General features: G+C 42.1%; 6 protein-coding genes across 8 annotated transcripts; 4 read left to right on the forward strand and 2 right to left on the reverse strand.

The window, feature by feature from the left end:
* Window positions 1-37,423: 37,423 nt before the first annotated feature.
* On the forward strand, window positions 37,424-38,731 carry kcnj12a (potassium inwardly rectifying channel subfamily J member 12a). Its single transcript, XM_071525244.1, has one exon. The coding sequence runs from the start codon at window positions 37,427-37,429 to the stop codon at window positions 38,729-38,731; it is 1,305 nt and encodes a 434-aa protein (XP_071381345.1). The 5' UTR covers window positions 37,424-37,426.
* An 11,601-nt stretch (window positions 38,732-50,332) lies between these two features.
* med24 (mediator complex subunit 24) lies at window positions 50,333-64,812 on the forward strand. Of its 2 annotated transcripts, none has more exons than XM_071525257.1 (26): window positions 50,333-50,405; window positions 50,700-50,830; window positions 50,938-51,020; window positions 51,126-51,164; window positions 51,260-51,333; window positions 51,922-52,145; window positions 52,777-52,888; window positions 53,039-53,189; window positions 53,699-53,812; window positions 54,787-54,840; window positions 55,015-55,097; window positions 55,408-55,494; window positions 56,011-56,122; window positions 56,459-56,601; window positions 57,085-57,122; window positions 57,237-57,319; window positions 57,643-57,821; window positions 57,974-58,073; window positions 58,550-58,725; window positions 59,206-59,470; window positions 60,624-60,805; window positions 60,913-61,006; window positions 61,288-61,387; window positions 62,322-62,402; window positions 63,250-63,398; window positions 64,441-64,812. In XM_071525257.1, the coding sequence occupies exons 2-26, from the start codon at window positions 50,701-50,703 to the stop codon at window positions 64,555-64,557; spliced, it is 2,970 nt and encodes a 989-aa protein (XP_071381358.1). In that variant the 5' UTR covers window positions 50,333-50,405; window position 50,700; the 3' UTR covers window positions 64,558-64,812. The 2 variants fall into 2 exon arrangements, with proteins under 2 accessions (XP_071381358.1, XP_071381357.1); XM_071525256.1 differs by having other exon boundaries at window positions 56,023-56,122.
* Window positions 64,813-65,497: 685 nt separating this feature from the next.
* csf3a (colony stimulating factor 3 (granulocyte) a) lies at window positions 65,498-68,253 on the reverse strand. The gene is made up of 5 exons (XM_071525266.1): window positions 68,217-68,253; window positions 67,425-67,609; window positions 66,690-66,797; window positions 66,439-66,579; window positions 65,498-66,302 (listed from the first exon to the last, which is right to left on the reverse strand). Exons 2-5 carry the CDS (start codon window positions 67,587-67,589, stop codon window positions 66,120-66,122), a joined length of 597 nt encoding a protein of 198 aa, XP_071381367.1. The 5' UTR covers window positions 67,590-67,609; window positions 68,217-68,253; the 3' UTR covers window positions 65,498-66,119.
* An 8,039-nt stretch (window positions 68,254-76,292) lies between these two features.
* On the reverse strand, window positions 76,293-88,298 carry lrrc3ca (leucine rich repeat containing 3Ca). 2 transcript variants are annotated; one of them, XM_071525263.1, is made up of 2 exons: window positions 88,236-88,298; window positions 76,293-77,707 (listed from the first exon to the last, which is right to left on the reverse strand). In XM_071525263.1, the coding sequence occupies exon 2, from the start codon at window positions 77,622-77,624 to the stop codon at window positions 76,830-76,832; it is 795 nt and encodes a 264-aa protein (XP_071381364.1). In that variant the 5' UTR covers window positions 77,625-77,707; window positions 88,236-88,298; the 3' UTR covers window positions 76,293-76,829. The 2 variants fall into 2 exon arrangements, with proteins under 2 accessions (XP_071381364.1, XP_071381363.1); XM_071525262.1 differs by lacking the exon at window positions 88,236-88,298 and adding an exon at window positions 81,492-81,933.
* A 1,329-nt stretch (window positions 88,299-89,627) lies between these two features.
* top2a (DNA topoisomerase II alpha) lies at window positions 89,628-106,072 on the forward strand. The gene is made up of 35 exons (XM_071525246.1): window positions 89,628-89,766; window positions 90,354-90,500; window positions 90,747-90,837; window positions 90,962-91,025; window positions 91,170-91,315; window positions 91,501-91,598; window positions 91,693-91,905; window positions 92,618-92,791; window positions 93,142-93,243; window positions 93,412-93,549; window positions 93,650-93,788; window positions 93,897-94,054; window positions 94,487-94,612; window positions 94,858-94,968; window positions 95,541-95,646; window positions 95,789-95,898; window positions 96,245-96,337; window positions 96,446-96,560; window positions 96,684-96,805; window positions 97,168-97,316; window positions 98,176-98,407; window positions 98,521-98,655; window positions 99,001-99,201; window positions 99,404-99,599; window positions 99,897-99,988; window positions 100,098-100,241; window positions 100,482-100,565; window positions 101,040-101,249; window positions 101,659-101,779; window positions 102,257-102,415; window positions 103,104-103,284; window positions 103,444-103,496; window positions 103,599-103,718; window positions 104,809-105,047; window positions 105,645-106,072. Exons 1-35 carry the CDS (start codon window positions 89,743-89,745, stop codon window positions 105,792-105,794), a joined length of 4,743 nt encoding a protein of 1,580 aa, XP_071381347.1. The 5' UTR covers window positions 89,628-89,742; the 3' UTR covers window positions 105,795-106,072.
* A 959-nt stretch (window positions 106,073-107,031) lies between these two features.
* Window positions 107,032-112,262, forward strand: LOC139648971 (gap junction delta-3 protein-like). Its single transcript, XM_071525247.1, has 3 exons — window positions 107,032-107,234; window positions 108,349-108,506; window positions 108,788-112,262. Exon 3 carries the CDS (start codon window positions 109,030-109,032, stop codon window positions 109,897-109,899), a length of 870 nt encoding a protein of 289 aa, XP_071381348.1. The 5' UTR covers window positions 107,032-107,234; window positions 108,349-108,506; window positions 108,788-109,029; the 3' UTR covers window positions 109,900-112,262.
* The last annotated feature ends 12,727 nt before the right edge of the window (window positions 112,263-124,989 follow it).

Below are 124,989 nucleotides of genomic sequence, written 5' to 3' on the forward strand. Positions count from 1 at the left end.
CTTCCTGAACATATGATTCCACATAAGTTGTTATCACCTGTTGAAGTGAAAGAGATGAGTTACTGTCTCAGGGAAAAGTTCACAGACTCCTTATTCCTCCTTAACCATGTTCACAGAAAGACAGGTAACCTACATTATCCATCATCTCATAATCATAATCATAGGTGCAGATCCCAATCAAGAATATAAGAAAAAATCTCTCTGTGTTGGGCTTCTCTTGCATTTTTGAAGATTATAATTATATATAGAGAGAGAGAATGATCACTGTTGTGCTGTTATTTCTGCGCAGTCAATCACTGTTCAGGAAATTGCAAACTTATGTGCCTTTTTGAAGTGACTTCAGAATCAGATAACTTTTGGATATGTGTGTGTGGCTATTGAGAATTACAGATTGTCTCTCCCTAAGCCTAAGATGTATCCATTCAGCCCTGTGCTGTGCATTATATATTTACTTTAAGTCTCATTCTGGCATTTTGTTTTTAAATTTGCAGGTGTTTTCAGTCATCTCAGATGGACATTTAAAGAATTACAGCCCTCTTTGTTCATTAAAATGATAAAATGTTTTTTTTTTCTACGTGTAAAAAAAATCCTATACCCATTGAAATTAATAAAACTGTACAGATACAACAATCAGCGTGTTACAAAATAACAGTTAGATGATGGAAAATCTGATCTGATATGATATTTCCTTTTTCTCCCTCAATGACACATCCTTGAGACATCCTGTGATGAGTAGCTTCCTGACATCTTTTTTTCTCTGACATAAAGTAATCAAAATATCCCAGAATTTCTCCACAGATATGATGCCAGTGTGATGAAAGAGAGCAACTCATTTGGTGGGTTACCTTCAGTTTCGTTTGGAAATCACATCACTGCTGGGAAAGCGGCTTATTTCCCATAATCTTAAATCTTGATTCGGGGGAACTATAAACAAGGGGGGGTGTCAGTGATTCATGTTCATTCATTCAGTCTGATTCATGTTAAAATTTTGGGAGAAGTGCGCTGATGCCATGTTTGCAAATACAGAAGTACTTACTGCTCAAAGACATTGCCGTTCCCTCCTGCTCTAAATAGATATTGCTTGTTATTTTAGCTTAAAACATTTCAAGGCAACTGAGTAACTTTGCTGCGTAGGCGGGAAAAAAAGAAAAATGACATTCATTATTTTCATTTACAAGAGTAAGTTGAACATAATAGTACATAATATGTTCTTATATTTCTTCCTTTTCACTAAGATCAGTAAGATGAAACAGGAAAGGAGCACCAGTAACCATATTTTTTTAATGCAGCCAGGTAACTTGAATTAAAGTGCCTTATTTTTTGTGCAGTGGCCTATTCCAATAATGTGGTACATTTCAGTGGGTTGGCTGCAGCCCAAATGTACTTGGAAAGCCCTTTGTAAGCGTTGTAGTCTATAGGGACAACAGTACACTTCATGTACACTTCATGTTCTGCTCCACTTTTCAGCGGCACCTCCTGCGCAAAAACATCTGTGTAACTGAGGGGAAATTCAGTGATATGCGGATCAGCAAACATGACTTTTGATCGTCTTGGTGGCTCAGTTCAGCTTTCTTCTCCGCTGATGTATCTCTGAGTGTTACAAATGGCACATCAGCACTTGTACTATAGACTTCATTAGGTGAGAATATCATTTGAACTTCATAATATAGTCTGAATCACGGTGGCAAGCACAGCCTCTTCTTTTCTTGGTAGATGTTGAGGTTTTTCTGCATGTGTCCCTATAACCTGGACCCACACATTTACACCCAAAATGAAGAAATCAAAGCCAAGGAAAGTGCACAAGGTTCACTGAACACAAAACACACACACACTCACAAACAATTTGACATGGAGCAAAGAAAAAATGTGTATATGTTATAGCGTTAGAGTGATATCCTTCCAGTAGCCGTCCACAGTCAGCAGCTTGTCCACCCACTGCCGGGGATAAAGAGAGAAAGAGTGAGTATAAGAAGGAATGAAGAGTAAAATATTGACCAAGAATGTTTTTTTGAAGAGGAGAAGAAAGAAAGGGGACATCAAGGCTGTTTCTTCAAGCCAGACTGACAACTCAGTTCGATATCCCTATAGAATTCATGTTCATTGATTTATATAACGAGGGCTTTTTCCTGCCTCTCTAGTGCACATTTTGTCCTCTGGCGTGACTGTGGTTGGCAAGGGAATACTACAGAACAATGGCATCTAAGCAGGGGGCAGATTTGTAAACACGAAATCAAGGAATAATGGCCAATTTCTGCGGAATAAGACCCATATTTCAGTCATGCAGTCAAAGAGCTCAAAGGGCTGCAGCAGAAGCTTACAGGCTGCACACAGAGAAAACAGGCTGCAGAGGAATCCTCAAGTGAGATAGTCAGTAAACTGATCTCCTGAATGGCAGCGTGACAAGAGTCTGACAAGTGGACAAAGTGGAAACCTGAGCCTGCCACTACAGCATCAGGATTAACTAACTAGACTGTCTACACAAACCAGTCTGAAGATAGACTATCATGACGTGACAGCTGGGGTTTCTGTCTGGTTGACAGAGAAGCAGTGTTAAGCTGAGCAGTGGCAGGACTAGTGGTTGATTCACACTATGACCGAGAGTGGATATTGTCAAAAGTTTAGAAATGCAGCCACCAGGGGCACAATTTTGACTTTCCTTCCCTATAAGTGCAGAATTCAAAATAATCTCCAAAATTCAGTTTTAAAGATAAAATTCTGATAATTGTCATTGTCATTTTTTTTTTTACTAAGATTGAATGCTCCATAATATAGATGCTTTATTTTCCATTGAAGATAATTGCATGAGGGCAGCATTCATAATACCGTCAAAAATTAATTGAGTTGAAATTCTGAAATTGGGCATATTTTATCTACAAAGACTGAAACATTTGGTAATTAATTCTCATGGATATTCTACATTTATTAAGCGACTTACAGTGCCTATGTTGGAATTCACAGTGAGACATTTTCTTGCACTGTGGGCTCCGTTTTTGAGAACTTAAAACTCCCTGTGGATTGTTTATTGGTGAGGATCTGGAGATGCTGTATAGCAAGTCTGGTGTAATTTCTGCTGTGCCACCAGGACAGTTGGTTCCACACTGTAGTGGGTGTTGCTCGGTATGTGACTGGATCTGTGTGCATGTATGCAAGTTCTGTGCATTTTCATGCATGGGAAGGCTGTTTTGGTAAGAAGAAGAAGAAGAAGAAGAAGAAGAAGAAGACATAAAATACAAGAGTGAATGGCAGCAGAGCTGGCTGCCCCTAAGTATATGTTGCAAACTCATCGTTTGTGTTGTTGGCTGCTATAAGACATAACATCTCTACATCTAAGAATAAGTAAGTACATTTTAAAGTGAAGTCAGGTTTGTTTGTATACCCCTTAATCACAGGTACAGTGTCAAAGGGCTTCACAACACCCACACAAATGAAACAACACCCCAATGTCAACAAGGAAAAAAACCCACAAAAACCTCATGAGGAAGAAAAACAAATGGAAGAAACCTTGTGAAGGGCCTGACAGAGAGGAATCCCCCTAGCAGGACGGTCAGGTGTGCAACTGGTGCCAAGAGCAGGCAAACAAAGATTAAATGTTGCTAACAAAATGTTGAATACAAACTGTATACTTATAACCACCAGGGGTCACAACATACTAAGAGCTGAAGCCTTGCAGTTCAGCGAGCTCACTGTTCTGAAGAGGAAACATGCCCAGACTTCACCAGTGTGAATAATCGTGGACTTGCACTGGCCTCTCCTGTGCATTTGCAGATACTTGTGGTGAAATCTCTCAGATTACAGTCGACTTCAGCTTCAAGTCTGTCATGATACAAGTGGCTTACGAACAAACGGGACCAGGGCCTGCACTGCCTTTCAGTATTTCAGACACACTCTCGCAGAACAGTTTGTCGAATATATAATGTGCAAAGGATGCTCAAAGATTAACTGTGAGGGTGACGCCACTTGATCAGGGGTAAAATCAATCAGCCAATCAATCTTAAATGCCTGCTGCTTTTAAGACAAAACAGGACAAGAACTGCAACTGTTACCAAAAGACATCAAACCTTTTTCATTACTGGCTCCATAGGCTTTTCTGCAGCCGACAGTGATCTGTCTGGTTGCCTGTCGATTGGCTATTTATGACTATTTCCTACTTAAATAGTTGTCTGATATACAGTATACACACTCAGTTAAAGAGTTGGAGTTGTTGCTGCTTAATTTACTCCACTATACCTGTGCTCTCTTTCTTTCTCTCTCTGTCTCTTGAGACTTCATTACCTCGATGATAAATGACTGTCGTCACTGTAATTGACCACTGATGGGAAAGCACAGCAGCAGACTCGGAGCGTACTTTCTTTTAGCATTAATGTTGAACAGTGACTCACTTTATGGTAATTTTTTTCAGAGTCACACTTAAGGGCCCGATATTCATTTTAGCATGCCAGTTATCTCTGTATATGAGTCAGGACATATTTCTGAACAGATTTCTGTACATATGTCACTCCTCTGTAAATCTGATAGTGTGAACAGGTAACGATGCACACTTGAACGACGCTCGCTGAATTTGTAAATTTGTGAACTGCGAACATGATGGTACATTTGATTCTAATATGTATGAGAGGGTATATCTTCCTCTACAAACATAAACTTTTCTGGTCCTTACATCATTTCTGGGTAATGAAGTCCTCAAACTTTCAAAAATCCAAACATTTATCTCCTGTTGCCACTTGGTGGCTGGTACAGCTTTAAATTTATGATAAATACGACTGGTAGACAACATCCAGGATTCTTAGAGCTTGTAAAAACATTTAGACCAAACTGAGAAGACATGATAGGAATCAAGCATTCATTTGGGCAAGATCCCCTCTAAGGCCATTTCATCTTTCCCATCGGCTGGGGCAGGAGGGCAGGACACATACACATACAGGACACATTCAAATACTAATCCCAAATCTAATTTACATTTCATATAAACTTTTGAAAGTGTGACACTGTTGGAAAGAAAAGTCCTTAGGCAGGGAGTTCTCCATGCCCTATATACACTATATTTAATCCTCAGTATTTGTTGTATTCTTATCTATATCTTATTCCTTACTGCTGCAATGACCCAATTTCCCCACGGGGATCATTAAAGCTACATCTTATCTTATGTAGGCATACAGTTTGTTACAGGTAGGAACTATTGTTTCCTCTCGAGGGGATCCTCTCTCTATTCTCAAAACAGCAAGTCATTTAAATCAATCCATGAACACAAATCCTGACAAAGAATCGCAAATTGCTACTTTAAAATTAGTTTAAAATTCATGTTTAACGATCACCTCCTTGCATTTATACCTTTATCATTAATTTTGAGAATAAACTCCTTTTTTTCTGGTGGAGCTACCCTTCTGTTTATAAGATTAATTGCTTTCAAGCAATTACCTACAGAGAGATTGATACCGTATTTTTCTCTCTCAAAATTATTGCCAGTATGTAATAGGTAAACAGGAGCTTTAAGTATTGTTTTGAGGTTTTGATGTTTGGGAATTCAGATGGAATCAGAATATTACAAAACGTTCACTTTCTATGCACTTACTTCTATTAAATCTATTCTCAATTTGGGCTTTATTGTTTTAAAATTGCCTCTGGTTTCACAGCCCATTACACCACAGTTTAATGGTCACATCAGGCCTGAATTTCTGCGTAGTTAAGTTTCTGTTCAAGAGTGTGACTGTCACAAGCTGCCACAAGTTGTGCGGCTTTGGATAAATAGAATAACTGGCAATTTGATGATTTCATCGTCTGTAAATAAGCTCTTTTTACATGTACAACGGGGATTTTCAAAATAAAAGCCTCATAGCAGGCGTGTGACCCATTTTTGTTGGGATGTCACACACTAAAAACTGGATCATGGAAAAAATGGTTCTTTTTAAAGGTTGTCTGGTGTAAATATAGATATTTAGACATTCACCTGAGAGCAGTGTCATTATGGAAATGATAAATAAGCTGTGGCACAAGAAGAATACAACAGCTCCAGAAAGAGAAGGAGAGCGATCCATCATGCACCCCCTTTAAGCCCTTCACTCTGTGTGCATTATTTAGGGGATTTCAGAGAAACCCTGGGGGAAATATGGGGCAAGAAAAAGGGGAACCAGGAAAAAGGAACAGGAGAGGGTAAAGAATAATGCAGGAGTGAGACATCTAACGTTGTATTTAAGGAGGCACGATAAGGTAATTAGATGCTTGTAAATAGGGGAATCCATCTCCTCGTCTTACCTGGTCAACTTGCCTTAATGCTTTGACGCAGATCACGTTATCGGCTGTCCTGACAACACTTGAACCGTCATTAAATAAATATCACAGTGGCTTGTTTTCCCTTTACAATGCAGTCAAAACACACGATAAGGCAAATGTTAGTTCAACTATAACTGGCTGGCATCTGTAATAATGAATGAATAGAAACAGAATCTACAGTTGGTTTGAGAATGGCTGCTTTGGTAAAAAAAAATCATTTAAAAAGCTTTCATACATATGTAATGACCTATAAACATTGAATACATTAATTTAAGCCACAGCCACAGTTGCTGCCATACTGCAATTGTGGCCTTTTGTGTTTTTTTTATGATAATAGAAGTATTGCAGCCATTTGCACATTTAATTTAAAAGTTGTTAGTTTTTGATTAGATTGGAGCTCCAGTGGTTCAATAATGACTAATCCACCTCATCAAATTAATATTAATATGTGAGGTAATCAGGCATTTTCTGCTGCCTCCAAGATGAATACAATTCAATGGGCTTCTCAGGATTTTCCTGATTGAATTTGTTTTTTTACTCTGGTGTTATGTGGAAAGCATAGTCACTAATGGACGACAAAACACGGAGTCTCTGTGGGAGCAACATAACCCAAAACTCTACTAATACTTACTACCATGACTAATCATGTTCAGTGGGTGGATATGGGTTACAAGGGGATTGCAAAGCAGGGAGCACACAGTGATGTTCTCCTTGTAATTACAAATTCACTGTCATTTAAAAATGTAAGTCAGCAGCACAGAGGAAACCCTCACCTAAAATGCACCATCTCTATCTTATATTGCATGGTGCAGTACGGTGTTTTTAGGCTAATGAACTGCCTTAAAGTCTTGTCTTAAATACTAGCCATAGCTGGTAAAATATCCAACCCTGGTCCATTATAGATGCATTAAAATACATGAATCAACAGCTGAGTCTTAATAGAGCATCTCAAAATGATAAGTCAAGTTTCAGGATCTGCGTAGGTTGTAGCTAGAGAAATCTTGGAAGAAAGCAGAATAATTCAAAATAGTTCTTACAGCTCATCCTGTGGTCATTTCTTCAAAGGAGACAGTATTTTCAAAGGGGCAATGAAATAGTTAATGAATGAGAAATGACAAATAAAACAGCAAAATATATCGGAGAATGACTTGATCTGCATCTTTTTAAAGTGTTCTGTTTGGAGTGACACAACAGCAAATTAGAAACAAAAAAAAGCTTGAGCTGTTCTTTCATGACTAAGCGTTTAATTGCCCTTTCTTGTTGCAGCAGACAGTTGTCTCATCTCCAGCTCTCTTACTCACTCCCATCCCACTCTCTCTTGTTCTCTCTCTCTCTCGTTTTGTTTGGGCTATACGTTTCACATTGTCTTAGCTTACAGAGCAGATTGGTATGGGAGTAGTATGGCAAGTATCAATTGAATGCCTTTAATATGGACAGCGCAGAGAAGTGTATTAACTGATGCATGCTTGGTTAAGCTCTATCCACTGGGGCGTTGCGCTAAAAGTGTGTAAATGTATGCAAGAGGTCAAGGTGGGGTCAGGGGCAATGGGGTGACAGTTAGGTTAGGATGGCCAAGACACATCACCAAAGACATCAACCTTATTCTACATCTGTAAAGTAAATATACTGTATTGATCTTCATGCCTAGACACTTTTTGTACATATGTATGGCCTTCTATAGACACATTTTTCACATTGTGTATATTTGCTGTGAATTCACGTGTTTCTCCTCATATTTCCATATACTTCCCACTGTTATACATTGCATATATTTTTATGTTTCCCACCTGTTTCCTACTGCAAAGAGTTCATATTTTAGAGTATATTATATTCTGCATTCATTCTTTTCTCAGTAAATTTGCACATTTGTGCATAAATTTGGTTGTTTTGCATACCCTAGTAATGCTTTAATTCATACTTTTCCCCATGCTCTTCATTCATACATTCTGCATAACATGTTCTAGTGTTGAAATTGCCATTTGCTATATTTGTGGATGTTCGATTTTTATTTTAGTTCCTTGCTGTGTCCTATTACCTTTTGCTTCTGTAACATTCCAGTTTCCCTATGGGGATCCTTAATGTCCTGTCCTGTCCTGTCCCGTCTCATAGTGTCCCATCCTGTTTTGTCTTGTCTTGTCTTGTCCTGTCCTGTCCTGTCCTGTCCTGTCCTGTCCTGTCCTGTCCTGTCTTGTCTTGTCTTGTCTTGTCCTGCCTTGTCTTGTCTTGTCTTGTCTTGTCTTGTCCTGTCTTGTCTTGTCTTGTCTTGTCTTGTCTTGTCTTGTCCTGTCCTGTCCTGTCCTGTCCTGTCTTGCCTTGCCTTGTCCTGTCTTGCCCTGCCCTGCCCTGCCCCGTCTTGTCTTGTCTTGTCTTGTCTTGTTCTGTCTTGTCCAGACAACATGACCCTGACCTCAACTACGTCTGACATCACAATATAACAATGAACCACAAAATAGACAGTGGCATTGTTCCCTGCCCTTACATGCTGTGGTTCTCCAGTCCTGTCCTGTCCTGTCCTGTCCTGTCCTGTCCTGTCCATACAACATGGTCCAGACCTCAACCTGACATAGCAACATAACACAAACCATAAAATAAACAGTGGCATTGCTCATTACTTCTCACTGAATGTCACACTTCCATGTTCTGGGTTCTTACCATTTCTTTTTTACAGTCACCTTGCATAATGTATACAGTATAGGTAGCTTGCCTTATTTCTCATTTGGGTTGTACTTTTATACAAATCTGCTATGACTGAGAGTTGATACCGTATACATTAAGGGTCATTGGTTGTTGAGGGTCATTCTTGTGGCCAAGGCTTCAATATAGAAAGTACCTGAGAATGCTCTATATTATGGTTGATATTATTTTCCCACCAGAGTCATGTGGCCACAAACGTGAGCCAGCGCTCTGCAGAAGTGTTTAACAATGACTGGTTGTGTTGAGGTCCAACTCCTGGGCTGGGTCACAGGGTGACTGTTCCTGGGTAACTCGAAGAAGCCATCAAATATTTAGCTGGCCTCCTTTTCATGATCATGGTATGTAAACAAACATATTATCCGTGTGATTGACACACGATCTATTGGCCTGGCACGACAGTGAAAGCTTAGACAGCCCTTTAGAGTAAAAGGAAAAGAGGGTCACCGAGGAGGATTAATTAATTTCCAAAAGATTTGATCAGACCACTGGGTGTATCTTAAAGGTAGACTTCTGCAAGCGCAGACTTTGAAGTGCACTTTTTGGTTTCTGTAAAGTAAGCAAACTGTTATCTAAATATATATATGCATATGCAACAAAAGATAAATGAGAATGTGAAAGAAAAATCAGTTTCAGTACTGCACCTTGTGTTTCGCTTGTTGCTACTGTTGTTTTTAGGGCACCCCATCTGCTGAAAAATGTACCCTCATTTAGCATTTCCTGGTCCATTACTTAGTTCCTCCTCCCTCATTCCTGCTACTTTCTACATTGTAAAGCACTTCATGCAGGAGAGATGCATTTGCACCAAGACACACTTCCAGGCTAAACCAAATTAACGTGAAACAAACACAATAATTGTCTCTTAATTGTGGTAGATACATGAAGGTGGATGGAAAACTCATTAAAGGGGGCAGATGAATAATGGAGGAGGGCATGCTGGTGTTGTGCTAGCTTGGTTTACATCTTCGCTGGACGGGACGCTGTTTTGGCTCCTGGGGGCGGGGGGCAGGCGGCCAGTGGGGGCGGCCAGAGACAAAGCGAGGCAGCGGGAGGAGGAGACTGGCGGGGCAGAGGGCCAGCGTGTCTCAGCACTGCCCAAGTGAAAGTGAGGAGAGGGCTTCATTGAAAGGCCCGGCCAGCGCCAGCCTCATCAGGCAAAAATGGAAAAAAGCTTGGCCAGCCAGACAGCAAGCTGCAGGGATGCAAGGAAACCGTGACCGCTGGCAGCCATGACAGGAAACACAACCTTCCTCTTTGTAGCTGGAGGAGAAAAAAAAACACTGTGGCTGGGGATTGCTTAATGCCATGTGATAGGCTGATTACGCATGCTTCACTGTGGAACTGACAGACTTCCGCTCATTTTTTGTGTTTTTGGCATACACACATTGATTGGTTAAAATTATATGTGGTATTCACTTGTGGTAACTGGTAAACATTTGTTTGCAGCAATTTTTGATGAGTGATCATGTAATTCTTACAAGGCTCAGGAGGACCAAATGTGTTTGATAACTTCAGGCAGAGCATATGCAATTATCTACTTCAAAAAACAGTGGGGAAAGGGCTTCCAAAAATGGCCCAGAATGAACAAAATAAAGAGATAGGAATCATCATCATCTAATCATCATCTAAGGTGCTTCCAGTCTCTTTGTTTGAGCGTATACAGTCGAATGAACCACTGACTACGTACAATGCAGTGTGGTGAAAGTGACAAATGAATCAGACTGGTTGTAGGTGGCAGTAGGTGCCGGGTTTCAGGTTGACCAGTGTCACATAGTCGGAGTAGTAACCAGAGCCGGAGTCTCCCTCTGAGAATAAACACACACGCTCCTTCAGGCTCGGCCTGATCCGTCCAGCTTCCAGAACAGAGAAGGAAAAGAGCAAGACTCACACACACACAAATATGAATACAGTTACAAAGACTCTTACACAATCAGACATGAACACACACACACGCTCATGCATGCATTCACACACAATGATAATGCGGGCCACGTGCAGCGTTATGGTTCCTCCTAACCAGTGATGCTCCCCCCACCAAAGTGTCAGGGAGCTTCTGGAAGTGAAAATTAATAATCACAGGTTTCAAATTGTGATCTTCTGCAAGTCCTTTACATATGCCTTGTTACGAGAGGCGTAGCGATGATGTGAACATCTAATTTTAGCGTGTATCTGCACAGCTGTTGGTAAATCATATGTCACATTATCACTTGCGCACAGATTAGAATCTAAGTAAGGAATTCATGGGCTTGGGGTGGATGTCACATACTAATCAATGATCAAGCCACAAACTCATCTAAGGTGAAGGAGAGAGAAGCATAGAAATATGATATTTCACAATATAAAACCAGGATCCTTAAACAGTATTCATTATCTCACCAATAATATTTTCAACAGGATCCAAGTGTGGAGGAAGAATGTGATATTCATTAGTCATTCTCTCCAACAGACACTCACTCACTTCGATTGCACACTCACTGGTCAGCTGCTAATCTGTCAGCTTAATCGTTTTTGGAGTTGCATACACAAAAGCTTTCCATTCTGATGTTGCTCTATTTCTATGTCTATTTATAAAGGAATTGATAAACATGTGCTAAAGAGGCCAGCAGTGAGTCTCACTTGAGCTTCTTTACCTGCAATCCATTTAAAACAGTCAGATGGGGGGTGGAGGGTACAAACGGAGAGATGAGGTTTATGCAGGGTTTAGGTCGGTGCAGAGCCAGCGCTGGTGCAGCAGGTAACCTGGTCAGTTCACTCAATGCACTCAGAGTGGCAGATGAGTCATTTTGAGTGTGATTACACACTCCTGTGAGAGCAGACAAAGAGAGCGTGGTTGAGAAAACACTCAGCATGAGTAGGAAGACTAACAATTCACAGCTCGGAATTTGAATCAGAATCAGAATCATTTGCATTTGAAGTTAAATAATTGTACAGGAATTTGTCCCGACAGCGTAGAGCCATATTGTCAAGTTATCATGCGTCCACACTGCGAGCGACTTGGTTGATGGATGGATGGTTGATTCTGATCGTGCGCAGTGCGACAGGCTCTGATTGCATCTATGTAATGGTCTGTAGTTATTTTTGAACGGTCAAATCATGTATTTTTTGCTGTTACCTACTGGTACACCATGAACTGAGCACCAAAAATATGCTGTTTTCTATAGATTTGAACTAAAGTAAAGGGATTTTGATATAAAATAGGAGAAAGTAATTTTTGCATTCATTGTTACGTATAGGTGTACGACATGATATGGAGAATTAGCTAACAAGGTGAAAAAAATAATTTTTCACTTCATTGTGACTTTGAAGGACTGGTAATATCTCTCAGAGGAAAGTTTTTGAAATAGCTGTTTGCCTGAGTGTGCAGGGTCAGTGGTAATCCTCCTGTCGCTTCGCATCATTCCTCAGATTGCCTCTTAGCTGCTCTAAAATCAAAGTAAGACATGCCCTCTTGAAGGTCACCACTCTTATACAATGGTGACACACTGTTGTAACAAATAAAGAATGCAAATGTTCAATAAATCTTTTGTTTTTAATCAATGATAATTAAAGTAGTGATGCATGAGATTTGTGGGCGTATTTTTATGTTGTTGACATCTGACTGTGATCTATTTTTCCTTAGATTTTCTGTTGATAGTTTGAGTTTCTGTAGGTGGCGCTCTTTTCTTAGTCTGTTCAGCCATGGTACCCATCACTGCTCATGCTAACTAACCAGTTCTTCTTCTATTTATTCCAAACAAACCGCTGTTGCTGCTGCTGGAAACATAAAATGCATGACTTCTTGACTTCTTCTTCTTTTCCCTGGAAAGACCTACCAGACGCCGGGTGTTTAAAACAGCAAATGTAAAAGCTTTCATGAACTGGATATAGGTTGAGTCACTATTGTGTTATATACATCAGCAATAGAGGGTTGCAAAACAGGCATTTATTTATATGAATATGTCACGGAATATCACTTTAAATACAATAATTGAGTGTTATTCTTCCAGTACTGGAATGAGTGGTGTGTTGTTTTTTTTTGTCAACACATTAATATTTAAATGAACTGTTTTGCAGACACAGGTGTGCATTTACCAGGTACTGCTCAAACATGACTCAGCCAATCTGAACTGAGGATCAGAACTATTTGTTTCATAAAGTCTATTTTCATGTGCAATCTAAAGCTGACGAAGAATATTAAATGTACAGTATGTGGCCACTTGCCAGAACTTAAAACTATCGTTTATATGGCCACGCAATTACAGCCAGTCTCCACAGGTCACAGGGACACCATGCTGACCTAGATTCTAAAAATATCAATGGCTGTGTTTAATTAGTGAGGTAACGAGATTACATAGCTTGATTGGAGAGAAATGGACATGAGCTGGCGCAGAGGACTAATCCTGCTCTGTAGCTGCACACAGCATAACAGAGTTTCATACAGCATCAATTCTAAATTCTCTAAGGTATGATAGTAACTCTGAACTGTAACTAATTCCTAAAATTGAGAAAAGTCATTGGGTGTATGAAGATAACCAGAGAAACAACACAGGGCCATAGCAACTGTAGCAATCATACTGCAAACCTAGCAAAGTGTTTACAGAACTTTGGGTGAAACTGAAATGCAGTGTCATAACTGGAATACACAACAAAATCATTAGTGTCAAAGCTACAGTGTTGCAGTATGCATCTTGACGAGCTGTCTGCCTTGAAACAGCGTCTATCTTGAGGCTGAGGTAGCCAGCATCCACAGGCCAGCCAACACAGGTACTGAAGAAGCAGACAGCGAACATAGGCAATCTGCAATGTAAAAAAAAAAAAAAGCAAGGATGTTTTTGAAACAGCCTTGTTTGCTTTGCTGTTCTTTTGTTTCTCACTGCTTTCCATCATTGTTGTTGTTGATATGACTTCCCATACAACACTCACCCTCAGTAAATGTATATACCCCAAAATGTCATGAAAATGATTGAAAAGCCAGTTTCAGTGGGGATTTAGGCATGAACACACAGGGTCATAGACAGACACCGGCTGAAAAGGTATATCCTATCTATTAATTGTCATTTTATTGTGAAAAATCTGCATGTTGAGGCTTTAACTCAACTCTGAGAGTGTAAAAATCAACACTATGCCAGTGTTAATGTAAGTCCACACACCCATCAGAGTTCATTTAACACTCACAGCCTCAGAGCCATATCAGCTCTGTGAGTGGACAAACAACTCTCCAGTCACTTGTCAACTCAACTGTCACTGACAACACCGGAAAATTCGCTGTGCGCAGTGCCTTTTTTCTCATGATGTCTATATAAAGATTTTGCAAATGAATGTCATGCATGGAGCAAGACACTCGTGGTCGCTCATGTAGGACTCAATTTAGGAAATTCTCAACCAATTATCAAATCTAATTTCTTCAGACATATTAGAGGTTTGAATTCTTCCTTTCCTGCTGCCTATAATTATAACACACGAGTCAGAACTGTTGAGGTTAAAATGGGGGATAGTAGTGATTCAGAGGCTAAGGGCGACCCTCTGTATAGTTTGATAGCGGTTGACCTGGTTTTGATTCAGCGCCAGGCCGGCTGGAGAAGAAGGGACTCCACATTGACCCTGAGAAAAACAAAATATTGAAAGTCCTGTTGTACTTTGGGACTCTCACTTCTCGGACAGCGCAGCAGTTACTTTGCTGGACAGCCGCACGCTCAGAAGCGCTGAGGTCTATAAAAGCACAGAGCACTTTATCATTCCTCAGGGAAAATGCGAGAACAAATACAAAGTGACACCCCATGTTGGATAAAAAAAAAAAAAAAAAGAAACTGGGAAGAAACAACGTCTGTCTGACACAGTAAAGTGAAACGGTCGATCGGCCAACAGACGCACAGCTTGGTGATAGTTGATTGCTGCTAAACGAATCAAAAAGCTCCTCAAAGACCTCAGATCTCAGCAAAGAGACAGCTGACTGTGCCGTTCAACCCATTTTCCAGTTTTCAGTTTCTAGAATTAGGACATTGGCTAACAAGCTGAGAAGCAGGTAAATTAAACATAACAAGAGGACTTCTTTCTCCAAATCTAATTCATTCAATTCAACTCGACTGCAGGAAACTCCCAAGTAATGTAGGCAATTTGCTCTGCATATTAAAAATTATATATGGATTATAATGTATAGAACACAGGGCTGTGAGCAACCTGCATGGTATAGTGGGATATTACAAATGTGCAAATACAGTACAAATCTGCTCCACTTTCTGTCAAATCTGCTCCACTTCCCAGATCAATCTACACATGAACAGGTTACATCACTTTGTTGCCTGCTGACAGCGAAGAGCACAAACCTCTGTTTTGGGCATCGACAAACCTTTTGCACTGAACAGATGTAAAGACCACAAAGTCTGGATAATTATGCATTCTCTTAAAGGTTGCGAGGTGAAAAAGTGAGAAAAAAGTGAGACATGTGCGGCGTCTTATTAGAGTCCTCAACTCCCGGAGGACAACCTGTTCTCCGGCGTAGCCAAAGGTACCGGCGTTGAAGTCGTAATTGCTCTCGCCAGACTGCTGGTGTTCACATTGTGTGTGTGATTAGAGCCGAGGTCCCACTCCTACAGATCATCTTAACACAGCTCCAATTACACAGGAGCTGATTAGATGTTCCCTGGAGAGAAGACCGGGGAGAACACAGGAGACCCAGACGGCAGGAGATAAATGAACCGCAAAAAAAGTTGTGACTCAGATTATTATGAGAGCGAATGGCAGGTCTTTTTTTGAATCCGTCTCAGAGAGATATGGGTGCTTGCCAGAACGCCTCCTGTTTGGATACAGTAAATATAGATAATCAACGTTATCACACTGTGATGGAGCAGCATTAGAAATCCTCTCAGAAATATTTGATGGAAAAATCCACCCTACAACAGTTTGACACTGTTAAAAATAGCTATGGGGGTGTTCCTTGCATTTCTGGGTCCATTTTGTTGTTTGGTGGTGTATTTTTATATTCTTATTCCAGTGGATAACTGGCCAAATGAAGACAATGTGACGTCATGTTTCATAGCAGGAACTTTTCCTGTGATCTAAAACATCAACGGTGTCAGTGCCTCAGAATCAAAGAGCGAGGGCTTCTTTCTAGAGCCGCCATTTTCCACTAATATGCAACAGTCATACAGGGAGAAATCCATTGTAGAAGAGGAAGAGAGACCAATTTCTCCACCAACAGTAACCTCTATAGACCAGAATGCAATGCAGCTACAAGACAGGTTGCATTTCTTGCTATCACTCTCTCCACCTCCATGTATAACCCACAGCTGAATGCAACAAGTTCGCCCCCGTTCTCTGGGGGTTCGTCGAAAGGCATTCTGGGAAATGTAGGAAATCCCCAACTGAAGCAGAAGTAAACCAGGCAGGTTGAGGGAAAGTGGGTTCACCCCAAAAAAAAAGTAAATTACAGCACTTCATCACAAAAGAACTCATCATCACAGATATATAACAGGGTGGATTTTTCCTTTCTGGCTGATCATATGACGTCTCACCTGCCGAACTCGACTGTCTCAGAATTCCAGTTTCACACTCATGCTAATATAAAATGACTGTCAATAACATGTGAATGGCGACTCTGGAGGCGTCCAGTGGAGAGAGCAGTCCAGGGTGACTGCTGGTAAAAGGTCACATGTCCTGGGAGTGTCAGTGCGATGCTGGTGTCCTGCCTCGGAGACTCACTGTAACAGCAGCTCAGCGCGGCCGGTGCAGCCGCGGACACTAAGCCGGCCTGACAGCACCATACACTGTCGACTCGCCCTCGCCCTCCTCTTACCTCAATTATTCTCAAAAAACTGCCCTGTCTTGTTTGGGATTTGGTGGAAAAACTTGTCTCTTTGGCTCAGCTGGGTTTTGAGTGAAGCGATGGATGTAAGGAGTCAGTCTTGTTTAAAGGCAGTTTTTCGGAGTTTAGGCTGATTTCTTCTTCACTTTGGTCTCTTTATGTTCGGTTTTGCTTGTGGCGGTTGGAGAGAGTTTGTATTTGAATTCGATGAATATCAAAACAAGCTGGGGCAAAATGGAAGTGAGCAATTGTGGGTCCAGGTTTTTTTTTTTTTTTCATTTCTCAGCCACACTGCGAAATGACTCAAAAACATTAAAAAAACACAAAAAACACACAAAAAATGAAACAAAATAAACTTAACTTGACTTGTCCTATTTATGTCAATTCAACAAACAACTATAAGAGTTAAGGATGGAGAAATGGAATGACCTGATCTGATTGCAATAGGAGTTTCCTCGAAATTGTTTAGACTATTTTAACTCCTTTGTGAAGCTCCTTCCTGTATTGATCAGTACAGTACAATTGTATCATGAGATTAGAAGGGGGGACAGCTGTGACATTGTTTTGTATTGATTCATTGATTGATTAATGGTTTGGATTTTGGTATGTTTCCTCTCCAAATCCCTCAGCGAACAGAATAAATCAATTGATACTCAGTTTTTGCTGCTCTTTAACTCAAGCCTCAAAATAATTGAGTGCTTTAGCCTAAAGGTACAATTTAGACTATTCCCGAATGGTTACAACATTGCAGTAATCACCTCTTGAAGATGAGGTTTCTCCCTAAAAATACTTGGGTCAATATTTTATTACTCTAAATTATTATTCCAACGCTTCCAGCATTCAGGCTCTCGCCGCAGCCACAGGTCTTGTGCCCGGCCGGCCCGTACAGAAACCCTCCCGTGGGTCTTCATGGGGGTGCAGATGGAGAGGAGATGGCTCCTGTGAAACACAATCAGGAGGATAGAGTGGTGGTGGTGGTGGTGGGGGGGGGGTGACATAAAGCTGACAGAGTGGCGTAGGTGATGACGCTGGGGACCCGGGTGCCACCGTGGGTGCTTCATGCCACCTCACCCTCATCCTCACCGGCCAATTATGGTAATTAGAGGATCATTTCCAGTCGCTGAGAGATTAAAAGCTCAATTTCCTGACTGCTAAGATCCATTTGGACGTTCACTATTGCGCTTGCTGGACATGTTTCAGTATCAACATTACAGTGAAATTGTTATGAAATGAGATAATTTGTAAAAGGAATGAGAATCGCAAAACACTCATACATGCAATTTTCTATTATATTACAACGCGATTTGAATGCGTGGTTCTCTGGTGAACATCTTTAAGTGGAAATCTGTGAGATCACCTGTCAATCAAACAGTGTGTCCAATACTGAGACGTCGTTTTCCTTTCCCTTTTCCTTTCTATTTTCTGTGAATGAAGTTTGAGTTTCCTATTCTCTTTGTCTGTTCAGCCATGCTGGCTATCGCTGCTCATGCTAACTACCCAGTTCTTCTTCTGTTTATTCTAAACAAACGGCTGATGCTGCTGCCAGAAATGTAAAACATATCACTTCCTGCATGCCAGAGGATTTTTCCCAGGAAAAAATGTAGCAAGTGTAAAATCTTTAATGAACTGGGTATAGGTTGAATCATTGTTGTGTTATATCAATTGGCGATAGAGAATAGCAAAACGGAAATGTATTAATGTGAAAATGTCACGGATTATACTTTAAGGTTTGATCCTTTTCATGCAACCAAGTCTACTCCTTTACTACGTAACTTGTGTAAACAGTTAGAAATCCGCTCTGTGTCCCAAAATGAGACACGCTTCATGTCATGCATTAATGGCCAGGGCGTGGAGGTTACTGTACAGTGCTATTGGCACAGCCACTTGAGCGCTTGTGTGTGCCGAATGAGCCAAAAATAAAATAAGTCCTCCAAAATGAGAGCATGAAGCATCACCACTTGGGATTTTCCTGTCCTCTACTGTTATTGCCTTGTGGAGCTCTGATGCAACAAAATGAATAATCCTGCAGCACTTCTGCCATGTTCAGAGTGTGCTGGAGCTTAGTTAGCACTTAGTTAGCTTAGTCCAACTTCATAGTAACACAATAACTGCCAAAGAGACTGAAGGATTCAAACACTAAAACAGAGAGATACATTCATTTGTAGGTGGGAGGCTCAATGCAGAGAGTTACAGTAAAAGTGTAGGTCTGGAGAACAAAAAATTTGCTGCATCAGTTCTTTAGAAAATAACCTGCAGTAAGAAATATGTTAGTTCAGATAGACCTAGAGTCGTTTTCAAATGCACTTTTGGTAACTCATTGACAATTTTCTGTCTAATAATTCTGCTGAAATTCGGGGTTTGGGAGCTTCTAACAAACAAACATGAGATTGAACTTCGGCAATGGTTTAACAGTAATGATCAGATGGCAGTGGCCACTGGGAGAAATACATGCAGAAATACAATGTTATGTTGTACGACTTTCTCCATAAAATACGGACCCCATAAATGCTATGAGGGAGAGTTGCATCAAAAACTCACAACAAAATATGAAAAAGGGATGAACTAAAATATGTCAAACAACAGAGTAATCTAACAGTCCCACAGTAGCTGGAAAAGGCAAGGAGACAAAAAATACACACTTTTTTTTTTTAACAGTTTTTTTTTTTTTTTTTTACAGTGAATAGTGATTTTTTTGTCTCCCAAAGAGAGAATACATACTGCATTGTAGTAACTATAAAGAAATACAAGGAACCTATCTTCTTAAATTCATAATAATATGTCGTAATTTTGAACCCAAATGCAACCCCACACACACACACACACACACACACACACACACTCACACACACACATACACACCCACACCATACGAACATATCAAACTTGCTCACTTAATCACTCATTCTGATGCATAATATTACTCCAGCCTGTAAAAATTATACTCCACATCCCCGTTAAGAGGACCCTCTCTGAGAATAACATCAATTTGTTTCGTAGGCAATACTATGGAGTTTAGGAGGGGTCAGGTGGTGTGACAGGTGAGACAAAACCTCGGAGGGCGATCTCTTTCCCTCGTCTTATTGACGGCTCCATTGTGGGGCCGATAAGAGCCTCTCCCCATCAGTGTAATAGAGAACGCTGGTGGCTGTCAGTTTGCACCTCTTCTTTCACGGCGCTGCGGTGTCTGAACCCGATGGTGACATGAGGACTCAGTCAGGACGCTCACTCCTGTAATGAGAGCGGCCCACCCCAGTGTCTCCTGAGCTGGATAATGTTAAGGGTGCACAGCTTTAGGCTTTAATGCCAGAGGATTAGATGCACTAGAGCTAAATGTTATATAAGTTCGGGTCCTCTGTTTCTGAATGCTTCGGTAAAAAAAATGCAGCCATCTTCCACTGAGAATGACTACAGATACGAATATGAATATTAATTAAGGTCCAGTTTACATGCAGCTGTTATTTTAACAAATTTGATTTTTTTCAGGAGAATGTAACTTACTTTAGGACATTTATTTGGTGAAAGAGAAATTGTCTTGGAGAAGGTTTCTTATTTCAAGACTTTCTTCATTGTTTTATGATAAACATTATGAAGTCATATTGGCATGTATCAAGTGAAATTTAATGAAACCAGCAAGATTATCTGCCAGTGAAGTGAGATAATTTGTCTAAAAAATATCATGAAATAAGCTTGATAGGTCTGGAAACAAGTTAAAATCACTTGATAACTTGTCAGTTTTTACAGTGTAGTACGATCAGAGACAGCATATCATCAAGGTGCTTGTTTACAGGCTTTGTTTTTTACTAATCCCTCCAAGAAGTGATGTCACCAGTGTCAGGTGTACCAACCGAAGTCAACAAGACAGAATTTCAGGGGTTTCCAAGGTATTTCCCCACCATGAGGCTGCAAAACCCTGAATCCAAGACATGAAAGAAGAATATGCATTTTAACAAAACCCAAGAACAGCAAAAGGGAAATAATTGGTGACGGCGTTGTAAACACTTGATCAGCATAAGCCCAGGAACAAGATACTATAATTAGAGAGTATTGTTCTGAGGTTCACTTGCTTTCCTCTAAAACAGTACTAATTAGAAGAGGATTGGCAGAGAGAACACACTCCTTCAAGATGATTGCTTGATGAAAATCCACTTTCTTTTTCTCCTGGCGAGTTCACATCCTCTCTTCCAACGCTATGTGATTCCCGTAAATCAAACAAGGCCTCACTTTTAATAATTTCACACAGCATCAGTCTATTTCTCACTTCTCAGCCACACGCCCACAGCCAGAGCCGTTTAGAGGAGGAGTGCAACTCAAAAAAGCTTAATCTCACAGAGGGGGAGTGAATCCCAGCGGGGTACCTTGGGTCGCTGACACCCGAATGTAGGTTATATCACTGTGTTGATCCAAAATGCATCCACACACACACACACACACACACACTGCGCTAGTAGCAACTCACTGCAAACAAATTCACAAAAAAAAACTTCTGGTGAACTTCGCCCATGTAAACAGTAGCAGTCCAAAAAAAAAAATTGCTGAGCATCCTCCCCTTCCCCAGCCATCTCTTTAAATCCGGCCTCTCTCTGGGGAACAATGGGGGAAATGTTTGGGCTTTGGAGCCGGTGAGCGGGGCCATTGAGCGCCTTGCTGCGGGATCGGATGCAGTGAATTAGTGTAAAGCCTCGGGAGAGAATAGGGCTGACGCAACGGCGCAGCTATGGCCCCTGCTATCAGCTCCTGCCACGCAACACTGGGCCCAACCTGGAAAACTCTGAACAACTGAGACTGCCGTGCCCAACGCTGAGGGTATATTTATTTATAGACACACAGATATGGCCGTGTATGAGAAGGTTGCATTGCACAGGAAGTGTAAGTGATGTGAAAGTCAATCTAGATATAGAAATGAAGAAATGTGATGCAGTGGAAAAGTTTTGCAAAGGCTTGGTCGATGGATAATCAGGCACGCTGCCCGCTTGATCTCCAATAGTTTGTCTAAACATTGAAGTTTATATAAAAGCTACATCCCCCCAAAGAAAAAAGGGGTCACTCTTGGTCCTTGGTCCTCTTTCTCTCTAGCTGTCATGTGTAGGGGAAAGCTTGTTAGCCCAGTCTTATGAATGGCCCCTCTTAGCTTTCTCCAAAAAGGCCCCAAGCTAAAGGGGCAAGTGGCAGCGCACCATATGCCTGCACAAATCCACCATATGCCCCACTGGTTAATTCATTTTTCCGAGGCCACGGGCCTATTTTTCAACATCTCAACATACCAGTGATACCATAACAACATTTTACACTGAACTTTTACTCAACCCTTTACACCGTATGGTATATAAATCACGTGTTGGCATCTGTGACTTAATTAATCCAAAAAGCCTGTCTTCATTTACATGTATAAATCCCCTGTTCCTGTCCCCCATGCCTACTCTAGTGACATTACAGATGAGTGTGTGTACGTGTGATGGAGTGAGCGCCGCTGAGTGTGTGACAGGGAGAGAGAGCATGCAGAGAGAGTAAAAATATGTCTTTATGAGTGTGTATGTCGGAGAGAAAGAGAGAGAGAGAGAGAGAGAGAGAGAGAGAGAGAGAGAGAGAGAGAGAGAGAATAAGACATGCTACGAAATAATGGGGTCTCTGTGATGCCACTGTGAAAAAGGGTCAGATGCTGGTAAATTTAGGGTAAAATTAGGGCTTCACTGGGCTAGGCTGTGTGGAATCGACAGATGGAGGATAGGTTCCCAGAGAGCCAGACCTGCTACAAATAGCTCTGTGCACGCACACACACACACACACACACACACACACACACACATACACACATGCTAACATGAAATAAGCATAGGTACAGACAAGTTCTAACGCAGATGTACACACTCCCACAAGCACAAACACGCACAGCAAATGTGAATATCTGGAATATTCTACACCAATGTTTTGAGACAACACAGGATAATTGACCCGTGGATTCCACACTGGACAGTAACCCACACACACATACACACAGTGAGAGTTCATTTCCTAAGCTTCGCGTACATCTGATCCTAACGTCATCTCCTCATCAAGGAAGCTATAATAGGTGGGGAGACGTGATCTGATTCCTGGCCTGGTTTCGTCTGGTTTTGCATGACTTCCTGAGCCTGGTGCTGCGACCGGCCCCCTTCATGGGACTAGCGCTGAGGGCTCCACAGGAGCTGTCCAATCACATCGCAGTTGAGCCATCAAGGTTAGAGGAAGAGAGAGAGAGAAACGAGGAACACACAGCTCTGACGAAGTCACGACGTGCCTGCTGACTCCTCTGGTCTCCCTGCCCTCGTTCTGCCATTTAAAGTGGGCTGATTTGCCAGAAATGCACTGGATTTTATAACTTTGAAGAATATGAACCAGTTCCGTCAGGACTGTGTGTCCAGTTCGTATGTGTATTTGCCCATTTTCTTTGTTCCAAAGATGGAGGCATCTTTATTCAGAATGATAACGCCCTCTCTTAGTCTTTTACTGGACGAGTGACAAGCACTCATCCATACGTGGTGGTGGAAAACAGGTGGCTGCGCCTGGGAAAAGAAATGAGCATTTTTTTTTTTTTGCTGTAGAACACCAGCTCTAAAAATACCAGCTAGAGAAATAGAGAGGGAGTCAGAAAGCGCCTGAAGGGATAATCAGTTCAGCAGAGAGGTTTAATTTGTGTCATGAGTGACAACATCTGTTGTAATGACCAAGCCAAGACACCCAGTCACAGAGGGGACATGAGGAGCAGCCGAGACGTCAGGTGAGCGGCCGCCTCTCCGGCCAAACATCGCCTCACTTAGCGGGAACACTGGAGCGGCTCACTGTGACCGATGATTAGATGAAACCAATGGACCTAATTTGCCCTATAGACATGCAGTATATAATTGGTTAAATCTAAGAGTTCCTAAATGGTTAGGGTGCTTCATTTACATGCGGCATACTGGAAATGGCATGATGAGGAAAAATGATTGTAGTACTTACTGCAGTACTTTTTTATAATACTTACAATAATGAAGGGATGATTTCAGAGCTCACAACTATGAGTCACGTTTGTTCACACTACACCTATTATTTATAAGTCTTCTTAACTCATCAGCCAAGGACTATCTACTAACAAAAGTTGTATTACAAATGGTAAACCACTGATGAGCACTGTTTTTTCCACAAATGTGCAAAGAATCACAGACTGTGCTCTTGATTTTTGATGGAGCTTCATGAAACAAGCTTTGTTACAAGTCTTGATAATTCACAGATTTATGACTGATTCACTTACTGTACTTCTTCTAATCACTGATGTGGGAGAATGGAGGCCAGAGCATTCGATCAGCAGTGAGTGGGTCCCTCCTTAGGTCAGGGTGAACGGGTGAGGGGTGAGGTGGGGGTGGGTGGGGGTGGGGCGGCTGTGAGGACACAAGATCCTAGGCCGATTAATTTTCTCACCCCCAGGGCCTCGGCGGACAGGCAGACAGGAGCTTTTCTCAGAGTGCTGTCAGTGCGGGGACACGGTGAACCGGTGACACACAACTGTCACCCCCAGCACCGCGCCGCACAGCCCATTAGGTAATGAAACGCAAAGCAAGGCTGAGGCATAATGTTCAGGCAGAGGGTATATATCTCTTTAACAATATGACAAAACAATGTTTTAAAAAGCAATAGCCAGAGTTAGACTCAATGTTTATTTAAAAAGCTGCTGGGTTGTGTTGAGTGGCAACTTAAAGCAATAATTACACTTCGTTTTAACATGGGGGTTATGCGGCTATTAACCGCCATGAAAACCAGAATACAAACTAATCACCAAATTATGTTCTAAAACGTTGGACCAGCAGAAAATCACAAATTGAAAATCACAGCAGTGGGATCTGTTGTTGAATCTGTTCACAAACTCTTTAAATGTCAGTTTTCAGGCTATTTTTGTGGCTTCATTCAAATGAATGGGAAGTAAAAATCCGAACACAACAAACACGTTCACATCCGATCTTGGTGATATGTTTATATTCTGTGTTTTTTTTTTGGAGTGGAGAATTACATTTTTCAGTTCTTTTTGGATGCAAAATGTACTTTGCAGGAGTGTGAGAGTGTGAGAGTGTGAGAGTGTGTAACGGGGCTCAGGGTGGCGTCACACACACCGGCGTGTCACTCACCACCACAGCGCCGCGTGCCTGGCATCGCTGGAGCGCGAAAGCTCAGATTCATCCTGTTTAATAGAGTGTAGCCAGCCTGCCACTGAAAACTTCATTGATCCAAGCGCAATCCACCAGTTAACCACTCAGCTACTGTATAATGAGGCTTAAATAGCTTGCATAACTGTGGCTGACAATAGGTTGCATTTCTGCCTCACCGAACAATACATTATCACAATCCACATCCCAACGCTTGTCCGGAACTCACCGACGCACGGGGGATATTATTAAGAGAGTGCTGGAAACTTTCTCGCATGGCAGTTTCCTCACAATGATTGGCTCTTCCTTTCACTTCATTGCTCAAGCATTCAGACACGATATAGATACATGCTGACAACCAGTGACAACATTATGAAACACGGGTCATGTAAACAAGGACTGAAGTCAGGATACCTGGACCACTAAAGAGCCATAGACTGCTCTGGTACTAAGTGAATGAGTTTGGACCAGGTAAACCATATTGATGACTGTGAGAATCAATATTTCTGGGGGCGTTCTGGTGGTTCAAGTCCGGCCCGGGACCTTTGTCGCATGTCATCCCTCCCTCTCTCTCCCACTCTTTCCTGTCTCTCTCTACTTTGAACTATGTAATAAAGATGAAAAACAAAAAAAGAATCAATATTTCTGGTCATTATTCCCTTGATGTGATTTCCAATGTTGTGTTTTTTCTGTGCAAATGAACTAATGCATCAATACAACTGATTCATACCCCAGAGATCTATTGATTTGTTTGTTTTTTTAATACAGAAAAAAATCCATCATTATTGGTCATTGAGACACAGGTTTGATCCTGTCCAAAGCTCTAGATGCACACATTGCTACAACCTAATGTGGGACCAAAACGAGTGCATATAATGTTGGATATCCTTGATGACACCTCAGGTTACTTTAGTGTGACAGCATGACATTCAAAAACACATAGAGTTGATTCAACATAGTGTGCGGCTGTAGCACAGAGCCTTTTTCTGTTGAATACGTGAGAAGACTGGAGGACTCTTGCCAATAATCGTCTCTGTGGCTGTGTAAACATGAATCTCTTCATTCACTAATTAACTCTAATACCTACAGTACTTATTCTAACTATATTATCATCAAAACACCAAGCCAAACACCCACATCAACATCTATCAACAGTCCAGCGTACGCACAAAAAGTAAAAACAGTTGGATTTTACGGCTGCCGTGTCTAATAAAAATAGCATATATCAGTATTTATTTGAATTGATGAAGCAAGCTAATATCTCCCTTACTTAATTCAGAGTTGAGAGGAGGATTCATTACGTAAGAGTACATTGTGAATCCTTAATGCACGTGTCAGCTAAGAGCGACGCTGTTCGGGCGAGTTAGAAAGGCCATCAGATCAAACCTTCATCATTGTCCGTTTCCTCCGGAGTGAGGCGGAGGGGGAGAGAGCGATGGCGGGTGCAGTTGTAGCAGTCATTATGTAAAGGCATTAACGCTCTCTGTCCTCGCATGCAATCACGGCTAATTTGACTGTGATACAGTTGTACAGTAGGTGTAGTGGGACATCCTACCATGGTGTTATAATTAATGGAGAATACCAGTGTTGTCTAGAGTTATCGCCCATTTACTACTGGCTACAACTAGTTTACATGTCATCCAGTCATTTTGCAATGTGTATCATATCTAATTAGATTGTTTTAACATTTACTTGTTTTTTGTTGTTGTTTTGTTGTTGTTGTAACTGTTAAACAGTGGAACTTCATATTTACTGTGATGCATGATCTAGTTTGGGCAATTTTTAAGCTTGTGGAAGTTGCTTTTCATACTGTGCAAAACCCAATGGCAGCAAATGGCTTCCTCTGAAGGCAGAAAACGAGGAAGGAAGAAGGAAGAAAACGAGCCCTGATATCAATTAATCAATCAATCAATCAATCAAAAATGTATTTATTTACAACTGAATGCAATTCAAAGTGCTTTCCAGTGCAGTAGATAAGACAAAGAGTGGACAGGTTACAGCAATAGAGACCAATTTCCAACCCTATCTCCAGCTATACTGTGTGCAGGAATAACGTAAAGGAGAGGGGCAATGATTGGCACAAACTTAAAAAACACCAGTATTATCCTTTAACCCACACCCCCTACACCTCAACACACACACACACACACACACATACACACACACACCACCCAGCTGAGCCCCAGGTACAGAAAGGCCTGTTAACAACTACTCCAGCCAGTTTAAGCACTTTACATCACATTCCTAATCCCCGCTGAGAAGAATTGAAGTTGCTTAATGAAATGAACAGGAACGGCTCCCAAGCCTGAAATAGCCGCATCAGACAGGAGGCTCAGAGAATAATGTAATTGGGGTGCTTAGTGACAGGCTGGGCAGGGAGGGAGGGGGAAAGTTCAGCACTCTCCGGGGCTTCCGCACAATAGAGAGACGCATCTGTGTGGGAAGAAATGATCTGTTCTTTTACCTCGCCGCTCTTCGCTGTGCGCCGTGCCGGGTGAGATGAAAGGTAAAGGGGGCAGAGGAGGGTTCAACGATGCAGAGAGAGAAGAGAAAGAAAGAAAGTAAGAAAGAAAGAAAGAAAGAAAGTAAGAAAGAAAGAAAGAAAGTCAGGGATCAGCGGTTTTGAAGTGTCTAAAGGACAGTGGGACAGTCCTTTATGAATTACTTCAATATGAATTACTTTAACTCTTTTCTATAAACTGTGATGAAGGAGTGTCACAGAAAGTAGGAGTTTGGAACATTGTTTGAAGCCACTTCCAGTCCATTAGGCTAATCTACAGGGACACTTCATAGGATTTGTCTAGTCTACACTGTCAGTCTATTTTGTCTATGTATCTTGTCAATGGGGTCAGTCTGTAAAGCCAAGACAGTCTATGAATTTAGACTAAAGGCCAGAGTCTAAAGAGTCTAAGACTAAACCCTCCATGCAGAATAAACAAATCTCTACCTAAATAAAGAGAAAATACACACGTGCCTTCTTCTAAAAAGTAGGATCTAAAAATGGGTTACCATCCTTCGCAACATAACACACAACAAATATAAACATAACAAATTAAATACAAATTATCTCCTTTGGCACTTTGCACTGGATAAACAACACTGGTCCTTATTCTCCTTATTCAACCTGACAGAGCTGCCAATCCCGGCGCAAACATTTTGCATAAGTATATATTTCACTTTGGGTGTCAAAGCCCTTTAGATGGGATTTCTTGATTATGATGGAGTGAGATTGAGCTGTCAGCAACAATAAGTCAACAGAGCTCCTGTGCGGTGTCAGGCAGATTGCTGCCTTTGGCGAGCTCGTCATCGGGAGAGATGAAATGCCATAATCACTATCACCAGTAACATCGTCAAAAGTTTATTCATAGGAGCCCTGTGATTAATGCAAATTACACTTCACTGCATAAAACTGGCAGGAGTGGAGCTGCCTTGCTGTTTCCACCTCTCCTTTTCCTTCACTTTCTCTCATTCAGTCACTGTTTTTTTACCTGAGCGCTTCACTTCTCCCTTCCATTTTCACGTCCCCTAAATTTGTTTTCCTGATTTTGATTTCAATAGAATAATGTCCTTAATTTTTATACTTTTTAATAGTAATTCCTCATACTAATTCCTCCCAGGCACAACAGTCACAATACTGGGCTGAGTGGAGGCTTTCCACTTCCCTGATTTTAGTATTTTTTTCATGAGAGGAGACAATCAGCACCAAGTCTAGGTGTTGACTGGAGTTAGTGTGAAACAGCCTGTAAAAAAGGATGGATTATTGAAAATGCAATAATTTAAGATTTAACCACTCAAACAAGATACACTATTGACAAAGTCGACATTAAACATCTTTGATCATATATAAATAGAGGGGAATTTGAATTCCTGTAATAAAGCCTCTTTAACTGCTTACAATTTCCATTTTTCATCTCCCCAATACTCTCTCTCTCTCTGTCTCTTATGAGTCATGTTTACAATGGTCTCAGTATAGACAAGGCCTGTTGATGACCAACAGCCCTCTCTCTCTCTCTCTCTCTCCCTCGTTTCTGATCATTCTTATCGGCCAGAAAACGGCGAGGTTGCTTCGTACCTGTAGCCATGGGAGCGGTACTGAATCCCACTTAGCCCTCTCCCAGGGAGGCGAAGCCTTCTCATTTAGACGCAGACATGCAAAGGATATGTGAGCTGCCACCTGTGATTATGGTGCAGTTAGATAACAAGGTTTACAGTCTGGATGTGTGAACCTTGTGATCTACTGTTCTAAAGGCTCGCGGCGCCGCGGCATCGAAGCATGACATTATGCAGGAACTGATACCGTACCTGTTGCCGACACAGACCGAGAGGCACTTTACAAGGATGCTGCGTGCTCCATTAGTTGACATCCTCGGCCAAACACAATAGCCCGGTGATGATCACACACAGGCTACTGCAAATCACCCTCAGAAGTCTGAAATCAGAGGCTGGGATGGAGAAAGAATAGGAGCAGAAGGAGAGAGAGAGAGAGAGAGAGAAGAGAGAGAGAGAGAGAGGGTTCCTGTGCTGATGAATCATTAGTGATAAAGCTGGGGCCGAGCCAGCATGGCTGTATTTAGAAACTTCTCACTCTCTCACCCCCCCCCCCCCCCTTACTAATTGTCATCTCTTTTAGCGTTTGACTGATGACTGGCTCTCTGAAAAGATGTGAGAAAAGGGGAGCATGCACTCAGCACTGAGGATAATGTCATACTTTGAAGTTGTCAAGGGTAACGGTAATGTATTCAACAGCAGCGGCAGGGGAGAGAAAAGCTACAGCTTGTTCCCAAAAACACCTGAAGGCACAAACCAGGAAGTCCTACTTAGGATAAGGATAGAAACCAATGCCTCAGAGATACAGGTGCTGTGACATGTGTAGAGAATCGAGCAGTGGAAACACAGAGAATCGCTCTGGTGAGTTAAAACCATGCAACTGTTTGCTTGGCAGAAGGTGCATGCAGAGGAGAGGGAACAGTCACAGAATAGAGGCATTACATTTGATCAAATCAGAGCGCTGCCTAATAGAATGATTGGCATATTTCAATTTCAATTCCACTGACAGGGGGAGTCCTGGTGTGGCGAGACTGTCACATTGTCAGCGTCTACACACACACACACACACACACGTCCTCGGGTCAAATGTTTTTGATTAGCTGTTGGTGACAAGTGTGAAAGGCATCACTCTGCACAGACACACACCACCCAGCAGCGTGATCTATCAATACACACACTGCACAGCGCAGCACACACACGCATACACACACACCCACACACACACACACACACACAGTCTTTCATTAACCGGCTCCCACAGACCCAAACAATCCACCAATATTTACCCACAGCCACTCAACGGTCAATATCCTCACCCAGTGCTGGAAAGGCCAGTGACCCGACTCTACAGGTGCATCTTGGGAAGAGATGAGCAAAGATATTACCTTAACAGAAGAACCTGTCCTTTGCTATGAAGGTGCAAGGTTCCTATGAAGGATACTTCATTGGATAACTGGACTTATCTCAGAGTGAGATGAGCGAGCAGATGGGCTGGAAAAGACAGAAAACTGAGGGTTGTTTACATGGTGGGAAGTCATTGTGAGAGTCTTTATAGCTCTATCCTTGTTAGCGTTGCTTTCATTTACGTCCATTAAAATGGAATCATATACAATGGGGGACTGTCTGCTCACGCTTTCTGAATGATACGTCTGTGCATCAAGTTACTGTCAACTGGTAGTGCCATGACGTGGGAGGGAGGGAGGGAGGGAGGGAGACAGAAAGAGAGGAGGGGGAGGGGAAGAGAGCAAGAGGGAGGGAGGGAGGCTGCAAATGGCAGCTTCTGTGACACCATGGGAGGGAGAGAGAGAGAGAGAGAGAGGAGAGGGAGGGAGGGAGAGAGCAAGTAACAGTGAGAGAGAGTGTGTGTGAGAGTGAGAAAGAGAGAGAGAGAGAGACAACTGCAGCCCAACTAGATCAGATTGCAAAAGATTGATAGAGAGAGCTCTTCAGTTAATAAGCAGTGAGGTGGAATTCTCCAGTTTTGTGGGAAATGTGACCGATAGGCTTCATGTTGGTCAAGATGAAGGCTGAGCAGAAGACCGGCAGAAGATGGGGATACAAAATATGAAATTTCACCTGGATCATCCTCGCTAAACGCTTCTTTTCGCACCTTTTTTGCACGTCCAACACTGACTGAGCAGGAGCGGCTTATTGGCCCCAGGTCCTGGCGTGGTTCAGCCTGATCAAAACTGCGTTTCGTGGTACGTGTGCTACAGCCAGGAGCCAGGAGCCAGGGAGTGCGACCCAACTGGAAAAAATAGCAGAAAGAGAGAGAGACAGAGATCAAGCAAGGATGAAGAAATTCAAAGGGGGTCTGTGCCTTTGGCTGAAGAGGATGGAGTGGTTCTGTCCATAGGTAGAGTAACACACGCAAAGAGAGAGCAGCTGTGGTGGCAGACACTCAGAGAATGCCTCAGTTTGGCTGACAGGGACACTGGGAGAGAGGATACCTTCTGCCTTTTAGCTCCGCAGCCTGGGGGAAGACCGGCTGGAAACAAAGGTAAGGAGAAGACAAACCTCTCTTCAAACTTTTAGCCTGACTGTCAGATCAATATTTGTCAGATTTCACTGGTCTGTGTGGTGTAATAAAAGTAGAAGTGGATGGCAGCGTCTTCTCCCATGCATTCCCTATGAAGCGCATACACAGACGAACAATCAGTCGTCTTGATACAACCACAAGGCTTCTTATGTACGATGTGTGAGTTGTGCATGACTTCTGACGGACATTTTACACTTTGAGGCATGACTGAAATACAAGAGACTCTCAATTGCCCTGCTGAAATGTATTGAAACATTCAATCATACATAATTGTAATAGTAAACTTAAATAATAAACTCTATGCTTTCAAAGCAGCACTTTAGAAACTGTAAGACAACTGTAAATAAAAGCCAATAAGATGATAGAGATGAAAAACATGAATCAAAAACATTGCTGAGGAAGAACATATCAGGCAAATAATTAAATTGTTTTAAAATATACTACAACAAAAAGGTCTATCTGTAAAATGTGTTTCAATAAGTGATTTAAAAGTTGACGCTGATCTTGCCAGCCTGAACTCCTCAGGACATTTCAGAGCCTCAGGGTCTGGATGGCAAAGGCTTGGTCACCTTTAGTCTTTAGCCTAGATTTCGGACCGGCCAGGAGGGCCTTGCCTGGCGATATCAGCCTGTGCTCCAGCTCCTATAGAGTTAAAAAAAAAAAAAATCAGAAATGTAGCTAGAAGGCAGACCTAGCCAGGCATTAAAAGCAATCAGTTAAATCGTAAAATCAAGTGTGAAACTAAAAGACAATGTTTAAGTCTATCAATAAGCTGGCAGCAACATTCTGCATAATCTGGATCCATATGGCAGCTTGCTGACTGAGAGAGGAGAGCAGGGCAGCACAGTAGTCAAGGTGAGACGATATAAATGCGTAAAATTGTGTGACAACAGTGCACCACCATTACAATTACAAATTCAGTGAATATCAACAACTACTCGTATTTCTGCATTACATCTTACCCATCCAACTTAAATAAATACCTTCATTTATAAATCCACCGGTTGTATCTTGTGCACCTTTCTGAGAGAGAGAGAGAGAGAGAGAGAGAGAGAGAGAGAGAGAGAGAGAGAGAGAGAGGGGTATCTGCAGAATTAACAGTGGCAGCTAATTTAGCTTTGAATGAATAATGGATGTTAACTGTTAGACGCATGTTGCTTCAGTTACTGCGCTGACGTTGGCCAAGCTGTCTTCAGAAAATCACAAGCAAACCACTTCTCCATTAGTGTGTACAGAAATCACTGATGAGAAGGTACAAAAGAATCTTTGGAGAGTAACAAATTAACAAGAGGAAACAGATGATGCAGCACTGTTTTTTGGGGGGTTTTTTCTCAGACAGTTCAGTGACCTCATCTTGCTTTTCATCTCAGTTCAGTTCAGTTCAGCTCAGTTCAGCTCAGTTCAGCTCAGTTCACTTCACTTTTATTGTCCACAAGGGAAATTCAGCTTGCGGCAAGACACGATATATACAAGTAATAACAACACAATAACAACACAGACGCAAAAAAAATACAAAAAATGGACATGGACTTCATATTGTAGCTTCATGTTAGACTGATAGTGAACCATAGCCAAATTTAGAAAGGTATAATCTAATCTAGTAATATATCTAAGTTCATATGCTCAAACCCACAGGCTTCTTTTAAAATTAGCTTAAATTTACAGAGGGCAATTCAGTCTTTTAGCATGTGTATAAGTAATTAAAAAACGACATAAATAAAGATAATGACAAAACTCCAGTGGGATACCCACCTGTGGGAATAATCAGTCAGTGGAAACCAAGTCTCTGAATGATGGATGATGGAAGAGCTACACCTTCAGCTAACAGAAACTATAGATAGTCTTCCACTTTATGTACCAGCTGTTATTCTTCTGCAAATACCTCTGAACTGAACAACGTGAGAAGGTGACTCAGTCCTTTATGAGCACTTCTATCTACTAGCAGCTCAACAGTCACCTCAGATAGCATCTCAAAACAAGAAATGGCCTACATACCAAGTGTACAAGCTTCTGGAGTGGTTAGTGTTTGTTCAAAACTTACTCTTGAGGGGTTATGGCCCTTTGAAATGATAGAATTTGAGTTTCTCATTATTTCACTGCATTTGTACAAAAAGGATGAACCTGTTTCGCCCCAAGTTTCATCCGAACAGACAGCGTCCCAGCATGGAGAAGTGAAGTGGTGTTGCTTTCTATAGGAAAATACCTGTAGGTCACTTGAGACGAGATGAGCACCGCGTGGTGAGCTATAGGAAAATACAATGACACCTGAGCCTCGGCCCTTCCTTCACAATGGCCTTGGGAGGTGGGCAGGGATCGTAGTGGCTGAGCTCGGTTTCCTGCTCCACTGTCTTGAGATGGAGCGCCCTGTCCCACTAAACCTCATTGTCCCTCCACATCCCTTCCATTATTTTACACATCCAATTATTCATGCTATTCATTGTAATCAGCTACAAGCATATCATCTCCCCCGGTCGCTCCTCTCCACCCCCGAAGAACACATAGGCTAGGTTAGACGAGGTTAATCTACTTAATCATGAAATTAATTGCTGTTGTGTCTGGCAACTGCAAATGACCAATTCCCAAGTCACTTCTCATAGCCTGCCTTATGAGTCAAAGATGCCCGTTTGTTTGGTTACAGCAGTATCCTAAAGTCAAGGTGATTTAAGTGGAAGACAAAGTAAAAATAAAAATGCAACACACCACTGTGATTTCCGTCAAGATATCATTACAGAGTATAATTGGCTTCCTCTGTGCAGAGCTGTCATTTCACACAGCGTGCGATATAAGGTTACCGATGTAAGGTCTGGAGTGCTCTCTCAGAATTTACAGCCAGTATTAAATTATAATTAGTTTGGATTAAGGCGATTGAGATTTACAGATATTCAACTATCTTTAGCAATTGCTCAAATGAATGTCAAAGCGTTTGACAGAGTAAAGGATAAAGGATATATACTGTCAAATCTGAGTCCAAGTGCCAGTCTCTAAGATTAAACTTTTAGCACCATGTACACTCAAAACCTGACATGCACAACCTTGCCAAGGGACGCCTGATTTAAAGAGCTTCCCATGTATTCATGTAGCTACAGCAAAGGCTTTCTGGGGCTGAGACTCTGAGGCACTTATCTAATGACTCCAAGTACGCAGGGAGGGTTTTTACTTTCATTTGACCAATTCACTGGACACCTGACACCGCACGACTACAGTATGATATGGAGCCCGCTCGCCGTGGAGGGCTGCTCAGGTCATGCATGTACTGTAGACAAACAAGATGTACAATGTGAAATGCTGAGACGAAGCTCTGGCTCAGGATTCATCTCAGTTATATAATCCCGTCGATGTGTTTACCATGTTAGACAGCCAAGCCCACCTGCCATTAAGCGTACAAGCCATCAAGGAACACACACTCAAGCTTAATTAACTGGCTGTATTTGTTTGGCAACAAAGTGCTAAATTGCAATTAGTAAAGATCATAGAATCTAATCAGGTATTTGCATAATTGAGAGGAGAGGCAGACATGCTAGTTTGAGCAGAAACAGCTGTGCAGCTTTGGAAATGTGGTGTGATATTGTCAAAAGGCAAAAAGAGGCTTTGAAAGCAACATATCAGTTTGCTGTGTTTTCCTGACTCAGGAACATGTTTGTCCCCAAAGGGTCAAGGTTAAGATTGTGGATGAGGTAATCTGGCTCCAGATCAGGAGTTGTGGTGAACTTCCACCTGAAAGAGTGTGAGTGTGAGGGGATTTAGTGCGAGTGTGCGGCAGACGGCAGGGCACCAGGGATTTGGGAGCGCACATCAGTGAACTGTCAAGTCTTCAGGGCCCAAATCAGGGAGACAGACACAGAGCGGATGTGGCCAGGCGATAAAAGCTGTCTGCACCCAGAGGGGCCTCAGTCCGGCTCCCAGGGGGAGGACACTTTGACCCAGAGGCTCAACATCCAGCGCAGTGGCCAGGTTATCTGCTGTTTGACCAAGGCAGCACTGATACTGTACATTTCAGATTACAGATTTGTGTCATCTAACATGTTGTGACAGTTGATATTATGGGTATATTATCCTGTATGCGGTCTAGCATGTTGTGTGTGATCTTACTCATTCCCATAACATCCCTGTGTTCGTTCTACAATTACAGCAGGTATGTAATACAGGGCATAGCACAGGGGAGAAATCAATCTACCTATCTGCTTGTATGGAGCACCATGGAGCGGTGCTATAAATCTTACCGCATCCTCATAACATGATTAATAATACTGCAAATTGTACAGAATGGGGTCAAATAAATAGAGCTTGAATCCTGGCTAAGTAGTGACAGAAATGCTCATTTTTAGGCCAAAGAAGCCCTTCTCTGCCCGTCCCTGTACGCAGCATCTGGGATTGTATGCACATGGAATCAGTGGCACACATACAAGTCCCTTAGGAGTTTGATTAAACATACACGGACACACAAACACCCTCCACCCGAAAGTATTATGCTGACACGACAATGACAAACTTAGGACACAAAGAACAGAGCAGTGAAATAGAACAGCACAGCTTGTCTGTTGAATTTATTGTGCGTGTGGCCTGCATGGCATGCTGCTGATAGACGGTAAGACGTGGCAGTCTTTCAGATCTTCCTCAGCTGCTAATACATGCTAGCGAACCAGACATGAGCAAAACGACTTGCATGATGGTCTGTGTTTTTTTTTGTTTTTTTTTTACAAAATAATAAACATCTGGTAGATGTTGACTTGTAGCTTCACATCACTGCCAACCTGCTTCATAATTCGAAACAGAAAAGCACAGGAAATGTCATGTGACAGAAGTGGCTCTGTGAAGCCAGCTCTTCACTTACCCAGCCGTCATCAAAGGAGATGAGGACCCTTCAGCGAGGGCCGATTGGATGGAGCGTGTTGAGTCGTGATGTTCAGCGAAAGCAAGATGGCAGGGGGAAGGACTGTGAAGAAACTGTTATCATGGATACTGAAACTATTAGCCATGTACTTGAAGAGGAAGGGCAATAATGTCCTCATAAATCATAATGATATTAACCATAATACTAAACTTTATTATTAACGCAGTGATGATCATCAGCTCCATTGTTCTTTTAGATTTTTTAATCAGCGTTAGTTTCACCAGAGGGCAAATTTAGCAGAAGCATGGCACATGGACAATGGACAACCCAGAGGAATACATTGAAAAATGGTAATTTGTTGAGTCATCCTTTGTCCTTAAAAACAGCTATTTAAAGGAACTGCATTAAAATAGTAAAAGGTGGCTGTAGAAAACTACAACTACTTATCTTAGAATAATCAATATAGTAATGAGAATAAATCTAGTTTTTATTTGTAAAAAAAACAAAAAACATAATGGAAGTCTCATCCATACAAAATGAGTCAATCCAATTGTATATCTAGTATCTCTAACCATAATGTCATTAGACCTATAAATTAGAAACAAACATTCTTTTTATTGTAAGATAAGATAACTATTACTGATTGGGATAGGGAGAACATAGTAAAGTGTAACTAATGATTACGGTCAAGTGGTCATTTAGGCTCCAACACACAGACAGTTTATTCAGTGTAATTACATCATTATTCACAGAGTTTATTTCTACTGACAGTGGCTCCTTTTGCCACTAGCACAATTGTTTATATGTGTGTGACTTATGTAACAGTGTTTGCTGTTCAGTAACCAAAAGCCTTCATGGTTTAAGTCTGCGGACATTTGATCCACAGGTATGGTGTGATATGACCGTTATGTCAGACAGACACTTATGTTGCTCTCCTCTCTCTACACTCTCCACAGGGATTGGTTGGATTAAAGCACAAGGCTCCCCACCCGGCTCCCTGTCTGACTGACTAAAATGCAGCTTATCCAGTGATCAGGCTGCGAGGGCCTCGTTCACACGCTGGGAGTCCAGGCCCGCCCTCCTGCTCCGACCCTGCAGCTGGAGGCGCGGTTGGGAGCATGAGCGTGGGGAGGATCAACCGCTACAGCATCGTGTCGTCCGAGGAGGAGGGTCTCCGCCTCACTACCATGCATGGCATGAACGGCTTTGGCAACGGCAAGATCCACACACGCCGCAAGTGCCGCAACCGCTTCGTCAAAAAGAATGGCCAGTGCAACGTGCAGTTTGCCAATATGGACGACAAGTCGCAGCGCTACATGGCCGACATCTTTACCACGTGCGTTGATATCCGCTGGCGATGGATGCTGGTAGTCTTCACCCTTGTGTTCGTCGTCTCCTGGCTGGCCTTCGGCTTGGCCTTCTGGGTCATCGCCTTGCTGCACGGGGACCTGGATAACCCGGCCGGAGATGACAATTTCACTCCGTGCGTCCTACAGGTCAACGGCTTTGTGGCCGCCTTTCTATTCTCCATCGAAACACAGTCCACCATTGGTTATGGCTACCGTTGTGTGACCGAGGAGTGTCCAGTGGCCGTCTTCATGGTGGTCTTCCAGTCCATAGTGGGTTGCATCATCGACTGTTTCATGATTGGCGCCATCATGGCCAAGATGGCAAGGCCTAAGAAGCGAGCGCAAACGCTGTTGTTCAGCCACAACGCTGTCATCGCCATGCGGGATGGAAAGCTCAGCCTCATGTGGAGGGTGGGGAACCTTCGCAAGAGCCACATCGTAGAGGCCCACGTCAGGGCACAGCTCATCAAGCCTCGGATCACTGACGAGGGGGAGTATATTCCTCTAGACCAGATAGACATCAATGTGGGCTTTGACAAAGGCCTGGACAGGATTTTCTTGGTTTCACCCATCACTATTCTCCATGAGATCGATGAGGAGAGCCCCCTTTTCGGGATCAGCAAACAGGACCTGGAGACAGCAGACTTTGAGATTGTGGTCATCCTGGAGGGGATGGTTGAAGCGACCGCCATGACAACGCAGGCTCGCAGCTCCTACTTGGCCTCTGAGGTCCTTTGGGGTCACCGGTTCGAGCCGGTCTTGTTTGAGGAGAAGAACGTGTACAAGGTGGATTACTCTCACTTTCACAAAACCTACGAGGTGCCGTCCACCCCCCGCTGCAGTGCCAAGGACATGGTGGAGAACAAGTTCCTGGTCCCCAGCTCAAACTCCTTCTGCTACGAGAACGAGCTGGCCTTCCTCAACCGGGACGAGGAGGAGGAGGAGGATGTAGGCGGTGGAAGCAGAGCGCTGGCTAACCTCAGTCCAGACCGGAACAGCCGACACGAGTTTGAACGCTTACAGGCCACCAGGGCACTGGATCAAAGGTCATACCGCAGAGAGTCGGAAATATGACCCGGGGTCAACTTTCAATAACTCTATCCAAGGGTAAAAATGCAGAACAATGCAAAGTGCCATAGGAAAAGCTGACTACTGTGATAGAATGGAAAAGAAATAGGACAACAGTGAAAGGGACTTAACTGGAAGGAATGGGGGAAAGCAAGTACACAGCTTAGAAAACTGTGGTAAAGAATGTCCACAACCAAGGAAAAGGCTAGAGAAAGACCTTCTTCCTTCATGGAAACTTGAATCTTTTTTCATACGGTCATTTTGAGTTGAGAGTGTTCAATGATAGTGCATCAAAAAGCTATTATGGCAAAACCTTATAATCAAATCTTAGGTGTAAATACATTGCTTAGGTAAGTTACGTTTTGTGTGGAGTATCATTTTTCAAAAAACACCTTTAAAAAATAATATTTGCTATTTCAACTTGTTCTTGGGCACAAATGATAGTGTTACAAGCCTTCCCTTAAGCTTTTCTCACATTGCTGTAGTTTGCTGGATGTGAGTTCAGTGACACATTGAAAATTCGTGCACTGCAGCATTCAGATGCAATGAGCCATGATAAAACATCTGACCATGAGCCACTGAGAACAACATAATTTCACACCTTCATTTTAGTATTGGTGTGATCCCAAAATCAACTGACGAAGGGAGAGCAGGCAACATCAATTGCACTATGAAGAGAATTTAGGAATATGTTGAAATGAAATGAAATTGTACTTGAGAAATTTTGTATTTATAACTCTCTTAATGCTACATATTTTTAAATAACCTCCCATCTTAAAATCAAACAACCTTATTAGCTGATATCATGATTTGGCCACACGGGCCCACACATATCATTTCATGTACAAATTGTTGCTAAGTAGTCAGGTAACAAAAGTAAAGCACAAGTAGCGGTGCATAGACTAAATTAGAACATTTTGTAGTTTCATAAAATTACGTTTTTTGCAAAATATAGGATACAATACCCAGGTTTGTAATAAGCAATGTTGATAAATAAATGAATAGCAGCAATTTGTAACCCCACAAAATGTGCACCTTTACTGTTGTTACTTTTAAGATTATCCAAAAAAACAAAGTGAAACAGCACAACTGTATCTTGGATGTTTTTTAGAATTCTTCAGCAAATTCCCCTTCATTCCAGATGGAAATTAAGATTGTAACAAAATGGCAAAATTTGATTACATCTAATGTGTTTTATGTTATCTTTAAAAATGAATCTATGCACATTGTTAACAATATCAGGGGGCAGAGATTCTGCAGAGTTCTGTGTGAGATAAAGTGATGTAATGAAATACTTCAGTCATTACATAATGCTTGGGAAAACAGCCTGAAGTGAAAATCTTGCCTAAACAAAGAGTAGTTGTTATATTTATCAAATCTATTTTGATAAGAAATGAAATCAAATTGATAGTCAATATTTAAATTATTTTAAAACTTTTAAAATGCATGCAGAAAGAATGACAATTTAGGGTTTTTTTCATGAGATATTTCTTTGGCCTGAGAATAGTCTGTTGTCAAGGTGAATCTGAAATGTAAAGTTTGGATATCTGGTCTCTAATCACCCTGCAAACATTGGTAAAATTGAACCACTACTAATGCTAAATGAACATGCATCAAAGGGGCAAATGTGTGTCCAACACTTTGTTTTATGCTATATAACGTTAACTTTATCTAAAATTATTCGCCAACTTCTGTGGCTGCCCTTATGTTTTCTATTCAGTTTACATCAGCGGTGGCTAAATCTAACTGCTGTTCATATTGTCAACAGAGAGTCAAACTCTGCATTCCACTTCCACTGGGTTATAGACTAATTTTCAGGACAAAACCCCATCTGACTATCACATGAAAAAACATATCCTTTAACAAGATAAATGAATGTGTGTAAGAGAGATTAAGTTTGGCTAAGAACCTGTTAGCGCTCTTCTTGCTGTCGAAACAGAATATGCATGAGCGACAGTAAAACAAAGCCGAGAGGAATAGCTTCCTCCTTTTCCACTCCTCATATTGTGTCCTCTGGCGTCTGCAAACATTGCACACTGTAAAGAGCTCAACGATTAAGTTGCAATTCACAGAGGCAATATGCTTACATGACAAGATATATAAGACACTGGACCAAGGTCTGGATGGAAGCAATAAACACTGAAATACCCCTTTTCTGAATCGATTCTGACCACAAGCATATTCTTAACAATTCTCCTGTAGTGCACTGAATAATTCTTAATAACTGATAGATAATAACTGAGAGAAAGGCATGGCATGAAGAGTATGACGCCAAATTTGTCAATTGTATTCTACTGTACTTGTATGCATAAGATTTTTTTGTGCACATATTTTGAACAATCAGATGTGACAGCAAAGTAATGTGTGTACAGAGTGTTGTTTGGACTAATGTCTTGGTGGGATCGTTCCCAAGCTACTGTTCCAAAACCTAATATTTTGGACTGATTGTGAAATATGGGTAGCCATATTCAGAAAGAGTGCTAAATTCTCCAACTGGTCTCTTTCACAGATCTGAGTCACTTCTAAAAAATAATAGGCCAATAATTCTAAGCAAGTTTCCAATCAGGAAAAAGAAGATAAAAACCAAATCGATTTTAAGCTTTTAGAAAAATCATTTTGTGTTAGTTATAGATTAAGTCGTTTGTTATCAGTATATAGTTTAAGCAAGACAATTATGATGCATGACATTTTTTTTTTTTAATCTTTGGCATGGACAGTAACATTTAAAATTCATCCCTTACTCTAAATGCCTAGCCAGAATTGTATTATTCAAAACTGCACACAATGTTTATGCTGTGTCACAAAATATATCAAGTTCAATTTGTCTCTTACCTCACTGAAATGTGGATCTTATGTCCCTGTGAGACAATTGTTGTTCACTTCCTCATGTAAGACACTACATCTATGAAAAGAGGGGAACCCATAGGAGCTGCTGAAAAACCACATGAAGACAGAAAGGAGAACCATAAAATGGTCATGAAAGTTGGTCACAATGACTGATATTTTCCTAGTGGTCCTTTAATTCCAGGAGTATGCTTGGCTCTATGATATTTCTTGATAACCTGTTGCTTTTTTAGAAACTTTTAGGATGCAGTAAAATATATCGAGAGCATTTTTTCGGCTAATGAATGAAGCCTTCTGTCCCCAGCCCTAAACGTTTATTATGCTCATTGCCTTCTGGGAAGGCTCTGATACCCTGATGTGTGAAACCTCTGCACCTACTCACAACATTTCAGTGGTAAAAAAAGAAAAGAAAAAAAAGGGTGAAGCATCATCAGCTTCTATGCTGCATCATTGAAATGCATAGTTCAATCATTCCTACTGAATTTTTTTTTTTTTTTTCTGAGATTGTTTCAGTTTTGATGTTGCCCACCTGAGCCCTTAAAAAAGAAACATAAAAAATTACATACTGTAGACCGGCATAGTAACATAGAAAAACTAATAGGGAACAGCCAGGCTAAACAAATCTGCTTATTTTTATACAAAGTTCTTTTTGATACCTCAGTATTTCCTTCAGATAGAATATAGTAATCAATATTTATCTGTTTTTATCAGAATAATCCAATGATTTCGTTATAATGAGAGGCAAAAATATGATTCTTGCCTCGGTTCTCAATGATTTAATTTCTGTTGTTTCATTTCAGCACAGAAGCTCATGATTAAACAGGTATTTCTCTTAAAGGGATGATTGGAAAAACCTTTGACCTCTGTAGAAGTCTTCCTATGCCCAGCAAAATGTCTACTGGGCTTTTTATTTTAATGGATAATTCAAAGTCATTTAAATTATTCAATTAAAAACCTAATTGTGAAAGAAATCGGTTTGTTTTTATTTTGTTATAACTAAGCATTTCCAAAATAACACAACCCTGGATGTTGACAATGCTCCCCCACTGTATTGAAATGCAGAATCCATTGCTCCTCGGGCCTGACTAATCAATGGATCAAGCGGTAGCTGAGGTAATACATCACCATGAGGAGTGGTTTAAGATGAAAGATCAAGATTCATGTCACCACAGTCAGATGACTCCCTGGTCTTGGGCCAATTATTCAAGAAGACTCATCAATTAATCACTGTGACACACAAACAACCAGCGGGGCCAGGGGCCTTTTGGCCCTGCAGAGCCGAGCCAGAGGCCCGCAGCACACCGATTCAGATCAATGGGTTTACCAACACCAACAGATCATTATTACTCCTCACAACTGAGGAAACAAACTACACTACTGCATGTTATTCTGTTATTTAAAGGTCCCATATTATTCAGTTGTCATGATTTGGTTTTCAAGTATATTATTGTTTGGGATAACAATAATGTTCTTCATGATGTTTTGTAAATAAATGTCGTTTTGTTAAAAGGGTATTTACTGAATGAATTTGGAGACTAAGTCCTCACAGGCAGAACAGTCACAATACTGGACCCTGACTGGATGACAGTGCAGCTCCTCTCATTCAAATGACATAAACCTTTGGAGACATTGTAAATGCTGTGTCAGTTCAAATTCTGCAAATTTGCAAGCAGGGTTTGCACCATTCATGAATTGCATTGAGAATGCATGGTGAATTCCAGTTCAATTCCTGGAGTTGGAATTGGAATTGGAATGTCACCAGCTCTAAGGAAACAGAACTGGAATTGAATTGGAAAGACAGGAAACAGAATTAAATTCCATTAAATTCCACTTCTAAGAGAGTTATCAAATCAAAGACAGTTAAACAAATCAGATACATTCAATCATAATGTATGTATTACAATTGCATGTTATGCATCAAACACCACCTGAAAGGTACCTTTCATTTAATCATTTTATGACTATCAGTATTGATAATATGTAACAGTATGTATAATCTCAGATATGTTGTAAGAAAAAAAACAAAAAACCTGAATTTCCAATTCAATTCAAATTCTGTTTCCTGTAGGTTTTTTCAAATTCCAATTTCAATTCCTCAGTTGAATTGGAATTGATGAGTTTGTTCATGAATTGACCCCAACCCTGCTTGATTGATTGGAAGGATCTTAGTTTAGTGATGGGAGCCAATCAAGACCAAGTCCAGTTGTGATGTGTTGACTGGAGTTAGTCTGAAACTTAAAAACTGCAATAACTTTAAATTTAACCACTCAAACAAAACATAATGTTTAACAATGTCCACATGAAACCTTGGATTACATATATACATAAATAGAGGAAGATTTGAATTCCTATATTTGGCCCTTTTAATGCAGTAAAGAGTTGAGGGAAACATGACAGCCATGTATCTTATCTTGCCAGTACAATGCCGTCATCAGCATCACCGAGCAAGTTTTTGACCGGTGACGAATAATCCTGTACTGTTCGCACGAGTGCCCCGAGCATCAAGTCTTTCTAAATAATTTAGATTGGAGTGATTAAGTCACCCACAGTGAGTGACAGATGTAGGATTAACATGCTGGCCGGTGGTTGTGCTGAGCTCAGGCGTTGGGCTGCGGCACCGGCCGACACTGGGATCACTGAGGCTATGCTGGGGGCACTCGCCAAGTTTGGTTATGTAATAGGGCCTGGGCGGTGCATGTCAGGCTCCATGTCAGGCTTCTGCATAAAGCACAAGTGAAGCTGTCAGGATTAGTGGCGGACAGGGTTAATGAGTGCATATGGACATGTGGGCGGATGTTGCATGAAAACATTGCTCCGCTGATTTTTCATTAGAGCGACCGGCGGCTGTGGAACCCGGAATTTGACTTTGTACTGAAAGTGAGGCATGTTTCGAGAGCTGTGATGTCACACCGCTACACTGTCATGTTGGGATTAGGCGTCAAGAGATCCTGGATAATTAAGCACATGTGGGGGATAAGCTGTACTGAAACTGAGATGGATGCTATATAATCCCAAACACATGTCATACAGATCGGGTGGGTAGACTGTGATTTCAGTGACTAATAATTTTCATCAGGTAGAATCCAACAGTGTTTTTGGGCATCCATCCATCTATCCAGCTGGGGTTAAGACAAGGCTCCAAGATGAAAAGCTGTTGCAGGTGCTCTATTTGTTGTAAGGTTTTGTCAACAAGGTAAGTAAAAAATGCCTGAGAGTGATAATTTTCTTCAGATACTAGCTGTTTCCTACCTATCCTTCAGGCAGAAAAGGCTGAAATTCAATAACGGTCTATTAGCAGTCGTCTGTACCCCAGAGCTGTGAGTGTCACTGGTGCACCAGCCTCTCCCTTCACACTCACGGCCCCTGCAAATAAAACCTATTAATTACCATATGGAGGCTGTTGCCACGTAACCCGCCGGCCAGGGAAAAATAGCCTGCAGCTGGGGAGCAAACCAGACACAACCTAAACACAGAACTCACCAATGCCTGATTTCTCCCATTTCTCATTTCCTTCATTTTGGAGGCTGTAATTTGGTTTTTACAGAAAAACAAAAAATAAAAATTAAGCATTTTTGTGTCTCTGTTCAAGGCTTTTCTCAAAGGGTTTCGGTGATTTTGTCTTACGTCATCCTGATATGTTGTCTAAATTACGCAACAGCAAGGATGACACCCAAGATCCCCTGGGAATGCCCCTTCTGCGGCTCCCAGGAACACTTGATTGAGCCAGCTGGGGCCTGGACTCACACTTCTGTTCGCATGCTATGAAACAAGAAGCGTTACAATGAAGAGTAAAGACTATGGGAGCCGTTCAGAGGATGCATAGAAGTGTCCTGGCCGTGCGCTCTGCCAGCCAGCCCATACAGTCCAGTTAATTAACCTTGGAACGTTCTCCCTGTAGCCCGCGCTCTTGATGACAGTAAAATGAGGGGAAATCATGTTGAAGGAGCTATATAAAGCTCTTCAGTGTCAAGCTGCATGTGGCTCTCTGGCCACCACTTTCACTGCTAAAAGTACTCCCTATTAGTTACTGTGATGGTACCACTGAATAAGAGATACTTCAGCCTGAGCTCTTTGCTACGTCGTTTCTGCTGTGGGAATATTATCTACTTCAAAAACAAACATACAGAAATATGTAACTTATCCCATTGTGTAACAAATAGGTATACGACTATAAAAAGGGAATGGATGGACACATTTTTCTTATGTCATGAATCACAATAAATGGTCAAAATTGGATTCAGTTCAGTTCAGTTCAGTTCAATTCAGTTCAATTCAATTCAATTCAATTCAATTCAATTCAGTTCAGTTCAGTTCAGTTCAGTTCAATTCATTCGGTTCGGTTCGGTTCGGTTCAGTTCAGTTCAGTTCAGTTCAATTAAAATTTGTCATTCGATCTTACGTAAGTGCACAGACAAGTAAAAGTGAGATGATACAAAACAAAATAATGCACAAGACAACAGTGCAATGATGCAATGGTAGAAAACTAGACATTACATACAAAACATAATGTAGTAATCAGAATTAAAGCATAACAATATTAAAATCAGTAGTAATACCAAGTGATACAAAGTAAGTCAAGTGTTTCAGGATAACAGAATCACAGCATTGGGTATTAAGCAGCAAGTATAATGGGCTGCATGGGAGTCCAGGATGTAGGTATAAAGTGACTAATGCATAGTATTCAAGTACTGCAGTATCAACAGATACACAGTTAATAAGTAACTGGCACACAGTAAAGTTTAAAATAAGTTTTTCTACACAGTTAAAGACCAAGGAGGTTCTATATTAACGTTAAAGACCCCATGAAACGGCATCTTTACTTCCTTGATTTGATGCAGTTCCTGTTGAAACAGGATGTTGGGGCGGGACATAATCCAGTGAGGGATCATTCAAAAGTCTAAACCAATGGAATATGAGTCAGGGAGAGAAAGGCAGTTTTATTTGATCTGAGGGGCAGGACTGTTAAAAAAAACTGTGCCGATTTTATTGGTAGGAATCTATATTTACACCTACTGGTGCAGCATGAGGTCACTGTTAAAGATACTCTATTTTCCTGGAATTAAAAGCAATGGGAGTTTATTTCACGGGGACTTTAAGTTTTTCTATCTGGTGCCTCAGATAGAAATAATGTTGCTGGCAGTGGGTTATACAGTAGGGGGTAAAGTTCAGTTAAATTCACCGGGATGTGCTTCAGAGAGTCCTGTTATTCTTACTTTTACCTTATTCTCACTGCTTGGGGGTAAAAAAAAAAACTGTTGCTGAGTTTACTGGTGCTGAACCAACTGCTGCGGTACTGTTTATCATTTTGACGGCAAGGGAGCAAAAAAACAAAAAACACATGGCTAATGATGCTGTGAGCCTTCCTGTCACACCACTTGTTGTAAATGTCCTGTGTGGGTGGGAGTGATGACACAGTGATGTATTGAGCTACAGCTAAACCTTAACACAAGGATACTGTATCAGTTGATTCTATCTTTAAAGCTGCAATAGGCAAGATTTTTTTATGTGAAAAAACCCTAACCCTGAGTGGCGCTGCAATAGAGAAGAGCATCCCATCCCCTCTAATTGAAATGCCATAGATTTGCCCTTTGCCCAAATTAAATTGTGGTGTCGGATATAGACACTTGGCCACCCACAGGAAGTGATAATCGAAACTTAAGACTGAAATACAAACTGATTCCTAAACAGAAGCAGGAGCAAGAATACGCTGTAGAGGACAGACAGTTAAAGACATACTGCCACTTTACCCAATGCAATCGTTGAAAGGTGGTTTCAATAACCTGCTATGATAATGCAAAAAAAAAAAAGTACAATAAGAACGTGAAAAGTTCCTTTATCTATCCAATTAATTTGATGTCAAAGTTAAAGCTGCACTAGGCAGCTGTCTTATCAGCCTAAATCACAGAGTGGGGCTGCAGCAGAGAAGAGCGTCCCATCCCCAGTGATTTTAGACTGTAGTTTCACCCCATTTGCCTGAATGAAATTCTGGTGTCGGGTTTGGTCACTTCTCTGCCTACAGAAAGTGACAAATCGAAACATCAGAGTGAAATAAAAAGCAGTGAGGAGTGCTCCGTCCAGAGAAAGCTGGACTCACCAACATTATCTTTTCCCTCTCTCATCCCTTTGGTTTCCTTTGGTGTAAAGCATCACAGACCGGCCGGGTTGGTAAACATGAGCGTGTTTAGTGCAGTTTACTGACGTCACCTTACATGATTTCTGGGTAATGAAGTTCCCAGATAATGAGGTACCTCTCACTGCCATTTGGAACTGCCAGTGTGCAAAGCTGCTTAGTGTAACTTCAGCATTAGACTTCAACCATTCAAACATTCACCTGTATTCCCTTGATCATCACTAGTTGCACCAGTGTCTGTGCCCCCCCCCTGTCAAACCCCCGGTCCCTTCCAGCAGGGTGAAGGGACGGACCGATGGGGAAGGAGGCTGCCGTCTGGAGCCGCCGCCGCCGCCGCCACCACCGAGCGAGTGCAGCTTTAAGGAAACGCTGACACATTATGCGCCTTATCTCCTCTCTGTTACAGTAGGTGCCTCAAGTCTACCCTGATTCATAATGCAGCATGAATGGACAACCTGGGGGGACGTGAGGGGGCCACACTCATTTCCTGGCTCTCAACCTTCGTAATTACCTCTCCGTGCCCAACGGCCCTCAATGTGTTTAAGAGAGGGAGAGAGAGAGAGAAAGAAAGAGCGAGAGAGGGAAGTTATGTAGAAGAATAGAATACTGTAATAGATATACTACAACAGAACAGAGATACAAGCCTTAAAATAGCAGCTATTTGCAGCGTTCTGTGCAAATTTCTATTGTCGTGAAGGTTATCCCCTCCCCTGTGCATGCAGATTTCTTAAAAAAGAATAGGATAGAGACTCCATCTGTTAGAAATCACAAACCTGACAGAAAGGCCTTACCACATATCCCTGGCTTGGTTTGACTATTTGTCTATTGGTAATGTTATGTTGATTGTAAAAATCTATTCATTCTGTTATTTAGTGTTTCTTTAGGTTAATCTCCCTACCTTAACTATATGTTGCTTAATAGATCTTGGATGCATTACTAAGATGTAAGTTTAAAAACCCTTATTGTTTGAATAGTAATTGAGAGACTTATTGTGTTTGAATAGTAATGGAGACATTACTTTTTCTTCGTTAAAGGCTTGTTATTTTTGTTGTATATGCTGTGTTGCAGAAAACCATTCATACATCCTCCCACCTACCAAACCATCTGTATTATCACTCTTTCATCAATTAAAGGGATGAGAATGCTGTCTTTGGGTCCTTGTGTTTTTAATGGTCATACTGGTGTCAAGGCTTTAGTTAGAACAATCCAGGTACTCCATCTCTTTCCCCATCATCTAGCTGTATTATAAAAGGATTGACGACTGAGAGAGAGAGAGAGAGAGAGAGAGACAGAGACATTCGTCAGCATGGACTCCTCTGTGCCGGGTCTGGTCCGGCGGTGAAGTCATGAGAACAGACTCCGAGCTGTGTGTACAGTCTCTCTGGTCTCCCTGGGGGTAGACTCAAATCTGTCAGCGCCCTTCTCTAATGCAGCTCTCAGTGGGAGGGAACGGGGATAGGATCCTTCTCCCCTAATACCCCCCCTGCCCTCTCCTGCCCTCCCCTCCCCTCCCTCCTTTATATCCCCACCCATCCATCCCTCTACCTAGCCCATGCCAGCACGTATGGTGTCTCGCTGGCTGGCATCACCCTGTCCCAGGACACGGACCCTGCCCCGGCCAGGACGGCGTCTCCAGTGTCAGGCAGAATGAAGGCCTTTGTTGCGTGGACTCAATACAGGACCTTCGCTCACAAAAATAAAAGTAGCTGGATTCAGGCTTTGGTTGGTAGTGACAGAGAGCTGAGTGCAAAACTGGAAAGTAGTTATTTATAACTACCCTAGAGACTGCGCTTGAGTAGATTTTACAGAGTAACACTGCTTTTACGCCTGCTTTGAACTGAATGTGTTGTGTTTTATTTTTGGAAATGAGAAGTCAGTACAAATGTATTATGAGGTAAAACAGTCAGTATTTTACCTCCCATGATTGATAAGGAACCATTCCCAATCCCTGCACTGACTCTGACCCATCAAATTATTAGCAATGGCCATGCCAAAAGGGGTATTTAATCTATCTATCTATCTATCTATCTATCTATCTATCTATCTATCTATCTATCTGTGTTAATGATTTTCTCTTAAAAGTAACTTATCTCTAATCATTGAGGACTGCAAAACTGAATGGCGTGATTACATAAGAGGTTGATGCTTTTCACTGTATGACATGTAATAGATTATTAAATAAAACTGAGATTAAACTCAGTTACTTAGACTTAAAATAATACTAATAAACATATATTGTCACTAGACAGTATAGGACTTGACAGGATGCATTTTGTCTGTGGGGGATAATGACTAGCAAGCAAAGAGGGAGTTTTTCTGTAAAACATAAATTCACATATGGTTGGGACACTGAAACATGGCAAACTCATAATTTTAGGTAGTTTGATGTTTTATTTTAATGTACTGGGTTCAATATTACATTCTGTAGGATAGCAGTGTATTTTACTTTCCCCCTCGCGTTACATGCAGTGTGGTCCAGCTTTGATTCAAAGCATGAAGAGAGTGCCATCTAGTGGTAGCATTCATTATTTTGCATCTCAGGAGCGGTTTCCCTATCTGACCAATCCGCGGAAGGAATACTCAATCGTCGTTCGCTTGGCCAATCAGCGCGTACGACATTTAAAACAAAGATGGCGCTACTTGCATTGTAAACCAGAAAATCTGTAAACAAATATTTGTTCTATTTTGAAATAAAGTAGGCGTTAGGTAAGTAGCAGATTTGATGAACACCTACATTGATTTGATTTAGTCTTATTACCGTCTCATTCATCTGTTTTTGCACTCTACTTAGCTAACTTAACGTTAATTCATCGATGAATGGCATCGGCAGCTAACTGTTACCATTGCCAGCTAACGTTACCCAGCTAATAACTATAATGAGTAGTAAAACTTAGAAAGTTACCGCGAAATATAATGGCCGTTTGCAATAAGTTAGCTAGTAAAGTATTAATTTGTGTGTGTGTGTGTGTGTGTGTGTGTGTGTGTGTGTGTTCCTACCAGGATGAAGGTGGTCAATTTGAAACAAGCCATCCTTCAGGCTTGGAAGGAGAGATGGAGTGACTTTCAGTGGGCCATCAACATCAAGAAAAACTTTCCCAAGGGAGCCACATGGGACTATCTTAACCTGTCAGGTCAGAGAAGAGACAGCATGTAATGATTTGACATTACATCAGTATGGTCAGTTACCTTTTTATCAGTCAGGTTGATGTACATGCTGTGTGTTGTTTGTGTATTGCAGAGGCTCTTATGGAGCAGGCGTTGATCGGCCCCTCTCCTAACCCTCTGATCCTCTCCTACCTCAAATATGCCATAAGTTCCCAGGTGAGAAGAAATGCCTCATGAAAAATGTTGTAATCGTGTTTGTTTGCAGTGTGTCAAACAATAATTGTGTGCATGTTTCATACATCATCCTCTCTCTCTCTGTAGATGGTGTCTTACTCCAGTGTGCTCACAGCCATCAGCAAGGTAATAATAATACGCTTGACAACAATTATGAATGTCTGCTTTCTATAAAATATAAGCTGCAGAATTTTTCAATAAATGTGTCTCTTTTCCTGTAGTTTGATGATTTTTCTCGGGAGCTGTGTGTCAAGGCCCTGCTGGAGATAATGGACATGTTCTGCCATCGTCTCAGGTACGTTAATTTATCCAAATCAGTCTAGTCCTCCTTTTAATAACTCATTAATTTAATGTATTTTCCACGCTTATAACACCTGCATCCCACATCGAACACTGTATCCAATTGTGAAATCAATGGTTTGCCCCTTAGATATTATGCAGAACATCAATTAATGTTATCAACCAGGTAGAGCAACCTTGCAGAAATAAAATCATGCCTAATAACAGAAACACAGAGCCTATTTTAATTGCATAAATATTAATACTATATTTTCATGCCCTATATGTTTAACGCATGTGCTTACCATGCCCTAATAGACACAGAGCATAAATCTTACGTCTCAACTCGTAAAACTTTAAATCAGTTCTTGAAATCCATTTTACGAAGCGATTTTTAGAGAATTTTATATAACATTGTTTTTATGTAATGTTTTCTTTTCTCTTTTCCACTTGTTGCTTGTTTTCCACATGTCCTTATGCACTGTAAAGCGCTTTATAAACTTTGCTTTTGAAAAGCTGTTGTACAAATGAAGTTTCTTCTTCTACTCATTATTATGACGTTATAGCCTCCTATACGAGCTAACTCTGATCTCTAACCCTGTAGCTGCCATGGGAAGGCGGAGGAGTGCATCGGGCTGTGCCGGGCCCTGCTGGGTGTGGTGGTGTGGCTGCTGCAGGGCTGCGCCTGGTACTGTGAGAGGCTGAGGGAGCTGGGCCCGTCCGCCAGCACAGAGGCCAGTCTGAGGGCCTGCCAGGAGCGGCTGAACACCCTGATGAATAGCACCAAGAACAGAGCACTGGTCCATATCGCCAGGCTGGAGGAGCAAGGTATCAGGGTTTTGTGTGTGTGTGTATATACGTGGGATTGTGCACCGCGCATTAGTACTAGAACAATGCATCCGTTTGCTGATATAGCAGGCCAATATTAGCCTTTTTATTAAATGTCAGATATCGGCCAGTCAATGTGATAGAGGTTAATCCCTGACCACAGCTACATAAAAACAGTCTGTAAAACCTGAAATGAAATTTTCTTTTCTTTACACATTTTATTTATTCATGTAAATGTTCAATTATGTGTTTTTTTTGTGATTTAGGTCTTAATTTAAGGCAGTAATATATCCCAGAGTGTCCTAGCCATTTAATTGGGTGGATCAACGTGCCTCAAAGAGCTGCTAATGCTAAAAGATTTTCATTAGTGAGTTTTATTGTCACATGATGATCTAAATGCTGTTTCAGAGGCTTTTCTAACCTGCCAGGAGTAACATTCTGGGGGAAACACTGAATACTTGGATTTTTTTGGCATAAAAATTGTCCAATTTTAAATATTTGGAATATCGGCTATTGGCAGCTTCAATACAAGAATATCGCTATCAGCCTTAAAAAATTCATATTGGTCAAACCCTACTGTGCATGTTTGTTAAGAGAGTCTTAAACTTTTTTGCTGGTATTCCCCCTGCAGGTTCCTGGAGCAACGTGGAGCAAGCAATGCTGAAAGTGACAGAAAGCGTCGGCAGTGTATCTAATCAAACACTGAGAACTAAATTGGAGGAGAACGTGTCGTTGGTGAAGGGGTGAGGATTCCCACCTCATATTCCTAATTTTTGATTCCGTCATATTGTTTAACTTTTGTATGGACCTGTTTGACCTGAATTTGCCATTGTATTCATTCAAAGAGCATCAAAAGCCATGTGCCCAGTGCTAACTCTTCACTCTTCCTTCAGTATTCCCCTGATGCTGTCAGTGCAGTGTGACCCTCCGCTCCACGCCTCCTTCCCATCAATCCATGCCTTCATCATGCTGGAGGGGACCATGAATTTGACAGGGGAGACACAACCACTGGTGGAGCAGCTGATGATGATCAAGAGAATGCAGGTGAATATTTGGCTACAGAGAAGTCTAATGTCAAAGCTGCACGAGGCAACTTCGAACATTGGTGATTCCAAATGGCAGCGATATTTAACTGTTTGAAAAATCTGAACTTCAACATCCAGGGTCTCAATCAGGGTGGATGGGACACTCCTTTATGTTATGATACGATGCAACTTCAATCCCCTGGGAGCAATTCCATCTCAGGCTGCAGTTCAAGTGCTTCAAAGTTGACAAGTGATTTAAGATGATAAAACGGCTGGAATTTTACATAAAAATCTTGCCTAGGGCAGCTTTAACATGTCTGATACATTTGGTAGATGAAGGAACTAAGAGCTTTTCACTTGCTTATTGTAAAATGTTCTGCAGTATCACAGCAGCTTATTGAAACCACCTTTCGAAGATTGCATTGGATAAAGTTTTGGTTTGAAATTATTTTTTCCTCCTTTTTTTCCCCACCTGCGACATATAAGGTGGTAGTCAATAGTTCTTCCATTGTTTATGTTTTTTCACAGCGTATTCCCGCTCCTCTCTTTGTACTGGAGATCTGGAAGGCCTGCTTCACCGGCCTCATTGAGTCACCAGAGGGCACAGAGGAGCTTAAATGGACGGCCTTCACTTTCCTTAAGGTCGGTCTCACTGATGAGCACTGGCCTTCGTAGCTGCTGGTGATCTGCCTCTCAGTGTCTTCCATACTTGCTTGGCCTGTTTGTTGCCTTTTTTACTTTAATTTGATGGTGTACTCAGCACTGAACTGTTTAGTGGACTCTCAAGCTTACAATTTTATTCGCTTTTTAATTAATATTTGTATTTTTAACATAATATTTCCATTGAATAGCCTTGTGCTGTCTCTGTTTTGCCTAGTGAGCCTTAGTAAAGCCAGTAGTGCAAGTCTTGCCTTTGTTATAGCTGATTTATAATGTGTTTGTCCTTGTTCCTTTTAGGTTACTGCACTTTGTAAATTTGGCTACATTAACATGCACACAATAATGTGACTATTACCAATTGTCCAAGTAAGACAATAGTACGATTAAGTGACAACTCTCCTAATAACCCAGTTTACATGTGATATGTGATTATTGCGAGGATTGTGTTTGTGAGCAATAGGCTGACATACCCGAGTATGATATACATGGGCCCCGCCTTACTTGCATTGTTGTTGTTGTCGTGGAAATCTGTCGAAACATGTTACAGGAAACCTTCAAAACAGGACCTCAACATCTGTTTCCACTTAATGTCTCTACCAGGGTCTCTTTGTTTCACAATATAGGTGAAAGGTAAATCAGAACAAAATGAATAAATGATAAAACTAGATATTTGAATTACTTTACTTTCACATTGCCCCCTTTTTATCATTTATCAACATGGCCCATAAAACACATCAACCTTCATATATGCACGAGCCAGAGATATGAGTAAAACATCCCTTAATTATCAAAAATAAGAACTAACTAGATATTTGACTTACTTTACTTTCACATTGTCTTAATCACATTACAGTTTTTTGTGTGCATGTAAATGTGGTCATTGTAAGGAAAGGGGGAAAAAAGTGCATTATTATTATTTTTACTATTATTGTATTATTCTTGTCTCTTTCTCCTAGATCCCACAAGTTCTGCTCAGACTAAAGAAGTATCCTCAGGGAGAAAAAGGACAGGTAAGCCACTTGACTCAATGATGTCTTTCACACAGTAGTATTGCATGTCACACAACAAAACACACTTGAAGGGCAATTAATAACGGCAAGCAGACACGGTCTAAAATTGCAACAACAGGTCTATGTTTTGTCCTGTTCCGTCATTGTCAATTTTATGGCAAATGCGTTTTCCAGGACTTCATGGAGGATGTGAACATTGCCTTTGAGTACTTACTGAAGCTCACGCCACTGCTGGACAAGGCCGACCAGAGATGCAAGTAAGTGCTGCAAAAAAACTTGCTATAACCGCCTTTATTACCTGTGATATCTGTGGAGGTAAATGGTTTAAGAGACAGACGGTCCTGTGACTGTAGGTTCACAGGTTCAACCTCCCCAACCGCCAGTGTGTGTCCATCTACTGTCTTGTCCTGTTAATGTGTCCTAGAGTAAGACACTGACCCCCTACCTGCTCACTGGATAAGAGCGCCAGCTAAACGCCCACACAGCAATAAGACTCCAATAAACGATTACAACCTGCTAACAACACCGTGAAGTTTATGATATTTTTTCCTCTCTTTATTTTCGTAGTTGTGACTGTCTCAGCATGCTGCTGCAGGAGTGTAATAAGCTTGGCCTCCTGTCTGATTCCAACACAGCCAACCTCACCTCTAAACGGTACGGGTTCCCCTCCACTCTGAAGAAATGAGTAGCCAGGTCTCCACAGTCCAAATGGATCCTTGAATAACTTTCTTTCCCAAAAGAACAGATCCATTTGGACTGTGGAGACCTGGTTCGGCTACAAATGTAACGCATGACATTTCAGGAAGAAGACTGAATCAAGCATATCTTAAGTCCAGCACTAACCCCCTTCATCCTGTCTCTTTCTCTTTTGTATCCTGAACTCTCTCGTTCACCGTGGACGAATTTCCATTCTTGTCAAATTCACACACTCACGCACGCACACGCACACGCACACACACACACACACACACACTCCATACTCTCTCTCTCTCTCTCTCTCTCTCTCTCTCTCTCTCTCTCTCTCTCTCTCTCTCTCTCTCTCTCTCTCTCTCTCTCTCTCTCTCTCTCTCTCTCTCTCTCTCTCTCTCTCTCTCTCTCTCTCTCTCTCTCTCTCTCTCTCTCTCTCTCTCTCTCTCTCTCTCTCTCTCTCCTGTTGAACGTTTTCTTCAGGGCTGAGGGCAGGGAGTACGCCCCAAGGTTGAAGACCGCAGAAAATGCCAACATCCAGCCGAACCCAGGTCTCATCCTGAGAGCCGAGCCCACTGTCACCAACATCCTCAAGGTAGAGCACCTTGGACTGTATCTACGCCATGTATTCTCAGTGTATTGCAGTGCTGATGTAGAGATGCTTGTGATTAGCGTGCAGAAATTAATAGGGGGGCTTGGAGCAAAAATGTCCTTGAAACTTCATAAAAATACCAACATTTTGTGCAGGTAGGGCAAAAAAAGGGCCTTATAAAATATCTGACCTCAAAAGAAACAAACTAAACGAAATCAATAAAATTAAACTATATGCTGATTTATGAATGATTTTTATGATACCCTGATGAAGTTGGATCACATCCAGATACAGAAGAGCGAAGCGAAATTTAATCTCATTCTTCCCTTCCTCCATTAGACGGTAGATGCAGACCACTCCAAGTCCCCCGAGGGCCTGTTGGGGGTCCTGGGCCACATGTTGTCTGGGAAGAGCCTGGATCTTCTCCTGGCGGCTGCCGCTGCCACTGGGAAACTCAAATCATTTGCTCGGAAGTTCATCAAGTGAGTTAATGGGTGATGCACTGAAAATTCATTTGGGATTCCCACCGGCCTTGAAAATGCTTGAAAGTTTTGTGGATTTGAAAAATGTAAAATGAGGCTTTAAGTTATTGAAAATGGATGGCTGTAAAAGTACTTCGGGTAAAAAAAAATATGTGTGATTTTGACTAGTGTCATGTCTTACCACAAAATATGGCAAGTTTGAATCCTTGAATTTCACCAGACAAGACCTTGAAAGTAATTGAAAAGTCCTTGAGTTCGATGTCCAAGTGAGCGTGGGAACCCTGTTGCAAGTTACTTGAGTTTTGCAAAGCAAGCTCCCAACACACCCCTGTCATCTTAGTCATCATATTCATGATTCTTAGAATGGGTTACACACCAAAAGTGTTTATTCAAGATATTTTTTGGCCCCATTGGAAAATGACCTAAGTAGTGTCTTTTTTAAACAAGATGTCTCCAGCTGTTTCTTCTTTCTTGTTCTTACAGGCTCAATGAGTTTCCCAAGCACATCAGTGGTGAAGGATGTGAGTTCAAATACCAGAGTGATGTGTTCCAATGTGGGGATTTCTTTACTCGTTGATGTAGGAGTTTTTGAATGAGATGCTAACACTGAGGAATTTTTCTCTGCTCTCCCTCAGCCAAGTCGGCATCAGTACGAGCCCTGCTCTTCGATATTTCCTTCCTCATGCTCTGCCATGTGGTGCAGACGTACGGCTCTGAGGTCAGTGTATGGCAGCGCTAGCTTGTCAGGACACAATACATTAATGCTCAAGTGCACAGTATTTTGTATAGTCAGCAGCTTTTATAACAATTCAACCTGCTTTTTCAGTGCAAGGCCACAAGATGACCCAAGAGAGGCACATTTTAGGATTTACTTTGCATCGAGCACACAGAAGACCCATCTAGAACTGACCTAAAATTGTATTTATTTATATAGTTTATTTAATAGGGACAATACAAATGAACATACAACACTAGGCTCTTATTGGTGGGTTCAGCCCAGAGACATATAGAGCCGCTCTACTGTATGTCTCCCCTCTACAGGTGATCCTGTCAGACCCGAGTCCTTCAGGGGAGACGCCCTTCTTTGAGACCTGGCTGCAGACCTGTATGCCGGAAGAGGGCAAGACTCTGAACCCAGACCACCCCTGCTTCAGACCCGAGTCTGGCAAGGTGGAGAGCCTGGTGGCCCTGCTCAACAACTCCTCTGAGATGAAGCTAGTGTGAGTGGCAGACTAGTCTGGAGTTAAAAGCTCACTGTGACAGGCGAATGTTATGTTTATCTGTAATTGGAGAATAACATGGCAAGCCTTTCTCCAAATTTGATATTTCCCCTGATGTCAACCTGACATTTGTCTGTTGCTTTGTGTGCCAGTTCGATGAAATGGCATGAAATCTGCCTCAGCACCCCGGCGGCCATCTTGGAAGTCCTCAACGCGTGGGAGAACGGTGTGCTTTCTGTGGAGGCAGTTCAGGTATGTCCATCCTCCTTACTGTCCGTGTTTCCTTACTCATGCTTTTCCAGGAAACAGCTCTCATGAGATTTGGCAACTGCGTAGCTGGGGCTCATATGATCCAGGGACAGTATTTCTAACCCTAACCGCTGCAATGTTCCCTTTCCTTCCCTTTCCTTCCTATTCATTTGACTCATCACTCAAGTGAGTATGATGTATTCTGTGGAAAATGAGGATTAGCGATGTGTTTAACAACTTGCAACAGAGGTGACGTCCCAAAGTTGTGTATATTTAGTTTACTTCTCATTACTTCTCTGTTCCACTCAAGCTTACACATGCAACGGGTTCCCCCGAAAGGATGGCGACTTTAGTCAGAGTTCACTTTTCCTCCTAGTATCCCCCCTCCCCCTCAATCCCCACACCACATCCTTCCTCTTTTCTTTCTACTCAAATTTGTCTGTCTCTTTCTCCTCTTTCTCCTTTCTGTCTGAGTGTAGAAGATCACAGACAACATCAAGGGGAAAGTGTGCAGTATGGCCATCTGTGCCGTTGCCTGGCTGGTGGCCCACGTCAGGATGCTGGGGCGGGACGAGAGGGAGAAGCCCCAGACTATGATCCGACAGCTTGTGACCCCGCTGTACGGGGAGAACACACTGCAGTTTTACAACGAACGGTACAAACACCTTAAGCACATACATGTACAACTCCACAAATGTCTTTTTAGCGGTCATATGTTTGTACAAATTGGCCCAGTCCCTTTTATGATCATATTGACATTAATTCGTTATTTTTGTAAAAGTTTCCACTAAAAGTCACCTCACAACTCCTCACAATCCATATTACAGCTCCTTTCTGACCTTGTACATTGATTGTAGCACATTCCTACAGGTATTAATCATTTAATCCTCTCTAAGGGCTGCATTTTTTGTTTTGTTGCAAATTAATTCACTCTTATGATGCTCTGTATTGTACTCTTAACTGGATAACATAACAGTTACCAGTTGCATTAACCTTTCATTGACTATGCCCTCAATCTCACAGCCACCTAAACCCACGATCAGATACAGATTAACCCTTGTTTCGCCCCCTCTCTCCCAAACAGTCCATTATTATATGGATTAACCCTCTATGTCCGCTCACCTCCTCTCTGCAGGGTGGTGATCATGAGTTCCATCCTGGAGCACATGTGTGCCGACGTCTTCCAACAGACAGGCGCGACCCTGCGGCCCCCGGTGGAAGGCCAGGAGCCAATCCCCTACCGCAACCTGCTGCCAGCCAAGGAGCCCATCCACGAGGCCCTCAGCAAGCAGTTCCAGACAGTGCTGCGCAAAGGCTGGGTGGACAGCCGGGCTCTGCATCTGTTTGAGAGCCTGCTGCACATGGGAGGGGTCTTCTGGTTCACTAACAACTTAGTCAAGGTGGGTGGACCAGGAAGGAGTAGAGATAGGTTGAGGCCCAGGACGTAGGTAGGCTAATAAACAAGTGGTAGCTTCAGGTCTACACTGCCCGTCAAAAGTTTGGGAACACCTAGCTTTTGAAAATGCTTAATAAATCAGCATGTTTTCTTTGTTGGTTTGCAATAAGTTAGCCCAATTAAAGACTAACTAGGTTTAGTTTGAGGGGGAAAAAAACATACATGCAAATATTTGTGGCAAAAATACTAAAACAATTAAACTATACGTTCATCAGAAAAACTCCCCTAGCAGCTGTAACTGCTGCACACACTTTCTTTATGCCAACAGTCAGTTTTTCCAGGCGTTCTCAGAGACACTCTATCATGAAAAACCTTCTCTTTAGACCAAAGAGACACTTTGATGAACATGAACCTGAGTGTTGAATAAATGTATCCAAAGTATTTTCCCTTATTTCTTCATTGAAAAATAACAGAGAAAATCAAGTAGTACTTTGAAAATTTAGAAAGGACAAGGTGTCCCCAAACATTTGACGGGCAGTTTATGTGCGGGACCTTTGTTTGAAGAAGACCGTTTCATTTCGTAGCGAAAGTGTTTGTGTATTCCCTTACAGTTGGTGGTGTGTGGGAATGCATGAGCACCAAAACCAACATTTGGCTATGTGCACAGGGAATTACGTTCTCAACCCGGTTCCTCAAATAACCCAGTTTTGGGTCAACGCATGTCAACATCATAACACATGCTGAAATAATCCTCATACTCATGAGCTCATACTCAGATTCAAGATGCGTGTAATATAGATACCGTAGTATGTAAACATCTTACTCCTTTCACTTTTAGTTTTCACAGTCTGCACGAACACGCACAGGGTTATAGGTACATTTTGATGTCAACTATCACTTTTGCTATCATCATATGATCATCATTTCTTGTCCCTGTATTAGAAGGAACTTTTTAAATATAATTATTTTATATTACTGTTACGTTCCTATTTATTTTTCTTTATGATCTTTTTTATTGTCTTCTTCTAACTTTTCTCACTTGCATTATGTTCCTCTATTATGTAAAGCACATTGAGGTTCATCTAAACAGCTTACAGTGTGGCCAATAGTCAGGTTACTCCTCACATGTAAACACAGCTCTGTGTCTTTTCCATCAGGAGCTGCTGAAGGAGACTCGACAGGAGTGGGCCAATCGGGTGGTGGAGTTGCTCTACAGCATCTTCTGCCTGGACACTCAGCAGATCACCCTCACCCTGCTGGGCACCATACTGCCCAACCTGCTCACCGACTCCGCCCACTGGCAAAGCCTAGCAGATCCACCTGGCAAGGCACTGGCCCAGTAAGAGAGAGTAATGCTTTGATGATGATGATGATGATGATGATGGTGGTGGTTTTTGGTGTGTTATGTTGTTATCATGTTAAGCTGTTGTTATGGTGACTCTTCAGGTTGTCAGTATGGTGCGCTCTCAGCTCATACTCCTCTCACCACAAAGGCCAGGCCTCGGCTCGCCAGCGCAAGAGGCAGCGAGAGGATATTGAGGTAACACACACACACACACACACACACACATTTTGTTTGGGTATTATTAAGGCTGGGTATTGACGTGTTTTGATACCAATACTCAACTGATACCCAATAACTAGAAAAACATGTTTTCATTGTAAGTAGCCAGCATTTTGAAGCTTTCGAATACCTCTTGATACTTTTTGATGCCTTAAAATTGATACTGATGCCAGGAATTGGTAGGATACTGATGGGTATCATTTTTCAGTACCCAGCCCCAGGAACTGTAGTCTTAACATGTCTCTGGTTGGCCACAGGACTACAGCAGCCTCTTCCCCTTGGATGACACTCAACCCTCTAAACTCATGCGCCTGCTCAGCTCCAACGAGGATGAGCCTGTAGCCCTGTCTAGTCCAGGTCAGTCCACAACCCTGTTTTTTAATATATAGTTAAGTTATGCAGCCTGTGACCTTTCAGTTGTTTGTCAGTTGTTCTGGACTCCATTCAAATTCCAGTAAGTTGTTAAAATGAAATTGGTTTTAAGCTCCTGTTACCAGCAAGTTGGTTCTTGCAAGCACTTTTAGCCAAATTAGAACAGCATAAATAAGCTCAGACAAGCCTTAGAAACTTCCCACATAGAATTATCTTTTGGGATCTTGCTTGCCAGCAGGTTCTAACTTGAGCGCTGCCATGCCTAATCACAGATTTCTGCTGCTAACAATTGAGTGATCAGCAACAGTAGGGATACAAATAATAAGAACAGGTATGTTTGTGTGTATAGTGTTTCTTTTTTTTTTAATTCCCCTTCCCTCACTTAATTTAAATCCTCTTTTCTGGGCATTCAACCTTTATTGAGCACGGCTCAATAATTTTAACTTTTTTTCTGTTTGAGCAATCAAGGCCATTCTAACTTGCATGGAGAGGAGAAATCCCCAGGCAGAGCCAAGATCAGTGTGTTGCATTACTTTGGAAAACATTCACATTTGTTATTTTGCTTGGTGTAATAGGGTGAGATAGAAACTAAGAATGTTTTGTTTTTGACTTAAAGTCAAATGAGTTCCACCAGTTCATAGAAAAGGCAAAATCTCATTTAGAAACCGGTCATCCATGAGTAATTTTTTGCTGCCCCTTTCATTAACACTTTATGAATTTGTACATTGGGTAAGCCAACAGAGGTACACTTGAGGGAAACCTGCTTAACTTCCACTATTGATTTTATATTGAAACTGAAAATGAAATGACGAAGTGAACTGAAATGACAAAGCCAGTGGATTCTACTAACTACTAATTTCTGCTGTGATTCCTTGTAGTGACCCTTCCCCTGTTTCTCAACTCATGTATTCTTCCGCAGGAGATCGATCCATGAGCAGTTCCCTCTCTGCCTCCCAGCTGCACACTGTCAACATGAGGGACCCTCTCAACCGAGTCCTGGGTGAGAAGTTTGTGTTTTCGCTTGCTGGATCCCAGACCTTCTAGTAGAAGGATGGCCTCTCTGATCACTATGCCTCCCTGCTGCCTCCTTCATGAATAAATTTGACTTGCGTTAAATTCACTTTATGGTGGATTATATGTAATATAATTGTTATTGTATCATCAATGCAAAATATATGGGATATTCTCAGGATGAATGCAACCAGCGGGGGCACTAGTTGTCACTCCATGCCCATCAGCCAAATATGTGAAAATAAATATGAAAAGTTTGAATGTATTTTAATGGAAGTATTCAAGAAGGATAATGGTTATTAGCTAACCTTGTTAAAGAGAAAAACTTTCTCACTAAACAGCCCACATTTTTGACAACCTGTCCACTGTGCTGAAATGGCTGTGAGAAGCCTGCAGAAACAACTGTTTCACACCCGTTATTGCATCATTATCTATCTGGCATGCAGTGAGTTGGCATTATTGGTGGAGTTTCATCCGCCACTTGAAACATTTGACAACTGCTCTGACGGCTTGAAACTTAACCTCACTATTGAAAATTGAGTCCTTCACATACTGTACAAAACATTTTTAATGAAATCATCAGTTTGGACAATTTAGACAATTTTTAACAGTGAGCATTAGGTAATGATATTATGGCCTTTAGATTGAACCCTTTATTTGTAGTCACTTCCAAAATATTTGTTTGCTTGGATCATGTGGTCAAGTCTCAACTGACCTTTACAATAATTAGCCGCCCACTTTGTAAAATTTGAAAAATTAAAATTAGATTATTAAATTAGAACATGTACGATTCCTCTAGCCTTGACAATCCAAACTGTCTGTTCCCTTCTCCCCAGCCAATCTGTTCCTCCTCATTTCTTCCATCCTGGGCTCCAAGATGGCGGGGCCTCACACCCAGTTTGTACAGAGTTTCATGGAGGAGTGTGTTGAGTGTCTGGAGCAGGGAAGTCGTGGAAGCATCCTGCAGTTCATGCCCTTCACTATGGTGAGTTATGAGTAGGGAGAGGAAGAGCCCTGGAGGCGCGGACAGGTGGAGATAAGGAGGGAGGGAGAGCTTGCACCATGACGTGGCTTTCCTGTTACTCATTAGTTACTTAGAAAGGGTTTAGAATCAGTTCTTGGATGAAATGTTTGTTCTGCTGGCTGTATTTTTATGGAGAGTGAGCAGGTCATCTGCTCGAGTGCTTTTATTTGATTGCTTCGGTGAAGATGAATGATAAATGTGAGAGAGAAGGAATCCAAAGGTCATGAACTGGATTCAAACCAGTTGTCTACACTTGTTTACACTTGTGAAGCTGAACTTACTTACTTTACTTTACTTTACTTCCTTCCTTACTTACTTACATGGTGTGCACCAGGGTCAGAAATTAACGGGGGCCCTTGAAAATTCAGAAAATGCCTGTGAGGGAACAAAAAATGCCCCCAATAATTAGGAGTACCCTTTTTGCATTTCACTCTGTTCACGTTTTTTTCATTGCCAAAATTCACTTGTGAATGCGTCTGCTGTCCCCAGAGGACAGTAGATGATTTGTGGGAGCTTATGGCGTCTTTATGGGCAAGAAAAATGAGCAGTTTTTGATTAAGAAGCAGTCAAGCACGCAGCCTGAAGCAGTAGAAGAAAATGAACCCAGACAACCTGCTGCGTCAACAACAAAAATATAATGACCAGTGTCATAGGAAGACTGGAGCGGGGAAAATGGCACTGTCCTCTTCTGTAAGTCACCAGTTTCCAGCAGTGGGAAAGAAATTAAAACAAATCATAGTGGTACAATTTGAGTATTTATTAGGCAATATTCAGTGCAAATGTATTATTTCATACTTCAATAAAATTGTCCCCAAAAGGACCAAAATGCCCTTAAAAATCATATCAAGGATGCAAAAAATGGCCTTTGGAAAAAAAACGTAAAAAGATTTCTTCCCCTGGAATGAATTGTAGTCTCCTAATCAGCATGATGCCCATTTAAATGTTTCTTCAAACACACTACAGCTCGTAACATGTGTGTCCATCTGTGTATCTCTGCATCCAGGTGTCGGAGCTGGTGAAGCTGCCTGCTCTGGCCAAGCCTAGAGTGGTGCTGGCCATCACCGACCTGACGCTGCCGCTGGGGAGGAGAGTCGCTGCCAAAGCCATCTCCGCCTTGTAGACAGAAGCTAAGCTCAGTCAAGCTCAGCTCAGTACCACATCAGCGCCGGGAAAAAACACACACCTGTTTGTATTGTATCAACTTTGTCAGCGAACATTTGATCATCCATTTGAAGGCATTTTCTCTTTAACTTTGGAGAAAAAAAAAGCTTCGTTTATAACCATTATGTCTCCGATAAACACTGTATTGCTGATATGTTCTTTTTTAATGTTGTTTTGACAATTGTACATACTTTTTTAAAATAATAAACCCATTACGAGGATCATGTGAATTTTGCGCCCGTCAGTTAATTCGTCACATCATCAGCGTCACCACTATTTGCCGGTTCACACGGGATGCCATGCCATGTGCTGCTTCTCAGTAATTGCATCATAAAAGATCATGTTATGGTTGTGTAACGCTCGAATGTAAAAATAACATGAGATCAGACCGCCATGACTATAATCCAACACTGTCATCTGATCACATGTTGGCGATGCTACCACATGATGCTCCCAGGGACTTTAGTGCATCCTCCATATGACACATGCTGAAATCACCAGTCACCGCTTGCAACACTTCCTCAAGGAAATGTGTCTGGGCAGAAACGATGACGGAAGAGCCTTCATTTCACTTTTGGTTGCACTTCTTCATCACAAGATGAGCTTCACAGGAATTGTAGGAATAATCACAGTTACGAGGCAGCGCATTGACGTTACTAGTTGGTACATTACACTCACTTTCTAATTAGTTGTGTGCTCTTCTAATGATTCGGTTGTGCCTATGGATTATATGTGTCTATTGTAGAAATACAAGCATTACTGCAAGAAAAGCAACCAATAGCTGATGCTGTTTTCTGTCAAAATGCATGTTCTTCATGGGCAAAAAATTGAACAATTTCTTTGTGAGGAAAACATTTTTATTGAAAGATTAATGATTAAGTACAAAGTTGCACAGTGACAGTTAAAAAAATACGTTGCTTCCTTTTGTTATCAAATTCTATAGAATGAGAACAGCTAGTTGTATCAGTGTAATTAGTCCTTTAGATCAGACCCCCCTTCACATTTCAAACTTTACTGTGCTGTAAAGCACTCTTGTTACTAAATAGAGTTATGTTGGGAAATGTCAGTGGTTGGGTTTTGAAAACACCCACTGCACACCTGACCCTTCACAGGGTTTCTTACATGTTTTTTCCTAACTAGGTCTTTGTGGGAGTTTTTCTAGTCTGAAACTGGAGGGTGCTGTTTTCATTTACTGTTTCCTAATATGGGCGTTGTGAAGCCCTTTGAGACTGTAACTGTGACAAAGGGCTAAACAAAACTTGACTTGAAAGAAGAAGGCAACATGTCAAACAGAAGAAGAAGTGGCCTCAACTGTCTACAAACACCGAACCGAGGGATGTTAAGCCTCGTTATCAAAATTAAATTCCCTAATAATAAATAAATATATAGTTATATTTATAAATAGATTAAAATAATAAATAATCTTTTAATAAATCAATAAATAGATGCCATGATAAAAATGGCAAGATAAGGTACGTTTTGGGCATGAGCCAAAATCAATGTGGATGTGCCAGCTGTCGGTCAGCTCTGCTGTGCCTCCTGGACGAGGCTCCGCAGGCAGCGGGCCATGTCCTGCACGAACGACTGCAGCTGCACCAGGGTGAGGTGGGTGGCCACCTGCACTTCAAATTCCCCCTGGAGCCGCAAGGCCAAGGTGGCGGCAGTGGGCTGCACCCCCGGCTCCGCTTGGACCTTTCTCAGCATCTGCAAGACACGCAAAAACCACATCGTCAAGGTGTGACAGCCATGAGACTCTGAGTCAAGAGAATGTAACTATGCATCCCACAGAGCGGGCGTCTCCACCCAGACAGTCAGCAGTGATTCAGGAGTCTTCTGCTACCTTGTGGATCTGAATGAGAAGGTCTCTGATGTCGGCCTGTAGTTCGGTCACACAGTCTTTGTTGTCCAGCTGAGGTAAGACAGACTTCAGTAAGGCCTGGTGCAGCTGAAGGCCCTCAGACATCTGTCTCAAACTGGTCTCCTAACAGGACAGAGCGCCAGCAGAGTGAGAACAAACACAAGTCATGTAGTCATGTTTCTTTTTCTTGGATGTAGCTCAGAGGATTGTTTCAACCGGTGGATGATGCTTACCAAAGTAAAGCTGTCTGATATGGCTTTGACTACAGGAGCAGGGGGGAAGCGAATGGTATCTTCCATAGTCTTCAAATTTGCATTTTCTGTTGAGTTCAGTTGCAGCGTCTGTTTTAGAGACAATACAAATGTTAAGGATAGATTGCAGTTACAACAGGAAACACAGGAGCAGCTGGGTTCACTGTGCACTGCTGCCAAAATGAGAAATTCCATTACAAGCCAAAAATGTGTTTATTCTGCTATGTGCTTTAGGCTTATTTTTTTATTACTTTTTTGGCATTTATTTGAAAAGTTTTAGCAGTCTAATGCAGCAACTAATACTGCAAAGCCTATAGAGTTTCCTGTTTTCATAGTTGTACCAGTTGCAACTCAGATGGTGAATACTGCTACTACTACTACTACTACTACTACTACTACTACTAATAATAATAATAATAATAATAACAACAATATTAGCAATAATAATGACTATAGAGAACTTTTCAAAGTTATTTCCATTGTATTTTATAGCCAATAATTCAATAATAAATAAAAGATGTCAGAAATTCATTCACAAATCAGGGTTTCAAACGCCTAAAATAGGCACCGAGGAGACTGTCAGGTGGCTGAAGTCTATGTATGGGCCCAGGCTGAGCGGAGATCTACGCAGATTCATCATACGCAGTCAGAAAATAGAAAGCCCTACGGCACTGCCTGCGCTGTATTTATAATACATGAAAACAGAACGCCTCTCACCTCGGTATTAATGCAGGACTTGTGCGTCTCGGATATGGAGAGCAGGACCTTTTGTATTAAACTGAGGCTCCTCTGTAAAACCTCCTGGAACGCCGGATCCGCAACAAGTGTCCGGCTCGCATCGGGAAGCTCCGGCAGAGGTGCGCTGCGCACCACAGAGGCCATGTAGCCGTGAATGGCGATAACTGCAAGAGGAGAAAAATCAGTGTCACCACCGAGGCATCAGCACGACCTCCTTCTGCACCCGACACAAGGCTCGGTGGTTCGCAGAGCAGGAAAGCAGCCAGCAGGAAACAAAGCCGCTTGTCTCCTCAGAAGCCTGCCTGCCAGCCGCGCCGCCTGCCCGCCCGGCTGCGCTGGGCTTGTCTCCCCCCGGGCTAAAATAGCTGCATGAAGTTTACAATATCCCCAGTAACACGAAGCCCCGTGCCAGAAGTAGCTAGCTACTCTAGTTAAACATAGCAAAATTAATTGATTCAGAGTCAGATTTGATCCACCCGATTCTGTTCTGAGATACAAAGTAATAAATAAACTTACAGCGAACAGACAATCCATCTTGAAACAGGTCCAGAGCCGTTAACATCAATTTTGTAGCAATACTAATTAATTCATGTTGATTAATAGCCTACACATTCAGCCTGTGATACACTCTTTAAATGTTCCACCTTCACATTTCCTATGCATTTACCCCCGGAGTGATGACATGGTGCTTATTGTGAGTTTCAGTCCAAAGGAAAAGCTCTATAGCTAATGATGTATTAAAGATTTGGCTCAACAAGCTTGTAGGCATACCTCTCCGGTCTCTTCCAGACCCCTCCACTCTCTGTTCCTCATCAGCAAGTGATCAGACAGCAGCTTCCACACACACACAAACACACACATGCACATGTAAGCATTACCTCATTACTCACCAATCAGGATGTTCATTGCAGCAAGCCTTTCTTTGGGGAATGTCTTTAAGTATTGACCTCCAGTGAACACTATCCATGATTTACACTGGACACTTATAGGCATATATATACCAAGTCTGTGGAGATATTTTGGGATTTCCCGCAACTCTGTATTTCATTAGAAGTCTCACAATGAGCTACAAAGAAATTTACACAATTAACTCCATTACCTAGGCAGATTTTTAGTACAGATGGCCAATATCAAACCTCACAGCTCATCAGGAGAATGGGATTTCGCAGAAACTTTAAAAAAAAACTTTAGTCAAACTTACTTTGACTAACATTAAAATTCCTGCTCTAGAGCTGATGCTTGTACAGGGATCCATAACTGTTTGTGTGGAATCAATAATGCTGATATGTTGAATTTAAGCCACATTATGGATATTTTCTGGAGTATATTAAATCTGACTGTGTATTGACATGTTATATATTATGGGTAGGGATGATGGAAAACAATGTATTTGCATCTTAACTCAAGAAAACAGATTCATTCAACAGATTCATTTTGTCCCATGGTTTACATACAAGCGTAAACAGACAATTTACAGCTTCAAAACACATGTAGCGTTAATGTTTAGGCTGGCAGATATTATCAGATCTTGTATCAAGAGCTCAGTCAATCAGCTGTCGTGTGAAAACGTCTCCAACCCAGGAAATCAGAACTTAAAGAGAAGCTGGGTTAATGATAGTTCAACAGAGTGTGCCACACTTCATTTCAGGATTGGACCTTTAATTTTAACAATAAGCTCTGTAAAAACTAGTCTTTCACTACATATATTTCAATCTAAAATCGATTTTCTCTTGTGCAATTGAATTTTCCATATAATATGGAAATATATACACAATTTAAGAGTTTCAGTTTGTACTGAAACTGAAATTCCTTCATTAATTAATTTTTCAAATGATGTAACATAGCCAGTAGATTTGTGTCTGTGAGGGCCATTTACACAAGACTAGCCTGAAGTCAGATATAGAGAGGCACAGAGGAAACAGGAATTTCCTCTGACGGAAACCTGAAATGGAAATTGAAAGTGCTTCAATGTTTTAATCACAATTTTACTACAAATCAATATTTTTTTTACATTTTTTGGAGCTCTTACCTTACCTGAGTTGTCATTATCGTGTCGAGTCTGTGATCATCCCTCTGAATATTTTTGGGCCATCTTGAACCTCATGGAGAGTTGTCATCATGAAGAGTGGTCTGTGGCTTCCGCCTCACCATTAAAACACACACTGGAAATTGTGACGTGTTTACGTACACATTGGGGAAACAAATATTTGTGGTGTGTGATGAAAAAGGAGTGGAGATGACTGCAGATGATTGCACACATTACATGTAAACAATTTGCTGAGATGCTGTCATCAATTTCAGACGTACATTCAGTCCAAAATCAGCTGCATTTCCCATCAGAGGGAACAAGAAATTGTATAACAACCAAACTCATGTACATGACAATTAGAGTTCACAGCCGCATTTCTTGAACAGATACCAGTCAGTGGACACAGCAAAACTCAAATAAATCTGATTATGGTTGATTGCTGATCAGTTAGATCTAGTTAGGCTCATTCTCTGTGAAGTCCTTTGAGACATGCATGCGATAAAGGGCTGTATAAACAAACAAACTTGGCTTGACTTGAAATTTGATGTGGATTTTAACCAGTTATGACAATACAAGAGTGATCTAGGCTTCATCTTTCCAAGGGTCTTTGAACCTTACAGGTGCCGGCTGCTCAGGACCAGTAAGCTTACCAGACCAAAGCAAAGTCATAGTAGTGAAGAGAGAAAATAGTCAGGCTTAACTCATACAAGAGTGCCATCTTGTGGCATCATCTATTTTACGCATATATGCATTGCAAAAATCTTGACTCTATTGTATTTTTACTATAATGTAATAAACAGTTGTAAAGCACTTTTTAAAATAGAGTTACAAAGTGAAAGAAATAAAAGTCACAAACACAAACAATACAATGCCAGGCATGAATTAAAAACAAGGGTACAGAATAATGAAACGAATACAATGAGAAAAAATACGCAAAAAGAACAAAAATGTTTTGTAAAAATGTTTTAAAGATGTTTGTTTTTTTGATACAGTGACTATCCAAAAGCTCTTGAAGTGAAACTACCAAAAAGGGATTTAGGACGGTTTTTTTTTATCATTTTGCTTTGCCAAAATGCCTCTACTGCTTCCATACCACCTCCATTTGTCCAATTAAATCCTAACTGAAAAACCGTCAATTCCACACATATGCAAATGCAGTGACAGTTAAGTAACCACCACATACGCGACTGGCCAGTGTAGCAGATCAGTTTGCTTCATGCTCTGACACAAGGCCCCTTGATCATTCAGTGAAGGTATGTTACATCTGGCCATGCTTGGTAGACTGTGAAGTGAAGCCATCAAATCTGATCCCTGAAATCCACACTGGTCTGATCTCCAATCAAACCTGCACATGAAAGGAGGTCATTATTCACTGCTGAGGCCTCGCTCTATGGCCTGTCAATGACCCAGCTGGGAACACTATTTGGCTGTATGGAGGAACAATGTGCTAGCCCGCTTTGAATATAAAGGGAAAGGTAGCAGGTCCATGTTGAGTACAAGGAGAGCGTACACAAAGAATAACGGACAGGGGTTTTACATTCTGCTGTCACCTCTTCTTAAAGCAATATCCCACTTAGTTTTATCATGGGGGTTATTCGGCACTTTATCGCCATGAAAACCAGAATATAATCTACCCACAAAGATCGGATGCAGCTGGACGAGTTTGTAACGTTCTGAGTTTTACCTCCTATTCATTTGAATGAGGCCACGCAAATAGCCTGAAAACTGACTTTTGTGAATAGGTTCAACAACAGATCCAACTTTTCATACAACAAAACAGTCCTGGGTCCATTGTCATTTTGCATTTCTATTGTTGGTTTACACTAAAGTTTGTATTGAAAAATAAAAGTAGTTAGTGATATTCCTCCACTGATGAGAAGAAAAATAATCTGTCTATCAATAAAAATCACAGTAGCGGGATCTGTTGTGACTGTCTCTCTGCTGGGTCAGATGTGTTCTGTGCTTTAACTCACTGTTTTATTGTTTTTGTAATGTATTTAACTGTTTTGTTTTGTTTTATTGTCTTTTATAATGTTTAATTGCTCTGTTACTACTTCTTCTTTGCTGATGTCTTGGCCAGGTCTCCCTCCTAAAAAAGAGATTCTGAATCTCAAGTGGACTCAAGTGGACTTCCTGGTAAAAATAAACTAAATGAAACAAATAAAAAAAATAACTCTTTCTTTCCTTAGTGACGTACAGGCCCTGGGTTCAGATGGCCCATAGACGCCCATATAGAATGACCAACTGTGGGATAGTTTTTCCTTGTAAGTCAGAAGTAGGGCCTCTGTTTTCAAGGTTTAGTCTGGACCCTGGGAATACTTACAGCTGTCCTGATGATAACATTATTATTACTAAGGATGTGGATGGCATTAGCAGATGTTTCCTGCTCTTGAAAGCACGCCATAAAATGTTGCATTCACTCTCCTAGATGATGCTCTTAGTAGCTTAATCACTGGCTACTACCGCTTCTCTACTAAGAGCATTTACTGGCACTGGTTCAGCTTGGTATACATACAAGCTCTCGATCCTGTAAATAGAAACATTTGCCCTCTGGTATTGAAATGCCCTATGTGTTCCTCCATGGCAAAGAATGTATCCTGGTTAATTATTTCTGCCAATAAAATGCAGGTCAGGAACTGTGTGCTTAAGATCTTTTTTAAAAAAAAAAACCAAACTGTAATGACTAACTTAACTGTGATTTTTCTCATCCCGTTATAGGGCGTAACATGCGATGAGAGTAATGCTGAGCTGTCCTGTCTTATGAGATATGACCGAACAAAGGAGTTGCAAAAAATGGATGATACTCTGGAAAAAAAAGCTGTCCTGTCTTATGAGATATGACTGAACAAAGGAGTTGCAAAAACTATATTTTTTCTTGGAAAGTAAAGTAAGGAAGGATCCTTGTAAGTGCTGCTCTCGTTATGAAAGTTCAGCACTCTGGGGAAGTGAGTGTGGAGAGAAATGGATGTTACTCTGAAAACGACTGCACAGAAAACAGGAAGATGACGTCAACTCCGCTTCCATAAGAAATGTGACTCAAGTATCGCCTTGTCAAGTCAGTTTCACCCACCAATACACCTGCTGTGTGTTTAACTCATGGTGACTCTTCAGATGGATTGAGAAATGTAATGTAAACACATGTACGCTGCTGGGTTGCCCTTACAGATAAGCTATACACAAAAAATGAGAGTATATCCAGACTGAGAACATTGGCCTACATTCAGTGGTGGAATGTAACTAAGTGCATTTACTCAAGTACTGTACTTCAGTACAATTTAGAGGTACTTGTACTTCACTTGAGTATTTCCATTTCATGCTACTTTATACTTCTACTCCACCACATTTAAGAGGGAAATATTGTACTTTTTACTCCACTACATTTATTTGACAGCTTTAGTTACTAGTTACTTTGCAGATTTAGATTATTAATACAAATTATAAATCAACTAATAAATTATGATATATTTTTACAGGTTAAGCTACCCAGCAGTATATAAAGTAATTAAAATTAGCTCCACCTTTACCAGCTGCAACATTAAAGTGATGAAGACATTAATGCATCAATAATTATAGTCCAATAACATGATATGTATGATTCTGAAATGGGCCATTCTGCATAATGACTACTTTTACTTTTGCTACTTTAAGTATATTTTGATGCCAATACTTTTGTACTTTGACTTAAGTAAGATTTTGAATGCAAGACTTTTACTTGTAACAAAGTATTTTTACACTGTGGTATTGCTACTTTTACTTAAATCAAAGATCTGAATACTTCTTCCACCACTGCCTACATTCAATTTGTGTCATACTTGTAGGTCACATCTCTGAATGTAGCATAAAACATCAAAAGAAACGCATTTGTTAACTTGAAAAGACAGGGGGAGCTGTGGTACGGCACTTTGAAGCGGTCTTGTTTCCTTTAATCATCCGTCTTCTGTCTCCACATCACCCCATAGAGGAAACCGAGGAAGGAGGAGGCCACCTGGGACTGTTGACACTCACCCAAGGGATGTCCTTGTCACCGTCCTCAGACGACTGCAGGGTCTTCGGTGTCACTTACCTTTGGGCCGGAAGAGGAAATCCACGGGTGCCACACGGGGCCCTCGCCGAGAGACCCCATGTGATCTAGGAGCCTGGAAACATTTTCACCTGCAACCCAACGCCAAACGGGGCTGCGCTCTGCGGGATTGGATGCGTCACCCTATCCCCCACTTTGTGTCCCATTACCCAGCAGTTGTAATGCTCACACCAGTGTAACGTGTCTAGGGTAGCAGGCGGGGCAAGCTGAGCTGGCCTGAAATTTAAATTAACCCCAGCGACAGTTATGTGTGCCGGGGAACAGAGGTGTTACATTACCTGAATACCCTCACTCCCCAGCGTGCATGCACACACACCTGTCGTACATACAGGTGCACAAAAGAATACACACACTCGCACACAATAGCTGAAAGAAATACACACACACACACACGCTGTACGGAACTAGTTTTATCTTTATCTACTCCAGCAGTGAGCCTCCCGCCAGAGTGGCTGGTCTCAATGCCCCCATATGAGTGTTTTATCAGGGGAAAGAGGGAAGAGGGAGTGTGTGTGTGTGTATATGTGTGTGTGTGTGTGTGTGTGTGTGTGTGTGTATGGGGCAGGAAATGTCAGAGAGAGAAGCTTACCATCTATTTTTCAGTTGCTGTTGAACCTCCTGCTCGTCACGGGAGGCTGTACCTAGACTTCCTTGAGATTAACTCTGTCAAGATCAATAATGTTACTCTGTAAAGTAAACTCAGCCAAGAAGACAGTGAAGAAGAACCTGGCTGCAAAATGTAAACAGTTACACATACCCAAAAAGTAGCCGTCCAGTTAAAAAACAACTGCCCTTGAACTTGTACTTTTAGTTATAGAATGGAACAAGCAATAACGGGCTTAATGGTGTTTTCTAAGAGTGAGGTGTTGCCTTTGGGAAAGAGGCGGTGTGAGGAAGAGGAGGAGGATGTGACAACGGCAGCCATCGCGCGTCCTCTGGACCCGCCACTTCACTGGGCAGCTCAAGGACATTTGGAAAGTGCTTTACCCCGAGCGAGGTCTCGCCAGGCAGCAGAGAGGGGGGCAGCTGATCCCCTGTGGCGCTCTCTCTCTCTCTCTGTCTCTCAATTTCTCCTGAAGAACTGGGTCGCACAAGTCGATGGATGCGTTCCCAGACTTTCTGCTCAAGTGTTTTTATGGCTGTCATAAATACTTTATTGCTTGTGCTCTGCTCTAGAGGCATTTGTGTGTTTGACACAGGGATACCCTTGTTGACAAACCATGTTCCAGGTCTTAAACATCAAATTTCATTATTCAACACAGTGGAAGGTTAATCTTACCTGGCTATGTGGAAAGGACAAACGCACATCTTAGATCATCATCTTTTAGCCAGAATATACAGTTTGTCATTAATTTAGTGATATCATCCATTTATTTTCTTAATTTATTTTTGATTTACAGTAAATGATCTCCCCACTCAACTACATTACTCTTTTTGTGCTCTCAGTTCATATTGATGATTACATCAGCCAGGACACTGAGATGCATTTCTCCCTTTGGCAGGGTCTGGTGAATTAGGAGATCCATATCCACGACAGCTCTTCTAAATGGAGCAGCAGGTCGTGGCCCCAGAAATGCTATTTGGGAAGCCCATGGGAATTACCTCATCAGACAGCGTGGCTCCCAACAGCACCCTGGGCACTTAGAGACATGACAGAGAGGGAAAAAACAGCACAGAGGCCGAGGGTCTGTCTAGATAACCAAGTATGACTGTGAAGGACTCTTCTGTTTTCCCCTGATCCACTGTAGGTGAAGAGGTGAGGATGATGAGGTGAGTATTTGCTGAAGTGCTTTTCCTACCAGAATATGAAAAATGCTGCGCCTATTCTGCTTATTAGTCTCTCTCTTTCTCCCTCTCCATCTCTTTAGTTCATGACAGGTGATCTGCGGGAACGTGGCAAGAGCTAATCCGCCGCTAATACTCTGCTTATCACATCGACAGTTTCTGACAATGGGACGATATTGTATGCGAGACTATTGGGCTGTGGCCAAAGATTAGAATGACAACATTAGCATATTATGCTGAGGCGTAATTCCAGAGGTGCAGTGTGTTTCTGGTTTCAGGTAGACAGCAAATGTCATGCCGACTGTGTGAAGTTTGCTGCTATCAGGTAGACTAACAGGGCTCCGTCACATCGTCCTTCACCCCTGGGTGACAATGACTCATGGTGTTTCCCTCTTCCCTCACAGCATTTGATAAATAGACTACAACTCCCTGTGGACTGACCCGGACAAACACTTAACGCACCAGGAAACGGGCAAATTATAGGAAAGCGTTTCTGTTCTCATGGGGTTGTTTATGTACAGTATGAACATAAACATTGTGCTCTGCTGTATGGACCACTCAGGAATCCCACCGGCTATAGCTTGAAGTGGTGAGAGCAATCAGCTGTCTGCAGCAGAACTAGGAGGGGTTTCCTGTCAAATGCTCTTAAAGTACAGGAGGTCTGCAGTTCTCATCAGTATGGAGCTCCAGCACAGTAGCTACTATCAAAAACATCTGAGAATAATTGACGAGTCCTTCATCATACAGTGATCTGATACATCAGCACAGTGAACTGAATACTTATTTTCTAAAAGGGTTCATTCAAATTCCGACCCCATTCAAATACTGCATGCACTTTCATCTTTGGTGAGATGGTTGGATTGCTTCGTTTGGAGCAGGCGGTGTCCCTGCCCGTTCTGATGCTGCATCTTTGAACCAGCAGTAATTAACAAGACAAACCCATAAACGACCATTTTAATGGAAAAGAACATCATTTTACTGGTAATATACTGGTGAATACCTTAAGGATGATTTTAATGGAAAACAGTTGTACATGAGGAGTCTGGACTGAAGTAACATGGTTGCTAATAGTAGCGTTGCCTTTTCCCGCTGTTTATATTGCTGTTTGACGTGGCCCCCTGAATGGCCTGTGTGTTAGAGAGGTGCATCAAGGTGCATGCACCACTGGATAAATCCCATTTAAATCCCATATTTGGAGTTCGCCAAAAACATGCCGCTGCTTTTACTCCCCTAGTGCGCAGACTAGGCCATCCACTCAGCCAACACAAACTCCTAATGGGCCACTGATGGATGAATTATTCATCTGGGCTAGGTTGCATTGGCCTGGTTTTCTTGTGCAGGCACATGTCTTGTTGCCCACCTTGGCTCCCTGACAAAAACCAGGCACAAACGTCTGATGATGACCATATAGGTGCAGGCTGTAGCTTCATACTGGAGTGTGTTTGCTGTAGCTTCATCCACTTCAGGTCCATGTATAGTTCCATCAGCCTCATACCACAGTACTAATCGTGGAAGACTCCTCCGACTTGCCCTGTCTGCTGGGCAACGACTTCAGATACTCCAGGTGTCTGCGGGCATCCTCCTGATTAGCCCTAACATAGTAGACTAGGTAGGAGATGACCATGGTGAACCAGCCAAACATTGTGACCAGCATGGCCACATCTGTAGTCTTCTTCATCACCACACACAGGTCTGTCTCTGGTGCCAGCAGGAATGCCCGTCCTTCAACGCCTGTGTCTGGGGGATCCGAAGTCTGGCACACGATACCCGTCAGCGATGCGGGCTCCAGGTCCACACGGGGCATGGCCATCTGCAAGTTGCAGTCACAGTGCCATTGATTGTTCGTCAGGTTGGCGCGAGCGCGTAGGCCCTCGAAGGCCTCAGGGTTAAAGTTTACTAGCTTGTTGGAAGAGAGGTCTAGGAACTGCAGTGAAGAGCCCAGGCCTCTGAAAGCCCCTGGTTCCAGCAGGCTTAACTCATTGTGTGACAGGTCCAGTTCGACCAGGAGGGGCAGGCCAGCGAAGGCATTACTTGGGACTGTAGTGAAGAGGTTGAAGTCCAGGTAGATGCGTTGTGTGTCATTGGGGAGGTCCTGGGGGATCTCTGTGAGCTGCAGGTTGCTGCAGCGCACCGTCTTGCCTCCGCCCTCGCTCTCAGAGCAGTAGCAACTCTTGGAGCAGCTGGTGGCAGCATGGTGGAAGCAGAAGGTCATTAGCACCAGGCTGTGCAGCAGCAAACACATGACCACCGAGTGGCGCAGTAGCCAGTCTGCCAGCAGGGGCATTGTGGGGTACGGGCATGCTCCAGGAGGGACCACCTGGGCGAAAGGGGTGAAGCCCACATCAACCTCCCCAGTAGCTGTCGAGCCTATGAAATTAAAAGAACAACAACAACAGGAAGTCAGCTGGGTGGTGGGTGGAACACAGCCTATTGGGAAAGCGATTAGTGCAAATTGTGCTGTCAAATAACAGTACTTCTACCCTATGCAAAACATGGGTGATTGACAGGGCATGTCCTTGAGAAGCCACAGTGTGTTATTTAATACACAATTGGAGGGTAACTTGTCTAATTGCAGTGAGGAGGCAGAGAGAATGGTGCACTCTCATTTCAGTATGGCTGGACAGAAACAACTGGATTTCTGTTGTATGTCTAGGAAAGTCTAAGGATCAAAAAGTCCCTTCATACCAGCAGAATAAACAAGCTAAGAAAATGCTTTGGTGTCACTGTGCCTCTTTTATAATTGACATCCCTGCAGTGCAGGGCTATTTCAGTACACAGTGAATGGCATTAACATAATCCTGTAACACCAAGAGGAACAAAATGTTCCTAACAAAACATATCTGACTTTAAAACCCAACTATATTATTCATAGTGTAGTGTAGCCTGTTCCAGATTTGTTCAATAACTGGTGGCTGCCACTCTCAGACAACAGAGGGAACCATTATTGTGTAAAAGTGACCAATTTAACTTTTTTTAACTTAGTGAACTATATAGTGACACTGTAGTTGTCTTGTAGTTGTGAAACACAACCCATGCAGTCAGTAGTCCATAAAGTGCTTCACCAAAAAGACTTAGGTCATTTGGTTAAAAGTGCAAGTAACACTGAGGTAACAGCTTGTCTGTGTGTCCTGTAAATTACACTTTTTATTTTGTATGTAAGCCTTTAAAAATAGCAGGCCTTCCCACCCTGACACACTTCATTAATAGCTGATCAGGGCTACCTCCTATCTCATTACTAATCCTCTTAGGAAAAACTCCTTAAGTCAGTGTAGCATCAATGTTGGCCACCCAATCCTTTTGTAGGGGCTAATGCTATAAACAGCACCAAGGCCAAAACAGACAGTGTGATGGCCTGTCTTTTCTGAGACAAAAGGAACCATGGAGCCCAACCTAACTTCTTCATTTCTTCAAAATGGCTGGAGACTGGGCAAGATCCACTTACCAAGATTAAAAAATGAAATCGATCTCCAAGTACCTCTTAGTATCACATGACGTTGGGGGGTGGAGGACAGAGTGTAGTGGTGATGATGGTGGTGGTGGTGGTGGTGTGTGTGTGTGTGTGTGTGTGTGTGTGTGTGTGTGTGTGTGTGTGTGTGTGTGTGTGTGTGTGTGTGTGTGTGTGGGGGGGGGGGGGGGGGGGGGGGGGGGGGCAGATGATTTGTCTACAGGACACAGCTAATAAGACTCATTGTGCTACGGCAGTTTAAGAGATGCCTGCCAAACAACCCCCATAATGAGCCATTGGGGGAGATGGAGGCTGATCCACAAGAGCAAAGCGCAGATCAAAAGCCCAGACTGCTGTACTTTGCCTCCCTCAGACATGAGATGTTTATCCATGCTTCTTCATCAAGGCCAGACAAAACAGCTTCCAGAGTATTTCAGGCTGCACTTATTGTCAACAGGGCGTATGAGAGAGTAGAATAGCATGACAGATACAGCCAAACACCCAGGGAAATAAAAACGCTCGCTAAATTGAATGGGTAATGTTATGCTCCTGTAAAGGCAGTACTTTTCCCATCACACGGCATGCCAGCCTGACATTTTGCCGAGAGATAATGGGGGAGGAGGAGCAGGAGGTTGGTGGCGGAGGAGGAGAAGGCGTATGTAGGCAAGGAGGGAAATTGGACACACGAGCACAGTGTTGTGAGAGAAAGAACGATATCGAGAGGATCTGGGGAGAGAGGTAACATTACAGCGACAATGCAGATACTGTGCAAGGAACATTCAGGGACACTAATGAGGTATCGAGGAAAGGGGCAAATGTTGGTAAGTCACAGGGTGATGAGATGAAAGTATGAATAAGGGTGGAGGGAGGAGAGAGGTGTGGTCTGCTGACGGAGAGACAAGGAAGGATGCAAACTTATGTGGGAGAACCCGTGTAATCCCCATTCACATTTAGGGAAACTCTACGTCGTTTCTGTATGTTTAATAATTCCACACAAGATATACTTCTCAAAGACAAACAAAGATTAATTCTGCTGGCAGTCTGCCCTCACAACAAATACAGCCGTCCTCACAGCCATTTCTATCCAGTAAATCAGTTGGCCTCTAAATCAGGTGAGGTCCCCTCTGTCAGCGCTCATAAAGCCATTGCCTACTTCTGTAATAAATAAACCCCCAGCTTTTAATTTACACCATAAATACTGCGCTCACGCACCTAAAGGTCAGTTTCTCAGTTCATAAATTCTCTGCTGTCAGTGCTGTAGTGTTAAGTCTCTGGCTCCAATTGCATGAAGAGCAATAATTTAGACTTACACCCAAACACCATCAGTAGCAATGAAATGAATGGAAATGTATAGTATTAATATGTTTTGATGCAGTGTAGCTCATTTATGAATATGAGGCTTCATGGCTTATTTTACTGCATCACAACTGTAAGCGTTGTGGTCAACACTAAGCTTTCAATTGGCTTAGTCCAGTGATTCTCAACCTTTTTCATATCACCGACCCCTAATTTAGTCCACATTAGGGCCACGGACCCCCATTTGATGAGATTCTCTTGGGCCCAAATCTGAGAATATTTTTATTGTTAGATATGATTTTGTCCAGAATTCCATGACTGTCTGTATTGTAGGTAGAGAGATAACAGTTAAACTATGATCAAAATAGTCATTCTCCTACATTCTCTAATCGTGTTAACTTCTTGTAAATGAAATAATGCTGAAGTTTAGCATTTCATCAATTTGCTGGGGACCCCCTGGAACCCCCTCAAGGACCCCTGGTGGTCCCCGGACCCCATGTTGAGAAAGGGGGGCAGAAAAAAAAAAAAAAGCATCTTTAACATCTTTAGTTTGAAATTCAGGCTTTTAATGCAACTGTAACCCTATTTCAGTGCTCTTAGCTCCATCCACAACCCATCCCTTTCTACTGTCAATGCCAATCTTAATTACTAGAGATGCTGTCTTTGTTCCTAAGAGCCCAACATTGTAGTTGGCAGATTTCCTTTAGTCCCTGAACACCCCACTGCATTAATCCTGTCCAGTTCACTGCTGGCTGTGGATGAAAGCAATAAGGAAGGATAAACTCTTTCATTATGGCAGTTAGATCTTTTGGTAGAGTTGTGGCATTTACTGTATTATGTTAGGGATTATAAATTGCTTGAACTTATCTACAGTCATTTTAATCATCAGTGTAATTAAGTCTTCAAGATCAACTTTTCAAGGTAAACTTCAAGATTGACTGATTCAGTTACCTTTAAACTTTATTTTGGATGATTCATAACCTAAGCTAAGAGTATTTTAGATACAAAATTGATAAGTCAAATAATGAGTCTAGTAATGCCATCAGGTCCTGCTCTTATTTTACCACTGAATAGGTTGACATTTTAAGAAATTTTACCCATAGGCAACAAGCTCCTGGCGGAAAATAAACTCAAAGGACAGGAGATAGAGACGATGCCGCGTGGGAACTGATACCCTTGTTAAGTTTGTCTTTCATCTCGTTTTAGTCATGGGTATACGGTCGCATCATCCAATGCTTGTTTTCAGCAGGCTGGCAGCAATCACATTTAAATACCAATATCCAAAATTAGAGTAACCAAATATTTACTCTGCGTGAATGTTGAATTCCTATAAAAATGTGTAAATACATACAATATCACAAAGGGGAAAAAAATGCATGCGTTTTGATCAGCAACACGTAACACACTTACATCTTTTCCGCTTTTCCTCTCCTTCTCATGATGTGTCTCTGCAAGAGTCCTCGTAAAAAGCGTCAAACGGATCCGAGCGCTCCCCAAAAGACGGTGTGGTAAATATTTTGGTTCGCTTCCATGAGGTCCTCTTGCAGCTTGTTCAACTTGTGCAGAGAGCCGCACTGGCAGCCACGACGCGCCACTGGAAATGCACCTTCAGTTCACTGCTCGCTCAATGCAGCCTTTTAGTTTCCACGCAACCAGAAAACTAGGCAACATTGCTGGAGCCAGCGCGAATTGGCAAAGACACGACGCGAGGGTAAAGCGTTTACTGATGGCTTTATCTCACTGACTCTGATCCAGGGTATGACAAAAAAATATATATTGTAACGCAAACTTTAAAATGGCACGCACAGGGCGCGCAATCCATTTACGCACAGACGCCGAACCTTAATGCATGGAAATATTCCGGATGCTGCTGGAAACATTTGGCAGCTGTGGTGGAAATGCATTAATGTAAAATGTCTTAATGGGATGAATAACTGCGTTTTATGCATCTGCTGACTGCTGTAGGCGGAGTGGCTTTGATATGCATGCATGCATCAGGTGCCAGTGAAGTCAATCAAGGAGTGGCCCCACACACGCCGACGCACTCTCTCTCTCTTCTCTCTCTCTCTCTCTCTATCTCTATCTCTCTCTCAGACACACACACACACACACACACAGCTCACATAGGCCTACAATGAAATGCACTCGGAGCTGTTGGGTTCGTACACTAATCATGTTTGATCTGAAGCCTGTTGTTTCAGTACAGTGCTGGCTGCTGGTGCTGTGGATCTTTGGCTGTCTCCCGGCCCTTTTCCTGCCTGCCGCCAACCGATAAGGAAGCCCAATCAAACCCTCTGTGATAACAGACGTGGGCACTGGCCTGAGAGAGCCTGCCAAGCAGCCAGTCATGAGGTATTAATGGAATTAAAATCAATAAAGTACTCCACCCTAACTCCCTCCCTGCTGCTCTGGAACCATCAAATCAATGACAGACTGTGTATGACTGAGTACATGTGTTTTTCCTCTTCTTTCTGTCTTTCTTTCATAGACATCCTTTGGCAAAATTGTCTTTAGTGCCAAGACGTCGGTGTGCTGTGACCTGTTAATGTCTGATGCTACTGTTCTCTGTTGTTTTCCCTGTAGTACTGTTTTTCTTTTTTTGTGATCTATTGTTTCTTAAACTTAGAATAGGTAGGACAAAAGTGTAGATTACATAAGAACATTAATATCACAACAAAAAGCAGGATTATTGAACAGAGAGCAAACAAAAAAATATATACACACACATATATGCATATGTACACATACATACATGCATCCGTACATCCGTACATTGAGGAAGTATTGCTGTTGTTTAATGTTTCCATATGCAGGCTGTGAACACAAATTTCCTCTTGGGAGAACAATAAAGTATCTATCTATCCAGCTTCTTTCCTGATTGATTAATAAAACCACCGTGACACAGTTGACAAAATTGAATTTGTGCATCTTAACGCCATCATGGTGTGCATCGCTGCCCTATAATCACTGCTTAGAGAGCCCTTCAGTTATGAGGCCTTCGCTGTCAATTAGCAGGAGATGAGATGGGAGGGAGAGCGTATGACAGTGAAACAGCAGAAAATGGGATTACTGCCTCATCGACGGAGGAGAGTGCACTGGCAGTCAGTCAGTCTTCCCCGCCAGTATCAAATTACTTCAAATGCTCTGTATTGCGGTTGGCAGATAGATGGATGCTGTATGCATTATCAGCCAGGCGTCAGTCCTTATAGACTATACACTCTCAAAGTGGATCAAAGTATTTTTTCACCCCTCCCTTTTTTCGTTCCAGTCTGTCAAGTACCTCAGGCATCCTCAGTTACCCTGATGCCGATGTAGGTGGCATGCCTTCAAGCTAACAGTAATCCATGGAGTCAAAGTGCTGAGTGGGATTTTGGCTGAGACAAAGGCAGCTAGCACCAAAGTTGCTCCAATGTCACCTCAACAGGGCGGGAATATTGTGCCATTAGACTTTCCTGTGTGCTCCAAGTTGCAGCGGAACAAAAGGACTCATATTAATGAGATCTGGGGTATTTGGCCCTACCCACATCTCTCTATCTCTCTCTCTCTCTTCCTTTCATTCTCATTTTCTATCTCACTCTTCCTTGCCTGCTCACACAAACACATACACATATACATAAGCACACACACACACACACACACACACACACACACTGTCTCTCAGTCTGGCTCCCAGCTTTACTCCTCGTCCCTGCGCGAGATCAAAGTCCTGCCTCGTCTTTGTGAATACAACATTACTCCCGTTTATTTATTTATTTCCCTCGCCTGTCTTGAACCTTTTAATCAAAAGCTGTGAAAGAGGTGTATGAAAAGGATTTCCAGTAACAGGGGGGTCATCTCATCTTCCCAGTGAGGAGTGTAAGTCTTTGAAGTGTAATATCACCGACTTCAAGGAGACAATGGCCTCGCAGTATGAAAGTGAGGTAGTTATTCATAGATCCTTGTTGAATTCCCCATTGACGGAGCTACGGCTGACTGAATCTTGTCAAAAGCCTCCAACCACAAGCCTTGGAGTCCTGAAATCTTCAGCAAAAGCAGATAATGAATGGGTTTATGCCCCATTGCCATGTTCCTTGTTTTTTGTTTTTTTTTACATATCACTCTTTGACAGTGGTTTAGAAAACACCAGACGCTAGAATAAATCGTAAAACGTTCAAGGGAGTTGTTGTGACGTGGGAGGCTGAGTCAAGCTGCTGAATCAGCAGGCTGTTTGGGAATCAAATGGTGTCTGAACCTTGATTGATGTACACAGACAGGCGCAATTTACACACACATCAACTCTTATCTCAGCCGTACCCTTCAGGTCACAGTACTCTATATTTCACTCTGAGCGGAGTGATGAAGCCGGTTAATCCAATCTGCTTGTTTTCTTGAATCCATATTACTTGTGACCTTGCTGAAAAAACAGTTTAAAAAAGTACTTATGCATACTGTGAAGGTGATCGTAATTGATTTGCTATGATGAATCCACAGCTGTTATGTTTTGCTCATATTAGCTATTCTTACCGCTGTGTGAACTATCAGTAAAGTGACGTCATCGATGGTGGTGCGTGGTATTTTAAATGTTAAGTTGTTATAGTAGCCCGCTGTTGCCTCACAACACGATGCGATGCCTGAAGCTGTTTCCGACTGCCCTTTGAGAGTAATTAATAATTCTGACTCCCTCATTGTGTCTCTCAGATATATTCACAATGACAGCAGGGAGGGGTACACACCTCAAAGGTCATGGTATAGACCTTCAAGGACACTGTTGGTCAAAACATGACTCAAAATAGACTGAGTACTTAAAAACTTTGTCCTTCAATGTGTTGCACACATGCAGTGTTTTGAGGCTTGCTGTAGATGTATTTAGTTCACTTTAAATCTCTATATGTTATACATTGTTGGAATGCATGCTGTTGTTACAAAGGTTACTAGGTTTTTTAAGTTTGTGTCAATCATCTTAGCCTGATATTCAGACTGATTAAGATTGCATCCTCGTTAGCCGTTTTCGGTGTGTGGGGGGTTGATTTTCCCTGAACCAATCACTAGTGACCTATCGGCCGCTCTGACGTCCAGCCTCTACAGCTGTGGTTAGTGAGCGTATTTACCAACTTAACAAGAATGTTGGACGATTTTTACTGAAATATCGTCTTTGCAAAGACAATATGTTGATTAAGGGGGTGATTTCAACATATCTATTCTGCCGAAACGCCAATGAAAAACCGTTGCACAAACGGTTCAAATTTTAGTCCCGCCTGTAAAGGCGCTGATGGATTGGATTGGAAAGTCTTTATTGTCCCCGAGGGGCAATTTGGTTTGCAAACAGTAGTCAACACAACCAATACACAACATAAAATAAATAAATAAAAGACATAAATACATATAACATACAGTAGATGCCATCATAATAAAGTTGCAATGAGATATAAAGCACTAAGAGTCCATCAGTCCTTTGTTAAAGTGTGTGTGCAATAGGAACTAGGCCTACAGCTTGTTTAAAAACCCAACAGCTGACGGAAACAAATGATCTCAAATATCTATTTGATTTTGCCCTTCTAGGGAAAGTGTACCTCCTCCCTGATGGCAGGAGTCGAAACTCTGCATGAAGAGGGTCCGCCAGGATGGCCTTTGCCCTCTGAGTGGCTCTAACTTGATAAACATGGCCAAGATCATTCAAGTTAGTGCCAATGGTCTTTTGGCAGAGTTTAACAATCTTTCCCAGCCTATTTTTGTTAACCATGCTGAGGTTGCCAAACCAGCAGGTCATTGCAAAAGTTAAAATTGACTCAATACAAGATGATTGGCTGGATTGTTTCTCTGAGCAAGAACAAGCCATTGACTTGAGCAACACCAGACTCTCTGTGTTGCTCGAGAAAATCTGAAAAGTGGGCGGGACGCGATTCAGGAGTCTGGAACCAGGCTAGAGTTGTCTAGGTTGTCCCTCTCCTTTACATTGTTGCTGTTGCTGTCTGCACACAGTCAGCATAGTTGGAGATATCAGGGCCCGTTTACCTCCCTTTTTCCATTTGCTGCCATTCATTTTTATAAAGCATGAAAAACATCTTGGAAATTGCCCGAGCTAGATAATCCATCACAGTAACCCTGAAGCCTGTTTCACTGTTATTTCACTGAGCCAGAGTTGAGTGTTTCCATATCAGCGCTGCATTACGCTACGCTCTGCCTCCTGTCAATCACCTGACACCCACAGGAAGGAATGGAAGACTCTGCCAGGAAATAATCCCTCAAAAACATGTTGCTTTACAAACTTTATTGTCACATCCATATCTTGTGCCTTTGTTAGCCGAGACAGCAGTTAATTTCAAGCTAGGTTTTGACACGTTTTCAAAAACGACAAAAAACAAGTAAATGTTAAAAAATCTAATTACATACGGCATGCATGGCAAAATGATTGGGGGAAATGTAAACTAGATGTAGACAGAAGTAAATGGACGATAACTCTAAATGACACCAGGACTCTCCTTTAGGCTGCAGAGACATTTTAGTCAACTGATATTATATCTTTTACACAAGCCAAGCACTTTTCGGGGGGAAATATGACATGCCTGTCAAGCGCTCGGGTGGAAGCGGCAGCTGTTTGCTTGTCAACCTCATATCTTTAAAGCACCGCTATCCTTGTATGACACAGGACATCAAGCTGCACCGAACAGCCCCTGCAGACAGCTATCCACAGATCTATGACACATCAGTTCCCCTCTCCCCCACTGTCTCCACAGTCAAACTGCATCAGGCTTCAGAAAACACATGGTCATCAATAAATAAAAAGGAAAACAGGTGGCAGTGAGAGGGGGCGAGTGCCCATCTACTCTGCTAATGTCTCTCAACGACTTCAGATGGGTTCCTATTTTTGGAAACTTAGTATTCCTGTTTCCAGTAGTGGAAAGAGTAGAATGTCCTGCTCAAGTAGAAGTAGGGCTACTGTTATTTCTCTGATATTTTACTTAAGTAGAAGAAAAAGTTATGGTGTAAAAATTTACTGAAGTAAAAACAAAAAGTAATCATTCACTCATCACTCATTTAAAATGTACTCAGAGTAAAAATTACTGAGTTACTTTTTAGAAAAGAGAACGTTGTTAGCTGCGATCTTTTCCATGCAATGAGTTCAAACTAGATTCTTATAATTATAAAAATGAGAAATTACAAAAAAAACATATTACATACTATATACACTCTTGTTTATTTTGTTTATTTTGATTAATTCCCACACCCATATTTTAAATCCATCTTTTTCCATATTTATCCATATTTTTATATCCATATTATATTTTATTTTTTACATACAATAATTGCACTATATACCACTGTACATACTGTATATTCATATTTATTTTCATTATGCATTACTATTTTGCACTTTCTGGTTAGATGCCAAACTGCATTTCATTGTCTCAGTACTTGTACTGTAATAAAGTTGAATCTAATCTAATAAAGTGCACAAACAAAATAAAGCCAGATTACTCTTCTCTTCTTTTATGACTGGCCGTTCACTGTGAATTGCTCCAGTTTGTCAGTTTACTCTTGTCCAGTTTCTGATGCTGATGGAGACACAAAATCTGTACTCTGTAATGGATATGATTTAAAATGTAGAGTACAATACTTGAGTAAAAACGTACTTAAGTAAAAGTAAAATTACTGACTTCAAAAAATACTCAAAACAGTAAGTACACAAAAAAGCTACTCAATTACAGTAACTTGAGTAAATGTAGTTAGTTACTTCCACCCTTGCCTGTTTCTGTCTGTACCCACAAGTACCAGATGAGAGTAATGGAATACCTGTAAAGGTGTTATGTATTCTAAGTACAAAAAATGTAACTGTATTCCATTGCAATACTACAAAAAAAGTATTCTGATTACATGTAATTGTGATCAAATTACCGGATTACTTCTGGAATACTTTTCTTTAAAAGTATTCTCAGAAGTAATAAAAATAAAAAGCAAGAAACTCAGAAGGCCATTTAAATAGCAGCAGCTGTTCTACATCTTTAGAAAATGTGCCACAGAAGAAAATTTGTGTTTGATGCAAACCTGAAATAAATTCCCTGAACTTTGGCATTTTTCGCTTATTATCTGCACCTTTAGACCTCAAATATGCCAAAGTAATCTGAAAATAACTGAATGATGAGGTAGCTAATGGAATACATTTACGAGGTAACATACCCAATCCTTTGTGTGCATGAAAGAGAGAAAGAGGGCAGCTGGCACATTCTGCTTTGTCTCTTAACTGAGATCAACCATTGTTTCCGGAAGAAGACACCAAGTGCCAAATCATACCGCTCTTTCATGTGTGTGTGTGTGTGTGTGTGTGTGTGTGTGTCTCTGCGCGTGCAAGCATGTGTGCAGATGTGGGTGTTTTTTAGTGCATGAACATACACTGTACCACATCCGTTGGACCGGTAGAGCTCGAGCTCCTAAGCCCTATTATTATCATGCCAAGGTCAGATGAGTGGGCGATATAGCAGAGAAAAAGAGATAAGAATGGTAGAGTGGTAGATAAAGCAACTTACTGCATTCCCATTGACTGGACCAGAAATGTAAATGCCCATGTTTGTGTTTGCTTAACACTGAACAAAATCCTGTCTTCCCTTTATATCACTTTATTGAACACTACACTGTCTGAATCTTATTAAAGTATGTTGAACACAGCTGCTAGACAAAATAAAGGAATGCTTTTCATGATGACACATAGCTGCAAAACCACATCAGCTGAGGGCCATCATGAAACCACGACCACCCACTACTAGACAGATAAACCCATTATGTGTGTATGTGTGTGTGTGTGTGTGTGTGTGTGTGTGTGTGTGTGTGTGAGTGTGATGAGGAGGGGGTGAGGGTAAGTGAAACAGAGAGAGAGAGAGAATTTTGCTGAAATGCAATAGGTCGATAGCATTTCATGGTCTTTTGATTGCCATTTTGGTACATGGACAATCAGTGCCAAATGTTTCCGCTTTGCAGTCTATCTTTTTTTTTTTTTTTTTGAAGAATGTGCAGACCTCTAACAAAATACCATATTGCGATTTTCGTCACTTGCCCTCAAAATATCCCAGTTATATATTATTTCATGGCAATTAAACTAACTTTCCCAGCACACGTTCTATCCGACTGGCAAAAAGACATTAGCGCGTGCTCGTATGCACGTGCACGAGACCTTGTGTATTCTAGTTGAGTTGATGAGGCTACCTAGAGAAACCATTAGAAACATAACGTCGTTATAATAATAATGCCTTTCTTGCAGCATGAATTTTATTTGGCATATTAAGTTTTGCATAAATACAACAAATGACTGATCCGACTAAAAATGACTTTATCAAAGGACGGGGCGGTCTTGGATGTTAGGGGAAGCTGATTGAGCGACAAACATAAAGTGGGCGGACTTCTGTTCTGTTATAACGTCGGTGATTTGCTGTTTAACTGGAAAAGGCGGGATTTATTGGTGTCTGAGTTTCCCATTGGATGGAAAAACCAAGAGGGACTTCGTTTGATTGGTCCATTTAGTTGGCGCGTGAAGACTTGCCCGACTTTCGAATTTTCAAACCAGGGAGAACAGTGTAGCTACTAACGTTAGCAGTCCACAGTTATTAGGGTTTAGTTAGCCAGAGAAAATATAGTACTTAACGTTATAGTCTGTATTTCAAGTACCGGGGTTTCGACAATAAACATAAGAAGAATGGCTAAGGCTGAACCGCTGAAGGTACTGTCACTCGGGTTTATACTGTTAATGCCAACTACCGCAAAACTTCTTAGCAACGACTATCTTTTAGCTAAATTAGCTAACTCTGGCTACTAACGAGCAGATTTAGCAACACAAACTAACGATATTTACGGCGTATAGTGTTAAAACATGAAATTAATTTGCACTGATGTTATTGTTCATGCAAACATCTGACAATGTTTGACAAATAGTGACTAACCTAACGTAGACGCACGTTGCGAACAAAACATGGGGATTAACGTTACGGGAAGTAACATTAACGTTTGTGTGCCTCACAAAAGTTTGAGAAACGGTTAAAATTAGTGCATGCCTTCCAATATAAAGCTAGCCGTCTTAACGTTACTTCGGTCACGGTGTTGCACACATACCTACATTCAGATGAACTTAACGTTAGATGCTTTAACACCTTTCTTGACCAATCCTGGGGAACTACTTCTTTAAATCTGACATTATGTTATGGCAGATCTTGGCCGTTATGTATGGAGGCAGCTGTAACACGAATAGGATCCCACCTTGACTGCAATTTAAGAGACAAAAGGAAACCCTGTTTTGTTTGTTTGCAACAGAGCTTGTTCGAGAACAAGCTGGTGGAGAAGACGAAGAAGGATCCTAAGCGGCTGTCGGTGGAGAGGATCTACCAGAAGAAGACCCAGCTGGAGCACATTCTGCTCCGACCGGACACCTACATTGGCTCTGTGGAGCCTGTCACTCAGGTAAGAACCCAGACAGCAATGTCTGTGTCTCTGAAATTGATGGCTACATTAAATCACCTTTTATTGCTTTTAGTTCATGGGTGAAAATCACAGGTGCAGTGTTAGTGTTAGGTGGATATTTCCCTGGAGAATTATGCTCTTACTGCAGTGTTGAGAGATGTCACTTGGGAGGAATAACATGAATGGTTCATATTCCACACATGTATGCATGATGTTTGTAATCACTCAGTTGATTTCTCTTCTTAGCAAATGTGGGTGTATGATGAGGATGAAGGACTGAACTGCCGTGATGTGACGTTTGTACCGGGGCTCTACAAGATCTTTGATGAGATCCTTGGTGAGTAGAAAACACCTGTCATTGTGTTGAATTGTGTATGAGATTAAAAGGCAAAATGCTAGCCATCTTATAGTGAACCTACCAGACTATGAAGCAGCTTTTTTATTTGTTACTCTCCCGACAGTGAATGCTGCGGATAACAAGCAGAGGGATAGTAGCATGTCCTGCATCAAGGTCAACATTGATGTGTGAGTATGATAGCATTGTGCACCCATTTAAAATCTCAAAATTTATTTTCAGCCTGCCTCCGTGTCCCTTTGCTTACAAATGGTTAACTATCTTCAGTGTTATCACAATAGCACATGATGAGTGTGTGCTTTTTTTTTCTCCAGTGAAAACAACATTATCAGTGTGTGGAATAATGGGAAGGGTATCCCTGTGGTGGAGCACAAGGTGGAGAAGGTCTATGTGCCTGCCCTCATCTTCGGACAACTCCTCACCTCAAGCAACTACGATGATGACGAGAAGAAAGTCACTGGTAAGACTACTTAGGGGAAATCAGTGGGCTCACTTCAGTTTCATTGGTAAAGCCTGATTTACACTACACATATACACATACAATGAGGTATTTAAAGACGCATTCGGGGATTTGCATAAAACTCCCAGAAAACTGCTTTTTATAGAAACGTAACTAGTATCTTCATCGAAATGCTTGCTCTCTAGGTGGACGTAATGGATATGGCGCTAAGCTTTGCAACATCTTCAGCACCAAGTTCACTGTAGAGACGGCCTGTAAGGAATCTAAGAGGAACTTCAAGCAGGTGGGAAGGAGACTGAACCGCAACTGTTCCTTTCTAATCATCCTAACCTTTAAGGGCTTAACCCCAACTTACAGTGTGCCCATGTTCCCCACAGACCTGGTATGACAACATGGGCAGGGCCGGGGATTCTAACATCAAACCGTTCGACGGAGAGGAATTCACCTGCATCACCTTCAAGCCAGATCTGACCAAGTTCAAGATGAGCATCCTGGACAAGGACACAGTGGCTCTCATGACCCGGCGGGCCTATGACATCGCCGGGGCCACCAAGGGTGTCCGCGTGTTCTTTAATGGCAAGAGGCTGCCGGTAAGTTAACATGCCATTTTGTTTTTCTGTCTCTCTTTCTGCCTGTCATTCTTTCATCCATCCATCAACTATCTTGTAATATCTTTAACCAGATTCATAATGAACTTGATAATCAGCCAACATGAAGCCAGCTGCCAGAAATTTGGGTGTAATTTTTGATGCTGAACTGAGCTTTGTTATATAGGTAAAGAAAATTGTGCAGTCTTGCTTCCTTCAGCTAAGAACCATGTCTAAAATTACAAAAAAAAAAAAAATCATTTAGTAATCTGGTGAGATAGTCATTCATGCTTTTATTTCTTCACATTTAGACTACTGTAACTCTCTTTATTCTGGCATCAGTCTACAGCTCGTACAAAACATGGCAGCTAGGATTTTAACTGGCACGAACAGGCAAAATCTCATCACTCCAGTTCTACTCAGGATAGCAGAATCTGTATCATATTTTAAATCTCGTCTCTTAAATTTACCATTATATTGTCTTGTGTTGTCTCTGTGTTCTTTCTTTTAATCTTATTTCATGATAATACAGTTTCATTTAAGTTTAAGCACTGTAAGCTGTTTTTTTAATGTTTTTTTTAGTGCTATACAAATAAAGTTTTATATTATTATCTAGCTATTATTTATAGTTTGAGATGCAGTCATTGCGTCAGTGTGTAGGGGGTTAATCTTGTGAAGACGCATTGCTAAGACACCCCCTCCTCTTGTACCCCAGGTGACTGGTTTCCGTAGCTACGTGGACATGTACTTGAAGGACAAGGTGGACGAGCTGGGCGGGCCCCTCACTGTGGTCCACGAGGTGGTCAACGAGCGCTGGGAGGTCTGCCTCACCATGAGCGAGAAGGGCTTCCAGCAAGTCAGCTTTGTCAATAGTATTGCCACCACCAAGGTAATGTCACAGTGTATTAGATATACTTAGATATACTGTAGTGCATTTATGTAACAAAAAGTAGGTAGTCATGACCTCCGTGCCACAATAATGAAGAATGTAATTGGGTCTGTAGCCTGTAGGAATACTGAGAACCAATTTTCATTTTGTTCCATTTTGACAGCCTTGTTTTGAATTTACATCACAGAGCAGCTATAAAGCATTTTGGGATTGACTGAATTAGCAGGCCGTGTTCCTTTTGGCAGCAAAGTTCAAGTTTGGCTGCTGTCCCAGCCACTTTGTGTCACTATGATGAAGATTTATGAGAGTGTTCTGTGAATGGGATCTTAAGTTTGTCTTCTGGACCCCAGGGAGGGAGGCACACTGACTACGTGGCCGACCAGGTGGTGACCAAGCTCATTGAGGTGGTGAAGAAGAAGAACAAGGCTGGGGTGGTCGTCAAGCCGTTCCAGGTACAGTTCCCTTCTTGAAAACTCAGATCTAGTTCCTTTTGCTCAACTACACCAGCTGCACCGGTGCCACCGTAAATGCTGGAACTGTACTGAGTAGTAGAATGGAAAATGTTGTAAATGGTGTCTCTGTTAGCAGAATGCTATATGTTCCACTTCTTCTCCATCCAGGTGAAGAACCACCTGTGGCTTTTTGTCAATTGCCTGATTGAGAACCCCACCTTCGACTCCCAGACCAAAGAGAACATGACTCTGCAGCAGAAGAACTTTGGTTCCAAATGTTCTCTCAGTGACAAGTTCATTAAACAGGTGCAAATTAACAACCAACTCACACTACAGACATGCACTCTGAGCCGTAATTGAATTGAGCATACTAGTTCCTCATTTTCTCTTTTGTTGTTCTCTTCAGACCACCTCCTGCGGGATTGTGGAGAGCATCATGAACTGGGTGAAGTTCAAGGCTCAGTCGCAGCTCAACAAGAAGTGCTCGGCTGTCAAACACACAAAAATCAAAGGAGTGCCAAAACTGGATGACGCCAACGATGCAGGTATTGTACACCAAGCTCTTTTTGGACGTTTTTCCTGTAAATACGTTCTAGCCTTATCAGAGGGAAAATAACTGACAAGCATCCTGTGATAACCATGTCCTTTGGCAGGTGGTAAGAACTCCACAGGCTGCACGCTGATCCTCACCGAGGGAGACTCAGCCAAGACACTGGCTGTGTCTGGGCTGGGTGTGGTGGGCAGGGACCGCTATGGGGTCTTTCCTCTTAGGGGGAAAATGCTCAACGTCCGGGAGGCTTCGCACAAACAGGTTAGACCCTCCAACACAACAAACAAAGTGCTTAGATGGCAGCTGCCTGGTTATGCGGATGCATATTGCACTGTGGCAGGGGCCAGGAGGACCAGATAGATGGACCGTACTGTATTTATTCTGAAGGGAAATGACAATTATTACAGCAGCAACAGATCAGAGGCACAATGAGCATCATAACAAAACACTACAATAAAAGCTAAAAGAAGAATGCCGTATTATCCCCCCTGTAGAATGGGTTCAACCAAAGAGCCAGCCATCATTAGACTCCATAATCATTCTGACAGCATATTTGGAAGTTGAGGCAGTAATAGGTGCAATTGATTTTTGTACTGGATTTGTCTGTCTGTTTGGGGGGATGGGAAACTGCACTGTTAATGTTATAGTTTAGCAAGCAACCGAGAGTGGAAATTGTTTGGCTCCCCCTGTCAGATTATGGAGAATGCAGAGATCAACAACCTCATCAAAATCCTGGGCCTCCAGTACAAGAAGAACTATAGCGACCCAGAGTCCCTGAAGAGCCTGCGCTACGGCAAGCTCATGATCATGACAGATCAGGTACTCTTGCAGCCTATTTATCTATTTTAGTAATTTTTAGCCACTTTTCTTTTGACTGTTTCCAATTTATATCTCCTTTTTTTATCTATTTTACTATTCCTTATTATGCATTCTGTAAAAAAAAAAAAAAAAAAAAACACTATAAACTCTGCTTTTCATTCATTATTACCTAGCATTGAGGTTGACAATAGTTGTCCACTTTACATTTTTAAGTTGTAACTTGACTATTTTTGTGATTCCAATAGGATCAAGATGGCTCCCACATCAAGGGACTGCTGATCAACTTCATCCACCACAACTGGCCATCTTTGCTGCGCCACAACTTCCTGGAAGAGTTCATCACCCCCATCATCAAGGTACCCGGCCCCCGCTAGTTTACAGCAAACCCACCAAAAGTCTGCAATAGAGACTAGGGAGAGATATTAACCCCTGCAATGTGCTGGTGAAGTTTTGGCTGTGGCTGATAAGTTGGCAGCCACTGACAAGGAACCAGCTTTCATTCAGAGGTCCTGTTCTGTTGTATATAATTTAATTGGCTGGAAAACGAGTGGAAGTAGCTGGTGAATTTGGGCATTTATCAGACAGTGTGGATTAAAGTTGATTTCCGGCCTTAATGGAAACCCAAACATACTTAGGAGTCTGTCTGAATATGCAACAAGACCGCCATCTGGTGACAAAACACTGAAACGCTCAGAACTGAATGGCTTCTGAAAGGGATGCAGCCTTTCCTAATTTTTGTGGGACAATCCTACCATTCATATCTAAAAACAAAAAAAAACTGAACCTTTTCACAATTCCTTTTTTATGCTGGTCACATCATATCCCTGCTTTGAACATCTTTTTGTGTCGCATATGGCAACCACCAAAATGACAAGTAGAAAATACATGCAATAATGACGCAAATTTATTTTTTATTTATTCTATTTAGGCCTCTCTCAAGAAAACGCAGCTGTCTTTCTACAGCATCCCTGAATTCAACAAATGGAAGGACGACCAGCCCAACTTAAAATCTTGGAAAATAAAATACTACAAAGGTTTGTCTCGAACCCCTGTGTGGTAGTAAGGCAGAACAAGTAAGCCACCACATCATACCTGGCCTTTTATATCCTCAGTGTTGAGTCTGTCAGCAGATTACTATATTTGATGGGGTCTCTCCCTTGGCTTATGTCCATCCAGGTTTGGGAACTAGCACATCGCAGGAAGCCAAGGAGTATTTCTCTGATATGCAGAGACATCGTATTCCATTCAAGTACTCCGGACCTGAAGACGATGAGGCTATCACCCTGGTAAGACCTTTTCCAGCCATCAAGACTCCTAGCTCTTAAATTTATAAAACTCTTAACTTTATAAAATGTATTTTAGGCATTTGGCTGATGTTCTTATGCAGGGCAATTTGCCATGAGTGCAACAGTAGAATAAGTTGTAATTCCTGACTAAAATTACAAGCAACCAATTGGGGCCACAGTGCCTCAACATTATTCATTCATTATTGTCTCTTAATGACAAAATGAGTGCTTCTAACATATTGTGTAGAATTGGGATATAATATGAGCTTTTGCCTGGATATTTGCCTTTTGAGTCAGCGATTTGTATGCCCATATCTCATTTTTATATCTTTTTTCCCTCGGCCAGGCCTTTAGCAAGAAGAAGGTGGAAGAGCGCAAAGAGTGGCTGACCAACTTCATGACCAACAGGCGCCAGCGCAGGGAGCACAACCTGCCCGAGGTACATCATTAATGACCTCATACGGCGTCCAAACCGTTGAAGGTTAAGTGTGTGCTCCGTTACGCTTTCCTCTTAGGTTTCATTGTATTTGTTGTGCTCTCTGCACAGGAGTACCTGTATGGTCAGGCCACCACGTCTCTCTCCTACAATGACTTCGTCAACAAGGAGCTGGTGCTCTTCTCCAACTCTGACAATGAGAGGTCGATCCCCTGCCTGGTGGATGGTGCGTGGTACAATTACAATCATCAGGAACAAATGCATGACATTAAATGCTAATGTATGTTAGGTGTAGAGAGTGGCTTTGCATTTATTCTGTCTGCGTGCATGTATTTTTTGTGTATCTCAGGTATGAAGCCAGGCCAGAGGAAGGTGCTGTTCTCTTGCTTCAAGAGGAATGACAAGCGGGAGGTGAAGGTGGCTCAGCTGGCTGGCTCCGTGGCTGAAATGTCAGCCTACCACCATGGAGAGGTGAGATGATTCTGAACTGAAAGAGCTGGCCTTTTAGTGATTTTAAACTGGTAATGAAGGATCTTGTGGCATATTCTGTAAATAGCTTTCTTCGCTTTGTTTAGTCAACATTTAAACAGGATTGGCCCATTAGCCTGCTGGTTTGACATTAGACTACTACCTATTGTTGCGTTTATATTGAACATTTTTACTTTGCTCTTCCCTTTTATTTGACTTGGATTGTATTCTGCTCAATTTATATCAGACCAAATGTTCATGCTAAACTTGCCTATACTGCCCATTCTACACACCCATAGCAGTTTTGTTAATACTGTAGATTTTATCTTCTCAACTCTCTGTGCCCTCTGTGTTTTTTTTCCCAGGTCTCTCTGATGATGACCATTGTTGGTTTGGCCCAGAACTTTGTGGGAAGCAACAACTTGAACCTGCTGCAGCCTCTGGGTCAGTTTGGAACCAGGCTGCACGGCGGCAAAGACTCCGCCAGCCCTCGATACATCTTCACCATGCTCAGGTCAGCAGCCTCATATCAACTGAAAATAATAGAAAGTTGCAGGCTTCCAACATAGGTCTGGAGAATTATGTATGCAAGTATGGAAAATACATTTTTGAATTTTCAGGTCTTGAAACATTTGGAATTGCACAAGAAGTCTTTAAAAGTATGGAAAAAATATTGTTCATTTGAGGCACGTGACCTGTGACTTTTTGTGGTTGTACACAACCACTCAGTCTTAATGATGAATGATTTTCAGCTTTAAAATGATTATGGCTTAGTTGTCATGTTACCCTGCCATTATCAGCATTCAGTCAAGACAGTAAGGTTTGGAATTCAATATTATCATTTATCATCGTTCAATAGGATTATATGTTGAAATGATGAGATAATACTTTATTGTCCGTTCTCACCGAAATTTGTCTTGCCTGACATGCTCCAACAATCATTAAAGTACATGATACAACATTGAAAAAGAAAAAAAAATGATATTAAGTTATCGTGATACACAATTTTGTTCTCTAAATTCATGATCAAAAGCAAATACTAATTAAAACTTCTCACAAAATTAGATCAGAATATTATTTCATAATTACATTTTTATCATACCTTATATTATTATGCAGTTAAATGTGAACATCAATTTGATTATTCAAAATGTGAATTTGCATACGTTAGCAGAAATAATCTAATAATAATATAAAATATAATTATGTAATCTGTAGAAAACAGTAACCTGCAGCTATGTGAATCATAAATGGATTTAAAGCAACAAATACAGTAAGGAATTGTAGAATATTAACAGCGGTTAAAACGCCATTAGTGCTTGACCTAGTCAGTGATTCACTCAAGATTTTCGCCCAAATTTCCGTCCCTGCAGCTCTCTGGCTCGGCTCGTCTTCCCTCCTGTGGATGACAACCTGCTCAAGTACAACTATGATGACAACCAGCGTGTGGAGCCGGAGTGGTACATCCCCATCATCCCCATTGTCCTGGTGAACGGTGCTGATGGCATCGGCACAGGCTGGGCCTGCAAGCTCCCCAACTACGATGTCCGAGAGATCGTCAACAACCTCCACCGTATGCTCAACGGGGAGGAGCCGCTGCCCATGGTGAGGAAAGGAAATGGCTGCTGTTGGTTTCTGATTGTATTTTATCTTGTGTCTTCAGGATGTGCAGAACCAGTGACAAAGACACTAAAATATTCTTGTTTTTTCTCCTGCAGCTTCCAAACTACAAAGGCTTCAAGGGCACCATTGACCAGCTGATGGCCAACCAGTACATGAACAGCGGAGAAGTTGCCATCATTGACTCCACCACCATCGAGATCTCTGAATTGCCTGTCAAAACCTGGACACAGGTTAGCACTAAAGCCTTACCCTTCTTCTTAGGGATCTGTTGAGTTCATTCAATCATTCATCATATGCTGTTTGTTAAATAATAATGTTTAGGTTTACCTCTGTTCATCTTGTTGTCCTTGTTTTTAGCTGTATATTTATTCTGTGTAAGTACATTGAGAGCAACGAAAAACCGGAGTCAAATTCCTTGTATGTGTACATACTTGGCCAATAAAGCTGATTCTGATTCTGAAATACACGCCATATCAAACGAAACTCATATTTTTTCGTTTATTAAACTACTGTTTGAGACCGATCCTATTATCTCTTTACTCCATGTCCATTTCATCCTCTCCTCTGTGGTCTAGCCCTACAAGGAGAACGTGCTGGAGCCCATGCTGAATGGCACAGAAAAGGTCCCAGCTCTGATCACAGACTACAAGGAGTACCACACCGACACCACCGTGCGCTTTGTGGTCAAGATGACGGAGGAGAAGCTGAGGGAAGCGGAGGCTGCTGGCCTCCACAAAGTCTTCAAGCTGCAGAACCCGCTCACCTGCAATTCTATGGTAATGGCTGCCCCACACGTCCACATATTGATTTGATGCATCAAAATGGTAGAATCTAAGAACTTCTACTCTAGTGCATTTTGATGAAGCACAGCAAAAGGATGTGAAGAAACATTGGTGGACTTTACTTGCGACTAGCTTTGTTAAAGAGTAACATTTCTTCAAACCGTTCTCAACCTGAGACTCGTCATTGTTGTTTTAGGTGCTGTTTGACCATGTGGGCAGCCTGAGGAAGTATGAGTTGGTGCAGGACATCCTGAAGGACTTCTTTGAGTTGAGGATGAAGTACTATGTGCTGAGGAAGGATTGGTTGATTGGCATGCTGGCGGCAGAGAGTGCCAAGCTCACCAATCAGGCCCGCTTCATCCTGGAGAAGATCCAGGGAACCTTGGTCATCGGTTCGTGGCTCATTCCAAACTAGTTATGACTTCTAGTTGAAGCAAACACTGCTATAGTTTAAAAAGAAAGCCACAATTGTGTCCACAATTAATAATTGTTGAATATTTGCATATCAGCTATATTGAAACATTTGTTTTAGAACATCTATTTGTTCCCAAAATCATTAAGATTAGTAATTGCAATCATAATATCTAGAAAATTGATTATGATTAGCATTGTAGCCATAATCATGCAGCCAGAGAATGCATTTTGACTTTCTTTGCTCAAAAACATGTGATCTGTCTGTTCACCTCCAGAGAACAAGCCAAAGAAGGAGCTGATTCGCATGCTGCAGCAGATGGGCTATGACTCTGACCCAGTCAAAGCTTGGAAACAGGCTCAAGAGAAGGTAGGACACCATGAATAGTTTCCTGGTTTTGCTATGATTGAAACGGCTTTGCAGAAGATCAGCTTCCACCTGAACAAATAACATTGTATATTTCTGTTCCTGCTCTCAGAATGAGGAGGAGATGGAGGAGGGAGAGGGGGAGGAGGAGAAGGAGGACACCAGCGGGCCAGACTACAACTACCTGCTCAGTATGCCCATGTGGTACCTGACCAAAGAGAAGAAAGATGAGCTGTGCAAGCAGAGGGACGCTAAGGTCTGGTACTCATCCAGTCTTACTGACTTATCATATCTCTTAAAATGAAAGACTGAAATGGCAGATTGGTGATGCTCCTAGAGTGGGCTACATTCCATCAGGATGTTAAGATGTTATGATTCAGTGCTTGTTTTTTTTTAAACTGCCAGGTAAACTGACTTGTGTGAGTTTTGTTGATTTGATGAATTGGTCTATCTTGGGTACATCTTGCTCATTTCTGACCCAACCGCTGTCCTGTAGTTGACGGAGCTGAACACCCTAAAGAAGAAGAGTCCATCTGACCTGTGGAAGGAAGACCTGGCTGCTTTCTCTGAGGAACTGGAGGTAATGGGCCTTTACCTATCAACACTAAAGTCACTTTTTATGCCCCGTATACATTCTGCAAAACTTTGCTTCAGCTCTTCAGTCCCTCCTGTTTCACCAGGTTCCTCCGCAGGTCTGGAGACATGGACAATTTATTTTAGCATTTCCAGGTCTTGCAAAAAAAAATGTGAATTGCTCAAAATGTCTGTAAAAGTCTGGACAATATGGTTGTTCTTTCTTGATACACATATGTCTACACCTTTTCAATATAGCCAGTCACCTACAGTCATTTCACGTTGTCAGCTTTTACCACCATAGCTTCAGCTATAGAGTAATATGGCCTAATTGACAGGCACCATTAGCATGCATCATATTGAACACTGACCAAAATCTCCAAATCTGTCTGGAAAAAGTATGACATTTTGAAATGGGGAAACATGCAGAAACCTGAATTCCATCCTGAATCTCCTTCATCTCTCTCCTTCTTGTCTTCAGCGCATAGAGGAGAAAGAAAGGGAGAATGCCGCCATGCCCGCTGTAAAGGGGAAGGGTGGCAAGAGCAAAGTGGTGAAGGTGAAGCAGGAGACCATGCCCACACCGCAGGGTCGCCGCGTCATCCCGCGCATCACCAGCACCATGAAGGCCGACGCCAACAAGAAGGCTGGCCTTACTAAGGGAGAGGCCAAGAGGGGCAAGAAGATCAAGGTCTGGCTTTCTTTATATATATTTATATAGATCACACTAGACTCTGATTGTTTTAATTTATAGTGTCACTTGTACATATGATTTTGGATAAAGAACCAATCTGATTATTTTGTTAGACATTGTTATCCTGATTATTAATCACAATTGATTATTAGTCTTGACGAGCTGAGGAACAAATTATTTTCTACACTTTTTGCATTTTATATCAGCATCTTGACCATTTTAAACTAAAGCAGACATTCCAATTATTTAAATACTGCTGATGTGTCAGTATTCTACATTTGTTTAATACAGAAATAAAAATTGTGATATGCCATTTTACGTGATAATTGTGTAGCCATGGTGATGTGCCAATAAATGTTGATATATTTGAATTGTAAGCATAAAAACCATCTTTCTCTGATCTTAGAGTGAAGATGTGGTGATGAAGATGGAGTTTGGAGAAGATGGAGAGAATGCAGAGCCAGCTGAGGAGATGGGTTTGGCCGCACGGCTGAACAAGAAAACTAAAGCCCCGGCCAAGGAAAAAGGTGAGGATGACATATTACTCTAACAACACTTGAAGATGCAGTTCCATTAGCCGTTGATATTTTAAGTTCAGTCAGTGGTGCCTGAAAATCTCCTTTTGATGATTGGTTTTGACAAAAAATCTGCCCTGTATTTATGCATTCGCCATTAAGTGTTATGGGCCTTGTGCTGTTTTTATGAGCACACATGCATCAGATAACCTTGTAGACTGCACAATTTATCTTATATAATGTATAATATATTTTAGTTTACACCATATATTGAAACGTTTCCTGTAAGTTAGAGCGTCTGCTGTAGTTAAAAATATTCAAGATGTTGAGATGAGATGCAAAAAATGCAGCAAAATATTTTTACTTTTAAAATCATTGATAATATTTAATAATAACAGGATAATGACCTATTGACCCTGATCTATTGTAATGAATTTTGCGATGCATTTTTATTGAACATAACACCACAAACACATTTCTCTACAACAGTATCAAAGACAGGCAAGCAGACCACCCTTCAGTTCAAGCCTGTGACGAAGCGGTCCAAGAAGAACGCATCTTCGGACGAGGAGTCTTGGTCCGACAGGGAGATGGAGGAAGAGGAGGAGGTGGTTGCCCCCAGGGAGAAGACTGAGCGCAAAACTAAAAGTGAGGCTGCTAGCTGACCCTGACTACTGTCATCACTGACAGTTTGACCATTGTATCTATTGTCATTTTATTTATCTAGTCTCTACTGCTGAAATGATCCAGTTCCCCCTTCGGGATCCTACCTCATCTGACAGCTGAGATTCAAATTGCCACAGTCACAGTCAGATCCTCTAACTGATGGCAGGGGAATGTGCGCCTTTAGTTTGAGCTTTACGTTTGTTTAATCAAATATCTGATCGTTCTCGGGTGTCAGCCCCAGCCTATGACGGTGCTAAATGAATGTAATAAACTTTACATACTGGAGCCTTCACAGACAGAACATTAATATAAACCGCTGCCTTGCATATCCCGTGAGACAAGATGTAATCACTCCAACAATGTAAGGGAGTTTAAACCAAACACTGATAAAACTCATTTCCTAAGGCTAATTGGCTCTCTTTCCTCACTTCACCCCTAATTGTACTTTGCTCCAGCTGTTTGATTACTGACAGAAAATGCGGAAATGCTCTAGTAAAACAAACATCTGGTTCTAATTGCTATAAAAATAAAAGTAGAGGGTGACTACGAAACTAATTCCCATAGTAATTAACAACAGTAACATTTTGTTTGCGTGCACTTGTAAGGATGTTAGGAAGACAGAAACATTCAACAGTGCTAATCCAACCCATCCTGTTGCCCATTTCCTAAGGTGCGCTGAAGTATAGTATGTCCAGCAGTGAAGACGAGTTTGATGATTGGGGGAAGAAGGATGCTCCAAAAAGGAAAGCGGTCATCAGTGATGACGACACCAGCTTCGCCCCTGAGCCCAGCGCCGTGACTGACAGCGACATGGACTCCCCAGCCCCGCCTCCTAAAGCTCCAGCGCCCACGTGAGTCCGAGTATGAAGCCGAGGACGGCATACTTGGTGCATAAAGCTGTCTGCTTTGACATCATGGCCAATTAAACAGCACAGATTAATTTATCAAATTTTCAGTCCGATGTTTTTGCTTTACATTAAATCTAACTGTCAAACTTCTATCTTATGCAGGAAGAAAGTGGCAAAGAGCAGCGTGAAAACAGTGAAAGAAAGCAAATCCAGTTGTAAGTATTTTCCCTGGATGCCCTCATGTGTTGAGCTTGTGAAATGTTAGGGCGAGGATCTGAGATTTAATTATGAGCTCTGTGTTGAACTTGTTCTTGCAGCTCAGTCTGATGATCAGGTGGTTGCATCCAAGCCTCCAGCCAAGTCCAAGGCCAAAGAGGCTGCACCCAAGAAACCTGCTGCTGCCAAGAAACCCCCTGTGGCCAGGAAGAAGGCTGCAGGTATTGAAACGGGCCATAATTGTAAATATAGCCGCAAGCGGCAATTGCAGGGTCCAAGCACAATTTGATAAGACAGACAGATAGACAAAACATTACAGAAGGTAGAAAGACACACACAAAAACTGACATGTTGTGAAGATCAAACTAACACCGGCTTTTGTGTTGGCCCGTGACTTCTGTCAAGTTAATCTTTTCATTGCAACTACATTGCTGGAGTTGTTCACAACGGCCAAACTTTCTATTATTTGTCATTGATGACTAATGACTTTAGAAAGGACAAGTCTGGATTTGAACCCACAACTTTCCACACGAGAGGCAGACACTTTACTGAGCTGAACTCCTATTACAGGGTTACTGAGGAGAAAATAACTAAAGGGAGAAGTATTGTGATACTGCAGCCTATGATTGACAGACTGACAGTGCTAATCACTTTATAGAACATTGTAGTACTCTCCATTAACAAGTAAAACAATAGTAAGTCACATGGGCCAGAAAACTGCTGCTGCACTGCTCTCTGTGAGTTGAAAAGGTCTGGCCACACCCCAATCAGTGATGACATTCAGGTATTTTGCCATTGACAGATGATGTGAAACACCTGCTTTGAGTTTTCTGCACTGTGTGATTTAGTGTTGATTTACTTTTCATGAAACTTCAAAATGGTCACAGTTCATCAGGGACCCCTAATAAGAACAGCTAAATGTGATTCGTACTGTATGTCACAGAAAACTTCCACAAGCCAAAGATCAGATCTTTTTTTCACAGTTGAGGTTAGGTCAAATACCATTAGCTTTAGAAAAGGTGGATTCTCTGTGACATTCTTAATCTGTAAAACATGGGAAAACCATTAACACACTTTGTGTGATATCTAATTTCATTTAGGAATATGTTTTTTTTTTCATATTCAAACTGCAACCTGATGTGTGGAAAAGTTTAGTAAGCCCATGTGGGCTGGAGGACATTGGAAAAAAGTGAAATTAAATCAAATGTAACCTTTTATAGCATAATTTGTTTACAAGAAGCCAAAAACATACTGTAATGAGATACTGGTTTCAAAATTAGTTTCTGACTCCTAACCCTGTGACTCCCATAGATGTAAAGCAGCCGTCCATCCTGGATGCCCTGTCCAAGCCCAAACCTGCCTCTAAAACTGCCACCAAGAAGAAGGTTCCTTCATTTGACTCCAGTGACTCGGAGGGCGAAGTTAAAGCCCCAGTGGTCAAGGAGAAGCCCGCTCTCAAACGGAAACAGGCTGTGGACAGCGACGACTCGGACAGCGGCTCCGACAACCTCATGTCCCGCATCAAGGGCAAAACGACTGTCGCCAGCAAGGTCGGTTTTTTGACCAGGCTCTGATTCTAGACTTGTGTGTGTTTGGTGACATGTAGGCAGTTGAAGAGTATAAGGGTTTCATTTCAAAACACTATTGATTTTTGGAAAGATTTTACTGCCTGACATTCCTCAGTCTGTTTTTCAAAACCGTAGATGATTTGGTCCTCAAAAATGCAGCCGTTTTGTAAGGAAAGGTCTTACAAGGCCTCCTGATATTGTATTGTGCTTGACTTTCATGTTGGTAATCATTTTATAACAGTAGGTGTCAGGGTTTTTTTCCATTGGTGGTTTTCATTTATTTAGGTATTTTATATAATCGCTGTCAGGTGAAAAACTATCTCTCTTTTCAGGAACTAAGAAAATCAGCCTTGTTTTCAGATTGACCACCATGCATTTTTGTGTTTATCCAGTGGGTTTTGAAAAGATTTCATAAACCAAAGGGGCAGAGATATTTTACTTGGCATGGGGTTTGTTTTCACATTCCCTTTCCCTTTTCCTCCAAATAATAATTGTGATGCCAAATGCAGCATTTGCAGCAGTCACTATAATACTTCTTAAAACATGTTTTCCATTAATTTTCTGTTTCTGTCCTTGTAGAAAACCAAGAGGTGGGACGAGGACGACAGCTTCCAGTTGTCAGACCAGGAAGCTGCAGCTCCTGCAGCCGTGGCTCAGAGGGAGAAGCCGTCACGAGCCAGGAAACCTGTAACCTACGCTCTGGACTCTGACTCTGATGAAGACTTTTGATTTTTAGTGGATTATCTAAGCACCAAGTCAGTCCAGTCCCCCATGTGTTCATTTATTTAGAGTTAGTGTTAAAGACCTGTCTTTTATTAAGTTGTATGTACTTAGTGCCATATAGTTACCATGGCTTTCCTCGTAACACTTGAAGCAGACTGCATTTACACTCAAGGCTTACATTGATTTTATAGTGTAATACTTAAAAAAAATTATAATAATCAAATTGAGGTTTATTGTAAAACTTTTCTAATCCTTTATTCTTGTTTTGTCTTGTAAATATTTCAATGGATGTCTGTTGTATGTTCTTTTGTGAAATAAAGTTATTTGTTTATATTGTATTATTTGTGCAGTGTGGTTGGACTTGCAAAGTACTTGCTTTAGGGCTAAAGTCTTCTGAAATACAGCGTCTAGTTTGATGCTCCTGCTAGACTAGACATGAACACCAGCCACACACTGTTAGCAGGCAAGTCCTCTATTCAAATGTTTTAGGGAGGAGCTTCATCCTAACGTATTGTAGAAATACTGTGCTGTAACTGGGAATAGGTCATATTGGGTTATCCAGTTGGGTAAGTAACACTTTCATTACAGTTGGTGCTGTTGGCTGAAATTTAAATATTTTCACTTCAAATTGTTTGCATAACCAAATCAATCCTTCAGAGTATCTTTTGTCTTGATTCATAAAACAGTTTGTCTACTTACAGTATCTAGAAATAGGAGTAGGATGTTTGACCATGAGTCTAAACCAAACAGTTAAAATCTTTTTTCTTTTTAGTTTTTTTCAGTGCAGCATTCAGACTTTGGGTGTAAGCATTCAATATCTTGTTGAACTGGTCCCAATGTCCTGCCAAGTATTAACCATGGGGAGGCAATCAAACCACAATTTTATTACAAATGTAAAAAAATGAATCTCTTTGAAACACTGACGCTGAGATGCTTTGCGCAAAGATAAATTATCAGGTCGTCACATTGCAGCACATTGTGTCCACTGGTTGATGTCGGCGTGTTGGCCCTCATGACCTGAGAGACTGGGGTTATGACGGCACAGCTTATAACTGAGATCCTTCCTGCCATTAAGGAAGCGCTTTCAAGTGCTCATCAAGAGCTCGCCCCTCTTGAGTAAACATCGGTTTTGTTTGGGTCTCTTGATAGCCACAGATTAGGACACAGCAGGAATTTCCTTACCGTTGCCGCCCTCTCAATCATTAAGCCCTACCAAACCCTAAACTCATGCCATTTGGAGAAACAGAGGACCCTAAGCAAGCTGGTATAGACATGGGCATCACAGCTTGAATGGATGGTTTTTTGTCTTTTTTTTTGTTTCAGACTTTTCTTCAGTTCGTCTGAGGATCCCTCGGTGCGAAAAGAAGACAAAGCGAACAAAGAGCCAAGACGGGATCTTTAATCCTCATCAGAGGGATTAGGTTGCGCATGTTGAGATTTCATCAGGTACATGAACCGCCTCAGGCTGAGCATGTTTCGTCATCTTGTCACCAATGGTACATGTCTGATGTATCCTTCAGTAGAGCGGAGAGCAGCTCAACCAGCCAGCCTGCTTCCACAAGCAGCAGCTTGTTGATGAACCAGAGAGTGTAGAAGAAAGTTGTATGTGGTGCTCTGACAGTGTAGTTCATATGTGTGGACAAGTGTGACATTTTGTCTTTTATGCATTATAACATATGTAAAAAAAAATCTATAACTTCAGGAAATCAAGAATGTGTTGATCAAATTTCTTCTCTAGCCAATCCTTTAAAGTTACTGAAATGAAAAATGACTTCTTTTTTTTTGCCTTTTTACCTCATTCTAACTGTCATTACATCTATTTGACAATTTATGCCAAAAAAACAAAACAAAAAATTGTTTGTCAATTGTATTTGTATATCAAAATCTCATTAATTTTACTGCCTGGCCATACAATGTTTAGTGGTGACTTTATTATGTACCAGTATGTGACATAAAAATTCCAACAATAAAACCATCACAGATTTATTGGATGTGATCTTTGAAATCAACCAAACCAGACCACAAAGGAAGAGCCTTAAAATCCTTAAGGACTTCTCTCACCCGGCCAAGCAGCTTTTTAATTTCCTACCTTTTAAAAGACTCAGTAGCATTAAGACCAGAACTTCTAGGTTCTGAAATAACACTTATCCAGAAGCCGTCCGCCTGCTTAACTCATCTGCTGAGGCACTACAGACACTTTGTCAGATCTAAGTGTGCAATATGACGGGCATTGTGGGTGTTTTTATCCCCATGGTACATATCTTTTAGTTTATGGTATTTTAGTTGTGGTATTTCATTTTGTTTATGGTATTTTATTGCTTCTACCTCATGTCTTACTTTGCATTCTATGAGTTTTACTTCTGGTTTATTTTTAACCTTTCTTGTCCCTATGTCTGTTTTAAGTGAGCTTGCCAAAGCCAATTCCAGTCAGTCAAGCTGAAATGGCAATAAAGAATTGAACTTTGATTTTTGATCAGATAAAACTTCCTTTGTCTCCTTGATATCTCATTGGTTTGGACTTTTGAATGATGCCTCCCACCCCAATATCTTGTTCCAACAGGAATAACATCGCATTAAGGAAGCAAGATGATCTCAAATTGTGGCTTCATTGTGACTTTAAAGATCACATGCAGACAGGAGCGGTTAATTCATGAGGATCATTTGACAGACTGACCATTGACAGTTAGCACTTGGGGCTGAAAGACTCTACATGAACAGGTACTGACTTGGATTGAGTTTTTCTTTGGTGTCAGTTTTGTTTTTTGTTTTTTTTGTTCTAATTTTGGAATTTAACTCTATAGGCTTTTCCTTCACTGTCTCCTTAAACAACGAAGCAATTCATGACTCATCTGGTAAATGAAATCGAAAGAAAAAAAAATTAGTCATTCATACATTTTTAAGTTTGTCATTTTGTTTTATTGCTTAGGTGTTATGCTTAAATCACAGTGACTCGAGGTTGCACAATCATCGTTTCATGTATTGATCTTTTTTTGTTTCAGGTCATTGGAACGCGATCCCCTTCTCCACTTTCTGAACATAAACTAAGGGCCAACCTTTGACCTTTGACCTGCAAATTCACCTGTTTAGACTGTAATGTCCTGGGACTTTAAAGTGGAGAGAATATGATGCTAAAAATGGACTGAGGACCAGAGAGAGCATCTGATCGGAGACAGACAGGTGGACTTCCAGCGGATAAACCCCCAGAGATCCAACAGTTCATCCCGGTCACAGCGCTGCCATCATGGGGGAGTGGGGCTTCCTCGGCGGGCTCTTTGACAACCTGCAGGCCCACTCGCCGATGCTGGGTCGCTTCTGGCTCTTTATCATGCTGGTCTTCAGGATACTGATCCTGGGAACCGTGGCCAGCGACATGTTTGAGGACGAGCAGGAGGAGTTCGCCTGTAACACCCTCCAGCCGGGCTGCAAGCAGGTGTGCTACGACATGGCCTTCCCCATCTCCCAGTACCGATTCTGGGTGTTTCACATCGTCCTCATCTCCACGCCCTCCCTGCTCTTCCTCATGTACGCCATGCACCACCATAACAAGAAGAAGAGCAGCTCCAGGTTCAGCCAGATGAGCACCCAGGACTACAGGCAAGAGCTGCACATGAGGAGGCTCTACATCGTGAACGTGGCCTTCCGCATGGTGGTGGAGGTCGGCTTTCTGGTGGGCCAGTGGTGGCTGTACGGCTTCAAGGTGGAGGCCCAGTTCCCCTGCAGCCGCTTCCCTTGCCCTTACACGGTGGACTGCTTCACCTCGCGCCCCGCAGAGAAAACCATCTTCCTCTGCTTCTACTTCGTCGTCGGGGTGGTGGCGGCCATCTCCAGCTTCGCCGAGCTCTGCTACGCCTCCCTGAAGTGGTTTTGCCCGAGGCGGAGGCATTTACACCGGGGGGAGCACGCTTGCGTGTGCCAGAACCTGCACAACCTCAAGCAGGACGAAGCGGAGGAAGATGAAAAACCACGAGGGAGGACGATGTCAGAGAGCGTGCCCGGCAGCGTGCGGCTGAAGGGAGGGTCGGTGAGGAGCGGCAGCAGCAGGAAAGTCTCCAGCTTCAGCCACAAGCAAAGGAGCGGCAAATACCTGAGCAGCAGGACACTCATGGTGTGAAAGGGCCTCGATTCAAACTGCAATCTGACACAGTATCTTCATTTTGCTTTGAATGCTGCTTGCTATAGGGACAATACTGATAATTTGTGTGTGCCATTTCAGTTTAAAATCATTTCACTAGCCTGCTGTCAACGGAGACATCATGAGGAAATGCGTGTGAGACAGTCGCACAGCGAGGAAGTCAGAACAAGCCTGATGGAGATGATAAGGCAGACGCATGGAAGACAGGAAAGAGACCTGTTTGGTCTGATATTTCATTACAAGAACACAAAACAGCTTAGGAACAAAACAAAAGAAAGTCACTTGATATCATGTAACAATGATAACAATGGCTCCATTTTCTTGTGTTTTAAGGAGAGCAGACAGCCTTCCCTCCTTAAGTGTGTGAGTGGTGTTTAAAGTGAGGAGACAGGAAAGTGAGCAGGGAGAGACACAGAAGCAGGAGGCTGGACTGCAGCAGGGAGCAAAAAGTATTAGGCTTTATCACACTGAGAGGCATCTCACATTGGGCCTCATTCTTAAATTGTCATATTAGATTCCATCATCTCATCTGATTTCAATGAAGGGGATTGGAAACATTTTTTTAATTATTAATAACGTCCTTTCATTGGATAGTGATAAAGATTAGTAGTAGTTTTTGGTGTATTACAGAAAATTAGAGACAGTTATTTTACACTGATGATTTTAAAGATTTTTTATAAATCATGACTCACTAACTTTTATAAATGAGGGCAATATGTTTTCTGCTGGTGCTTTACATTTCAGTAAATGAACATTATCACATTTCATTATGTCTAACTGCTGACATAACCTGTACTTTCTAATGGCACTTCTCTAATGGATATTTCTGCTGGAGTATAATGCTTATTTTAATTCCTTCTCTTTGTAAGTGCATGTTAAATGGGAATAATTCAAAAACTCTTGCTTCCATTTGTGTGAGAGAGTGTGATGGGTGTGATCAGTTTCATGGCTATAGCATTTCAACATTTAATCCGTCAGACTGAACGTTAAAGTCCCTAAAGTACAGAAACAGGCTCGGCAGCATTTTTCAAATCTATTGTGGCTGTTTAATTCCACTTGACCAACTGATCATGCAGCTGCTTGTCTTTCACCCTGTATGTACAAGGTTTTGCCTTATCCATTTTAGATGTTCAAGAACACATGATTAAAGTTCATCTCATGTCTTTTTTGGTATAAAAATATACAATCCAGTTCTGCCAAGGAATTAGCTCATCTGTTATCAAAATAAATGGCCTTGTTCTCATTTGTCTTTGATAGTTTGGCAAGACGCAGGCCTCTCCTGAACTTCTTCAGACCTCAGTAAAGTAGTTTTGCTTTCTGTTCTGTCAGTCATTTATCAGACATCTTTCTGACTGAGTGCTGTATGTGCCACCATGACCTAACACTGGCCAATGTAGGAGTGACTATCACAACACATGCAGTGTTTTATTGCTGCTGTTCAGAACGTCAATAACTCAATAACTGCACACTATCAACACACTATGACTTCACTCCCTAATCCAAGGAGTTGTATAAATATTAAGACAGCAACATACTTTATTTTGTTTTGGTTTGTTTCCCAGAATTTGGGATCTGGAAAGAAACAATGACTATGTCAAAGACATTGAACTTTAAGTTGAATTCTAAACCTCGTCAAATGAACAGTGAGAGAAATATGGATGTGTTTGTTCATGTTTTAGGATGCCCTTCATGATTTGTGCTGTGCAATGTGAAATCATCAACCCATTAACGTCACCAGATGCTTAAGTTATTGTCAGGCTCTCTATTCAGCAGTTTTAGGCCTCAGTGTCTCTATGTGGGAATGAAGCTGTCATGATGCACATGGCTGGATAAAGGAATGTGAGTAAACAAGTATCAGAGTTATCAAACCAGCCTCGAATCATCATTCTTCACCTGCACAACTTCCCTACTAATTTTCTTAATGACATCTTTGGGAAAATAATTTCATTATTCATCTAATATGGCTGAATACCTTGAGTTCCCTGAAATTAAAGTTAGCAATCTGCACTTTAACCTCACAGTCAGTGAGTCATGTCACATCCAGAATTATAAGAGTAACCAAGGGGCCCAAATGCATGTCACTATTCTCCTATTGATCTCTGATAGACATGTCAGATACATTCCTGTATTCCTGTATAGTTTTGTTTTTGTAAAAAAAAAGAAAAAAGAAGCAAATTGAGCGGAGAGCCTACGTTTACATTTATCTCACAAATTCAATCTGCCAACTGCCAAAGAAGCCATTATAAATACTGCAGCCAAACATGAAAATATAAAATCATGTAAATCATGTGAAATGAAATTTGCAATTGACACAATATCCATTTCCTGTAAGAATCTTTTTTTTTTTTCTAAATATTGATTAAAAAAACTCTTCCTGAGTTGACTGAAATAAATTGATCCCAACACCAAATCTGAACAAACAGTCTTGTATACCACCTGCTCCTCCCCCTGCCTCCTTGTTTAAAGCTCACTCAGTGACCAGTAGATGGCAGCAGTGCAACAGACAACCATCGCTCGCTTGAATCATTAAGCTCTCACACTCAGCAACACAGCTTCATCTGCGGCCACATAATTCAAATGACAGCATCCGAGCTTTCAAGTCATTACCAAAACTCAGGGGCGGCTTTATTCTTGATTGCTCCAGACCCATTACATAACACATAACACCGCTGCTAATTCATGTATAGCACCTCTTAGCATCGCTTCTCGTCTGTCGGGACGATTCAGACTGAACCACTGTAATGTCTCGCGGAGCCCATTACACCTTGAAAAGGGTTATAGCGCCATGTAAATTAAACTGAATGGTTCTTTGGTTTTAATGATTACTGCAGTGATGAGAGCGCTCGCAGATGATGAACAAAGAAAAAAAAACATTAGGTTGTCTTTTGAAGACTTAAGCAGCTGCAGTTCCAAGTCCCTCATCTAAACAAAAAGTCATCTAAACATTCTCCAAAGAAGCTTATTTTTGACTCAAACATTCCTCCATATAGCACACACACACATACATACACATACACATACACACAGCACACACACCCCTCCCACTGTTCCCTGGACGCAGCATATATGCAGATTGCAAAGCGGTGCTGGCTCTTTGATGTGCATAGAACAGAATTGTAGATGTGTTTTATATAACCGCTCTGTCTCTCAGTGGAGAGGGAGAGGAGGAAGAGTCGAAGAGGATTACTGTCAAAACTTTTCCCCTTTCCTCCGTCTGTCTGCGCCTCTACCTTTCCCTATCTGTCTTAAATGTCAACCAGAAAGTCTGTCTGTTTCTCCTCTTTCTACCTCTCTCTCTCTCTCTCTCCCTCTCCACATCACTCTGTCTTTCGTGAATCCGGTGGGGCCTCCGCTGCTCGAGTCTGTCTCATGGAGAATGTAGGTCATCTGTTTTCAGCGACTCCCTTCACACCAACGCGGAGGAGGAGGAGATGGGAACATGTTTCTCCTCGCCGCCCCCCCTCCCCCCTCCCACTCCCTCGACCCTCCCTCCCCCTGAAAGAGACACTTCGGGGGCTCCCCACGCCCCACCTGTGTCCCCTGTCCCCTCCATGCACGCTCTCTCAGGACGCGCCTCGACCGGCTGACTGACAGCTCCACATGACTGGAAATCATTTCCTCGGTGCGTCTCACATTCTGCCAAGTCATGGGCGGATAGTAATTGACAAGGTGCTTTCTGTTTCCAAGGGGGAAAAAACACATACATGTCTTTTTAAAGAGGCTGTGAAGATTCTGTACATTGACTGTTGGCTGTACACACTCAGTATCCAGATATTGCACACCCACCTGTATATACATTTTCATCACAGTATATGGCAGTTAACCAGGCAGACAGTTTGCTTTCTTTGGTCCAAACCAGAGTGTAAAAGTTTACTCTTTGTATTTGGTTCATTTACACCACCAGTCAAAAGTGTAGACACATCTGATTGAATGCACTATGCTTAAATGCTTGAAATTTGTTTCTTAGACAAATATAAATAGTGAAGATCCTATGCCTTTCCATCAAGGCAAAGGGCTGCTACTTTAAAGAATCTAAAATATAAGATAGTTTTGATTTAACACTTTTTTGGTCACTGCATAATTCCATTTGTGTTATTTCATAGTTTTGATGCCTTTACTATTATTCTAAAATGTGGAAACTAGTAAAAATAAAGAAAAATGTGGTGTGTCCAAACTTACAAGCAGTAAGTAGCTTGTTTATTGGACCTGTCATCCCACAAAATTGAGGGGATAGTGTAACTTTAGCTAAGCATCATGGACTTCTTTAATGAGATCTTTGCTGTAATTTACACTACCAGTCAAAAGTTTCGACTCGCGCATTTTTCTGTATTTTTACTGTTGTTCACACGTTTCACACAACGGCTTTACGATACTGAAAAACATTGTACATTCAGTCAGGTGTGTCCAAACTTTTGACTGGTAGTGTACCTTCTCTGGTGTTCATACCAGTTAAGAACACATGAAGAAATATCTGAAAATGAGCATCAGTCCAGACTGCGGTTTGCCCTTGCTTCATTTTGTTATGCAAGGCTTTCCAAGCATGAGGAACTGTGGGATATCAGATGTCAACATCTGTCTCCTTATCAGACCTGGGCCAAATGCTTTTTGCAAATACTTGTTCTTGTTTTGCAGTGTTGTTTTTGCCCTGGGTAGAGCTTGTCACATGATATTTAGCACCAGGCGATTTTCATACAATCAGATAATGTTGTCTGAAAGCCACTAAAATATGAATGTGAATGATAACTACTAAAAGGCAAACCCCACCCACATGACACTTCAGGTTGCCTACAACAAACTTTGAGAAGAAGAATTTCAAATTGGCCCAGGTCTGCTTGTGTTTTGGGTTTTTTTCCTGGAGTTTCTTCGGATTACTTCACTCCTAAGGAATCGCACTGCAGTTGACTTGGAAGAGGATTGTGGTGCCACCCGACTTTAAATGGCTTCGTTCTCACCTGCCAAAACAAACCAAACTAAGGAGTTAAACGCTCCAGAGTTTGAATAAACCGCCCTTATATTCATACTGTGAAATAAAACTGGGACATGGGCGTGCAATGTGGTGTGTGTGATCGAAAGCGACTTTGCGGGTCATCGGGTTCCTGACCTTCTTGACCCCCCCCCCCCCCCCCCCCCCCGCTTCTCACCTTCTCAGCCGTGTGACTTGGTATGCGTGTGCAGTGCATGATGGGAAGTGTAGGGAATATTCCGGCCCGGTTATATAACTGTGACCCATAAGACCCTCTCCTCTACTGACAATGCCCTCTGCCGTGTGGCCTTGATGACCTCTGGCCTGCCACACAGCTCTCTCTCTCTCTCTCTCTCTCTCTCTCTCTCTCTCTCTCTCTCTCTCCCGGCTCTTTTCGCTCACAGCCACCGAAGCGTGGCTCTAAGTGTATGGCGTCACTGAAGAGCTCGGGTCACTGCACATCACACCTCGCTACTGTATCTCCTCTCCTCCCCCCTTCTCCTGTCCTCCCTCGCCATCCCTCCTTTCATCTATCCACCCCCCCCACCCCCACCCCCCAATCTCTGTTCTCACTGCCTAAGGGCCCACTATGCGAATGCAGCATTTACAGTCGAATACTCTCGCTGCTTCTATTTTTTTGCTTGATTTTCTCATCCCCCCCCCCGACCTCCATCCTGTATTCCAACCCTGGGGCGTGAGAGTGTGAATGCTGCATCGTCACCCAACTCTCTCTCTCTCTCTCTCTCTCTCTCTCTCTCTCTCTCTCTCTCCCTCCCTCCCACTCATCGCTCCGTTTCTCAAAGAAGATGTCTTGTCAAGCCGTTGGACTCGGGCCACAAAGCCATGTTGTATACACTGACCAGAAAGCGGATGAGCTGACTGCGCCGTCCCTCTGACACAATAGCTCTGCCTGACGAGGATGATGCCTCTTGGCTGCTCTCTTTGCCCGGCGTCTTTCTGCCAGTGAAGTAAACTGTTACGGTTCATCTGGAGCCCAATGCAGTCAGCACATCTGCATTTGAAGAGTTTCATTCCAATATTAGATATGCTCAATTTGACAAATGTGGCTCTTCCTCTGTAACGCACTTATCTTCGTCTTTATTCGCACTACACTAACAGTCAAAAGTGTGGACAAACCTGATTGAATGTATTATGTTTTTCATAATCTTAAAGCAATTTTGATCTATAGGCTTATGCTTAAATGCTTGAAATTTGTTTCGTAGACAAATGTAAATAGTGAAGTTGACGCCTGTGTGTGAATTTCTTTCCAAAGCCTTTGTCTTTCCATCAAGGCAAAGGGCAGCTACTTTAAAAAACCTAAAATATAAGATAGTTTTGATTTGTTTAACACTTTTTTGGTCACTGCATAATTCCATTTGTGTTATTTCATAGTTCTGATGTCTTTACTATTATTCTAAAATGTGGAAAATAGTAAAAATAAAGAAAAATGTGGTGTGTCTTTTGACTGGTAGTCTATAAAATAGTAAGAAGTGAGATGACATTGCCTGTGTTACCGAGCAAAAACCATCACGTTGCAATCTTTTTCCAATGTTGATATACTGTGTTTTGGAATGAAACTCTTCATTGGTTCTGCTCTGATATATCCTTTGCCAGTCATTATTTCCACGCAGTACCCACTTTATTGTGGGAAGACCTGAAAAGTAAAGGATATTAATTAAATGAAGTTCTATGATGACCTGATGGATGGACAGGTGTATGGATAGATGGATAGATGGATAGATGGATGGATAGATGGATAGATGGATGGATAGATGGATAGATGGATAGATGGATGGATAGATGGATAGATGGATGGATAGATGGATAGATGGATAGATGGATGGATAGATGGATAGATGGATGGATGGATAGATGGATAGATGGATGGATGGATAGATGGATGGATGGATGGATACAAAGTAAAGTTGCGAGGTTGAGCAAGTATCAGCACTCTTGGTTTCTGTCAAACCTCCATCGGTGCTCACTTGTTTTGGATGTCCTTGCTGGTCCTTGTGGGAGATTAGAGTGTGTATGTGTGTGTGTGTATGTGTGTGTGCATTCAAGTGTAGGTATTGTGTGCATTCTTGTGAGTTTAAACTTGTGTGTGTGTGTGTGTGTGTGTGTGTGTGTGTGTGGCTGGCCCGGTGCGTGCAGAGCTGTCCAGAGTGGTGTGCTCAGCAGTCGTGCTCGGCTGCACACTAACGCGATGTGACAGGGTAGAAATACCAGCACCGACCGCTCTCTCGCCCACCCACCGTCACCCCCCACCCACCCACACACACACACACACCCGCCCCCCCCCCCCCACCTCCACCACCAACACCACCACCCCATCCTCACCACCTCCTCCTCCTCCTCCCCTCCCCCTCCGCCGCACCGCGCCCACACCCCATTGGCTGTCCACCTCCATCACTCCATGTCTTCTGCTCGGAGACAGAACCATAAGCCCTCTCTGCCTCCCTGCCCCCCCCATACACACACACACACACACACACACACACACACCTCTACCACCTCCCCCTTCTAATCCTCCCCCTGTTGCTCACCAACGGCATTGTGGGGGATGCTAAGATGTTAATATGCATCAACGTGTAAAAGAGTGATGTGGTATTCCATAGAACATATGACACATTTCCGCGTCACTTTTACACGCTCATTCTTTTCCTCTTCTTCTCTTTCTCTCATTTCTTTCACTATGTTCCCCCGCTGGTTGGCTTCCTCAACGATGAGCCAAAGTGACAGTCACAGCAGGGCGACGAGTCATTTGACATTACAGGTTTTCACGATTTGACCCTTGACCTCCATGCTATTGCAGCTGGCAGGGTTCAAGCTGATAGGACAAAGATAACTCAAAATACCCGACTTATCCTCTCTTCTTGATATTCTGATGTCCAAGAATAAGAAACCACTTTTCTGTAACCCTTTAAATTAAAGGCCATCATTTACATAGTAATGACTGGAAATAACTAAATAATTTAAGTAAAACAGATGTAAAAACTCTTTATTGTAATATACTGTTGTTTTCTGTTGTTATTTGTGGAGAGTTACTATGGAGTAAGTTTGTATACCTATGTGAATATTGTACATAGTGCTGGTATGTCTTTTCAAAAATATATAATGTACTATTGTATGTATTCTACATAAGCAAATGAAAACCTAATGAAAAAACAGTGATTGTTTCTGCACAGGTATCTTCTACAGCTTCTGCAATGAATGGAAGATTAATCAAAAGCGACAGTTTGTTTCTTCTGTTTTCAACTAGTTTACCCTTCACCTCCAGTACCGCTCTTTGAGTTTTCAAAACTGTGTGGTAGTGCTACTTATCTAATACAATTACTGGCAAAAAGCACAGCAACAGAAAAAAAACCCAGAACGTCCTCGACTGGTACTTTTTTTTGCTTGTGTGTTAATTCCCAGTCATTTTAATGCTATAACTAGTTATTACATCTAAAAAGGATACTAATAGGAGGTCTACGGCGTTCTAAGACGGGTAAAACACTACTGTAATAAGGTGCTCTTTGGTCAAAAAATAGGGGAAAAGCAAGAATTGACAAAAAAAAGGCAAATCCAAGGCACTCTTCATATGATTAAAAAGCTTTAATCAAAGGCTAGTTCATGGTCGAACAGATAAAATTAAGCCAACATGTTTCAGCCACACACAGCCTTCATCAGGGCATTGCTATGCCTTTTTTTTTAGTTATTACATCTATTTTACTTGGATATTACTTAGTTATTTACAGTCATTACTGTGTAATTAATGACCTGTAATTTAAAGGGTTACCCACTTGTCTTTTAACCTTTATTTATCATGGGAAATTTGACTGAGCATTCATGCTGCTTTTCAGCAACACCCTGTTTCACATTCATCCTGTTGCACACATTCACATCTGACAGCTGCCCAGTGCATCCACAGTCTCCTATCAGGACATTTCTACTTGTTGAGGGAGCGGAGAGCAGCTGTACACTTTCAAATAAAAATCGTACTTTCTTATGTTCTTCCTATGGACTGAACGGCAGCTGGTACCCTGGTGCGGCCATTAGCTCAGAGGAAAACACTCCCAGAGGCAGGATGGGCGCCCTGAACAATCTTGACTCTTACCCCGACAGAAGTGCTTGATAGTTGAGAGAGGAGGCTGGGGGAGGGAGCCACATTGCAGCACTGGAAGCAGCCACTTTGACCTTTTATACAGAACAATCTATATTAAGACAACACACCCAGTCTATATTTTCTTCCTGCATCACCATCTCTCTCTCTCTCTCTCTCTCTCTCTCTCTCTCACCTCTCCCTCTCTCTCTGTGGGCCTCGATGTACTTTCTCCTCCTCCATCTCTCCGTCTCTCTCTCTCTATCCTGTGTTTTTCTCTATCCTCAGGGAGACGGCTGCATGCAGAAGCATTGTGGATCACTGAGCTTCAAGACACCGCCTCTAAATTGCTCTATTTTTCCACCTAGTGTTTTTCTAAAGGGCTGAGCAGGACGGGCAGCTTGATATGATGCTGTCACTCCGCTCATGAAAATTGTTTGGAGAGCTGATGTTTCTGTCGCAAAATGAATTTGGTTTTGATGCATTATTGATGCAATACAGTTTCGTTGTCCTTGTCGCAGAAGGTAAAGTCACATTTGATCTTTTGTGCCTCGTTCAGGAATAAAAAAACTTTCAGTAGGCACCTTTTTTTATCAGTTTTGTGTTTATGAATGTTACATGACATGATCCATGGTAATATAATTAATTTAAACACTAGGAATGGATGGATGCAAAGCCACAGTCTTACAGATTTAATCTATAATAGTGTAAGTTTCACAGCAATACAGCCCCGCAGGCATCCATCTTGGATCTTCTCCAGTCCAGCGGAGGCGTGGGGGAAAGCCTGGTGGAGACTACATTTTGGCTCTCTTCCAGTCCAGTGGGCATGAAGCAGGCCTCAGAGGCTCCTGGGATTTCCCTTTACACCAGCCCCCTCTGCCCTCCATTAGCCAATTAGAGGAGAGAATTGCTTAACTGGACATGTAAAAGACTGTGTGTAGGCTGTGGGGAATTGGAGTAAATCAGGAAGAATGGGAGTCAGGGAAAAGCACTGCAATACCATGAAAGTAGAAGATGAGAGAGAGAGAGAGAGAGAGAGAGAGAGAGAGAGAGAGAGAGAGAGGAGACTGTGTGTGGAAAGTGTGGAGTACCATTATAAAAGACAGAAAATATTGTACTAAAGCCCTTAAGCTCCATTGCATCTGATTCTCCTAGTGTGCATTCCACCCTCAGATGTGTGTTGCCAAATACACAAGCCTGTGATAGATGTTTATGAGCTAATGTCAATTTTCTTCTGTGAATCTACTGTCAGCGGATGATGAATGCACTCAATATCACTGGTTATTCATCTCATATATTCTCTGGAGCAGCTCGCATTGGAGCGTATGGAACGGCGTCTCATCTCCACCAATAGGGGGCGTTCTTGCCCACCGTGTTCCCGGGTCATGGCCTGTATCGCCTTGAGGAGCTCAGTCCTGGCAGAGAGAGCTTCCCTTTAAAAAGTAGTGGGGAAGGCTGTGGTGTAACGCTGGATTACTGGCACTGTTATGTTGGGGTAAGTGTGACAAAGGTGAAGGATATTGAAAGTGTGTGTTTGTGTGTGTGTGTATGCATAAGTTTGTATGTGCACAGATCTATGAATAAACATAAATATGTTGTATGTACACACTCCATCATAGCTGAGGTTCAGAGAGTGCATGGCGACACTGCAGATGTCAGCAGGTGACAGGTGAGGGACAGCGTGCGCACAAGGTGTCACACAGTGTCCCCTCTCACCCCCCTCTAGGGTTAACCTTTGTGTGTGTGTGTGTGTGTGTGCGTGTGTGTGTGTGTGTGGTTGCGTGTGCCCGTCCCGACCGCCCGCCTGTCAGCGACCCGCACCGATTCATGAGGAGCACCTCTGCCCTTTTCCTGGGGCTGCCTGGGAAATGTGATGTGACATGAGGGACGAGCAGGAAGGAGGGAGGAGGAGGAGGAAGAGGAGGAGAAGGAGGAGGAGTGGGGAGGAGGGGGGGGGGGAGGGGTCCCACTGGGAGAACACTTCAACACACAATTCTGAGATACGCACTATGCAGACACACACACCGACAGGCTAGATGCATTTCTACGTACCGCAGACAAAGTCAGGCTTTACAAACTGATACTGACAAACTTCTGCATACTGTAGGCAGACAATGTGAGACTGATTTTATTAAAAGATAGATATACAGACAGAGAGATAGGCAGTTACATTGAAAGATAACTCAATACAATACCTTGTGCAGAGTCAATAACTCCAGAGCCCCTGAATCCATGCTGATACATGACTGGACAAAAACAACTATACAGACAAAAACATAAATACACTTGTTCAACAATGTATTTAAAGGTGCTACATGCTTTTTAACATCAATAAATCATAACCACATTATGATATGAGATAATAGTATAATAACAAAACCTTTGCTAAGAAAATTGCCAGCCTCTACCGGCCTCTACTCTATTTTACATAGTGTGCCACAGGATCGGATTTTGCAGGAAATCTGCTGTATTGCTTTACGGCACAAAGGGAGATTGATTTACAGCACAAACAGCAACTGTATTGACACCCTGAAGAAGGCCCTATGGCCGAAACATGTCAGTGTTTTTTAATACTTCTATGATAATATAGAATGATAATAAAGTAAAGTCTATGATAATAAAGTATGTTGTTTTTTGATACTTCTAAGAGGAGTTTCGTTGGTTTCTTTCTTCAAGTTTTTATCAGGAACTGTATTTAATTTGAAAGTAAAACACAACTTTATTCCTGTTCGACTATTCTACTTGCATGGTTTCAACTTCATTTTATCTTATCTCATCGGGGTGTATATTTGCTGGTTTCAACGGCTGCTATCGGCTCTTATCTTTCTTTTTGGTCTTCAAAACAAATGCAGAGTGACGTCACAGAGGAGGAGAGATCATAAGTGACAACATACATTTTGCAACAGGAAATTTGCAGCAGGGTTTATGGGAAATGGGTCTTAATTCTGAGAAACACAAAATGACATTAAAATTACATTAAAATAAATACAAAGCAATAGATATTTCAAGGACACCCTACTTCAGTACATTAGACTACATTAGACCATGGTGGGCAGACAGCCTCGCCCCTCCTGCAATGGGCAGCAGGTGAAAGAGAGAGAATGACAGAGAGAGAGAGAGAGAGAGAGAGAGAGAGAGAGAGAGAGAGAGAGAGAGAGAGAGAGAGACAGAGATAAAGAGAGAGAAAAGGAGAGAAGGTGAAATCTATTAGTATGACAGCCCTCCTAGAAAGCCAGAGACCTCTTGGGATGCGCTGAGAGTGCTTAGTGCAAAAAACAGAGACAGAGAGAGGGAGAGAAGAGAGAGAGAGAGAGAGAGAGAGATGCAAGATGAGACGAGATAAGAGACTGAAATATAAGGAAGTAAGAGAGCCAGTGACAGAATGAGAGGTAGAAATGGGGAAGTAGGAGAAAGAAAATATGAGTGTATGTGTGTGCAAGTGAGACATAATCACTCAAACCGAGCCAGGTAAAGGAACTGATAACATTATGCAGCCTGGGTGGAAGAGTAAATTTACTGTGTATCGTGCAGATAGTGTGTGAGCACATGTGCATGTAGATCGATGCACTTGTCTACATACTGTGTGTGTGTGTGTGTGTGTGTGTGTGTGTGTGTGTGTGTGTTGTGTGTGTGTGTGTGTGTACATATGTGCAGGCATGTTTCCCCCTCCCCTCTTCTGAAGGCTACCAGGATGAGTGTGTTCCATATGTATGTCAGCTCCTATCACTCAGTGAGAGAGAAAGAGAGAGGGGGAGAGAGAGAGAGAGAGAGAGAGAGAGAGAGAGAGAGAGAGAGAGAGAGAGAGAGAGAGAGGGAGAGGGAGAGAGAGGAGGGTTGGAGAAGAGAAGCTCATTCATGTCTACGTCAGTCTAGGGGTGACAGGGCAGGAAAAAAACACGAAAAGTTACACTGTAAAGGATCCAGGGAGAGAGGAGAGGAGAGGAGAGGAGAGGAGAGGAGAGGAAAGGAGAGGAGAGGAGAGGAGAGGAGAGGAGAGGAGAGGAGAGGAGAGGAGAGGAGGAGAGAGGAGAGAGCGATGGAAAGATTGTGGGAGGAGGTGATAGATGAGATACTGCGAGCTGAGAAAGGTGTGCTGGGGGAAGGGATGGATGGATGGAAATAATATTTTTTTAGTGGTTTCAGTTTTTCAAGAGAATTATTGGTTTATTGCATGCAATAGGTTTCACTTCACCCTCTCTTTCCTGCTCTCTTTCTTTATTTCTTGCTTGCTTTCTTGCTCTTTCTTTCTGTCTCTTTCTTTCATATTTCTACCATTCCATCTCACTGTTTCTCTCTCATTCACTTCTCCCCCGTCAGTCTCCCTCCCTCTCCCTCTCCCTCTCCCTCTCCGCAGCCCCACCCTTGTGTACTTTGACACCCAGGTCCTGTTGGGCCGGCCCAGCCTTCGCCGTCCTAGACCTCAGTCATGTGACGCTGACCTGCTATGTTTTACAAGGCTGCGGTGCAGCGAAGGGGGCCTCCGAGGAAAAGGGCTGCGTTCACCAGCGGCAGGAAACAAAGCGCTGCTCAGAGGGGGAGGTGGGGAGTGTGTGTGTGTGTGTGTGTTTGTGAGGGGGGGGGGGGGGGGGGGGGGGGGTCTGGAAGCAGTATATCAAGGGATGTTACTCCGTTGTAAAAAGTTTGACATCAAGAAGCGGGGAATTTTCAAGTGAGGCCACGTTCAAACGCTCCGTGTTGTTGTCTGCCTGAGATGGAAAGTCTTTGATCAAAGCGAGTTGGATTTTTTCCACCTGGCTGACGTGAGATTTTTCAACTCTTATTGACATGCTTGGATGAGCTTCTGGCCTTAATCTCCTCTCTCCCCTTCTCTCTATCTCCCTTCCTCTCTCCCTGCATTAAATCTCAGGCATCTGAGACTCCTCTCTCTCTCTTCCCTCCTCTCCTTCTCTCCACTCATTCCCAAATGAGTTGACCTTCGCTATCGCTCAGCTCTCTAGAGCTGTAAGTCTGCTCACGCTCGCTGCACAGCCATAATCTATGGCTGTAGACACAGACATATCCTGTTGCCCCCCCGCCTCCTACGCACAAGCACACACACACACATATGCACACACATACACACAAACATTAACATACACATATGCACACACTAATACACACAAGAGACAGGCAAAAACATGCATGTGAACAAATATACAAGAATGTTCACAGATACATATAAGCATGTGTTTATGTACATGCACACAAGCACACACGCACGCACGCACACACATACACACACACACACATCTGTGTCATTCCTGGGAGATTTTAGCCCATTAAACGAGTGCAGCCCGGTCCAGTCTCTCAGATCGCTGCCGTTCCCCCCTCTTTGTTCCCCAAATCAGGAACAGCTGTGCTCCTCCACAGTTGTAAGTCACTCACTCAGTGGAAATTTAAAAGCCATTAACTGAGCCCCTCATTGCTACCCCACCCCTCTGTGTATGTGTGTGTGTGTGTGTGAGTGTGTGTGTGTGTGTGTGTGCCTGCGTGTCTGTCTGCCTATTTTACCTCTATGCACAAATACACACAGACATGCATGCACACACACACACACACTTGCTCCTGCACTAAATGTTGAAAGTCGAAACACCCCCGTGGCGCCTGCGCGATACATTTGAGACAGCGCCTTTTAAAGCAGGCCACGGCCCCCAGCCTCTCTTGTTGAATCACACACCGTCGTGTTTGCAAGTGAAACATTTAGAGCGCAGCATTGACTCGTGAGTCAAGCCGCGAGTAGCTGGGGGTCACCTGAGGTCATGTTGTCTTTGAACATGGAACAACAAAAACAAGGCCCCGGCGAAATAGCTCGCCACTTGTCCACTTTCTTGGCTTAGCCGGCGAATTACTGTGCCAGGAAAGAACAACAAGCCCGGAGCCTTTCATAAGGCGAGCCCTTCAACCTCACTACACAGGCGCAGGCACACACAGCATGCAGATGTTCGTGGAGAGACAAAGAGAGAGAGAGATAGCGATCGAGAGATGGAAAGAGACAAGAAAAAGAAGAGAGGAAGGAGAGGGG

Source organism: Centroberyx affinis, unplaced genomic scaffold, assembly GCF_046629955.1.
Source record: "Centroberyx affinis isolate AG114_WGS23_722 - 3 ecotype Tasmania unplaced genomic scaffold, CSIRO-AGI_Caff_v1 ptg001278l_1, whole genome shotgun sequence".
Taxonomy (NCBI): domain Eukaryota; kingdom Metazoa; phylum Chordata; class Actinopteri; order Beryciformes; family Berycidae; genus Centroberyx; species Centroberyx affinis.

Coding starts and splice junctions, on each gene's coding strand:
- kcnj12a (XM_071525244.1), top strand. CDS start 37,427: ATGAGCGTGGGGAGGATCAACCGCTACAGCATCGTGTCGTCCGAGGAG.
- med24 (XM_071525257.1), top strand. CDS start 50,701: ATGAAGGTGGTCAATTTGAAACAAGCCATCCTTCAGGCTTGGAAGGAG. Junction 54,841..55,014: donor CTCAGGGAGAAAAAGGACAG/GTAAGCCACTTG, acceptor TGCGTTTTCCAG/GACTTCATGGAGGATGTGAA. Junction 55,098..55,407: donor AAGGCCGACCAGAGATGCAA/GTAAGTGCTGCA, acceptor TTATTTTCGTAG/TTGTGACTGTCTCAGCATGC.
- csf3a (XM_071525266.1), bottom strand. CDS start 67,589: ATGGCCTCTGTGGTGCGCAGCGCACCTCTGCCGGAGCTTCCCGATGCG. Junction 66,580..66,689: donor TATCAGACAGCTTTACTTTG/GTAAGCATCATC, acceptor CTGTCCTGTTAG/GAGACCAGTTTGAGACAGAT. Junction 66,303..66,438: donor TTCTCATTCAGATCCACAAG/GTAGCAGAAGAC, acceptor CGTGTCTTGCAG/ATGCTGAGAAAGGTCCAAGC.
- lrrc3ca (XM_071525263.1), bottom strand. CDS start 77,624: ATGCCCCTGCTGGCAGACTGGCTACTGCGCCACTCGGTGGTCATGTGT.
- top2a (XM_071525246.1), top strand. CDS start 89,743: ATGGCTAAGGCTGAACCGCTGAAG. Junction 94,969..95,540: donor TCATCACCCCCATCATCAAG/GTACCCGGCCCC, acceptor TATTCTATTTAG/GCCTCTCTCAAGAAAACGCA. Junction 99,989..100,097: donor GGAAACAGGCTCAAGAGAAG/GTAGGACACCAT, acceptor TCCTGCTCTCAG/AATGAGGAGGAGATGGAGGA.
- LOC139648971 (XM_071525247.1), top strand. CDS start 109,030: ATGGGGGAGTGGGGCTTCCTCGGCGGGCTCTTTGACAACCTGCAGGCC.